Below are 144,179 nucleotides of genomic sequence, written 5' to 3' on the forward strand. Positions count from 1 at the left end.
GAGAAAAAGGCATCTGGAGGAAAATAGAGCCAATTAAGAAAAAGAAAGAAAATTGCAATTAATGTCCTTAGAGATGAAAAAAAATATTACAACCATAAAATCAGTACAGGATGCTATGGAAAAAGAATAAAAAGAAAATAATGCTTGGGATTTAAAATAAGATAGCCATAAAAGAATTATTCAAGAATTAGAAAATATTGGCCAGGTGCAGTGTCTCATACTTGTAATCCAGGTACTCTGGGAGGCCAAGGCAGGAGGATCGCTTGAAGTCAGGAGTTCAGGACTAACCTGAGCAAGAGCAAGACCCCATCTCTACTAAAAATAGAAAAAATTAGCTGGATGTGGTGGTGAACACCTGTAGTCCCAGCTACTGGGGATGCTGAGGCAGAAGGATCACTTGAGGCCAGGAGTCTGAGGTTGCAGTGAGCCATGATGATGCCACTGTATACTAGCAGGGGTGACAGAGTAAGAGTCTGTCTCAAAAAAAGGAAAGAAAAGAAAGAAAAGGAAGGAAAGGAAGGAAGAATGAATTAGAAAATATCAAAGAAATCTCATAGAAAGTAGTCCTCCCTCACCAGGGTAGGGGGGAAGAAAGTAAGATGGTACACTTGGCCTTTAATCTCAGTTCTAATCCATGTTCTGTGCCTCAGTTTCCTCAACTATAAAATGAGGATAATGAAAGTAACTATCTCATAGGATTGTCATGAGAATTAAAATACTTAGCACATATAAAAGCATAAAAATACCAGGCATATAGAAATTCAAAACTTGTTTGTTATTGTGGTCAAGAATGACCTTCCTTCATCTTATGAAATCCAATAATTAAGGCTCTTTCCTTCTCTTGTTTCTCAAGCAGCACTGGACAGAGTTCACGATTCATTTGTACTCATGGCTTCTGTGACATCATACTCTATTGGGCCTCCTTCTACTTCACTGGTTGCTTGTTTTCAGGATCCTCGTTGGATGTTTAATCTCTAAATATTAGAATACTTAGTCCTCTCTTTTTACTATCTAAACCTTTCCTAGGTAACTTAATCAAGTTCCATGCTTTTAAATACCATCTATGTATGTGCTAATGTGCCTGAAATTTATATCTCCAGGGTTGGGCGTGGTGGCTCACACCTGTAATCCCAGCACTTTGGGAGGCTGAGGTGGAGGATTACTTGAGGCCAGGAGTTCAAGACTAGCATGGGCAACATAGTGACACCAAGTCTCTACAAAAAATTAAAAAATTAGCCAGGCATGGTGGTGTATACCTATAGTCCCAGCCACTTGGGAAGCTGAGGTAGGAGCATCGCTTGAGCCCAGGAGTTTGAGGCTGCAGTGAGCTATGATGACGCCACTGCACTCTAACCTGGACTACAGAGTGAGACCCTGTCTTAAAACAAATAATTGAGTAAAACTCAATGGAAACCAAGTAGGTGGGAGGGGTGGTGGGGACAGGTAAATTTACACCAAATGGGTACAATGCAATTACTGTGGTGATGGGCACCTTATAACTTTTACTCAAACTGCACAAAAGCAAAACATGTAATTAAATAATTTGTATGTCCATAATATTCTGAAATTAAAAAAAAAATTTATATCTCCAATCCTGGCTCTCTTTTGAGTATGAAACACATATAAGCTATCATGACTTCTTTGCTAGGTACTGCAAAATCCTCCCAATGAGTCTCCCTGGTTCCACTCTTTGACCCCAACAGGTCAATTTCCTAACAGCAACCAGAGTAATTGCAAAGTAACCAGATCTTAACATTTCCCTGCTTAAAATATTCCAGAGGCTTCCCATTATAATTAGAATAAAATTCATACTAATGAACTGTAGATACATATAAATGATTAATACTTGAATGACTGAAAAGTCCTATTAGGGTTATAGTTACAGCTATAAGTTAATTTACTTTGAGAAATTAAAGGTTTATTAGATATAACAACTATATCTAAAATCTCGAGAAATTCAGGCACATGTACACACATAGATGTTTTTTTACATGCAGGATTATTGCTACCCTGACAAAGTCTACCTTCTTTCTATATAGGTGAATTTCCTTAAGTAGACTGACCATCTAGAAGTTTCACTGTATCTGAGAGGTTCTAAGTATGGGCAGGCCTCTAAACCTCAGCCATATTTTAACCCAACAAACCCTACTGATTCCTAATCAACTGTTCTCTGCTTAGAAGTTAATTTTCCTGGATTTCTGATAACATGAATACCTGTGAAAGATTCTGTTGTTTCTTGGCGTTGACAAACACCACTGCGCATCACCAGAAACTTGGCAGATGACTCATCTAACAGCAACAAGTAATATATCCTAAATGGGAATCACTTCTAAATGAACTCACTGATGTTTATATTGCCACAATAAATTTTCATTTCTTGACCATCCCCTAAATAAGATATAGACTTTAAAAAAACTTTTAACAAAAAGTGCTAAGTGCTATTTTGGTAATCATTTGAACTACTATCCTTAAAATGTATTTATTAATAAGACCTATAATTTCCATCTCAATAAAATATCACCTGTCATTTAACATTTTTAATATTAAAATATAATGCACTGATAATCCTAATTTCAAAACTAGAAACCTAATTACAATTAATGTATAAGTATTTTTATGAAGTATTTAATATTTTACAAAAAATATTCGTGTCTCAAGATTACTACATAAGATCTAGAGTACAAAACAATGTTTTTAAATTTTCCTTAAAAAATCCCAACCCTCATTTCTTTATTGTAAAATATGCCTCCAGTTAGGTAATTTTAAAATATCTACACCGGAAAAAATATACCAAAAGCCATCAACAAAGACTGTTTTTGATAACTCTAGGATTCTAACCCATGTAAGATTCTTCTAAGAGTTATCTCAAGCATGCAGTTTAGAAATGCTTCTTTGAACAAATTAATCTTAATCTTTTAAGTTCATAAACATAAACTAATAACAGTATGAAGGAACACAGGAAAAACTGTTGGTTTTATTGGTATTACAGTACAAACACAATTGTTACGAATTCAGTCACTTATTCTGCAAAACAATATGCTAAGATCAACCTTGAAAGGTTAAAAAAAACCAAAATGTAGAAAATATCTTCCTCAGTTAACTCTAAGAACTCCATAAACAAATGCAAAAATTAGTACTTGTCAATAATCACATTGAATATTGAGTCACTGATTGAGCAGTAAAAAATAATTTCTGATTTTAAAATTAAATAGCTCCAGGTAAAAACATGCTATTTCCCACATATGTTATCTTTGTATTTTACAAAGAGTTCCAAGGCAAAGATTGCTTCTGGCCTTATGAATTACCAGAGATGATGATTTGTGTGGCTGACTTATCACAGGTCTTTTACTCTTTTTTCCTGATGGATCCTTAGCTTCTTTGGGAGGGGGCATATGAACTGGTTTCCATGGAATTGGATTATAAAAGGCTGGTTCTGGATAGGAATTTCCACTGTAAAAACCTAAAATTATTGAAAAATCAGAACAAAATAAGAAAAAAACTTCTTGAGATCAAAGAAACCACTTACTTTAAAATTCCTAGAAAAATGCTAAAATGTCAAATGGAAAAATATCGCTGATAAACCAGTTTGACTCATTTAAAACTTGAACTCTTAAATATTTTCAAAGAAATAACACTTTCCAAACACTGCAGATAGTACAGTAAAAACTAAAACATAAATGATAATTCTAAGAATCCAAATAATGTTAAAACCTATATAAATACAAACTCCTAGAAAATTTTTACTAAGGAATTAATTTAGAACTCCTAAATTGAACAAAACCTTTATTTTCTTAACTCAGTCTAAGAAACTACTTACTGTTTGTGTACTGGCTTCCCCTTGTCAGACACTAAAGTTTATAGAAAAAAATTTTTCATATGTAGCTAAAGTGAATCAAGATTCTTGTTTAGAATCACAAAAATTCTAAATCACTGTTACTCAAATTAATAGGATTTCACAATATCACTGTAATTTTGATTACTAATTATGGAGCATTATTCTACTGATGCATTTGAAGTGTTTAAAGAACCCTGATGCCTGACGTCTAATAACCACGTGAAGGAAGAATGTTTTGCAAATCATCTCCAAATCCTTCTGTTAGTAGAGGCACAAAAATTCCTTTATTTCATTAATTATAAAAATGATATGAGCATGAAAAATAGAGACTTAAGAGAAGCACAGCATTTATACACAAATATGCTGCTGGTTAGAATTAAACTCATTAAAAATGCAAAAAATAAAACAATCTATTATTTTAGCAATTAACTTCTAGTCAATATGTATTTTCCCACCTACAGTTTTAACTTTACTACCCAATCATTAGGTTAAAACCACTGCTTATTATTCCTTTTTTCAAACAAGAAACAAACAAAAAAAGCAGGCCATGCTCAGTAGCTGGAACGGCTGACCTTTGTGACATATGAGAGAGGACTAATCCTGACAGCCGGAATGTGTCTTTCAGACAGTGGCAACCCACTTTGCATAGATATGTCAACACACACTTCACCAAGATGGTCAAAACAAAGTCTGGAATATGTTCCACTGTGTGAACAAAACAGAATGGGAGTATTTTTAATAATAAATCACTTAAACAAGTGAAGGCAGCTGTCAGCAAGGTATGACCTTCCAACATGAAGCACAAAGAAAAACATGCATTGCCATTTATAATCAGACCAAGCCTAAAGGCCAAGTGGTTTTTTGTCTGGTTGATGTGCTGTCTAGTATTCCACCCTGCAGAAGTAACGTGCCAAAGACATGGGAAGAGAGGGTTAGAAGGAGGAGAGGCAAAGTGACCCCTCAAATATATCCTGATTAAGGCTTTATCATCCAAGAAATGTAAGAGAACTTTACTTATTTCTTAATGTTAGAAACCATTACTTTAAAGCATAAGTTTGCAGTTCTGCAACTATTGCTTCTAAGAAATACATATATCTGATTTATGGAGAATGACAATAAATTTGTAGTATCGCCATAGCAACAGAGTATGTTATAATATAATCTTCCAGAAAATAGTAATTTAAAAGATAAATGATTTTTACCAATTGCTATTTCTGTCAAAAGGAAACAAAATGTATAATATTTGCTTTTGCAAACCATATTTATGTAAGCCACATAACATAAAAACCAACCTGTAAGTTTTCCATTAGCATAACCATAGCTCTTTGCAGCTGGACGAGGTTTATTTTTTGCATTTTCCAACCATTCCTTAAACTTTTTTTCTGCTATTTCCTTTTTCTCCTGTAATTCAGCTTGCCGTTGTTTTTCTTTTTCCTTAAAATGACATGACCAAAGAATTTCCAGGGATATTCTGTAACTAAACATTCCATTCAAATTCTGCTGAATTTTTTTCCCAGTAGCTTCCCATCCCAATAGCTTACTGGCCATATACTAAATCATATTTTTGTAATATGAGTGCAAAATTGAACATGATTAGAGATGTGATATTAAGGTGTCTACCTCTGAACAACAATCAGACATCAAACCCACTAAGAAAAAAGCAATTTGCTGTCTTAAAAGAATAGTAATTTATAATACGGTAATAAGACTTTCCATAAAAGTATATCGAAAAATATTTAAAAGGAATAATAAGTTTTAAATCTGACTGAAAAAATATCAACAGTCTGGTTAATATTTCTCAAACTAAGAAAACCACAAATACACATTCATTTTTGAAGCTTAACCACAGCATAATAGAGATAGCTTCATATATTTATTTTATGCTAAGACAGTGTGAATTTTCTATTACTTTTTAAAAATATAGTCGGCACATATGAACACCAAAGCCATGCATTCTAAATGGTCATTTTAATAAAAATACCTTTTCTTTCTTCTTCTTCTCACATTCTTCAGCCTTTTTTCTCTTTAACCATTCTTGATATTTTTCTTTTGCTTTCTCTTGCAAATGTTCTTTCTCCAGTTCCTTTGCTGCTTTTTCCTCCATTTCTTTATTCATTTTTTGTTCTCTTTCTTTTCTTTTCTTAGAAAAAGTAAAGGAATTTTAATTGGAACACCTGTAGTTATCCTCATCTAAGGAATGGCTGTTATATACAGTAATTTTGTAAACTTCAGTTATTTCTTAAAATAGGTAATATCATAGTGGTTTTCATAATGTGGTTTATGAAAATATATAACGTATCTGCAATCAACTGTTCAATGTCAGTCTACCTGTTGGGCTGTAAGTTTCATGAGGGCAGTGACAAAGATCTTGCTCACCAATGTATACTCAGAGCCTGGGATAGTGCTGAGTAAAGAGCAGCTGCTCGATAAAGATTTGTTGAATATATTAGTGATTAAAAATTATAATCTCACGCTTGAAGTTCTGACTGGGGGGGATGGGCTGGGGGGAGGGGATGGGTGCACACCTACATGATGAGTGTGATGTGCACTGTCTAGGGAATGGACACAATTGAAGCTCAGACTCGGGGGGATGGGGGGGCATGGGCAATGTATATAACCTGATCTTTTGTACCCCCATAATGAGCTGAAAAACAAACAAAAAAAATTATAATCTATCTGTTAGACTTCCCTGAATCTTAGTATTTTTCAATGGATATTTACCCTCATGCTAAAATAGAAGTCACATACATATGTATTTCCTGGACTGTTTGCCAATATGAACACTTGTATAAATCTTCACCATCAGTGAGTGACAGATGACAAATGAATAAAGCTCATCAAATACTATATATAAGGGCATATTCAGGCAAATCTCCAGCTATATAATTCTTATATAAACTACAGGGTGGCAAACTAAGGCCTGCAGGTATAATGTGGAGTACCAGCTACCCTGTATTTGCAAATAAACTTTTATAGGAATGCATTGGCCATACTCATTTGTTTACATATTTATTGTTTATGGATGAAATAGCCTTAAATGTGTGATAGAATCTACCAGTGAAGCGATCAGAGGCTGGAGTTTTTTTTATGGGAAAAATTTTAAGTTTGAATTGTTTTTACAGGTAGAGGGCTATTCAGACACTATTTCTTCTTGAATTAGTTTTGGGAAGTGACATTTTAAGGAGTTTTGACATTTCATTTAAAATGCAGAATTTATTGGAATAGAATTGTTTTTACCATTCTCCCATTTTGACGTCATCTATAGTGACCTGCCACTCGCCATCTCTATGACCTTAGGCAAATTACTTACCTTCTGTGTGCCTTAGTTTCCTCTTTGTAAAATGGGATAATAATAGTATCTACCTCGCTTTGTGATTCTAAGAATTGACAGTACATACATATAAAGTGTGTAGAATAGTAACAAGCATAGTTAGCACTCAGTGAATGTTAGCTGCTATAATTGAAAATATTGTAACAACTAGATGATGCCTGTTGATGAAGTCGTGGAGGAGAGTCATGAATCACACAGAGATTGAGCGAGATATGTTCCAAGATCCTTTTCAATTTGTAGATTTTGACAGTATGAAGTAGTTAAAATCCAGCATTGTTCCAATGGCTATTGTGTTCTCAGCATGAAAGGATTCCATTTCACAGCTATTGGCTGCCCAGCAAGAAGGAAATAACAGCAACTTGGATAGCAGCTTGGATAATTACTTGGGCTTTGATTTTTAAGACCTGCCTTTCCTGCACAGCACTGGACATACATTGTATGTAACTAATGTTTGTTAGTTGGGTGTTAATTGAATGCTTATATTAAAGTATTCTTCAAGAGACTTTCAAGAATTTCTTTTCTTGGCTAATATTTTTTGCCTCAAGAAGGGCGATATATATGGCATTTGTATTGCATATACTTTTTATGCCTTGCAGATTAGTTTCTAAACCTTTGATAAAGACAACTAGCAATGTCATGGGTTATTTAGAATTTAGCTGTGTTGGTAGATTATCTTTTGAATAAGAAAGAAAAAACATTGAGTTATAGACTGTGTCAGGGATCAATAATTTTTTTCTGTAAAGGGCCAGTTACTGAATATTTTGTCTCAAAAAAAAAAAAAAGAAAGAATGCTGTGACATATTTTAAAAATATCAAATCCTACATAAATTATTTTAGAAAATAGAGAAAATAGTGACATATCCAAGTTCATTTTAAGAGCCCAGCATTATTCTGATATCAAAACTAGGAATGGAAATTACAAGATAATATCAGAAACAAGGCAAGATAACTGCCCTCATCACAAAAAACATGAAATACTTTGAAATACACTTAATATAAGATGTATAATACTGCTATATTTTGAAAACTAAAAAACACCACTGAGAGAAATTAAACAAAACATAAATTAAAAGAAAAACTATGTTTATAGATTTAAAATTTGATATTAAGATAGCAATTTTCTCCAAAACAATCTATGTATTTACATTTAACACAATCCCAACAGTGCCAAGCAATGTTAGAGCAGGCATTATTAGGGAAATTGATAAGCTGATTCTAAATTATATATGAAAAGATGCAGAGTAACTAAAATAACTTTGAAAAATAAAAAAGTTGGAGGATTTACACTATCTGATTTCAAGAATTATAAATTCAAGAACTATAAAACTATAGTAACAAGTTAATGTGGTACTGGCATACAATAGGAATTAATAGAACAGAACAGAGTCCAGAAATAGACCCACACATATACAGTCAATTGATTTTAAACACAGATGCCAAGGTAATTTAATAGGGAAAGGATTATCTTTTCAACAGTGTTGGGAGCCGGGCGCAGTGGCGTGCCTATGATCCCAGCTATTCAGGAGACTGAGGTGAAAGGATAGCTAAAACTCAGAAGTTCAAGACCAGCCTGGACAACATATCGAGACCTCATCTCAAAAAAATAAAATTAGTGTTGGGACAATTGGAAGTCCACATGCAAACGAGCAAACTTGACTCTCATTGCATACCGTATTTTAAAATTAACTCAAAATAAACATACAGGCAAAGCTAAAGTGATAAAACTTCTAGAAGAAAACAACAGAGAATATTTTTACACCCTTGGGGGTGGTAAAATGTTTCTTAAACAGGACCCAAAATGCACAAACTATTTTAAAAAATGAAATATAGAACATCATCAAAATTTAAAACTTCTTTAAAAAGTACCATTAAGAAAAATTAAATGGGAGGAAATATTTGCAATACATATATCTGACAAGGGGCTTGTAGTCTAAATATATAAGGAATTCTTACATCTTAATAATAATAAGTCATACAACCCCTCCAGAAAAATGGGCAAAAAACTTAAACCAACATCAACAAAACAAAACAAGCCAACAACATAAAAGATGGAGAAGTGGTCAATTAAGTGTTATGGACTGAATTGTTTCTTTCCCCCTACAAATTCCTATGTTGAAGCCCTAACCCCCATGTGACTATATTTGGAAATAAGATCTTTAAAGAGGTAATGGAATTTAAATGAAGTCGTCATGGGGGGGAGGGGATCCCAATCTAACAGGACTAATGTCCTTAAAAGAGGAAGAGACACCAGAGATGTGTATACATGGAGTAAAAGTCCTGTAAGGACACCAAAAGACAGCCAAGGAGAGAGGCCTCAGGAGAAACCAGACACTTTCATCTTGATTTCCAGTCTCCAGAACTGTGAGAAAATAAATTTCAGTTGTTTAAACCACCCAGTCTGGTATTTTGTTATGGCAGTCCTAGAAGACTAGTATAACAAGCTTATGAAAAGATGCTAAACATCATTAGATCTCAGGGAAATGAAAATTAAAACAACAATGGCATACCACTCCCTACTCACTAGAAGGCCTTAAAATGAAAAAAAACAAAAAACAAAAAACTGACAACATCAAGCTTGGCAAAGATGTGAAGCAATTGGAACTTTCAATAATAATAGTGGGAATGTCAAATGGTACAAGCACTTTAGAAAAAAGTTTGGCAATTTTTTACAAAGTTAAACACATATTATAGCTATGTTATACATAGCTAGCAATTTAGCTCCTATCTAGGCATTTACCCAAGAAATGAAAACAAATGTCCACAAAAAGACTTGTAAATGAGTGGTCACAGAATTTTATTCATAATACCCCCAAACTGAAAACAACTAATCATCCATCAACTAGTGAATAAACAAACAATTTGTGGTATTCCACAGAATACTACTCAGCAATAAAAGGGAATCAATAATATATGAAATATCAGGATAAATTTAAAAACAAAAGAAGATGAACACCAAAGAGTATATATTTTATCATTCCATTTATATAAAATTCTAGAAAAGGCAACTCTAATTTACAGATACAGAAAGCAGATTAGTGGTCTCCTTGGAGCTGGGGATGACTTGGGGCAGGCGGTGGGGGTGAATGAAAAGGGGCACAACGGAACTTTCTGGAGTGAGGGAAATGTTCCATATCTTGACTGTGGTGCTGGTCAGTTACATGAGTACCTAAGTTTGCCAAAGTCATCAAACTTAAAAATAGATGTATTTTATTGTATGCAAATTATAGCTCACTGAAATTAATTTAAAAAAATCAGACAGACTCTCTGTAGGATTTAAACTAAAGATGGGAGAATAGAATGCCTTTGGATAGCAAAAGGAGAACAGAGCAATCGGTCAGAATAGTCACTGCTACTGAGGGAGAAGTCAGCCACTAAGTGGCCTCAGATTTTCTGGCATGCTAGTTTTACACCACGCAGAGCATAACAATAAATCTTCCCTTATTTTAAGATGGTGCCCTGAGAAAACCTTTGTTTCTTACAACTAAAGGAAACTAACAAAACAACTGGCTACTTAAAAGTTTCTGAATTTCTATTTCGGTTCAATCCAATAGTGGCTGGCACATAGTAAATACTGAGTAAACATTTGTTGAAAGCAGAAATTGTTATCAATCATATACCTTCTTGAGCTGAATTAATTTTTTACACAAAAAAATCCATTGTATTCCAAGAATTAAATAATTTTATTTTAAAATAATTTTTAAAACACTGTAAATAAGGGCCCTTTTTATAAAATATGTAATAACACACTGTAAAAACAAGTCTAGAAAATAAATCAGTATGGCAACACAAATATAAGAGTACCAGTGGAGATAAGCCATTTATTTTAAAGGCATTTAACAATTTACAGTCATATTACAAGAAACTAGCTTTGCTAATGGATAAATTCTTTTTGTCTGATTTTTTGATAGAACACAGTGAAAATGACTTAGGGAAAATAGCAGCCATAGATATAGCTAAAATGTGAATGAAGCTGGAGGCATGGGAGGACCACACACCATGAAATGTAAACAGAGGAGAAAAAAGCTAGATGCCAGACAGGAAGAGAAGAACCAGGAGAGCAGTCTTCACAAACAGAGGTAAATGTAACTAAGGCTGAAATAAGAAATCTGATAGTTTTTAAAGGAAAAAAAAAATCAGAGTAATCAATTATTCCTTAACATGCACAAATGTTCTGCAGAACAGGTAAATTTAACTTCTCAGCGTTTGTTTTTGAACTATTCTCAACCTTATGGAATCTTGCCTTCCATAATTGGTGATTTACGTCAGGGCAAGCCACTTCTCTAAAAAAGAAAGAATTTTTTTCTCAAATAATTGGATTAGGTCTACTGCCACTAATTAAAACAGTGAATATATCATCTCTCAGCAGTCTCTTACATTCTTAGACAAACAACAGCCTTGTTTGACTGGCATGGTAAAATGAGCTTAATGGAGTTAGAAGATAATACAGGTTTTTAGAGGAGAGAGCAAACTATTCTGTACATGTAAGACAATTTTGTTTTATAGTTCTAAATTTCAAAAAAGTATTAATCAAAGTTTTATAATGGTTACACAGACTTATTTTGATTTTCACATTTATTCACAAAGAGCTCTTTCTTGTTACATTATGAGATGAAGCAAACTTAAAAATAACCAAAATAATTGACTTCTAAATTAAGGAACAAATACATTTATGGTTATAACATACACACACCCTTAACCAATTTCCTTCTTATAACACCTGTATAAAGAAGGCTAAGTCATCTTCAATTTACTGAAATTATTTACTTGGGCACTACTGGGCATTAGTCTCAATAATAGTTAAAGACAAAAAATTAGAATTAAAAATTTACAACTCTGTCCTACAATTTAAACATGTGTTTAAATTTATAAAATTAGATTATAATCATAAAAGCAGTACTATCTAAATATGTAAAAACACAACAGAAGACAAATTGATAATAAGTATTTTAAAAATTTTTGATGTGTGATTCAATACAATATATTAACATTTAAAGGAAAAACATTCATTCATTTAATTAACGAATGCTTACTATATGCAAAGCTTTGTGCTAGCTCTTGTAATGGATAAAAAGTAATATAAAAAATAATTCCTGTTCTTACGGATCTTAAAATTATAAGGGAAATGAAACTATATACATAATGCAACATGATACACATAATATGCACATATATAATATGTATATATAAAAAATAAAGACAGTATATAATAAAGTGTCATAAAACTGATATAAATTGAACAAGGATCTCTAGCACGTGATCAGCGAATGCGTCATGCAGGAAATGATTTGAGTTGAATGATGAAAGGTACAGTGGAGGATGCGATGAGATTCCATGTTAATGAAATATCATATATAAAAATAAGGAAGTGAGAAACGGTAAGAAAAGAAGTATCCTCAAAATTTCTCACGAATACGTATTCCTGGGGTTTGGGAAGCATAGCCCAAAGCTCAAGATTTCTATGAAAACCTATTTTTAACTTAAAAATAATATAAAATTTATGTTCAACTCCCATTACATATCTGTGCTTGTTTTAATATAAAAACATAACATTCTTCCTCTCAAAATTTTTCAGCAAAACTAATATTCCAAGAAGATGGGCCATGATTACCCCAAGTGCTCCCAAAAGAACCCCAGTAAGAAGCAATAGCATGGCATAAAGGAAACTACAGGTGGGAGACATGCCTGAAATAGGAAGTCTGGCTTCGAGAGTAGAAGATCTTTACCTAGGCAGAGACATAGAGGATGGATTCATTCATTCAGCAAATATTTTTGGACGTCTATTATGTGTCAGGCACTAATCTAGCCACTGAAGAACTGAACAAACGAAGCAAAAATTCTTGCCCTTATGGAGCTTACATTCCAGTATGGGGAAGTAAAGAGTAAATAAGCTGAAAGATGTAATTAAACCACTTGGGAAGAGATGACAAAAAGGGGAATAGTTATTGTAAAGAAAAGGAGAGGATGATCAAGAACATCAGAAGAATTCTGATAATGCCTAGGTGACTGAGAAGACAGCAGAACTATTAATAAAAACAGAAATAAAGGAGTTAGGAGAATGGTTCTGTGAAGGAGAAATGGCAAAAATGGGTTGTTTCAGATTTGCAGACATGGAGGTGCCCACCACAAGGCTTTAGAAGATCAGGTCTAGAAACACAGACTTGGCAACTGCCTGCAGGCAGATATCAGTGGAAACCACATGAGGGAAAAGAAAAGTAGAGGGCAAAGGGCAGAAGACAGAGACTTGATAAATGTCCACAAGAGTGGGGAAAAAAAAAAAGCCAGTGGAGAAAGAACCTAAGAGAAATATTTTTAAAAACCTAGGTAATGAGGGGTAATGGGAAGACTTTGCAAAAGAGATGTCAATATGTTTATGCATTTTTTTTCCTCTCCTTACCTGCTCATTCTTTTTCTGAACCCATTCCTTGTGCTTTTCTTCAGCAATTATCTTTCTTTTTTCACGTTCTTCCATTTCTTTTCTTTTTTCTAGTTGTTGATTTAATTCCTATGGATTTTATTTAAACAAAAGGCAACATTTAATAGAAGTACCCAAATCACATATTTCAAAAAAGGCTGAGGTTAACCAAATTAAAAAAGAATATAGTTTCCTTTATAGAGCATATACCACCAGTGACAATAACTTACTTAACTAGTTAATGATGAAAGAAAGCACTGGTAAGAAGCATAAGTCATTTTTTTCAGAAATGTACAAATAATTGCTTGGCAGCAAAACACTAGTTTCTTAGACTAAACTGCAGCTAAATTACCCTCATTGAAATCAACTTTCCCACACATAAATTTTGGCATCACTGTAAGCTATTGGCAGAAGCTCAAGAGAATTGCAACTTTTTTTTACAGTTATAAAAAGCTTCTAGATTCTTGATGAAGATAAAGGATAGGAATTAAATAATCCCTAAATTAAAAATTTAATTCAGAGTTACACCAAAGAAGAAATGTAAAGAAGCCATTCAATTTTCCTTAGGGAAAAAAAGAATCCAGAGTTTTCTTTACTGATTTTATAGCTGCTGGAGTATAAAACAAAACCACATTCATATCCCAGATTATTTAACAGCCCTGCTGTCACTCGAATCTACACGTTTGGGCATTTCCTCAGGAGAAAGAATGTGAAAGGTATGGCCAAATAAAACTACAAGCTGAACGCTACCACTCTGTCACTCATCAGTTAAATTACTGCATTAGTTGAGAATGCTGTTCAAACCAGACTGCTAGGACTCTACAACCATAATTACTGGTTATTTTTCTTTTCTCTCTTTAGATACTAATAATCAGATACTTTTAACTTTCTTCTTCCATTGGTCCTCACTCCTTCTCCTCATCCCTCTTTTCCAAAGACCTACCTACCTGGGCATGGGTGAGCATGAGAAAGACCACTTTCCAGCTCTCAGACCAAAATTCAAGTGTTTTAAATGAAGATAAAGCTTGACACCAAGAATGTATCTTTTGCACTTTAGAATAACTGGTCGTAGGCTGTCTTCCACAACCTCTCATCCTAAAATTCTGCTGCATAGAAAATAGCTGCCCTCACTCTCTCAGAAAGTCTTCTAACTTTTAAACACTATACCCCCAAAAGCAAATATCCATTTTGGTTTTAAAGATTATTCACTATCTCCGCAGCTGTTATTCCTTGATTACTGATTCAATACACTTTTAGGGTACACCTACCACAGAGCTAGCAAGAACTGAGATGTAAAGATGAAATCCCAGAAATCTCTGATCTAACCTGATCCTCTATCACCAAGGAATTAAATGTTACATTGTACGTTATTGCATATAACAGTACAGAGAAGGGAAGGGAAGAGAAGATGAGGAAAAAATAGTGTGGACCGTGGTAGTCAGAAATGAGCACCAGATAAGGAACAGTAAGGACAAATTTGGACAAATTATGGTTGACAAATTTTTGTTAATGTTGATATAGGGGTTAAAAAAGAAAGAAGGGTCAAAAAGTACCTAGAAAATGCTACCACTGACCAAAACAGTGCTCTTATCTCAGGATGTCTGTTCAAGTAATTTGCCAACCCAGAATATACATCATATTCTGAGAAAGAACTCTCCTTTCCAAGGCTGGCTCTTCTTAGAATTTCCTACCCTGAATGACTCCTCTGTTTATCACCAAGGCAAGCCTCTTTCTGGACACAGCTGGAGTCTTCTCTCGAAAGGCCCCTACATGGTCTTCTGGTATACACCACTGAATTTCAACAGGATTACAGCTATTTTCCCATAAACACTTGATTATGGAAAACCAAAATCCAAAGAGGATCTTAAATATGCATTTTTATTTCAATAGGTTTTGACTACTTTCAAAGAATATTTTATCACTGAAGGTAACAATCAGAAAAACTGACAATTTTGAGTTTCACCAACTCTACGTTCTGCCCTATTCTATTCCTTCATTAAGGGCTAATGAATGAAATGGACAAAGGTAAGATAGAGAAAAAAACCAAAAGGCACTGGGACTATTCACACACTAGATAACTTTTTATAATTTAGAATAGATTATATTAAAATGTTAAAGCAAATGTTAAAAATTAGAATTGGATCATATAGAATTTAAGGCAGTTGGCTGATGAATTATTTCAAATAATAAAAAGATAAATAAAATTTAAATGATCTACAACACCAACATGCTAGTTTTTCATAATATGTTCAACGTTTACCATATTTGTCATCTCAACAATAGTTACAAATGTATAAAACTTTGTACGTGGGTAATTTTAACAGGTTAGAATAATTTTTTAATTCAGTCCCACTGAGATGTCTGAGACAAATCTAAATATCTGTTGCTGAAATCAAACTTATGAGTGGGGATGATCTTTTTAATGATCTAACTAGCCTACAAATTTTCCTTTAAATTTTAAAGGAAGAAAATAAAAAAGTCAGAGTAAACTAAAAAATAAATACGAAGTCTGATGCATTTGTATATATCTGCTATAAAGACATATTTCTACAATACATATTGATACTGCGGAAAAAGCACTTAAATTAGAAGTCAAAAGAACTAGGCTCCAGTTCCAGTTCTGCCACTGACTGAAATCTTGGCAAAGTTACTTCTCTGGCCTTCATGCTTTTTTAGCTTTAATAGGGATCTGAGATGAACTATTCCTTGTGGTTAAAAATTTATACTTTTAATGATATGGTTTGTAAACAAATTAGAGAATACAGTAAATGAGGACAGAAAAATTAGGAAAGCATGACTTTGAATATAAAACAAAGGGAAAGGCAAGAAAAGAATGTGAATACCATAACAGCTCAAAATCAGCTTACAGTAAGTTGAGTAGTTGGTGTTTATGTATAACATAAAAAACAGATTTCTCACTTATAAATGAATATTTTTAAAATCTACTGCACTAAATAATGGAATTAGTAAAGTTAAAACTTGAGGTTGAGGTAAGAGAAGTAAGAGTCTGAGGTCTCAAAAATACATACTAATTCTGAAAATAAATGAAAGAGCTTTAATAAGGCTATGAATGGCAATGACATAAATAATACCAATAAAAACAGAGACAGTTACTTTTATACTTTGTTTCATTTAATCCTTACAAAAATGTGACATAGGTATTAATATTATTTTATCCCTCTTGTACAGATGAGAAAATTGAAATATAAAATTTTAAATAACTTGCCTAAGATCACCCAGCAAGTAAAAAGGCTGGAACTAGGGCTTTTATTAAGCCTTCCAGCCACCAAACCATAAGGTCTTTCTTAAGCCATGTGCTCTGCTAACAAGAAATAAGTGCCACCCTTGCAGTGCATTTTCTAGAAATAAATCTGTATTCTAGAATACAAAGTATTACAATAAGGAAATAGCAAAATGTACTAATTTTCACAATCATTTGAATCATGCCAAGCCTCCTGAACATGTGACTGCCTATCTGGTTAGAAAAACATCAGAGAAATAAAAACTAGTTTCAAAATTGATATAGAAAATCTATTCTAAGGCAGATCATGAAGGGCAAAACTTTAGTTTTCAGGATTTTTATAGCAACACAATTATTAAGACTAGAATAAACTGAAATATCCAAGAATAGTGAGCCAGTTAACTACATTTTAATAGACCTTATTTAATAGACCTTAAATATACTTTAATAATATTAGACAGCCATTTTTAAATGAAGTTGTTAGAAACAGGGTCTCACTGTCACCAAGGCTGTAGTACAATGGTGTGATCATAGCTCACTGTAACCCTGAACTCCTGGGCACCAAGTGGTTCTCCTACCTCAGCCTCCCGAATGGCTGGGATTACAGACATGATCACCACGCCCAGCTAAGTTTTTTATTTTTTGTAGAGACAGGGTCTCGTTATGTTGCCCAGGTTGGTTTCAAACTCCTGGCCTCAAGCAAACCTCCAGCCTCAGCTCCCAAAGTGCTGGGATTACAGGCATGAGCCAACACACCCTGCCTATAAAAATATTTAATGATAGAGAAATATATTAATAATGTAACAGGCAGAAAAAAGCAGGTTACAAAAGAGTTTGATGCTATTTCATTAAAACAAGAAGTATCCCTCACTATTCAAATTTATTTGATTTCTGGGTTTGGATAAGAAGAATTCACCTCCTTTGTTAAATATATTCCTAAATATTTAATTTTCTTTGATGCTATTGTGAAAGGTGTTACGTCTTTGATACGAAACACTGAGAAAAGAAATTGTAGAAGATGTAAACAGATGGAAAACCCTACCATGCTCATGGATTGGAAGAATCAATATTACCTAAGAATCCATATTACCTAAAATGATATACAGAATTAATGCAATCCCTACCAAAATACCATCATCATTCTTTGGAGATCTAGAAAAAATAATTCTATGCTTCATATGGAACCAGAGAAGATCTTATATAGCCAAAGCAATCTTAAGCAAAAAGAACAAATTTGGAGGCATCAGTCTACCAGACTTCAAGCTTTACTACAAAGCTATAGTAACCAAAACAGCATAGTACTGGTACAAGAACGGAGACATAGACCAATGGAACAGAACAGAAAATCTAGATATAAAACCATCCTTATATTGTCATCTAATCTTTGACAAAGCAGACAAAAATATACATTGGGGAAAAGACTGACTATTCAATAAATGGTGCTGGGAAAACTGGATAACCACATGCAGAAGATTGAAACTGGATCCCCACCTCTCACCTCTCACAAAAATCAACTCACGATGGATAACAGGTGTGAAACCTTAAGAATTCAGAAAGAAAATGTTGAGAAAACTCTTACAGACATCAGCCTAGGCAAAGAATTACTGAACAAGACTCCCAAATCACAGCAGCAACAGAAATTAGTAAATGGGACTTGATCAAATTAAAAAGCTTCTGTACAGCCAAGAAAACTATCATCAGAGTGAATACACAAACTAAAGAATGGGAGAAAATATTTGCATGCTACTCATCAGATAAAGGGCTGATAACAAGAATCTATATAGAACTTAAGAAAATCAACAAGAAAAAAATAAAACAACCCTATCAAAAAATGGGCAAAGGACATGAACAGAAACTTTTCAAAAGAAGACAGAATAAAGGCCAGTAAACATGAAAAAGTGCTCAACATTTCTAATCATTAGGGAAATGCAAATCAAAACCACAATGACATATCACCTAATTCCAGTGAGAATGGCCTTTATCAAAAAGTCCCGAAACAACAAATGCTGGCATGGACGTGGACAGACTGGAACACTCTTACACTGCCGGTGGGACTGCAAATTAGTACAACCCCTGTGGAAAGTAATTTGGAGATATCTCAAAGAGCTAAAAATAGAAATACCATTTGACCCAGCAATCCCACTACTAGGCATCTACCCAAAGGGAAAAAAAAAGACTTTCTATAATAAAAACATCTGCAATTGAATGCTTATGGGCAGCACAATTCACAATTGCAAAGATGTAGAGACAACCCAAGTGTCCATCAATACATGAGTGGATTAATAAAATGTGGTATATGTATACCATAGAGTACTATTCAACTACAAAAAACAATGGTGAACTATACCTCTTATATTATCCTGGATAGAGCTTGAGCCCATCCTTTGAAGTGAGGTATCACAAGAATGGAAAACAAGCACATGTACTCACCATCAAACTGGTACTAACTGATCAACACTAAGGTGCTCACATGGTAGTAATATTCACTGGGTACCGGTCAGGTGGGAGGGGGGTGGTGGGGGTGGGTAAACTCAAAACTAATGGAGCAGAGCATACTGTATGGGGGGAAGGGCTAGCTTGTAGTCCTGGCTTGGGTGGGGCTAAGGCATTATATGTAACCAAAATGTTTGTACCCCCATAATATTCTGAAATAAAAAAAAAAAAAAGAATTCAGATAGTGAGTCTGGATAGTGACTTTGAGGGGTACCAAATTATCCAAATCTATTTGGTTGCTAGCTTCTGAATAGCAAGTAGGAAGAGTTCAGAGAATGAGGGGTTCATTTGAAAATACATCTAAAACTATTTGTTCTTTGAGTTTGTACAGCAAAAGTTCAAAAAGAGAATCACACACATGGAAATGTCCATACGTAAGAAAGGGAGGCACAGAGAAACTGACCTGAAAGACCAGCAGACTCCCATTGTCAGCACATACTCACTCTAGGGAACATGCTCTTTGAGTGAGATATGGGGGTAGACTCCTGTCTCTAATTTTTGTTAAAAAATTAAAAATTTTACTGTGTATGTGCATACAGTTGAATTTATGTTAATTACATGTACATATGGTGTAGCTCCACTGTATGTGTCTGTATATATACATTTATACATTTTTATTTTTAAATAATTTACATAGAAGAAAATCTACAAAGCTATATGCCATAATATTAACATTGGTTATCTTTTGATGGTGAAACTAGAAATTTTAATTTTCTTAATTATGCTTAGCTGTATTTTCTGCATGCTCTTATAATGAACATATATTATTTCTATTAATAAGAGTTATTAAATTTGATATAGCAAACCAACACAAACCAACACAAATCCAAAAAACTGTTTTCAAGGATAGTAACACTAACATTTTCACTTACACCATCAGCTCTACTTTGTGAGCTCATGGATTAAATAAAAAGAACACTGTGTAGTTTTACCTCTAGAGCTTTCTGTTGCAGCCGGTCACGTTCTTCCTTTTCTTTGCCAACAAACCACACCTCCCATGGTGTCAGGCTGCTTTCTGGTAGGCACACCTGTTTCTGTTCTTCTTGGGTATCTTCTGATTCAACCTCAATGCTACAAAATAGAGGTTACTATAGTACTTGTACACGAAACTCTTTTGCTTACCAGTCAAAAATCACTTAACTGTACAGTGAAAGCAAAACTTAATAATGTACTTACAATATTGTGATTTTTACAAATATATATAAATTATGTATACCTATGAAAGATCATGAAGAGGAATTCTAATGTCTGAATTAGTTTATCTATCAAACTGCCTTTGAATTACTTCATCTTCTAAAACCACATTATTTAAAAACCCATTGGGATAACCCACACTCATCCATTTGTCTTGATGCCAACGACTTTTTATTTCTAAAAATCTTATCTGGACAACTAATTACTAATTACAACACATAATCCTAATCAGATCCTGGAGCAGACATTTCCCTTTCCCTCCTTTAAATAGTTTAGGAAAAAATGCACATACACAGAATGATGAAGTAAACGTGTTAGCAATTAGAGACTGTGAAGGGTGAACAGAAGTTCTTCATATCCTCAACTTTTCTTTCTGTGAATTTGAAATTTTTCTGAAATAAAAAGCCACTAAAAAATATAGCTCTTCTCTTCTTTAGCACTTAGGCTGACTCCCTTATGCCAATCTTTAGGGTGTATACGACTCTCCAGTCTGGTTACCTCCTACCACAGTCTCCATCTGATGCAGGTGAAGGATGGAGAAAATCTCATGCAGCTCTAGCTCCACAGAGGATTACTCACAGTCCAGAACAATGGCTGGGCTATATGACTCAGGCTGCCTGCTCTCCTCATCCCATGACCCCTAAGCTGTCCAGGACACAAACTAAAGGTCAAAAATAGGGAAGACGAATAAGGAAATTTTCTAAAAATTTATTTTTCCTGACAGGAAGTGCTAAGTTTTTTGAAATTTGAAAATAATCACTCTATCTGTTCTCTAGTAAGTGGGAAATAGGCATTCATTCAGCACATATTTATTGAGTACCTAATAAGCATCTGATACTTGCCACACACAAGGCCTGCCAACTTCTACATTCTCTTTCCAAACCCATATCCTTGCTATTCCTTTGATTCATAGGGACTGAAATGTAGTAATGAAGGCAGCCTTAGGTGCTACCAGCTCATTCAGGCTTTGGATAAGTGAGACACAGATGGTGGGCTGCTCCCTTGGCAGACTCCATTTGGTCTGGGCTTTGGCTCTTGGAAGCTAATGTAAGGTCTCAGTAGCTGAGCTGTAGTTTTGATGGACATTTATCTATTCCTCAGGCTGCTAACCTGTGTCCACATTGCTTAGTCTTCTGGATTATGCTCAGAAGGTATTTCCCAAAGCCTTGAAATTTATTTTAAATACCTTTCAGACCAACTCAGTCCTGAAGAATCCCAACAAAGGCCAAGATGAAAATGGACTCCTGAAACTCCAACTGTACCATTAAATTCTACTATCAGGTTGGTCAGAGAAGGCCTGCTTTTGTTGCTACAACCAGTCTGGACAAGTGGCTTGCTTGGTTTACTCTTTCTGATCTTCAAGTACAAATGTACTTTACTTCTCATACTTAATAGACTCACTCTCGTAACCATGTATATGGGTCACTTCACATAGTTCTATATTTCATTCACTCACTCTGGATATGAGTGCCTTACACTGAAGGGGGCTGTTTTGCTACTTACACATAAAATATGGGCTCTCTGGCTTGTATTTCTTAGAGCTCCTGCACTATCCCTCCTACAGCTTGGCGATTAGAAACTTGCAAATGCTTTCGGAAGAAAATGTATGAGTCTATCCTAGAATGGACCTGCATTACTAGGCCTATCTCAAGAGGTATTCCTGCAGAGATAGCCCCTTTGCTCGTATTTCTATATACCCAATACTAGCCACGTAGAACCTGATGCATATATCTCTGTACTAGGCCCAGGTCTGTTAATAACTAGGTACCTGCCTTTGAATCAGACTTTTAATTTGTATTCTGAGCCATGCTTTTGTCATGTGTAAAATAAGTAGATTGACCTAGGCTTTCATTCCATGAGTGTAGAGACCATATCTATCTTGTTTATGGTCCCCAGTACCAAAACTAATATGTGGCACAAAATAAATGTGAAGTGAATAATGGTAGAAATAAACATATTAAGATGGTTTTAATGACATCTATTTCAGTCTAAGTTCATTCTCTGATCATACCCAACCTTGCCTCTGCATGCTGAGGTTAACGTTGCTAACCTCTGTGCTTCAGCTCTTCATGATACAAAGTGACCTGCTTACTACAATCTACTTCACTGTCAGTAGATTTTTTTCAAAATAACTACAGATACTACTAAGGTGCAGTAAACCACATTTTGGTGTTAACGTTTTGCACAAGAGTTCTGGAGTCCACAATCTGGCTTTTGAGGATTCATAAAACTCCTGAAATACTAGCAAAGTTTTGTGTATTTGGGACTATGTGAGTTTTCCTGGGAAGTGAGATTGTAGCAACCATAATATCTCAAGAAAAAGATTAAGAGTCATAGAAAATCTGTCATTTGTAAGAATTTGCCCAGACTCTTTATGTGCAAAAAAGGGCCAGCACCTTGGGATGCAGGTGCCTGCGCAGCCCTTGAGAGGGAAGACAGGAGAGTGTTTGAGCGCAGAAGAAGGTGCTTAGAAGGGTCTAAGAAATGTTGAAAAGGGCTGTATCGCCCGGCAGCCTCAGTTTACCTGGCGCACCCCTGTACCTCCATTCTTCTCAGGCTTGCCACCTTGACCTCTGAGTCACAGGCCTCTTCGTCCACGTCTTCCCCATCCTCCCCGCCACCGTCGTCCTCGTCAAACGGGAAGCTCTGGTGGCCGAGGGGAGACAACAATGACATGGTGGAATTGCTGCAGCTGAGCGGTGGCGGCGACCGCGGCGAGCACTCCACCTCCTGTCCTTGCCCCCGGGCGCCCGACATGAGGACGGAGAAGGAGCCCGAAGAGGGCCGAGACCTGGGTCTGCAGTCGACAGACAGCCAGGTGTAGGGAGAGGGAGAAGCAGCCCCCCACTGCCCGGCCGCCCACATCTGGCCCGCCAAGTTCAAACCGGCGGAGCCGCGGCGGGGACGCGCTCTCCCAGCAGACCCCGCGCGCGCCGAACTTGGCCAATCCCGGCCGGCCCAGACGCCGCGTTGCCGTGGCGACGCGTGGAAGCCGCGAGGGCTTTGTCTGGGCCTGAGCTGCGTGGCTTCCTCAGTCCAGGCCTTCCTCAGCCGGCCCTTCCTCCTCTCCAGCAGGAAGGTGACTGCTGCCCGTGAGCTTGTTTCATTCCGCGCCTCCCTTTGCCACGGGCGAGGTCCTGGCTCCCTGCTAATAACTTTAAGTGCCTGTCCATTGTTTGCTGCAGGGTTGCAGATTATTTGGTACATGAAATGTTACCTATCCCTGAATAGGCAGATGCTTCTAAAGGGTAAGAGGCAGAAGCCAAAACTACCCCGCATGTAATGACAAGGTAAGGATTATAAGCATCAGTCGTGATTCCTTTCAGCACAAGTTGATATTTTATGAGCAGGGAGGGGGGCGAACTTTATACAAGTGTATCCGAGAGTGCACTTTTGGGACAATCTTTAAGTGTTTTTGCAGCATTTTGTTTGCGCGGCATCTTAAAGGAACCGGTTTATCTATACATGTGAATTTTGGCCTCTTTGAAGCTGCTAGTGTATGCCAGGGCCTGCACAAAGTACTGGGGATCGATGAAAGTCCTATCTTTACCTTAAGTTCCTCACCCTTTTATGGTGAAGAATCATCCCACTAAAATATGCTGTGATTTGCATTTTATGAGGAAAGAAAAACTTGTGTGCAACCTTAGGGGCACTTTTCTCTTAGGGACTGATGATAAAAGTAGCAAGGGAGAGGTGATAGACAGACAACAAAGTTGGATGTTTTATTCATACTGACAAAACTGTCTACACTTGTAAATAAACATGGCTTCGTTTGCGGTCATAATGTATTAACCTTAATGTATTAAATATATTTCTGGTAGAACTATCACGAAGTGAAAACTCACAATGGCTAAAACAACACACAAAATTTGTTACTGAACAAAGGGTGATCCAAATTCTTTGATGAAATTTAGATCTTCAAAATTTGATACAGGAGAATTAGATATGGTAGAAATAATAGCAACCTAAGACAATTCAGAAGGTAGAAGCTATAGTTAATAAAACATGACATGGTTAAAACTATTTAAATGGAATATTTTGTTAAAATTTTCAGTAAAAACAAAATGAAAATGGAAGAAAACTGGAGCAATCCCCGACTGAGTGATAATGTTGATCATGGAATAAAACTAACTTAGTGGAGTTTTCATTCTCTATCCCAATTATTCAATATTGGCATATCTGGTTAAAACCTTTCATCAGAACATCACTAGTATCAATAACAACATCAAAAGGCCCTAAGCTGCCTTCAGGCTTCATAAAGAGGTCAGTTTGCAATAGACATAACCTGATATAACTGAAGTGTAGTGGAAAACACACAAGTTTTAGTATGAAGGGAATGTGAATTTGAATCAATGGTTTTCCCAATCCTAATTTACTCCTCTGTAAAATAGGAAAACCTATCTAACAAGGTCTTATCATCTTATTAATCCTCAAAGCTCAGGACCTGACAGATACAATGGTAAATTTTGTGTAAATTCCAAAACGTTTCCATTTTAACCTCTTGGTAAGGGAATCCAAAATGTCATATGCTTCTCTGCCTCAAGATATTTTACTAAACAGCTGGGCAAGGTGGCTCACACCTGGAATCTTACCCCTCTGGTAGGCTGAGGGAAGAGGATTGCTTGAGCTCAGGAGTTTGAGACCAGCCTGAGCAAGAGTGAGACCCGTCTCTACTAAAAGTAGAAAAATTAGCTGGGGCAGGGTGGCTCACTCCTGTAGTCCCAGCTACCGGGGAGGCTGAAGCAGGAGGATCACTCGAGCCTAGGAGTTTGAGGTTGCAGTGACCTACAATGATGCCACTGCACTCTACGAAGGGCAACAGGGCAAGACTCCTGTCTCAAAAAAAAAAAAAAAAAAAAATTTACTAAACAAAAGTATGCCCTTTCCTTGATGCTTCAGGGTTATCATTATGACCAAACAATTGAATTATGCTCTAGCAATACTGGGCCCTCTCAAAGGATAGGAGACAACAAGTCATATGGCACTTGTGCTGGTGTTTGAACATAATCAAGTCCTGTGGTCTCATTTCCTACAGTGCCATTTCATTACTGGGGCTGTGAAGCCAGAATCAATGTGAGTAGAATTATATATTAATATAATGTACACATAAGCTCCAAAGAAGGTCTCTCCCCTTAAGTTTTAGGGTATTGGCTCAGTAACATTTTATTATTTATTTATTTTCACTTTCACGGTATATTTGAGATAATTATTTTTTGCTGGCTTTGTAACCTTGTATAAGTGAAGAGTTACTTTAGCTTAAAAATCTGTAACTGTTACAAAAATAATGCCATTACCATTTAGCCCTGTTGCAATATATTATGCAGCTTTAAAAATTTATCCCTAGACTTGAAGTATTTACAGATGAAACAACATGATGTCTTAGTTTTGTTTCAAAATAATCCAAGGGACAGAGGAACTGCAGCGGGTTAGTGAATGGGGTGAAAATGAAACAAGATTCACCATGTGCTGTGGATAATAGTCAAAGCAGTGAAAGGTATGGAGTGAAGGGTGGAGAGGTGGGATATTTATACTACTCTTTTTGTAATGGGAATTTCATACATATATAAAGTTTAAAACAAACACACCCAAAAAACTCTGTCCAGAATTAAGAGGAGTTAGGTTCTGGTTTGGGTCTAATTTGTTGTGACTCAGGGTTTCACTAAGCCCTTTGTTTCCTCATCTATAAAATGAGGATTTTATGATTATAAAGATGGAGGTATTTCTAAGCAACTGGGCAATTGACTACATTTAATATCATGCAGGTTTTTTAATCATTTGCTTTTAAATAAAGATTTAATTGATGGTATTCTCTTAAATTTTACAATTTGTTTTCCATGAGTATCGTTCAGACTTAGGATAAAACCTTACTTCTAAATTACAGCAAAGAGTTCTTAAATATTTATAGTTAAGAATCAAAATAGTATTTTTTTTTCTTTCTTTTTTTGAGACAGAGTCTCACTCTGTCACCCAGGCTAGAGTGCCATGGCATCAGCCTAGCTCACAGCAACCTCAAATGCCTGGACTCGAGTGATTCTCTTGCCTTAGCCTCCTGAGTAGCTGGGACTAGAGGCATGCACCACCACGGCTGGCTAATTTTTTCTATTGTTAGTAGAGATGGGGTCTCACTCTTGCTCAGGCAGGTCTCAAACTCCTGACCACAAGCAATCCTCCCAACCTTGGCCTCCCAGAATGCTAGGATTACAGGTGTGAGCCACTGTGCCAGGCCCAAAATAGTATTTTCTAATGGTTACTTCCAACATTTCTTCTACTGCTCTCCACTTAAAAAATATTGATTTGCTTACTTTAACACGAAGTAAATTCATTAATATACCTAGTTACAAATTAAGGCAAAACAGATTGTTTTCTAGAAACTTTAATAATTCAAAACACTGAGTACAATATTGTATTTCATACCATATATAGCACAATTTAACACATTTCATATATCTGGCTATTCTATTTTTTAAATGAATAAAAGAAAAAATTTCAATAACTTGAATTTTGGGGAAAAAACCTTTTAATTAGGAGTTTCTTACCAAGTTATGATTTCATGTTTATCAGATATGTAAATATACAAATAGCAATTTTTAAAACTTGTAAATAGTTGGCCTTACAAAATTACAACACATTGTAAATAAATCCTTCCCACATTTTATACAAACTACGTGATTTTGATATACAAAGATTCTGTTTTTATTACACTGACAATGTACAACCAAGACTATATACAATGCAAAAAAGTATATAAACCACAATTTAACATTCTGCTACTGGCAGCCACTATAGTTTAGGAGGTAGCTTTAATTAAACGAAATGAACAGAAGCCACATTTCCCAACTTGTGTTCTAAAATAATTTACATAAGATAAAAATTCATTATATGCACAGTATGTACAGTTTAATTATTAAACTGCAATCTAGCTTAATGTTTTTTAGTATATCCAGAATAACTAATATGGCAGTGGGTTTGCTATTGATTTAGCACATTGTTCAAAAAAGACACTGAACAAGTGTAACTTTAAGATTCCATATAGTAATATGTCACAAGTCTGTAGATAAGAATCAAGTAAAATTTTTAACTTCTAAAGGCATAGGACTAAGCTTTATTCTTTTTTCCCCCTCTTAATAACATGTTTATCTTACCTAACCAGAGCTCAGCATTTGAACTATTGAATAGGCTCTTTTTTAAATCATAATACGGGAAAACATATGGAAGTTTCGTTATAATAGCACAGAGTCAGGAAGATCCAGCTCATTAAGAAATAAATGTATTAATAAGTGCTTTGTATCATAATTATGCCCAGTTTCTTCCAATTAAATGCAATTATTGTTCATAGTTTACTTTCTATAGAATCCAAACTATAAATAAATGACCTACTAATAAAATTGGAAAATATCAGTAGACCCAGTGAAATTAGGAAGTGTTTATTAATGGGAACATTAAACGGAGCCTTCAGATCCCTCAGATACTATTAAAACCCCATATTATTATAGTTAGTAGTTTAGCCAAATCTACTGAACTCACACAGCAATTAGCCCTTTACTTTTTCCTAGTAGTGTGATCGAAAAAATACTGAGGAAAAAATTACTGTGATTGCACCAAAGCAATGTATAATGACTGAAAATAAATGTTCAGCTATTTTTAAAAAATCTAACAGCTGTTAATATTGTTTTAAAAACATCTTCAGGTTTTAAATTTTTAAATCACTTAAAATTTATGATGTTCTTATGTCAAAGATGGAAATAGAAAACACAATAAGGTCATGCATATGTATACTCTCACAGTTCTAGCTGGGAGACAATCCCTTTTTTGGCCCTGCAGTAAATTGTCCTGAGATTAATGATGAAACATTAGGTAAAATCAGCAAGAAGTTTTCTTCAGTTATAGAAAATCACATTGTAAAATATTTTTTAAAAAATATTAACAGCTGTTCTTTGTCTTGTGCTTAATTCCAAAAATAGGTATAAATTTGTTTCTTATGGGTCAGAAAAACCTAACATCATATTGCTATAATATACTTAAAATCCTTTTCAACTTATAAATTTGTTTTAAACAGACCACACGTTGCTTGGATGTTACATTTTTCACCAATTTATAATTTAGGCACCTGTTCTTTGAAAACGTCTTGTTTGAAAAATAAACTGCCACCTTCCCCTTCTTCTAAGCGACACCAGGCAGTGATTACAGAAGTGCTTCCCAGATGAAGGATCAGAATAGGGTTCACTCTATAAACATTGTGATTTTGGTTGATGGGGGAAATGGTTACACACACAGTAGTTCAGTCTTTAACTCTTGGTAGATTGTAAGCGTAGCGCACCAAAGGGAATCCTCGACTCTGGTAGAAGCAGGCTCGTCCACAGGCCTGCACCTGGTCAGAACTGTCTGAGACAAAGGAGTCTTCTTCATCTGCATAATCAGAGTGGGCCGACTGTGTGCCACAGTCAGACCAATAGCCCTCCGGTCTTTGGCAAGAAGCCACTGCCAGTGCAGGACAGCTGTGTGATTTTATTAAGTGTTTGCATGATACTGGCTTTGTCAAAAGAAATGATTCGCAGCAGTCGCACACGGTCAGGTTACCCTGCAAGTGTGAGTACATGCCACAGTCGTAGTAGAAATCCTGTTCCACACAACCACCTTGGCTACTGATGGAAACTGAAACTGACCCATTTTTCTTGGTAACACGTCGCTTCAGTAACTTCCAGTCTTCTTTAAACTTTGGGTTGAAGAAAACATACAGCACTGGATTCAAGCAAGCAGGCAATGGAAAAAATATCAGAGTAACAGACTTCATTATTTCAGGGCTGATAGAGATTGCAGTGATCAATGGTGCAAATGAGAAGAATGCAACAGGGCAGAAAAAGATGCAATTGGTGAAGATTAGCCAAGCAACATGCTTAATCATGCTAGATTGTGAGTTTTCTGAGAGGTCCTCTTTTTCCAAGTTGCAGTACAGTTTAGTGTAGATAATGGCCATTAATAAAAATGCTAGTGAGTTTAACAGCACTAAGGTTACAGTAAAGCCTAACGATGGTGCTTCTCCAGTAGGAAACGGCAAGCACAGGGGCGATGCAGAATATTCCCCTCTATGGAAAAGGGGAAAGCAGCCTGCTACTGCGGCACACAGGAAAGCAAAAAGGACAGCAACTCGGAACTGTTTGAGATGATTGCTTTTCCCATTTTTCATTATATCTTTTGCAGATAAGCTTCTTTCAACAGTTGCTAGCATTAATAAAAATATGGCACTTTCTGAAGAGAAAACTGCAAGAAACCCAGCTGCTTTGCAGCCATTGCCAGTCTCCCACCAAATGCCGAATTCAGCAAATCTGCCCCAGGACACAGCATCAAGAAAAGTTAAGATGCCGGTATAGATTCCCATGAATAAGTTAGACACAGAAATCAAGCCTATGAACAATTTGGAGGACGGCAGTGAAGTATAAGATGCAAATGTTGTTAAAATGACAAGTACGTTGAAAAACAATGCAACCAAGAAAATGAACCACACAGTAAGACGAATCATCCAGCTTCCCAGTAAATATTCACAGGGCTTAAAAGCACCTGAAATGAAAAAAAGAGAGAGAGAGAAATCAAAGACAATTTAGAAAAGGCCATATTTCATATGATATTGTCTTGATAGAGAAATTGACAGTTAAGAAGAATTAAATCTGCTATCTACCTGAATGGGATCAAATTGAAAAAGATCACCACTTCTAAGATACTTTGTTCATGGACCAGGCAATTTTAAAAATAAACCAATTTACCTTACTAAATATTTGATAAGGCCACAAAATGGCCTATTTAGAAAAATAAATTGATTTTTTCTTACATCTAAGTTTATATACACAGCACAATGTCTGGCACATAAAAGGTATTTGGGTCTGGAATCAGATGGTTTATAACTTGCTATTTGCTACTTTAACCTTGAGAAAGCACTTAAATCTCTATAGATTTCATTTTCTCACTTGTGGATAATAATGCCTGTTTCACAGAGTTGTGCAGCTTAAGTAAAACTACATATATAAGGTACTTAAGCAGGTTGCTGGGTATATATTCATACTTCAGTAAATATTAGCTCCCTTTTCTTCTTCCTTCCTGGTCTCAGTATACTTTATGTATGTATATGTACGTACACCTTTTTTTTTTCTTCTTCATATTTTTACACATTTTCTTATGGCTTTCAAATGCAACTTGATGAGGCAGGTTAAGATAGGTAGAATTATCTCCATTTTTCATCAAGAGAAACTGATATTTCAAAGCATTATGATTGATCAGACAAAGGTCATTCAGTAAGAAAGTATAGCTAGGACTAAACCACAGTGATGTTAACTATTCATTCAAAGCTATGCATAATAAAAATCCTGTATAACCAAACTAGGATTGCAAGAACTCATTCAGTGGCTGAATTGCACATTCTAGTAACTAACTGACTTTGAGACATGTCACATGAGAACTGTTTTATTTAAAAATCAGGAAAGAAAAACAAAATTTTGACAATGAAGCACAGGGAAACTATGTATTACGATTGCCTAAGATACACGTTTTATCATTCTGAACTGTCATGAAATTGATATATGCAATAAAACATTTTAATTGTTGAGATATTCAGAGACCTAAAAAGCCAGTTCTGCACCAACCATCTGACTTCCAAATAAACACAAAAAACTTTTAAAAGAAATTTAAATTTCTGTTTTACTCTTTCAGTCCCTCCTCAGGAAGTGTCAAAAGAAAGCTTTTTATCACCTTTATCTGTTATCTGAACTCATCCTTCTTCATGGAAGGAGGGGTAGCTCATCTGACGCTGGAAAATAGGATACCTCCTTTTGAGAATTGTTTTATAGGTAAGTGGGGTTACTTTCCCAAAAAAGCCCGAAGAGTAGCATCCACCCGAGTCTCTGTCTTTGGAGGCCTGCTGCCTCCTCTGGTTCTGAGGGATCCCAGCTCTCCTCCACTTCCTGTTTCTGCAGTAAGCCCTTGAGTGTCTGTGTGCTGCTGCAACTGTGCAGGGGGAGGCAGGCCTGCAGCGTTCATCCCCACTGCAGCCTAAGGAGGTGAGCTCAGACCGACTTTCCTCCTCGACAACCCCAAGGTTCAGATTCAGTGTGGAGGAAATGGAATTGCTGCATATTCAAGTCTAGCCTCTCCTTTAATAAAGCTGTTCCCTTCTCAATGGATCATCAGTTCTTTAGGGACAGTCTCCAACACATGAACCCCAGTGGGACAAGTGAGTGAGCTGCCTCCCAGGCTCCAAAAATCAATACAGAGGCTAGCACATAATAAAATAAATTGCATAAACTTAAATGATTCTTGCCAACCCCATTCGCCTATCTGGTACCTTAAAGCTTAGTCTCTATACAACAAACTGTGTGTTAAGTATTCAAAGAATATATACACACAGCCCCTTAAGAAGCTCACAATTCAGCACTAATCATTAGTAAATCTATAATACTTATGATTCTGTGTTATAAAATTAATGTCCAGAACATCCTGTGATATATACTAACAAAGGAATCTACTTTGTAGCATACAATTTAACCAAATATATAATCCTTTCTTTTACAGTAAAATAATTCTATCTTCTCTGGTAGATTAGGTAGGATATGACAAGTACAATCACCACCAACTATATGGTGTCAGTTTAGTAAATTCAATGAAGCAAATCAGGAGGAAAAAAGGAAAGGCAAGGTTACATTAAAACACACACACAAACCCACTGAAAATGCTTATAGACCAAAAACGAACATAGAACTAGTCCTAGAGTTAAAGGAGCATTAAGAAAGTGTCTCTCAAACTCTAATGTGCATCACTCTCACCTGGGGAGCTTCTTACCATGCAGATTCTGATTCAGTGGGTCTGGGTTTGAGATTCTGCAAGAGAGGCCTAAGCTGCTGGTACACAGACCACACTTTGAGTCAGAAGCCTTATAGGATCATCTAGTCCTACCCCTGTTACAAAAATCGCATCTCTCCCCAGAAATTTTAGATGTGTTTGTCTAATGTTTGTTTAGAGTGAGAAACTGTGGCAAAATAGATCGGGCATACCTGTTGAGGGTGTACAGTGGATAATTATTTGACTATGTTCTTCATTTTCAGCATTGTTTGTGACATTTGCTGCATCAGCAGTACCTGCATATAGAACATAAAGTATGTTTAATTAAAAATTCAAAAGAACCATATTTTCCTGCAATTTTCTGTCTGTATATTAAGTTCAGCTGCTAGGAGGCTTAATAACATATTAAAGATGCTAGGAACACACTAAATGCCATTTTCTCTCAAAGACTTCATACAGATCCTTCACAAACTGTTTATAACAACAGAAACTTTGATTGATGCCTAGGAATGTTTTATTTTTAAAAGTTCATGCACTTGCCTTTTTCCTTTGCCACACTATGGTCTTGGAGGCTGTTATCTTCTGTGTTTAAATTTGCATATGATTCACAACCCCAAAATGCACAGCACTGATAAGCATATGGTACTGATAAAGACCTGGAAAAAAGTTGTAAAATCTACAGTGAATAGCAATTTCACAGATATGATTTTGTTTTTGTAAGAAGTATTTTAATCTTAGAAAACCACAGCCTAGGGGTCAGAAGGACCAGACTGTCACATGGTTTAGGCTGGTCATTCATCCTCTGTGGGGCTCAGTTTCTTCATCTGTGAAAAGAACTCTGGTATCAGATGACACTATGAGTTTCTCCCTTGCTATAAGATATTGCTTAAAAGTTGGATATAAATCAAACCATATTTAAAATTTAATAAGCAATGCTGCAATTTAAAATAAAATCTTATGGCTCCTTTAATAAATGTATTAAGTATGCCCAATTTATCATACAAAACTGGTAGTTTAATTTAAAATTAATGCCTCATGTCATTTGTTGACTTTACACCATGAAATGAATTTACTTTTTTCAGATAAATGTAATGAAAATATTTATTCTCTTCTCCAACAATATTTTCAAGCTCTCTACTATATTTAATGAGTCCCCCCATTACTCTAAAGTCTTCATGAAGTATTATAGCATTGTATGAATTTTCTATAGGTTCACACTTATGTGGTTTCTGCCATATTGTTGTTAATGACAAGTCCCCTGTATTAAAAAAACATTCCAATAAATAGCTCTATTATCTCTTTGAGAACATCAAGGGTTCCAGTTCATGTTCTCAAAAACTATGGAATAATGCTCATGTTCTATTTTTTACCAAATTAGCAAGGATGAAGTAGAAAATACTCTTAAATTATAGCCTACCAGAAAATCTGGGAACCACAGCAAAAAACCAGGACACTGTATAATTTTGCAGCCTACCATAACAACAACAAAAAAGAAAAATAAGCAAAAACACACCTGAGATTAACAAAGTCTTTTGCTGCTAAGGCTTCTTTCAGCTTGAAGTTGCCTACAAGTTTCAATTGATTTAGCCCATTCAGGCCTTCCGTAGGAAATGAAGTTAATTCGTTGAAACTTACATCTCTAAAATGTGAATGAGACTTTAAGTTAACACCTAAGATACAAATCACATAAAAACATCTCTACACGTATCAACATCATAACTATTAGATCCTGAAGATGAAGTTGAGGTGTGCTGAAACAATAGATCTAGCATGTATCTTGCCATTTGAGAAGACATTACCATCAATGGCAACTTAGCATTTATACAAAGGAAAAACTAAAGAGAAAAATACTGTGATTTGACCATGTTAAAACACAAATTTCTACAGCACTAGTTACTACTTTCATGGTATTACTGCATAAAATCGTCTACTTACAGGTTAGTTATTGGCCCAAGCTTGGCAAACGCTCTGCTGTGAATTTCATGGATCAGGTTTCTACTCAGATCTCTGCAATTTTAACAGTAACATGTTAATCTTTTCAAATAAATACTCAAAAAGCCAGTCAGTTACTTAAACTACACTTTACTATCTGAGGTAACAACACTATATCCCCGATAAGATAACAAAGATCTTCAATCTTGTCCGGCTACATTTTTCACATTTATGTTGAAAGCCTCTCCTTCGCAACAATCCATTTCTTGGAATATGTTCCCTGGCATCTGTTTTGAAACAGTTGTGAGTTTTCTCCACTTTATCATTCTGATACCAATTCAAAAATATAAATGATTACAACCTTTGGTACTCTTAACACTAGGTGAGGAAAAGCCCAGCTCCTGACAAAGCTGAAAATAAAAACAGGCTTCATATTATTTGCCTTCTCAAAGGTTAGTTTGATAAGGCCCCGAGGGAAGACAAACAATCAATACTCAAACAAGAGCATTCCAGGAGGGCTTCAGATATCATTCTTTTCCTAAGCAGGAAATAAAAATCATATCAACAGTCGAGCCAGCTCTAAATTTAAGAACACACCCTGACAAATTCTGTTACTATAGAACAAAACAGAGAAGTAATCTTCAACCACACTTAAATTGAGTCTTAATGGAAATTTTAAAATTGGATAAATTCATCCCATGACATATCTCCTGGATAAGAGGAAAATTCAACACACTTGTTTTCAAATCACGAAAAGACCAGTTTTTTTTTTCATTGCTGTCACTTATCAGTGCTGTAGAAGTGACGGCAGCTAGGTAGGGGCCAGCCTCCTTACTTAACACTGCCCAGGCCCACACAAAGCTAGTCCACTACCCAAAAAGATCCAGCAACCCAAGTGCCCCTTAAATATTTTCCAGTAGAATGCATGCTGTAATTTCTTAACGGAGATATACTAGAAAGCCGTATTCAATCTATGTAATTTCACGTCACTGTTAATTCTTCAAACTTTTTCTGTATTAAGAATATGATCACTAATTTAGTGTATTGTGTATTCTGCACCAAAGTTCTAGGAAGACAGTGAGTGACAAGGTTCGCCTTAGTCACCTCTTTATTCCCAAGTGCTTAGTAGAGTGCCTGGCACAAATACGTATTCAAATACAAATAATTTTTTAAATGAGTGCTTCTGCAGCCCATGAGCCATATTTGTCATGATAGATACTCCAGCATTGGGGTCAGCAAACTTTTTCTGTAGGCGGCCAGACAGTAAATATTTTTGCCTTTGTGGGCCATATGGTCTGTGCTGGAACTACTCAGTTCTGCCATGGTAAGGCATAAGCAGCTTTAGACAACATTTCAACCCAAGGCCTGGCTATGTTCTAATAAAATTTAATTTATAAAAACAGGAGGCAGGTTGGATTTGGTCCACAGGCTGTAATCTGCCTACCCATGCCTGAACAAATTGTCAAACTTCACTATTATAATTTGAAAATAAGCTATATCTTTCAGGTTATACACATTATACTTTTTTCTCTCACCAATGTACAATATCACCAATTAGTTAAGGTAAAAAAATACTAAGAGTATAGTATTCATAAAGTACCAAGTAGTAAAGTTTGAGACAACAATAGTTACATAACATAAATCATATCTTAAAGTATATCTATTAACATGGGGATCATAATGATATATTAATTTACAGCTTGACAAAAATTTTTGTCTTTAATAATCAGACAAACTTACAGAATCCTTAGGGATCTGAGGCCTTGAAAAGTACCTTCCTTTATTTGAGAGATCTGATTACGTTGCAAAGAACTAAAAAAAAAGGAAAAAGAAAAAAAGAATGGAAAAAAAATAAATAGACATAAAGAGAAAAAAATTTATTTTCCATTTTGAAAAGTAAAATTTATTAAGCTTTTTCTAGGATTAAATACCCATGCATACATAGAACACAATAACATTGATTAATCCTGTTGAAAGTAAAGAGAACTGCCCTTCCCTTGGCTATAAAATGAAAGGGTTAGACTACTTTGTATTCCATTCCATATTACACTGGGAATTAACTGGTAAGCTATCTAAATTCCTTATCAACCCCACTCAGGTGTGAGAGAAGGAAGATGATGCGGTGAGAAAGGATCCAAGACATTGACACAGTCATAATAAATACCACAGAAATAAAGTTAGAGGAAGAAGGCAGAATTAAAAATGGGATAATTAATACCTCACTACTCCCATCTCCCAACCAACTTCTATCACGGCTGTCCTACATAGGTACACAGTATGTACTAGTAATCATGTCTGATTTCCCTCAACAGCCAGGACAAGTTTTCTGTTTTGTTTTTAATAGACACTACCTTCCCCTCATAGGGTCTCACAGAATCCCTGATAGCTAAGTGCCTAATACATGCTGGTTGCGGGAACATATCTGCTACCATTTGACTGCTGATAAGAACATCTGATTATGTGAATTTCTAATTTTTTAACATTAAAGCAATTTATTCAAAATAGAAAATGTTCAACAAACTAACAATATACCACAGCAAAAAGAGGAAGTCAAAGGTCAACTTACATTTCTTCTAGAGCATGACAACCATTAAAGCTTGGAAGGTCTTTTATATTGTTGTAAGACAAGTCCCTTAAGACAACAGAAATTAACAAATTAATGTTATGTTAACAGAATACTATATTAAAAGAGCTATACTCAGAAGCATTGAAAGCAGTGCTAAGATCTGTAACGAAGAGATATGGCTGAACAAGAAAAGCAACTATTTTCTTCCTAAGATTTGTAAGCTTCTAGAGCACCTCACTGATACGGAAGGGTTAAGACTGGTAAAGTTCAAGAACATAATGTTGAGCATAGACAATTATATAACATAAACATATAAAATTAAACATACAAAAATATAATATGGAAAATATATGAGATTTCTTTTAAGTGGTAAAGCTACAGATTTTTTTCAAAAAATGTGTATTTTTCCAATGTTGTTTGTGCCATAAGTAATTGCTATATTGCTCCTTAATTGAAAAGCTAAGAATAGTATGCTTACCCACATTTTTAAAAACATTTATATTAAATCAAATATCAGAACTAGTTAATTCTCAATCCCACTGCAGTGTTTCCTCAATGGTGATCATCGTGGTTAAGTTTGATACTCCACTACCCCATTTAATTAGTCATGCACCATATAACAGTGTTTTAGTCAACGACAGACCACATATACAATGGTGATCCCACAAGATTATACTACAGTATTTTTACTGTACCTTTTCCACCTTTAGCTATGTTTAGATACACAAATGCTTACCATCGTGTAACAATTGCCTACAGTATTCAGTACAGTAACATGTTGTGCAGGTTTGTAGCCTAGGAGCAAGAGGCTATACCATATAGCCTACGTGTGTGGTAGGCTATGCCATTTTTGTTAGTAAAGGTACACTGTGATGTTTGCACAAGTATGAAATCACCTATGCACACATTTCTCAGAACATATTCCCATCGTTAAGTGATGCGTGACTGTACTCACTTAATCAATCAGCGATTTATTTTGTTACTATCTTCCTCCACTGAATACTTATTAACAACTTAGTAACTTAATTGTTTATTCTGGTGACATTTTTACATACTTTATTTACTTTTAATTTCTAAGTCAGCTTAAAGTTTTTGGAAAGCTATATGCTTAGTTCATTCCTGATTCAAGAAAGATTTAGACTCTGCTTAGGAAAGAGAAGAACATGGGGAGATAATGCCCCTGGGAAACTAGAATAAGAACAAAGAGTCAGGATAAGAAAAAATTAAGGAAAAAAACCTAGCTTGGTTTTAGTTTGTTCAAAATAAAGCAAGATGTCTGATATATACATAATCCTAAAAGCCAATTCAAATGCACATTACCTACCCTGTGGGCTTATTAAAACACCCACTCATTTACATGGAGAGAATAAGAAATAATTATCCCTCAAAACCACCTTATGAAAATAGTGCCTTAAAAATAAAACTGAACATGTCTGAAGTACATAAAAGGAAGGTACGAGGGGAAGGGAAGAAGAATCCAACTTACAAAGTCCTAAGCATCTTTTGTTCTTGACACAAATTATTAGGTATGCTGCTTATCTTTGTACCTGTCAAGGTCCTGTGGAAAAACATTGTTCATCTAAGAAATAATTCAAGTCGAGATAGTAAACAAAATGTTATTCTCACACAGAAAAACAAATGCTCACATAATTGCATAGAGTCTATGCATCCCACGGCCTAATTACTACTCCCTAAAGTTAGGCATGTGGGAAGGTAAATTGACTCTCAATACTGGTATCACCTTCACAGTAATACAAAAATGCTTGTGACATGAGACGTTAATATTCCCCAGGTGATGGGCTTGATTTCCCACCTGGACCAAGAGAAAAACACTAAGCCACAGTCACAGTCTGACCATAATCAGCTGCAAATTTTATCACCTCACACCCAACATTTGAAATCATTCCTTTCTGTACATTCAGACAACCTGGCTCAGCTCTGAAATATTTTCTTATTCCTGTCCCTTTTCATGTTCCCATCTGCAATCAACCACCAGTTCCTGTTATTGCATCCTCTGTAGTGTTTTTAGCATCAACCCTTTCTCTCCAGTTTTACTGCTACTATGTATTAAATAGATCAGGGGTGAAATGAAGCAGAAAGGGGTGGAGAAATCTCAGAAGGACAATGCTATTTGTTTGCGATTGAAGACTTGGAGCTCTGACAGTTAAATGTGTTCATTTGGTCAGGTAGGATATTCCCATGGCCTCCTCACCTTTCTCCCTATTTCTAGTCTTTCTCCTCCTTACCCTCCTTCTCACTAACTGCACAAACATTCTCATCACCTCCAAACTGCCTTAAGGGTCAAGTTTAAATTCCTTATCTCAGAGCTTCCAATGTTCTTTTTTTTTTCACACCTTGGCACAGGTAACAATCCTAACATTGACATGGCACACTGTGGTAAGGCTCTTGTGGCAGAGACCTTAGCTGCCTCGGCCCTGCCTGGCTGTCTGCAGAGCTGAGGCCATCAAGATCTTAGATGCACCTGTAACCCATTCACAGACCACTCACTGAAAAACGTTGCTATAACCGAACATTCAATGTTCAAGGCTTGCCATTTTAAAATCTGGTCACAAACAATTTTCTAATTTCCCCATACCATACCCCCATCCCATTATAAACATGTAATTCTAACTATGCTTTGATCATCGGTATGTTACCCCTGAGTATACATTTTCGATGTTCCCAGTTTTACTAATCCCGTCTTTCTAAATGAAAGACCCAGCCCTGGGAAACCTGAAGGATTCAATTTTTAAACAGTCTACCTACCTCCTCCATGAAGCCATCTCAGATTGTCTACGTTGTCTGCTCCCTCTTCTCAATTCCTAGAGCGCTGCTTCTAATTTAGTACTTAGTAACTGCCTTGTATTTTCAGTGACCTTTTCAGATCTTATCTCCATACTAGGCTGCATTCTGCCTGAGCTCACTGATCCCAAACCCAATATATCCATCTCCATGCATGATATTCACACAGGGAGCTTGGAGGAATCAGCAGAAACCCATCATCATCACTAAAAAGCACTGGCACCTGCTGCAGGCCAGCAGTGTTTTATCTGCACACAGCCCCTCTCTAAAGGGCCACACTTACAGACTCTCCAGATGGGCAGTTCCAGTGAGGTTGGGAAACCACTGCACCATGCTTGCGCCACGAATGACTCTTTTAAGAAATTGAAAGAGAAAAAGTAATTTAAAAATTTTTCATAGATAATATTTTTTCATTTTATCTTTTAAACAGTTTAAAATTATAGCACTACTGTAACTAAAAATAAAACTAATTTCCTTTTTTGAAGGTAAAAAGTGTGACAATTTGGCCAAGCGTTCACGTAAATAAGAACCATTATAAATTTTAACAGTACTCCTTTGGACTTCTGCCCAAGAGAAAAAAAATTAAAAAGATTTTGTTTTCTGGAGCTACAATAATAAATTCTTGTTTTCCAATATTCAGGTTTGTTTTTAAATTTACATAGTACTTACAAGGAATGCAGATCAGATAAATTGTGAAATGCTGAGTTCCCCACAAAAGACAGAGGATTATCATACAAATGTCTGTAAAAATTAAAAAAGTTTTCATATGTTTACAAGCACTTTGTTCACAATGTATATATATATCTAAAAGCCTGAATTTTCATTCTTTATCCAGATGTTTGGCATTGTATAGACATAGCTTTACATAATTATATATTAAAAGAAACTTTCAAAAATACTTACATAGTTCGTAAGAGTGGATTACCACCAAATGCTCCATCAGGGATAACAGAAATAGAATTACTATGAAATCCCCTAGAAAGATAGGAGAAAAGTATTTTGACATGCATTATCCTCTTGTGAAATAAGTTAAGTCCCAAGTATCTACTGCTGTTCAGCATGAAATACAACTGATAACAATTACATGAACATTTTCAAAAATGTGGGGAATGTGAATTTAAAGTCCATATCATCTTTTTCAGGACCATACGTAATTCTTTTTAAACCTACTGCTTAGCCTAGTATCTATCAGTTCCCTCACATGCATTTATCTGTTGCTTCACCATCAAAGAACTTTAGACCATTAAGAATCACAAGGTGTTCTAACCTCAAAATATCTCACTGCAGCTTCCAGTCGTTAAGCAATGCATCCTCGAATGTTAACTGTCAACTCATGACACACAATCCCTGTTATGCCATAGACATTCACCATCTCTGCTCATGATAAACCCAACATCCAAAATGCTTCCTCATTCTTTTCATTTATTTAAACATTTCCATTCTTTAAGTCTGGTCAAGTTCCTTCCCTTTAGTGATGCCTTTTCCAATGACCCCAAAGTTTCAATGAGATCTTTTTCTGGAATGATTTGTTTATTCTATTCATTCAGCACTGACTTCTACCTAGAAACAGCTGTCTGTCTTACGTGGTCTGCCTCCCCAGTGAGACTAAGGACTGCAAGCTCTGGAAAGGCGGAGACCATATATCAAGCCTTTTTGTTTCACCAGCATCTAACCCTATACAGTAATCTATGCTCGAAATTGTGCCAGTGAACACAATCTAATTTGTATGATTGTGTGTGTGTGTGTGTGTGTGTGTGTGTATGTTACAGATAGATGTATGTAATGGAACAAAGATGTTCTGAAATCTCCTTGCCAGGGATATTAAGGCATAAAGAGAACAAAGGAATACTCACAGCTCTTTTAAGCTAGGAAGGGCTTTAATAGCCTGAGGAAATTCTTCCAAGTTATTATAATTCAAATCCCTAGAAAAATGGGAGAAAATGGTAAAAATATTGAACAGTGGTCACAATTCAGAAGGCATTTTGGTACAGATATATTTAAAAAAATCACATCCTGTGAATGGTAATCTTTCTTTACCAACCATATTGTCATTCAAAACTCTGCAGAAGTATAATTGAATTTATAATTTTTCTTAGAATACTAAGTAGAAAGAAAGTCATTCTTCCATGATGTTTTTAGGTCAACAAATTTACAAGTACAAAAAATTCTCAGAATCACATATTACTGATGCATTAAATAAACAAATCATCTGAATGGTATTTCTCTCAGGAAATTCACCATAAAATAGAATTTATTGAATATCCATTTGTAAGTGACATAGTGTGAAACTGAGGTTTCTATGTGGAGTTTAGAGTGGCTTCCTGAAATTCTGGTATGAGGGCAGCTGACCTCAGCCCCACCATCAGCATGACCTGAGATAAGAACAACCAGGAGAAGGACCAGGATGGATTCATATGACTGTCCTCATGCAGGTTGCAAATTGCTAAAAATATTATATTAATTAGGAGAGATATAAGCCACAGTAATCTGTACTAAAAAAAGTCTTAGTTCTGAGAATGTTTAAATTTTAATTTCTCTTAATATAAAGAAATGTTTTTAACATAAAGAAACATGTTGGCATATGATTAGCATGATTGATTTCAGAATGAAGAATAAATCAAAATTAAAAGCCTACCTCCTTTGAGACCTATTTTGCTTTCCTCTTTTACATAGAAGGAAAAATGGCAAATAAAACTTTACTTGGGAAGAAGAGGCTTAATTTTAATATACCTGGAATAGTATACATGGCCTAGGATCAGGAGATCTTTTATTTTTTTTAATTTTTTATTTGTTACACTAGAAGTTACACACTTAGCAAAGGAGAACTGAGTGTGGAACTATCTTCCTCAAGATCTTCAACTTTCAAACATCCATTGATGTTTACTATCCTCTAATTGTTTAGACAGGAATGTGATTTAATGGAGTCCTGAAAGATTTTAAGTCTTCTCATTAAATGACAGTTAACCAGAAAATTCAGCTGAACAAAATACTACAAACCCTAAACATTCCAATCAAGCTTTACTCACCCATCTAATTGGGACATTCTCTGAATCATTTCCTACATCACAATAGCAAACATTATGTATCTTTGAATAAAGGCAACTAATATAAACTAAAACAACAAAAACAAAGATCCTACTCTCAATTACACACAGCTGCACCATGTCTTTTACTTATATAATGGGGCAATGTAGAGCTGAAACTGCCAGAGGTACTCAGCACTTTTGTTAGTGGAAACAACAACAAAAGTATCACAAGCAAAATATAAAACCTTAATTTGTTGTAGTTTAGCATGTGAAAGCAGATACCAGTATTCAAACCCAGTGTTAAAACTTAGCAAGGCAACTGAGATCATGGAAAAAACAAACTACTCAGAATTCACCTCAGAAGTTTTCAAGTTCCAAAACTGTCATACATTCAACAAAACCAACATTTTTTAAAAGACATAAATCTTCATAGCTGGAGCTGCTTTGAACACGGTATTTTGGGGGAAAGAAAACTATGAAGTTTGCACTTCTATGCCACTGTTAACCATAAACTTAGATTAGTACTCATAATTGGGTTATTTGATGGCAAGAGTTTAGTCACACATTAAAGTGAATTAATAATGAGCTGAACTCAAGACCCATATTTTTTCCTTCTGCAGAAGAGTACATAATTGCACTATCAGTATCACAATACGATTAGCCAAAATATGAATATACTCACAAAGTCTCCAGGTTATCTAGTCCATCAAAACAGTGTTGACCCAGGCTTTTAATTTTGTTGTTATGAAGATGCCTATGGGAAAAAAAGCATCAAAATGACTTTTACATCTCCCAATAACTATTATAAGTGTTTTATGTGTCTAAATTGGTGTTTTGAAGGAATGGTGCAGCTAAACATGTGAACACTTGACTATGGATAATAAATGGCATTGGGTAGTTACCTCTTGCTGTACGCTCCAGACTGAACATAGAATACCAATAGAAAGACAAAATGTCTTTAATGGAAAGATGGTACACACACTGAAGATTATTTAATATTTGCTTATATCAAAATAAAAATTCTGATTAGCTCTTAACTATATGAAGCAAAACTCTGATGAGCTCTGTCAATGGGGAGATAGGAGTAATGGCACGGAGGAAGTGCATAGCTTATACCAGTAAGACTGGTAACAGATTTGAAAGGAAATGCCACTTTATTATATCCAAGTTTTAAAAATTTAAAAACACAAGGATCACATAGTCCAAAAGTTTGAAAAACATAAAGTATCCCTGGAATTTATTTCTATGAGGATCTCAAAACGATTTCACTTCTTTTAACATTGAAAGTACCTTGCCAGAACACAAGTAAAAGCTATTTGTTGAATGACTCAGTTTCTTCTCGTAATTATAAATGGCCATTTATTTTAGGGAGATTCAACATTATCAGATATTATTTTTTAAGATTCTAATTTTGTTTAATCTTGTATAAAGGCAGCTTCCCCAAGCACTAACTATAACAGGAGCATGATCAGTGAGGTACTTGCATAATAATTTGTCACCAGAAACCTGTTACTGCCCCCCTCCATTGACACAACTATATAGTATTAAAAGAAAAGGATACTTACAGAACTACTAGGCTTGAAAGGTTGGTAAATGCAAAGTCAGGGATGCTTGAGATTTTGTTGAGAGCCAAGGTCAGCGCCTGCAGGGTTGGCAGATTGCTGAGGGGACGCACAGGCACCTCTGTCAAGCTGTTGTCATCCAGCCACAGATGCCGTAACTGAACAAGCCCTTCGAAACTGTCCTCCGGGACTGAAGTAATATGGTTGGCATCTAAACGCCTGACAGAAACAGAAACAACCACGATCAGTAACGAATTCTAGGGAAATGACTCAATCCGACTCACACAACTCTGAGCTTTCAAAACAAAAAGGACTTATAAAAATGACCATGATCATGGCATCCCTTATTTCATTAATTTCATCAGAGGTCCTCCTAAAATCTAATAACTTTTCCAAGACCCCAGTATATGAAAGTCAATTCTTCCCCTTCCTTCATAAGAAAGGGATACATGTATCCAAATCTAAAACTTTCAACTATCTTTTATTAAAAAGTAACTTTGTAGTAAAAAGATATATTTAAAAAAAAAAACAAACTCTCAAAGCTCAAGTTGGAATTTTATGTTTTAGAGTATACCTATTAAAAATACAGACAAACAACACTAAGAAACTAAGCTGATCAAATTTACTTCCAATGTTACATTGTAACTAATAATTGACATTAAATTTAGTTGCTACCTTGATTTGGTACCAAAGGGAAGAATTAGAAAATGGTTACAATTTTTTTTATAGCAACAAACCATTCCAATAGATTTTTAATCATCCTTATTACCACCAGGCAAGTTAAAAATATTAACATAAGCATCATGTACTGGCAAAGCAACCCTCTCCTCTTCTCTTAGTAGCAATTACTTTAAAAAAATTAGTTTGCCAAAATTAACAGTCATTAAGAAAAGGTCAAATTGTCCACAGGAAAAATTAAGCAGCTCCTCCAATCAATTTTATTGTGGATTTAAAGTTTCTTCAATTTTTCCAAAAATTTTGGAATTAAGAACACCTTACTAATAGGATTACTAATACTTAAAATTATTAAGTCCCCATCTGAAAATCTGGAAACTAAGTTCTTAAGTATTATTGTTGGCACAACCAGGCGTAATTGTTGGAATAATTGCTTTTCAACACAAAGACAACCTGGTATTAATATGATGAAGGATGGTGGATGCCAGGCAAATCACAACTTTCCTCACAAATCCCTTGTTGATATATGTTCATCATTTATATTCAAGCCTCACAGCCTTGGACTTTTTGTGAAAATTAGGAAGCACAAAAAACTGATAAAAATTCAACATGACAGCATATTTTTAAAGAAATAGGGTTTGGCAGTTTTCACGTTCAGGAAATTCTGGGTTTTGGAGTGTTTTTTTGTGCCTCCTATTTCCCTATGCTGCTCCAAACTTCAGTTCCTTACATAATTGTCCCTTTTCCCTCCAGGCAAGTTCTGGGCCCAGCTCCCAATTAACTGCCCCGGGCCCCAGATGTATTCTCCTCCCTCCAGGCAGAATAGCAGGTGTTCAAGACCAATCATTGGTCCTGGAGTATCTGGCGGTGTCAAGATAACTGAAAGAACACTCAAAAAGGGACAGCTCAAGACACTGAGCGGCTGCCTTGAGAATCTGCCTAGAAACACACATTTTTAAACTTGTTTATTCCTTGAGCTTTCTAGAACTTACTCTGAGAAGAGACAGGTAACCTCTATGTAACAGATTGGCAAAGTACTGGCCACAGAGCTGTTCAGCAGATTTGCTTTAATGAGTAGTTAGGTATGTGTTCAAATACACACACACACACACAAATACAACTCACAACCTTGTGGAACATCCATTCTTAGGAGGAGAGAGACACTAAACATATAATCATACAATTAAGCATATAATGTAACTAAATAATAATGAAGCTAAATTATACTTGTAGATAATTTAATTATCTGCAATTCATTCAATGCATTTAGATTGAGCATTCTGTTAGGCACAAAGGACAAAACAGTGAACAAGACAGGCATGAGACACATCCTCCAAGACTGACATTCTGGTGGGGCGGGGTGACATACAATCTAATAAACAAATTACAAAATGATTACAGAGTACTTAAAAAGGTGATCTGAACTAAACAGGGTACTGAGATAAAGAGTGATGGAGTCTGAAGAGGAGTGTAGCTATTCAAAAAGCACTGTCAGGAAACGGGTCTCTATGCAGGTGATAATTAAACTGAGGCCTAAAAAATGAGGAAAAGTCCAAACAGACTCTGGGCAAGGAGTATTTTAAGCAAAGAAAAGGACTGGGGCAGAGACCTAGCAGCAGAAACCAACTTGGTGTGATCTCACAACTTCCAGAAGGTCAGAGTGATTAGAACACAGGAGGTGGGTGGAGGACCCAGGGAGACAGCTTGGGATGCAAACAGGGTCCAGATTCTATAGGCCAGGTAGAGGGTTTGGATTGTGTTTTAATTACAAATTGAAGTTTCTCTCCAGTTTCTCAGTGTTACTTTAGTTGAAAAGTTTAAATTGCTTGATAATGTGTATTCATATTCAATAAAATAATGAGTAATGCATCCCTAAATACAGCTAAAATACTCCATTAAAATTAAGTCCTCTCTGTAAAAGTGTTTCCTTAAGATATGGTAAAATATTATAATAAGAAAAATTATACCTTTTTTTTTTTAACATAAATTCAGTTATATGCTCCTTTAAGCTCTTCTAAATTCTGTGCCATCTACCATCAATGAAAAGGGACAGCCATAACTTATAGCAAGATAACCAGGTGAGTATTTGAAATTATGTTCTATACCCTATACTAAAATTTCCCAAAATTCTAAAGTCTCATACAAGTAAGGATTAAAAGGAAGAACTATAAAACAATGGAACCCTTAAATAAGGAATTAAATGAGAAAAGGATTTGTGGTGACTCACATGGTTAATCCTTATCCCTGAATTCACATGTGGGTGTGGTGATATACCCATAAAGATAAAGAGTTTGCACTTAGACTGAGATCAATGCTCCACAGAGAAACTTTCTCAGACTGTGGCTTTGTACCAATAACCTTATTAATATTCATCCTAACTAACAGACCAAGAAAATACTATAATTGATTCTTTTAGTAGATGCTAAGAAGCATCAGATATCTCACAAGGTAGAAAGATTATGTGGGGCTTCTTCAAGGTATTCTACTATTTAAACTCCATATGGCAAGAGAGAAACTATTACTTTATTTAAGTACAATTTTATTATTAAAAGGTTAATGATGTATTAACTAAATTCCCTTATTTTTGTCTTGAAAATGTACTTCTGTTCTCAAAAGCCTACTTTACATCTGAGACTTGCATATTTTAAAATTTCTTGTCTAAAATGAAATTATAGTAATAAAATAGTACCAAATGCAGATATGTACTGTTGAAAAAGTCTTTGTTGGCCGGGTGCGGTGGCTCACGCCTGTAATCCTAGCACTCTGGGAGGCCGAGGCGGGTGGATTGCTCAAGGTCAGGAGTTCGAGACCAGCCTGAGCGAGACCCCGTCTCTACTAAAAATAGAAAGACATTATATGGACAACTAAAAATCTATATAGAAAAAATTAGCCGGGCATGGTGGCACATGCCTGTAGTCCCAGCTACTCGGGAGGCTGAGGCAGTAGGATCGCTTAAGCCGAGGAGTCTGAGGTTGCTGTGAGCTAAGCTGACGCCACGGCACTCACTCTAGCCTGGGCAACAAAGTGAGACTCTGTCTCAACAAAAAAAAAAAAAAAAAAAAAAAAAAAAAAAAGTCTTTGTTATCAATAAACACCTATTCTGTGTAATCAAAAGGTTCCTTTTTCTATTTCTAACTTATCAATAATGTAAATATAATAGTTATAAACATATTTTAAAGTTATTGAGGGAAACCTAGGAAATTTAGTCTTTGAGATTCTTTAATATTCAATAAAAATGGGATCTGATGTAAAGAAAAATTCTAGTGGAGCTAATTCTGACATGTCATTTTAATATCCTGCTCAGGGATGCCTTAGCCATTCTCATGGCTTTGCGGAGGCCATCACATACTACCTCTTTACCAGCACCAACATTCACTTTCAGATTTTAGAGTTATCATCAAGCACATACAAGCATCAAACCACTTCTGGTCAATTTCAATCCCTAATGAACTTTGCTCCTTTCAAGCACTATTCAAAACCACAAAGAAATCTTTCGTGTAATTCAGGTCTGAAGATCAGATTTTCAAACTGACTCAAGTGCTGATAAGACTGTTTTATACCATGACAGAATTTCAATTGTATCTAACTGCACCACTGCACCCACTATGCTAACAAACCCATGAACATTTCCTTCTTAAATAAAACAGGCCTGACACAGAGCAGTTCCATGTGTTTCTGATACATAGGAAAACATCATAATGCCTCTTAAGAGTTTGTTTTGACTCCACTCCCTAGCCCCATCCCAATTTGGGAGATAATTTAAACTCAGCGATTCACTCCATGTGAATGATGAGCACAGTATGCTTTGTAAAAACATTGTTTTAGAGAGGGAAAACTATGGTTTCTGTGAAAAACACCACTTCAATCATCTACATTACCAATAAGTATGTCATGCACTTTAATGTACTTATTGACCACATATTAGACAGAATCTACTTGGATGTTTTCTTGGTAATTTTTCTGTTCTAAAGTTGAAAATGATATTTTAATCTTCTCTTTTTTAGCAAAATGGTCAAGTATTTTAACTTCTAAGTCTTAGGAAATAACAATTCAGTTTGAAGGTCTTGAAGTAAAATGAAATTCTGAAGAAGCAAAAGAAAACAAGAACTATTTAAAATGCCTGATGAATTCAGGTCCAAGAGAGGTCAGATGGTTCTCTCTGTGTACATCCTTCAGAGGTGAGAGAGGGTGCAGCAAAATAACATTTTTGTGAAGGAAATTATTCCAATCGATTCATTTTGAGAGTCTACTAGGAACCTACCTAATTAGCTGCGGTGAAAAACAAATCCTTATATGCCCTAGCTTACCATTTTAGTGAAGTGAGCTACTTAATATAAACCACCTTAAGTTAAACTTCTATTTAAACTAGAAATTAAATGGCCGATACCCTGGATACTCCTTGTTTATAACACTAGACATACTTTAAAGTTTAACTTTTATGGCATATATTTTATTAATACATATTTTTATTTTCACATTCGTTTCCCATTAACTACTAGAATATCTAATCTAAAATCAAATGGCAATCTATCATTTATAATTTCCAGTGGTATCTTTTGGCGCAGTTTTATGGCTTTACAATGGCAAACTGATGGGACAAGCAGCTCAATCATTTTCACCCTAAGTTTTCTAACTCACATGCATTTCCTACAAAAGCTTATGTTTACAGTTATTTCCAAGTACAGTAAAAAACCCAAGTAACAGATTAGTATACAAATATGTGATGGGGTTAAAACGAAATTTTATAATCCAGCACACATAAGTGTGCTAACCATTCCAATTTTTAAATTAAGAGTGGTTCTAGGGATATTTTGTAAAATGCAACTTTCTGGACCCTACTTTTAAACAGAAAATATTACTTCTAGGATATGGCCTAGGAATCTGCATTTTAGCAATCTCCTAGCAATCCTGTTGCAAAGTGTGGTCAAAGTGCCATCATTCTAGTAGAAGCTAACAAAGTTCCTTATTTTGAAGAATATGTTTTCTTTAATTTTTTTCTGAGAAGGTTCCCTTCACCAAATGAGGAGCTATAATCATTTTGTCCTGATTATCATTATCACCTGAAACAAACTTCTTTGTGGCTGTTTCTTGACAGTAAAGGCACAAGACATCAGAACTTCTGCACACATATAACTCTGGTTCCAAAGAGGTGCTGATCACCAGCCATGTACAAATGCATGGCAGCGGCGAATGCTCAGTAGCTTTCTCTTAGCCTCTCAGACAAGTGAGGAGGTAAACCACCACCTCCTTCTCCCTCACCAAAGGACATGCTGATAACTGCACTGGTCATCCCCATTTTTATTTCAGACGAAAGGATAAATCTCCCCTTTCTCTAGGATGCTAGTTCTTCATACACTTAACAGCCAGAGTGGTCTTCTAATGATTCAAAATGCAGAAAACCAAAAAATTACTTACAAAGATTGCAAAGCACTAAGTCCTCGAATGGCTTCACTGGGTACTGTTTTCAACTGATTGTTCTGGAGGGTTCTGGAAGGAAATTTTGGGTTAGTGAGTAACAAAGCAATTGTTACTATTTTTTCTTAGAAGAATTCGGAGCCATTTATTTACAGAAGTATTTCCAATAGCAACAAACAAGCAAACAACAAAAAAAAATAAATAAAGGGAGGACGGTGGTAGAGGTAGAAAGCACCCAAGACAAGAGAATTGCAAAAAATCGAGAAGCATTTGTTGTAAAGCCAGAAATGAAAACTATGCTGCTATCCTAAGCCATCTTTCAACAAAGACCTGCTGGCTAATCCACATTTCCAGGGGCTATTTCATTCCCAGGAATCAAGGCACCCTAGTTAATGTTCATCACGCTGGGTACTGTTAATGTTAATTGGGAGGTATAACAAGTTAACTGAGAGGTGTAATAAGCAAACCCACTGGAATTCCTAATGCCTTTTCAAATTCAAATAAAGCAGAGCCCAAAAACAAGGACATTAGGTAAAGCCAATTTTATCAAGAGGATAGCAGACCCTGAGTTCTTAGGGAACAGCAGCAATGTCCTGAATGCATGCAGGGCCAGGACAGAAACAGAGTTTAAATCATCAGGTAGTAGCTGGGTGCAGGCGTGGTGGCATGTGTCTGAAGTCCCAGCTACTTGGGAGGCAGAGGTGGGAGGATCACTTGAGCCCAGGAGTCCAGCCTGGGCAACATAGCAAGACTCTGACTTTATAAAAAACAAAAATAATACAAATAAAATAATTATCTAAGAGTTGGGCCTGGAGAATGGAGGCATAGCTCCATACTGAAAATGAAATCCTTTTACTTTTTGCCTAAAGCCATTCCTGTCACATTAATACAATGACTGCCTGACATGAATCATAACCACAGAATGGAAGAGGTAGAGGGCCCACCTAGTTTACTGAACCAGAGAGGTCTAGTGACCTGCTGATAGTCACCCAGCGAGGTAGTGGCAGAAGTACGGGCAGGCAGGTCACCTGTTTCCTGATCTGCCACACTCCAAGCTCCTGACTACTGCCAGGAATTTATTTCCTGATCCCTCGCTGGCTATAAAAATCATAGACATCCCAATTCCCTTTAGCTCTAAAATGATTTCAACATTTGGAGCTGCTGTAAGCCTTTTTCTTCTTAGGGTTGACTAATTCAAAGTTCTTATAGCTATAAGATAGGCAGAAACAAAACCCTACCAGTAAAGCTTAAATATGGTTTTGATTAAATGCATTAGCCACCCAAAAAGCCTAACATTCAATTGTAACATACTGGAGGTCAGAATATCTATTATTTAGAGTTTTAACTTCTGTTATCTAGACTCTAGGTTGCCTAAATCAACCTCTAGCCTCCCACACTACCCACTGGCCACTCCTTAAATCTTTTAATCCTGAACTAAAAGAAACTGTGCTTAACCTAGTTCCAAGCATGTTGACTATGCAGAAAGAAAATACACAGCCAGCTGTGAAACTCTAAAATTGCATTACTTACAGAACTTTGAGTTCTTTCAACCCAGACAAGGCCTTTGGGTGGATAAAAGAAAGGTCGTTGCCAGCCAATTGTCTAGAAAAAAAAAAAGTAGCAAGAGAAAAAAACAGTAATTCAGACTTAAAATTCAGAACTTACAATAATCTAATCTGCGATTAAAGCTCTATGTTAAACATTTCTCAAGCCTAACTGTCATTAAACGTGGACTTAAACCTTTGCTAAAATGATCCCAAGATTCTTCCAGTGAGATAAATGTCTCCAGAATTTTTTTTTTTGAAGTCCCAATACAATAATTTAAGCAGGCACATTTTTATTCTGGTGAGGTCAAGCAAGCCAAAACACATTAAACCAAATTAAGTTTGCTATTCATGGTCACTCTCTGCAGCTTGCAGTGTTTTCTAAGGACCTCATAAATGCAGACTACTGGTCAGCAGGCAAGAGTGTTTATACAGCTCAGAGCAAACCAGTTCGTCAAGGAAGAATGCCTTTGGGAAGCAAGTTTGTTATCTCTGCATAACCGAGGGCAGCAATAGCCTGAGTAAAAGAGAGGCAAAAAGTAAGAGTCATTGCAAGCATAACTTTCCAAACAATGGTCTATGTATTTTTTTAAAGTACGCGTTTTCCTGAAGAAATTTTGAAGTGAAAAATTCAAGTGGGAGTAAGAGTGAAATAAAGAAAAGATAAGAATCCTTTGGGTCCTTTTGCAGGAAATCTGAGCGCACAATTCATACGGAGCCCTGGGCACAGAAAAATGGATGGAAAAGCTGAACAGAAGAAATTAGGGAGAAGAAGCAGGAAGTAGGCCTGGGACTCACATACCTAACTTGTACCCACACGAAGTGAAGGAAGGTTTTCAAGTATCTACTCAAAAATGACAGTTGAGCGTCCATGTGATCCAAACACAGGACTCTCCCAGGTTCCTGGTTCTCTCAGCAATATTCCCCTAAGCAGCTAGATTCTAGAACTATAATTTTCTTCTTTTGAATGCTCTCTCCCCCTTATGTCTTGGGACCACATAGTCACCTAGTCCTCCTTTATAAATTTTAAATTATAAATTTTAAAAACTTAACATTAATAATCCTTCCTGTAAAGGGTTTATTTCCACTGTCTTTTCTGTTTTCTAAGAACCCTGCACCCCTAAGCCTCATTCACCAATTCGTTCATTCACCAAAAAGTTTCATTCATTCATGAACAAATAAGAGTGCCCACTAAGTGCCAGACACACAACATCCTCTCCCTACACATCAGGTTCTCTTGATCTGTTCCATTCACACACTCTGATTTTAGGGACACAAGGAAGGATCCTTCACCAACCTTAAAATTTGAAGTCGTTGTAGCCTGAAACTCTCTATTCGATGCACTATTTTTTCTCAATGATGTGTCCCAATTAAAATGCAAATGGCCCTGGGAAGGGTAATACTTGATCCTTAACCAGCAAAACAGACAGATATGTATACTGAAGATGGGGGGCAGGAAGGAGACAGAAGAGCGAAACAGCCAGAGGACTCAGACACCAAAGAGGTGAGTACATAGAATTATTTCTTTAATGGCACGAATAACAATGCTGGATTCTCAGGCAACACCACAAGTTTAACACAGGGTTCATGCCCCTAAACTAAATTCTTCCTGAAAACCCCTCTCACCATGCACTTTGCTTCTCACAAGGCACGCTAGCACCTGAGCTCTACGCTGCAAGCGTTTCAAAGCTTCCCATAATCCAGGCTTCCTCTGTGCCATCAGCCTCATGGTCTTTCACCTCCCAGGGGTGCACGATATGTAAAACAAGGGATTGAAGAAGATGGTTTTAAGGCCTCTTCAGTGCTTCCATTTAAAAATATTTCTCCTTGGCAAATCCTCTTGGTTCTAGACTAGTCAGCTTTACCACTACATCTTTTAAATGCTTTACCTAGCAACCTAATTTTCACCCCTTAAACACCCAACTGCAATGCTACTACTTCCCTTGAAAGCTTCAGTTCTTATAAACATGCCCTATGCAAGAACAGTTAGACTCATAATTAAACAAGTTCATAGGTTGCCTTCCACTGGTTGTATCTTGCATATTAGACTTGAAGGCCAAGTACATGTGCTTTCAAGAACAAGGCATGCATCTCATAACTTCCGTTACCACCCACGAACATGACAACCAACTCACCAGCCAGAAACTGCTTTCTCAGAAGTTCCTCCTCAAAAATGCTCACCATTTCAACCCCATGGCATCCCGTAGTGTACTTTAGTGTGAGCTTGGCACAAATAATCCCAAAGAGCTTCCTACACCCCAGGTTCACTCATTAAATTCAACTGATCATGCTCATAGCTGTAATGTAAAGTGTTTAAAAGGTCCCATTTAAAAAGATCAAACTGCACCATAAGGGCCATAAGAGGCAGTAGCCATCTCTCCCCCAGTGCTTTAAAGAGTCCTGTGACTGGGACTGCTCCTCCTGGTTGTCTAAATGACCAGTGTTAAAAAGCCAGAGTTTGCCAAAAAAGAGAAACTATAAACAAGACCGAGGTTGTTATAGGATTCTTATTCTTTCATCTCTCATATTAGTTGTGAATGTCCTTGTATTTATAGGCTTTCCTTGAGGAGTTCAACCTATTATGCTGGGCTCATGAAAAAGAGTATTTTATAAAGTAACAAAGGAAGTAGCAAAATGCAGAACATCTGATTGTCTTAACTTATCAACAGAAAAGAGTGTTTAACCGCATTAGCTAAAATATTTGCTTCCTTTTCCCAAATCTCTGCCCCTTTATAAACCATGGGAAAACTAAAGTAACCTAACTTCAAAAAGCATTCTCTTTCTCCTCTACTTATCATCAATATAAATGACAAAATGAGCTCTCTGCATGAGGCTTATCCTGAAATACAAGCCAACTATCTGGAGAAATAAACACTACTAGTATGTGGTAGATGGTGATAATGCAGCGCAGGAGGACACTCTGCTCTGATTACTTAGTTTCTTATTAGAGTAAACATATCATGTGCAGCCCTCAGGAATGTATCTACCTAAGTTTACCAAGCTGCTTAATGAATAAGTACAGCAGCTTGGGAAAGGGTCTGCAGCTTCAGCAACTGCATCTTCCAAAACCTCTTCACGTTTTGCTTATTTCATGAGTCAGTACTTCTTAGAGTAAACCTTAGGGATGCTTCGTGTCGAAAAGCTCAGATCCAGAAAGGAGCAAATTAAATAAATAGCAGCATCAGGGACAAAGCCCCAAAATCTTTGGAAGAAAAAAACTGTGAGTCCACAGTAGTTGCAAGCATCGTGATAATGATAAATGGTATCATATGAAGGAATCAGACATTCTTTCATTTCAATCTTCTCATGACAATGGCCCTGCTTCTCGGAGTCCCTGAGAGGTTAGGTGACTTGGCATGAGTCACACAGCTGGTAAGTGGAAGAGCCAGCATCCCAGCTCTTGCCGGGCTGACTGCAATAGGCTGGCTGCAATGCTTATCCACTTCCTCCTGCACCAAGATGCCTCTAGTGTGTCCCCAAGAGGTTAGGAAATAACACCCAGAGAGGAGAGGTGGGGCAGAGTGGACCTGGGTAAGTTAATAGCCTTGAGTATCCATAGCTGTCACCCAGCAGACCAAAGCTAATGAGGAGCAACTATGTATTAGGAGCTCAGAACTGCAATTACGGAGAAATTTCCAACAGACCAACAGCACCATCCTTTCCATAGCCAAAGATGACCAGTCCCTGAGTGCCCAAGGGTAGGGCATGCCCTAAACTCACTGGGACGCCACTTAGGACATAGAGCATTCTCTGTTGTGCTTTTTTTCTAGCAATTCTCAGGAAAAAGAGGTGGCTGATGCTAAGGAAGACTTTGTCACCAATGGCCCTCTATTAGCAACCAACCACTTCCCAATCTATGCCTGGGTTTGCACTTTTGTGCCACAGCCTCTCACTACTTTAGCTTAGCTACTCACTATTTTAGCTTCTCACTACTTTAAGACCTATTGGCTGGTCCCAGAAGTCCCTTTTAATTTGTCAAATGATGATGTTTATATTTTTTCTTTTGTCGCACAGTCAATATGTTTTACTATTCTTCCAATGGCTATGAAATCCTAAAGAAAAAAACAAAAATCACTGGGGTGAAAACAGAAGGGTGAAAGTGGGATGATTTTCTGCCACAGAAAGTGGGCAGTCCCAGGCATCACTGCTTATCCACTCTATGTTCTGTCTCCAAGGACCATTGAGAGCGTGACTCTGCAAGGTTTCAATCCATCCACTCTTTTTTACTCTTCCTGATGCCACCTGAGTTTAGACCGTGATTTTTTTCTCCTGGATTATTGCCAGGAACTTCCACAAGACTCACACCTCAAACCACTTAATTATAATACTGTGAGATCTAAATCTTATAAAGTACAACTCTGAGCATTTTCCCAAAGGCTCTTTTTTCCCCTGCTGAATTAGCTGAACTTTCAATATGTCCTTATCCTCCTTTCCCACCTTCTTCCCGTGTTCCTTGTCTCCTACAACTTAGCACTGTTACTACGTCCAGAGACATCATGCTTTTCCACCTCTGACTCTTTGCTAGCACCATTTCTTTCACCTGAAATACCTCCACTCCAGCTTCTGCCGACTGACACCTTGTTAAGGTTGCCCAAGGTGAGGACTGTCACCAACATGAAACCACTATGCTGTCACCTTCCTTTGATTCCACAGGTACCTCAGACGAAGCTTTCTCATTGGGTCTTACGTTGCCTCTACTTACCATGTACTTATCTCATCTCTTTCAGTGATATTATGTATCGTTTAAGGGCAGGGACAAGGTCACATTCATTCTGTAATCCCTTGCATGAGACCTCACATATATTAATACCAGATAGTTGGTGTTTGCTGTAATGTTCCAATGAAGCCCCAGTGTAAGATTCTGGATTCAAAAAGGTAATACTACTACTTAAAGAGTGAGAAAGCTTCCTGATTATCTTCCCTTTTCTGCATGTTTTCTCCTCTTATTTCATTTCTACTTCCTCACTCCTCCCTCACTCTCCTAACAGGAAAGAAACCCTTAGCTAGATTTTAAAGAATCAGGTGCCAGGGCAACAATTTTCTTTCTCAACATATGCTCAGAGTATATTTTCTTAAGGAAGGGTGGGGAAGGACTTGAAACATGGGAACGCCAGTCCACTGGTCAATGGTATTACCTCAACACACTGCGTTGTACACATGACCACACGGAATTAAAACAAGTTTAGCAGGACTTCAGATGGGGACACAGTTTACTTCAAGTGAACTATTTATTCTGCTTGCTGTAGCAGTCCCAGAAGCAAAGAGAGCAAAGCCTGAGAATGGAGAGACAGAGGGAAATAGCAATCTACTAGACTTCCGTTCTCCCATTGGATTTGGAACCATTCCAGGAAATGGGATACAAATAGCTCAGTGTCTAATGTCTTTATGAATCTGTTTTGTGTACATTTATTATTCATAAGGACCATGAATTCATATTAGGGGCTCCTTCAAGGGGAAGCTTTTTGAAAAGCAAGAGTTTTCCGTTATATCCTCTATTATTAATGCGTATACTACCTGAACTTTTCTATCTGCTGTCCCTCCCAGCAGAGGGAAAGCAGGAATAGAGCTGGTTAAATATGGGGCACCATCAATGGTGTGTATGAATGAGAAGGCCACATTTCAGAAGATAATCTGGGCCAGGGGCTTAATACCTTCACGAAATGCACTGAACTAGACTGGGATTTCTTCACTGGGGGACAAATTTAAAGAAACAAGACAGGCAAGCGTGAAATAGAGGCTAAACCAATTGGTGTTATTGCTCAGAGAAATGCCTGGACTTGGGTTTCTTCTGGTCTGCTACAGAAATTCCATTGTAGCGATTTGGCTGGAATTCTAGCCAAGAATTAGCAGAGTAGGGAATACAATATATACACTGACTAGACATATGTACTGAGCTGGGGGGAGGGCAGATGAGGGTTCAGTAGCTTCCAGCAGCTGTTGTGAAAAGACATGGGGCGGAGAAAGCAGAGGGAGGCGACAGCAACTGCGACAGAAAGGCATGAAACACGCTTTGCACACAAATAACAGAGAGCTCTACTAATGGCAATTTCTCTATCACATTATGGAGAGGTTGGGGAGTAGGTGACAAAGCTAGAGGAGACTGGCTATAGTTTCCCAACCATTCCTGTGCCTACCTTCTTATCTGGCATCATGCTATTGTCAAGTCCTGACTCAAAAATACTTTGAGGCAGTGGCTCACGCCTGTAATCCTAACACTCTGGGAGGCCGAGGCAGGCAGATTGTTTGAGCTCAGGAATTCGAAACCAGCCTGAGCAAGAGCAAGACCCCGTCTCTACTAAAAAATAAAAAGAAATTAGCTGGACAACTAAAAATATATAGAAAACTTAGCTGGGCATGGTGGCGCATGCCTGTAGTCCCAGCTACTTGGGAGGCTGAGGCAGAAGGATCGCTTGAGCCCAGGAGTTTGAGGTTGCTGTGAGGTAGGCTTGACGCCACGGCACTCTAGCCCGGGCAACAAAGTGAGACTCTGTCTCAAAAAAAAAAAAAAAAAAAAGAAAAAAAAATTAAAAATTAAAAAATACTTTGGGCACCACCCCTCCCTTCTGATCAACATTTGCCTACCCTTCAGCTATGTCTTCTCCCTTCCCTCACCTTTTCTTTCTACACCTAGTTTTGAAGCCATGCATAGGAAGTATCACAGATTGTATCCAAACACGTCCAGGCTGCCTCTCCTGGGATGCAATTAAATACCCTAAGTGAGTGGATCACCACAGTGTCATGTCACCTGCAAAGTATAACAGGCAGCCCATGACATGGCCTTTAGAGAAGGCATCTCTAGTTCAAAACTGACCTGGCCAGGTATGGTCACAGGAAAGCATTTAACAGGAGGTTGACTGGCAGTGGTATTAAATATAATTTGAAATCAGCAGGATCCAAAGTTTTGGCAACGTTTTAAAGAGCAAAAGACACAATAATGCTGCATACTTCTATTAAAAGTGTTGAGCCATATATTTATTGATATGCTAAGGCCTGTGTGCTCAGAATTATGTTGGCTCCTGTGAGAAATAAAAACTAAACAAGGTATACTAGTTCCTTTTAGGGTTATGTGGTATCTATATATATAAAATAAAAAGCTAACATTTGTGTAGCACTTTTTGTTTTTACTATTCTATTAATGAAAACAGGTTGAGCATTCCTAATCCAAAAATCTGAAATCTGAAATGCTCCAAAATTTGAAGCTTTTTGAGCACCAACATGACACTCAAAGAAATGCTCATTAGAGCATTTTGAATTTCAGATCTGAAATGCAAATATTTCAAAATTTAAAAAATTTAAAATTGAAAACACTTCAACTCCCAAGCATTTCAAATAAGGGATACTCAACCTATTGGCCCTTAAAATCACTCACTCCTCCTGGCTTTTATGTTTCTTTTTTTATAAACAGATGAGGAATGTGAGCCTCTGTTTCCTACCTGTCTTGCCCAAGGTCCTGCAGCACAACTAAATAATGTAAATCATAGAAATAAAACAACGTAAATAAACTAATATAAATCCTAGAAATAGAACAATGTTGTTTTGTGTTATTTTCTACCATTGACTTTAAGAGGACCAAAGTATGTTTTACTTTCTTAGTGAATAAAGAGGGGTAACAATTCAATAGCATCCTTTATAGTTCCCCTTGGACATTCTTTCTATGAGGGTTAAATCTCATCAGATATAGCATATCAGAGTGGTCCTAAGTCAACTAACAATGTCTTAATTATCCTGTTTCTTCACATACTAGGGAAGACTTTTGCATCTTCACATAACTATTATGAAAGTGTATGCAAAAATTGGGTATGCTTTAAGAACATTTATGTATATTATCATGGAAATTTTCAAAGGTTTTCAAGGTAGTCTTCCTTCACAGAGAAGGGAAAACTTCACATATAATATTTCATATTATATATTTCTATTGAAATGCATAAAAACTAAGTAGCAATGCTTAACAAAAAATATGCCCCTACTAAAACTTGGTCTACAGGCCATCTAGAACTTTTTTACACACGAAAGATCTTTATTCAATTCAAAGAAATTTTAAGTTCCACCTGCACCAAACTGGCTTTTGTGTCTCCTACTTCTTCTTATAGTAACTCAGAGAAGACTTTATTTTACAGGTAAATCAATAAAAACCCTGGCAATAGTTACATTTCCTGAGCAAAGTTATCCTGACAACCTAGTCGTTTGTCCTCTGGCAATAAACACGTGCAATATCCACCCATGTGAGGAAATAATGTTGCAGCTTTTAAAAAAATTTACAGCTAACGTCAACCAACAAATATTTATTGAGTGTCAACTATAGGCCAAGTACAACAGGTACAGCAAAGGAAGTACGGAGTAATCCCAGCACATTTCTCACTTCTTTTCTTTTAAATAAGAACAGTTCACTAATCATAAAATTTCAATGGAATTTATATAAACTGATAAGGTTTCTTACATCAATATATTTAAAATGAGAAGAAATCCTTCGTCTTAAGTCCTTCCTCAATTTCAGTTTCAAAAATATGGTTACTAACAGCAAACGTCATATAGAAGTGCAACTACAGAGGCCCTGCCCTTCCTTAGAAAGAAGTCAATGGAATCCAGGAGACAAGTACACACTGACACACCTGGAGCACAAAATAACAAGGCATACAATCTGGTGCTAAGTGGTGAGGATTAGAGAGAGTGCAAGAGGGGTTTGAAAAAGAAAGACCAAAGAAGGCTTCATATGGCAGAAAGGGCTCAAAATGGGCTGTACAAAACAGGTAAAAATGTGAACAGTATAGAGAGGAACTGTGGCAGCCACTGTTGGCTGCCTACCTAACACCCATTCACACCTTCCTGATAGAGCCTGTATTTGTTCAAACATTCCCCCCTGCTTCACATGACTCAGCTCTGTGAGTAAATTCCAATTGGCCTTAACCCACCATGCTGTTCCCATTCCGGTAATTGGTTTGGGAGTGGACCTGTAACCCCAGCTCTGGTCAATAAAGTGAGAGGACGTCTGCTGGGTGTTTCTAGGAAAGATAGCTTTCCTTCTCAATGAGGAGACATTAGAAGGATGACTCTCTTTTCCTTCTGGATGCCATCCTGTCTGAATGTTCTATGCGGAGTGACAACAGCTATGGGACAGCCCTAACTGGGGAGAGTAAACTAGGAAGTAGGAGAGACCCTGAGTTCTTGATGACATGGCTTAGCAACTCTATTACTCAACCCTGGAACAGTTCTATTACCTTGTTATATGAGGTAATACATTTCCTTACTGGTTAAGATACTTTGAATTGAGTTTCGTTACTTGCTGCCAGAAGTATCTTAACTAATTGCCTAACCAATAACCATTCTTCCTTCCTTACCTAGTAATAGAACCCTGATTTTAGTCCAGTCAAAAATATGCCCATTTCAAAGGGCCTATTTCCCAGCATCCTCTGTTAAGTGTACCCATGGGACTAAGTTCTAGCCAATGATATGTGAGCAGAAGTACCATACGAGATGTTCAAGATGGCTTCTTAAAGGAAGCTGGTTACTGGGAAATATCCCTTTCTTTATTGCCTCCTTCAATATTCTTACTGCTGAGGATTGGGTCTTGATGGCCGCAGCTCCAGCAGACAGTCATTTTGTGACTTCCATCTTGACATGGAAGAGCTATACACAAAGAACCGCAGAGCAGAATATCAGGCCCTACACCTCTGCTAACTTTGATATGCACCACTGTAGCTGCAGGTCACCAGGCTGAAGATTTCATATATATGTAAATAAAATAAAGCCTTATGTGTTTAAAGCCACTGTTATTTGGAGTTTCCCATTATAGTCAAATCTCAATATAATACAAGAATTTAGGAAAAGAGCTAAATTCAGTATATCAGGACTATAGTAAAAGCACAATGAAAGACAGTACATTAAATACACAAAGACTAGGTAGGATAAGAATGTTTCTAAAATTGCTGTTTGTAATAACAAAGAATAAACATTTGATAAGTAAGAGAGATTACATAAAATGTGAAGCATCCAAACAATACTATGTATTCATTAAATGATAAAAACAAGATGTATTAATATGGAAATATTATGACAAATACAGTATCAATGGTATGTCTCATAAAATTCTATTTTTAAAAAGAAATTGCATACATATACTCAGAGAAAAGTCTGGAAGGATATATAACAAAATATTAAACATGGATATCTCTCAGTGGTAAAATAATGAGTGATTATTCTTCCTCTCTTCTCTATCTTTCTCTACATCCAGATTTTAAAAATTGAGTATTCACCAATTTTATATATTTTTTTAAAAGTCTAGATTTTATTAAGCATTTTTACAACTTATGATCATTTTTCTTAAAGCCAAGGGTATCTGTGATACAAATATTTTTAGTATCTCCTAATGATCTTTGAAGTATATGTATAGTCCAAATAACAGGTAATGAACAGGGGAAAATAATGAACAAATTCTAAGTCAAAGATTCTATTAATACGAAAGCATGTAATATTTTGTTGAATAAGCATGGCTTGACCAAGAGCAGGCAATACATGAAAGAAATGACTTAGCCTATTTCTTTGCTGGAAAATTTAATCATGCCAGTAGAAAATCAAATACATTTTCATTTACTTGTAGTCACTACTATATTTAGCCAAACAAGAAATAATCAGCTTTGATTAAAATAAATAAATGAACCAGCAAACTGTGGTTTCATTTGCCCCTCTACGCTTTCTGAACCCCACATCCAACAGTTTAATAATGAACTGCTTGATTTCCCTTAATCCCCAGTGAAATTCTGATCCATCCAATCCAAATTCTGAGTACATCGCCTCCATTCCTGTGCTGCTAAGCACTATAGGACAAAGTTAAAGATCTAGTTGGTTCCACTACAAATTCATATTATCCAGACTTTAACTGGGACTCATTATGCTTCAGCAATCTTTTGTTCATTTCAGACTGACCCAATTAAACAAACATTTCCCACGGGATGCCTAAGTCACTAGATTCTAATGGGCTGTGATAACTATGGTTTCTTTCTCCCCGGCATGTCTTCCTTCCTCCTTTCTTCTGCTTCCTCTGGGGAACTTCTCCGCTCTAAGTAGTCCTTTTGGGGATAAGTCCATGACACTGGTTGCACTTAAACAGAGTGAGTGGTTCAAGGACAGGCAAATGAGACAAGTCTGGCCAATCAGAGTCCACCTAGGAGCTTCCTGCTGAAAGCAGTGAGGAACACTTTAGAGATTCATTTTGGGTGTCAAGAAGCAAAGATGTACTGAAGGTTATATTTCCCACAATATGGAGACAGGCTATTCGCAACAGGAAAGAACGAAGCCAGAACACAAAAGTAGAGACAACCGAAGCTAAGAAATGGAGAGGATGAGAACACTCTCCTAATTTTTAAGCCCTGAGATCCAGTATCATCTGAAGCCAACTCCACCTCTGGACTTTCTAGTTCTACATGAAACAATAAATCCTCTTTTATGCCTTAACTGGGTTTCTGTCTCTTAAACCCTGGACTCCTGTCAAATACAGTACATAGTCCAAGCTTTATCCACTCTGCACAAACCAAAAACCACCTACTAGCAGTCCCTAAATGCCTGCTTCCTGATGATCTTCTTTACTCAAAAGTCACTCTCACCACCCTACTGAAGCGATTCTAAAACTACTTAAAGAAGTCAAAGCCTTTTCTCACGATCTGGCCACAGGCATCTCTCTCCAGCACATCCCTATTGATCCCTCACTTCTTTGTGAAAAACTTCTCCTCCCACAGCTCCTGGGGCATGGTTCTGCCCTAGTTCTCCTGCCCCTCTGGCACTCCGTCTTCTTCCCACACCCTGATTCAAGTGTTTCCCAAGGAGTTGTCTTTGGCCTTCTTCCCTTTTCTTCTATTCTAAGCTCTTTCAATCTAATGTTTCCAGTAATCACCTCAAAATAAAAGATTCCCAAATCTATACTTACGACACTCCATTCTATAATCTATACCCATCAATCTCTACTCTGGACTCTACTCCTATATTTCCAGATGCCCCCACCCAAATCCCATCTGAACTCAATATGTATATTCAAAATTGCATTTAATAGCTTCTCTTCTGAAACAATTTCTTTTCCTGTATTGTTTCTAATTTGTCAAAGCACCATCAGACTCTTGGTAATTTTAAAATTAGGTGCTAATGATGTCACCCCTATGACCCCAGCCAAGACATCCTCTTGATTCTATTTCCATAACATCTTTTGCATAGCTTCCCTCTTCCTTCTCCTTGCCTCTCCTGTGCCCTAATTCAGATTCTCATAATTCTCACCTGGACTGTTGCTCCATTTGCATGTTCATTTGTCTCCCTGACCTCTCTCAATTCCAAACTCTCTGTTAAGAGACTACAACTATTGAAGGTCATGTCTGATCAAGTCATTCCCTAGTTTGAAAAACTTCAACGGTCAATCAAGAGTTCAAACTCCGTTAGTCTGCCAAGAAAAGTCCTCAATCTGGCCCCAGACTCCTTTCTAGGTTTCTATCCCATAACTTCCTTGCAGGAATTCAACACTGCAACCAAACCAAACATTTTTACTACCTATCCCAGTCTATCTCCCACCGTTGCTCATGCTCCTCTGCACATCTTCGCACATCTCCTCATGAATAACTTCTTCCCTCCCTCAAGGCTCTCCAGAAATGCCATCAATTATTTCTTGCTAAAAGTAATTTCCCTTCTCGTTTGAACTCCCATCATTCGGGTACACTGTTCCTCTCCCCTGAAAGCAAGAATTCCATTTAATTCAGCACTGATCACAGTGCTTTGCCTAACAAAAGTTTGCTGAATTAATGACTTGTCTATAAGTCTTTCCTCCTCTGCAAGGGCAGAGTCAGACTTGAGATTGACACCAGGCTCCCCTACTCATGAGCCACGTAACCGTGGGCAAGTTACTTAACCTCTCTGGAGGAAAAACTCAGCCTCCTCATCAGCAAAATGGGAATCAACACAGCTCACACAGTTTCATGAGTTAAAATAAAACAATGTCCTAGGAAGGCCTATCCAGCACGTAGTAGATCCCAATTAGTACAAGCGCCCTTCTCATTTTTCTCTTTTCACCCTTACTCTCTAATCTGAAAGCTCGCCAAATGACACATTCGAGAGAACGACAGGAATAAAACAAGCAACACTCCTCTATGAGCTCACTGCTTACTTCCCAACAGTAAGGGTGGTGGTGATCTTTGCTCCCAAGTCATCCTACCAGAAGGCTATGAAGTGGAACAAGAGAATGCTTCCAAAGACTTTTTTTTAACTGTCAAACATCACCAGAGCAATTGAGGAACTATTCTGCTTTTTCTGGGAAATTACTTCAGTCAATAGAGTTTATCTGAGAAGGTTTCATCAAGAGAGCAAACTTTAAGTGAGTCAAACTTTAGTTTGGAAGCAAAGGAAATTCCTTGGTAAGTATTAGAAGAGAACAGTAGCTACTTTCTATAGCTCTAAACAACACAGTAAGATCATTCAAGACTATGTATACATCTCAGACATATAAAAGTTGATAGGATATTTAGAAATGGCATGGAACCCTGTAGGTCTAATTCTGGCTCAGTTACACACTAATTATGTTACTCTGGGGCAAGTCACTTAACTACTAGTAGGCCTTGATATTCTTATCTGTAAAAGGGTATGGCTAAACAAGAACATCTTATTTAGGAAGAACTCCTTGTTAACAAATGTGTCCATGAACTTACTATGGAAAATATTGGGCAGCCGATCACCTTTGATAACTGTAGACCTATTAAGAGCTGCAGGTGACAGTAAAGTGGATGGCCCTTTTAGCTTCCCTCCAATTCTGTGCCTTTCAAGACAATATTATAGCTTAGAGATTAAGAGGAATGACCTGAATCAGATTAACAAAGATTCATTTCCTGCATCTGCTATTTACTGTATGACCACAGTAAGCTTTTCCACCTCTCTAAAGCCTCCAAGTCATTATCTGTAAATCAGTAATAATAAACTCCTCATAGGGGCCTTGTGAGCATTAAATCAGGTAGTATGTACTAAGTTTTTGGCACATAATTAAGTTTTTAGCATTAGCTCAGGTAGACCATGAAAAAGTAGTTTTAGAAATTTAAAATGAATTACTGAGACACAGGAATCAGATGCAATTTGTGATTCTGGATTATATACTAGACCAGATTTTTTTTTTTCCCTTTTGCTCTAAAGGATATCAGTGGGACAGCTGTTGAAATTGGAATAAGAATCACAGATCAGATGATAATATGTATCAAAGCTAGTTTTCTGAGTTTGATGATTGATTGTACTCTGGTTATTAAAGATAATATCCTTGTGTTTCTAGAATAAACACTGCAATATGTAAAGATTTGTTCACAGGTTACTCTCAAATGGTTCAGAAAAAAATTACATATATTGTGTGTGCATGTGGAGAGACAGCGAGAAAGAATGAATGCTAACATTTGGGAAATCTGAGTGACGTGTATATGAAAAATTATGCTTGCAAGCTTTTAAAAGTCTGAAATTACTTTGGTATAGCATATTATATATATACAGAATGCTCTTATATGTTTTATATATGTTACTATATATGGATTGAATTAAATACATGGATTGAATAGCTGAATTTGATATGTATTATCTATGTTTATATATATAATTCAACCATTTAAAACCATTTAATTTTGACCCACCTCTGTTTTTATTTGATTTTAAACCTCCCTGTTCAAATTATTTGCTAGTCCTCTTCTGTAAAGTAGTGCCTCCATTTAGAATTGCCACACAGATGAAACGAAATGACAATCTCCAATTAGTACTCAGAGACCTAAGTTTCACTTTAGCATTGCAAAGCCTTCCAAAGTCAAATTATGTTTCGAAACAAATGGAATTATCCTAGTCATATAGTAGGTTTTAAACAATAATTGTCCACCTGCCAAAGCTGGCAATGGCTTCTGCTGTTGTTGCCACATCAAAGTAACAGCCACAGAGATTTTGCAGTGATAGCCTGTGGAAAAGTAGTTGCATATTCCTTCTGCTGTTTCTCACTAAATCATTTTCACAACTCCAAATTTCAGCCATTCTCCAAATGGCTACCAATGCCCTGACAAGTCCAAAGGAGAACCAAAAATATCTGTGGCAACATTACATCTGGCAACAGATCCTGTCAATGCTAAATGAATGTTTTCTAAAAACTCTGGCTTTCCTTTTATATTGCTGACAGAAACCCATATTGGCCTACTCCAACTCCTATCCGCTAACAAAACTCCCTCCTCCTCCAAAAACTTCAAGAAAAAGAAATACAGCAATGTTTAAGATGATTAGTGAAATTTACCTCACCTCACATGGACATACCACTTTTTGGTCACAAAGTACTTTTACATAAATTAATCTATTTTTCCTTTATAGTAGTTCTGTGAAAAGTCCCATTTCAAAGACTAGGAAAAGTATAAAAATCAAGAGTTTTCCAAGATTTCAGAACTTGGCATGTATTCAATTTAGAGCCAGAACCTATGTTTTTGTATTCTCAAAGTCGGGGCGGGGGCGGGTGGGGGGGGGGTGGAGGGGTGGAATCACTGGGTAACAATGTTTAAAAGCTATAGAACCTTCAAAAGTAGGTTAAATGTAAAAATAAAACCTACTAGCACCTAAAATACATTTCACTGAAAAAGTTGGATGGGATATTTCCCTGAAAATAAATATATATCACGTCTTACAGTGTTTCAGAAAGAACAGGGCTCTAGAGGCCTGACTTCAAGTCCCAGCAAAACAGCATAACAGGTCCATGAACTTGAACGAGGCCCTTAACCTCTTCAGCTCAGCTTCTACCTTTGTGAAACTGACTTCCTTACAGAGTTGTGGGAATAAATGTGTGTACGTTGTGAAGCTCATGCTATTTACCATCAGATCTTTATAAAATTGAATCCTTCAGGCCCCCAACAGGTCAGCTGTGTTCCTAGTCTCAGCAAATGGTATCCAGTTATCCAGAGCACAAATCCTAGTCTCTTCCCCTATCACTCATCCTCACATCAAATTAAAGTCCTTCAGAATAAAGTATAACTCCTTATCTTAAAAAGATCCTTCATGATCTGGCCTCATCTCCTGACATTTTTCTATATTTAAGCTTCAATCTTGTCATATCAAGCCCCTTCATGTGTCCTTAAACTTCTGAAATTTCTACCTCTGGGCCTTTGCATACGCTGTGAAGTTCTTCCTGGAGTATCCTTTTGACCCACCTTCATTTGGCTAACTCCTTCCTATGTGTCCTTCAAGACTCCAGAAGCTAATGTGGGAATCCTTTTCCAAATCCTACAGTCCTAAGTAAATATACTGCCTTTATTTGGGCTTCTGCTCCTTGCACATGCTTCTTCACTATAGGTTATTAAGCATGAAATGTCCAATTTCCTTAAGTACTAAGTTTGACAGTTGATATCTCTGACATTTCACTATGACATTTCTTATTTCATTTTTCTTGTGAAGGTATATCCTCATTCTTTCAAACGCATGGTTTGGCTTGTGATTAGCTTTCAAAGTTTTTTTTTTGGAGCAATTTTTGTGAAAACAGGGATAAGTCAACAGTTCACGTTATTTTCGAATATGAATTCCATCATGGAACCAATGCTGCGCAGACAGCTTGAAATATCAATGAAGTGTTTGGGAAGGATGTGGCTAATGAATGCACAGGACATCAATGGTTTGAGAAGTTCTCTTATGGTGATTTTGATCTTCAAAATGAGCCACATGGGAGACCTGACACCAAGGTGGATAATGATGAGCTGAAAGCTGTAGTGGAAATGAATCCATCTTAACCTAGGCATGAATTAGCAGCAAGGTTTAATGTTACTATTCCAACAATATTGGACCATTTGAAACAGATGGGCAAGGTAAAGAAGCTGGATGAATGGGTACTGCATGAATTAAATGAATGTTAGAAGAGAAATCATCTCGAAGCTTGCCTTTCTTTGTTGTCACGACACAAAGGTGAACCATTTCTACACCATGTTATTACATGTGATGAAAAATTGATGCTTTCTGACAATCTCAAGTGTTGGGCACAATGGTTGGATAAAGATGAAGTGCCGAAACACAGTGCAAAACTGAATATTCATCAAAATTTAATGGCATCTATTTGGTGATCTAGCACTGGTATTATCCACTATGGTTTTATGAAACCTAGTTAATTGAGTACAGCGGATGTCTACTGCAACCAATTGGATGAAGTGATGAAGATGCTTGTGATTAAGCAGCCGAGATTGATCAATAGAGACAGGCCAATCCTCTTGCAAGACAACACTTGACCACATGTCACGCAATGCTGCTCAAACTACAGAGGCTGGACTTGGAAACTATCTGTCATCCACCATATTCACCAGACCTTGCACCAACTGACTACCACTTCTTCCCGGCTTTGGACCACTTCTTACAAGGAAAAATATTTAATTCTCAACAAGCTGTGGAAAACGCCTTTTACGATTTTATCACCATTCGCTCTCCAGACTTCTTTGCTACTGGCATAAACAAGCAATCCTTAAGACAGCAAAACTGTGTCGATAGTTTAGGCTCGTACTTTGATTATACTGCTTCTTGCTTGAGATATAATAAACTAAACTTTTGATTCGAAATTGGACATTTCATATTTAATGACCTAATAGTTTTGTCTCTCCCTCTAGATCAACGTTGTACAATAGAACTTTCTGCAGTGATGGAAATGATCTATATCTGTGCTGTGTAATACAGTAGCCGCTAGCCACAAGTAGCTATTGCACTCTTAAAATGTGACTAGTTCAACTAAGGAACTGAATTTTTAGTTTTATTTAAGTATTTTTATGTTTAACATGTTTGATATTTTCTTCCCAAAATATCATAGCAAATATATTTAGCATATACCAAAAGCAGTTAAAAGATAGGAAGTTCCTTTCCTTTGGACATCAACTTTCAAAAACAGGAACAACTTTTGGAAAAGTGAATTTATAAATCATATAAAATGGGATGCATATATAACACTGACACAGAATTTTTCAAAAGATACTGGTTTTAGCTGTTTCCAGGCTTGTGCGAGGTGACAAAAGCAGTCTCTAGTATGTCGATCAAGAAAACATATGCAATTGTTGGCTACTACATTTAAGTATTTTAAATCTAAATTTAAATAGTCACCTGTGTCTAGTAGCTAGAGTACTGGACAGCACAGCTCTAGAGAGTCTGTCAACCCTAAAAACAGGACCATGGTAGTGTCTGTATCCCTAGTACCTACCACAGGACCTGGCATAGACTAGGATTCAAGGTTTGTTGAAAGAGTAAGTGAACGTGTAAATATCTATAAACACTTCTTCCATATTGTTGGGAAGTGGTTCCACCCAATACTCCAAGCACTCTAGACCACCGTATCAAATCTGGCCAAACCCAGTCACATCTTGTAAAGTGCACTTCATTAACTAACATGGAAAAACCCTTCAACAAATCATTTGTACTCAGGGCATTTGGCTTCGCAATCACTCTTAAATGACTTCCAGATGACTTCTGGACAAATGGTTACACTATTTATGAAATATTACAATAGTCATGGCAGCATCATTTTAGAATGTCAAAATCAACTACATTGCTCTATGAAGAAAAAATGTAGGCTTTTTACCATGTTTATATTAACATGGAAAATTCCCTTGAGTGCTTACAGTGTTACTAAAGTATTAAAGACTATTTTGAAGTGTTCTTTAAAAATAACACTCAGCTCTCCTAACTGAATTCATTTTTGAAATCCCATACAACATTTGGAGAAGGTGTACTGACTTGATTTGATGGGCTTCATTACCGTGACAGCAGAATATGGAGAGAACATGACCTCGCTACAGCGAACCAGCTGTCAAATTCAATTTGGTTCCAATTAAAAAATTCTGGTTGACAGAATTTAGGAGGCTGACAAATGCTTGGTCATTTGAGATTTTTAAGAAATCTAAGATGTGAACTTCACAAAGCAGATTAACCAGGTGGGACTCCACTTCCAGGTCTTCACTACAAAATCCCTCAAAGTATAATTGGCAGCTAAAGGTGCCAACAAAAGTGGTCCACACAGAATGGCCCTGTCCAGAACAAGGATGGGATGCACCATCACCTGTCTGGTGCATCACGTATCCCACAGAGGTTATACAACGGCTGAACAACCACTTGTTAATGTCCTTTCATCGCATAATTACTTCTGTAAAGAGAGACTAATCCTGAAGTCTAAAACTCTATGTGAAATAAAAAGGAAGAGGTAAGTCATCTCAAGGCTTGATGAGGGGAGTAGAGGTGGAACCTTCAAATGCACAGTTCACTCCCTAAGTCTATTTAAAATATTAAGTTAAAATAACTATCTCAAAATAATTAACGTCCACTACAGAATTAAAAAATAGGAGGTGAAAATAAAATACACACTTAATCCTTTTACCCAAAGATAACACTTGGTATACATTCTACTGGCTTTTTTTCCCCTTATGCTCTTTTATAACAGTAAAGTAAACACCCATCTAGTATGTATATAACACTCAACTCGGTTTCTTGCACTGTCCTAAGCATTTAACCCATATTAATTCATTCTGTCTTCACGAGAATACTATGAGGGAGGGATTATTAGTATCTGTACCTTATAGACAAAGAAACTGGGCAGAAAATGTTAAGTAATTTGACCCAGTTCACAAACTTCTAAATGTCAAATAATCTCTGTTCAATTTTTGCTGTGGGAGCATTATGTTCAACTAAGTAGCCTAGGAAGAAAAATTTCTCCTTAACTTTATTAAGCCCTTAACTGCTACTTCAATATCCTGCCATAAGCAAAGTGCACAATCTGTATATCTTATTTGACTCCTGTTCCTCATTCTAGGGGAGAGGCTGAGCTAAGATAGGAGACATTCACTGACTTGGATCTAATACTCAACAGCTGGGCTGTATGGCACCATCTGTAATATGAATTTAGATCCCTTCAGGACTATATCTCTTTGATGTTCTTAGCATCAATCTGTTACTTTCCTACCTCTATGTATTACTAACACATTAGCCTGGCTTTTAAAAGCCTATATTAACTTGATTCAAGTCTGATTTTTATTTTTTCACTGAGATTCTTAAAATATAAATATATAGTGCCCAATTTCTTTAAAATCCAAAAGTGCCTATTTTGATTATGGACTTCAAAAAAATGTGGACAACATAACAAAATGGAGGTTAAAACAAGTAGAAAAAAATATTTCCACAATGCAAACTGTTAAATTGGAAATGTGAGCCACAACTAAGCTCAGAAACCTTCTTAAAGGTGATCTTAGCGACCTGGACCATGTTCCATGCCTTCACCTCATTCCCAAGGTCATCTGCTGATGTCTAGGGGGAACTACACTCAGTTTCCTGCTGGCTCACTATTGATGTTGTCTGTTCCATCACGACCCTGAAACACCTTGTGTTATTTTTTTATGGTTCTGTTACCCATACAGCAACTCCTTGGCAACAATGGTAATTATCCAGCAGCCTTGTTATCTAAGGATAACCCTGTAATTAGCTTGTGTCACTGCAGCATTCATGGTCCTAATAATTGCAGCAAAAAAAAAAAAAAAAAAGTCCCATGGAAGTAGCATTTTTTAGTTCTGGCTTACAAAAATAACTTTGGCAACTACTCTCCTTAAAAAAATCAAGACATGATTTCCTCCACACAAAGTCCACTGAAACTAAGCTATCTGAATGTCCCCTAACAGAACTGATTATCTCGACAGTAAAGGCTCCCAAAGAGAATGGGAGAAAAAAACATATACACACACATTTTCTCAAAGTAATACTTACAGCTCTTCTAGAAAAGGAAAGTTCTTAAATGCATCTTCTGGTAACTGAGTAATGTTGTTCATGCTGATATCCCTGGAAAACATAAAGAACACTGTTAAATAAATGATATTAGGCTTAAAGCATTCAAACCAAGAGAAAATGAATTAGGTGCTGAAATTTTGTACATAAGCAGGAAAAGTGAACATAGAAGACATGCAGAAATACTCATAATTTGGCTTCAGAATGTAATGTTTAGAAAATACAGAAAATCTCAACGTTTTGTTATAAATTATGTCTCATAATTTAGCAATGTACCCAGATCCTGGATTTTCCCCCTTTCAGTATCCTTGCAAAAAATGTCTCAAACTTCTACTAGTGGGCCAGCGTGGCTTCTCAGTGCTGATATTTAAAGTGCTATCTGATCAAAATAAACAAATGAATACCCTGCATCTTGATAAATAAATTTGCAGGTGAGGGTAGCTTCTGGAGTCACTGTCAAGGCCAATAAAAGCTTGTCCTAGGACCTACTGTAGTCATATTTTCTTCAAAACCTTTCAAAGTCCTCCAGGTAACAGTTGTAAGTGGATTTCATTTTTAGCTCATGAACAGATGCGAGCCGGAGACAAGTGCATACATGACAGGTATGCAGTCCGTTTCCAGTTTCTCCTCAGAGTGTCAGCAGAAAGGAGAGAACTCACTCAGCGATATAACTCAACAATTAACTAGTTCAAACGGCTAAAAAGTACTTTATTAACCATTTCTCTCTTCCCTGGCAGCTGCCTTTTGAATTGGCTTTCTCTCCCACACCCCACTTGCTATCAACACCGTGAAAGACAGGTTAAGGCAGCCTCCTAAGGAAAGTCCCAGCAGGCGCCAGGTCAGTCAAGGTGCCTGCGTCAGGTTCTGTGGTTAATTCCATGGCTGAGCCCTCGGGTCTCTCTCTAGCAATCACCATGGAAGTTCACATGTGCGACCTTCCCATTAGTAGATTAAACATATTGGTACGAGGAGGGAAGAGAGAAGTCAAGCACACCAAAGTCAGCCAACGATGATGATGCTGTGTTATTAATATTTTCAATTCAGTCCGGTGAAATTTTCTCTTAAAGGAAGTGATACCTTCAGTACTGTGTTAGATGTACGTCCCTTCTCCTCATCTTTCCTCTCGCTAAAGTTTAGAAATGGAATCCACCTCCCTTCTCACTAGCCACTCCCAAGGCAGGTCTGGAAAACTGCTTGGCTTGGGAATAACGGTAACAGCAACAAAAACAGCAGGCGCAGCAGCAGCTAACATGCAGCGAATGCTTGTAACATGGTAAGACTGCACATAAAAATCTCACTTTACAAATGGGGAAACTGAGCTAAAATAACCTCCTCAAACCATTCAACAAGTGGTGCAACACAGGAAATGTGAATTTCAGAGCCCAAGATCTCAAGTGCAAACTTTGAGCCTTGTTAAGTATTATTTGAATCCTGTTAACTACTTCTTTCCAGTAGTAGTCAAGATATAAAGCAAACCCTTAAGTCCTGCCAAGCTTAAAAAGTGGGAGGAACAATGCCCCCAAGACCTTGGCATAATCATCAATGAACCTCTGGAAGAGCCCTTTTGCTTGACAATTGGGTGCAGGGGGTTGAGGGGTGGGGAGGTCAGGGGGCAGAACTAAATAGCTATAGTGATTGAACCGAAGTCTATATAAATTTCTTAGCACAAGAAACTTCACTTTAGTTGATACTTATGACCATACAGACTCATGTGTATTTCAAAATTTTGTATCATTGAAAACAACTCAAATCCTACTAAGGATAACTCATAAGAAAAACAAAATTAATATGTTTCTCCAGGAATTATTTTTTTGTTTTTATGAGATGGGGTCTTGCTATGTTGCCCAGGCTGGTCTTGAACTCTTAGGCTCAAAGGATCCTCCTGCCTCAGCCTTCGGGTAGCTGGGAATACAGAAGCATGCCACCACACCCAGCAGGAATTATTATCTGTAAACCTAGGCTCCAATACTACTGTAATCAGCGATCATTATCCCCAGGGAAGGAGAGAGGAAACTCTCTGTTTTTCATAAACACTGTAGCAAGATACTGGAGAAATAGTACCAAAATAGGGGTCAGAAGAAGCAAGCTCAATTCCTGTACTATCACAGCCTGGGCATATCCTGGGTCTCCGTTTGCTTATCAGGAAACTGAGGAGCTGAGCTGACTGGTTGAGTGGCTTCCTGGCCTGACATGACATACTGTCATTACATACTGAATTCACCTTTTTCTGTAGATTTTTCATGGAGGGGCCCACCCTTCCTTAGGAAAACAGATGAGATTCATTTTATGGAATGTTTCTGAAAAATTGACCATAATGCAAAATTTAAAGACTACTAGTTTGCCATTATAAAACTACTGAGTCAAAAAAAAAAAAAAACAACAACAAAACCCCACCACTGAGTCACTCTCCCCAGAAACACATTTGGCCTTACCCAATAAAATCATTCTTAAGAATACAACAAAACTTTAAATCACAATTGAAAGGTAAAATAATTATCTGAGTAAACACTGATTCTATAAAATATCACACAATTCTGGTGCTTTTTAGTCATTCCAATAAAAGGAGAAAGAAGGACAACGATAATATGCTTTACAAAATGAGGCATTCCGTATCATTTGCTCTAAGCTTGGCACACCTGAATTCAGGTGACTATCACAGTTAACAGGAAAAACTGATTAATTGCCTCCTCAGCAAAAAACACATTAGAGACAATTTATACCACACTATTCTCTGCATTCCAATATTTTAACACACACACACATATATATAATTCTCTCATTTTTTTCCCTCAGAGTAACAAGACATAACAGGCAGTTTCGCTATGAGCTATAAATGCAATTAGTGGGACTCCTTATTTACAAACTAATGTATGTTAAACACATGATGAAATTCGTTTCAAAGCTTCATATTCAGAAACAACATATTTCCAAATTTTTCTGAATTCCACACATCCATAGAGGTCCTCTCTTTATAGGTATTTTCCCTCATACTTTCTGGGCTTCAGTTATAAAACATTTATGAATGAAACAAAAAAGGAGTTAGGGCTGGGGATGGTAAGCTACAAGATGTTATCTCCAGAGAAGCTCTGGAAGCATGTGGTTACAGAGTATAAGGTGGGTGGGTACTCATTTAAAATAATGAGGGCTAATAGTGAAAAACAACCTACAGACAGACAGTCTTAAGAGTAGACTCTAGACCTGACATCACCAACACCTGCAATATACAGATTTTATAAATAAGAGGCTAGAAACAACACAGGGAATTAAACTGTATAAATTCACATATGGAAGCCCTATGATGACAATTACAAATATATGAGCTCATAAGCCATATAGATTAAAATACATAAGTCAAAAATATTTGTTTGAAGAATTTTCAGCTAGAAGATGCTCCGACAAATCAGTACCTTCAAATTCACATGAGCCAATGCAATCTCATTAGTGATATCAGTAATTAATCCCCAGTGATCTACCATGCCAGGGTCCTACCAAGAAATAAACATAACACAGAAAACAAACAAACAAAAATCATACAAGGTCAAAGCACCACCAAATTACAAACAGCTCTGGAGGACAATTGCAAGAGAGCTGATGGCCTTACTTGGAGCTAGCCTTACGCAGTTGGGAGTAGGGGTTTTGGAGCCAGACAGACCAAGGTTTACCTGTGGATTCACTACCACTAGCTGTGTGACCTTCCACGAACTGTTCATCTTTTCTGAGCCGTGGCTACGTCGTTGGTAAAATGTTGGCAGTAACAATTCAACCTTGTCGATTGCAGTGAAGATCAGAAAACACCGATTCACATATAATAAGCTCAATAAGTAATAGCTATTATCTTATCGTCCATGTTTTTCCTGCTCCTGGAAGCCATCTGCATCCAATGGACTGAGAGTGGACTAAGAGGAGGGTAAGCATCACACTACCTTTGTTGGCCTTTCCAGAAAGAAACCACTTTTACAGAAGAGAAACTAAATGCTGCAGAAGACCTAGAACCTGGAGTTATTCCTAAATATAAAACTAAACTCCAGAATTCAAAGAGCCAAAGATTTTAAGATGGAAGAACCGTTCGGGATCAAATACTTCATTAAAAACAAAAAATCAGAAATACAAAAGCACATCACCTCACTAGAAAAATAAACCTGAATGTCCAAATATCAGCAGTCACTGATTTTAAAATTAACATTAAAAGTGTGCAATTGTTTAATTGAAACTGCCAAATCTCCCTAGTGGTTAAACTCTCATCTTTTTTTCCCTATAAAATTCCCTAATGTTAAAGTACCTACAGAGTAAAGAAGAACATCATGTTTCAACAAGGTACCTTTTAAAATCCCTGTAAAATGGTCTGTAAGCGAGCCTAACCTGTTTGCTGATGGCCAAGCATGTACTTCTGTGGACTCTGCCATGGCATCCTCACTGGGCCTGGGCCTTCTGCCACAGAATTATTTAATTTTAAATATACTGTGATTGACCCAGTGTTATCTAAATTTGAACAAGCCCTCCTATTTGTATTAGATAAAACTGTACTGCTACTACCATAGTGTTGATTGTATCTCAAATATTACCTGGCAGTTTAAAAAGTCACTAAAATACATATGGGTTCCAGGGAACACAGGGTTCTCTAAAGTATTCTCTAGGGAAAAAAAAAAGGTGGTGATGTCCTTAAACTCAAAAAACACATGTTGATAACGATCAAGAACTAATACTCTCCCAAAGGCTTTTCCAGGGTCTTTGGCAATCAACCCGAAATTTCAGGCCAATCTCCAGTTAACAGATGTCTACAGTATGACCAAAAACAAAAAACTAAAACTAACTGCAAAACTTGCCTCCCGAGGAACAAATTTGAAGAGAAGGTCTCTCTCTCTCTCTCTCATCCACAAGTATTAAATAGTATAGACGCACATAACACCAAAGTTCTAGTTTTTAGAGCTTTTCTGACACTATTCCCTATCTTTGGTCACTTTGTTGTTTTATAGGTCAACAAAAGTGACCTATGTTAATTGTTTTTTACAAATTGAAATACAGAGAAAACCATCCATAATATCAACACCCACAGATGACCACTGCATATGTCATGGGTATCATTACAGATTTTTCAAATATATATGGTATATATTTTTACAAATATGAAATCATATAGTTCTGAACATGTTCATCTCTTGACACCTAAGATTCTTCATTTGCAAAATGAAAAACAAACTCCTCTGAAAATCTTTTAATGAAAGTGTAAATATTAAAGTCTAACATATATCAATGCTATTTTTGGCAGCCCATACATGATGGGATGGGAACATCTTTGCTACTAGAAGCCATTTGCCAAAAGGAATAAGAGGTTAAAGGGTTTTCCTTTTCAAAAGAGAAAAGAGATATCCTGTCATCCATTTAACAAATATTTACAAAGTACCCATTATCCACATATATACAAGGCACCATGCTAGGATGATGAGGATTTTATGTCAAAAGATATGTCGACAGTTATTTTTTGTACTAAAATCCATCAGTCCATTCTATTTTGAACTTGCTATTACTGTTTAAGATACTGCTGTAATGTTCAATTAAATTTATATTTTTTAAAATTGCATTACTGCATTTTGAAAACAGTAAGAACATCTACATATTCATGAAGGTACTGCTCTTTACACTGCAGAAATGGGGCCAAAACAGTACATATGCCATTTTTGTGAGATTTTGCTCCAGAGATATTTTCCTGACCTTAAATGTTTTAGCACTTCTAGAATCCACCTAAGTGTCACAATAGACACCTCCTAATGTCTTGTGCATCATTTCTGCTACAAACAGTTTTAGGCAGCAGGAAAAACTCGCACCATGCTATCTGGCATCTTCTCTGGCATTTTCAAATACAAAGGCTCAGTGCTTCCCAGCAGAAGGAATCCAAAATTTGCTTCTCTGCAGCCTTAGGATCTTTAAGAGGACAGATGCCACAACAACCATATTGACATTTAAAAATAAATGCTAATTACTACACAGAAAAGTTACCAACTTGTAAAGACATTATCTACTTAAGGTGCTTGAACATCCTAAGTACATGATCTTCCTAACAACTCAGAAAGGCTAGAGAAAATGCTACCCTCAAATCTTAGAAAAAAATTAAAAACTCTTTCCTATCAGAGATGAAGCACGTTTAATTCATTTTAGGATCACCTAGTTTCAAGGATTAAAACCTCTGTTTTAGCACCTTTTAGAATTTTCCCAATTAAAGACTTTCAAAGCTGTGTTGCCATCGTTAAGAAAGTGAAAAGATACGAAAAAGAATGGGAGAAAATATTTGCAAAACATAGATAAAGAATTTGTATCATAATACAGAAAGAACTCTCAAAATCAGTAACAAGAAAACAAGCCCAATTTTAAAATGGGCAAAAGATTTGAACAGATACTTCCCCAAAAAGATACACAAATGGCAAACAAGCACACAAAATGATGTTCAACAGCAATTATTAAGGACATGCAAATTAAACCACAATGAGATACAACACAACTATTAGAATGGCAAATATCTATAAAAATTATAGTTGACAATACCAAGTGCTGACAAGGATGTAGAACAACTGGAACTCTCATACATGGCTGGCAACAATGCAAAATAGTACGATCACTTTGGGAGATAGTTTGGTAGTTTCTTATAAAATTAAACATATAGTTATATGCACACAATCCAGAAGTTCTAGGTATAAATAAAATAATTGGCCCAAACTGGAAACAACCTGAATATCCTTCTACCAGTGAATGGATAAAGCAACTCTGGTATATTTATACAATAGAATATATCATCCAGCAACAAAAAGGAACAGACTACTGATATAAGCAACAGCGTAGATGAACCTCAAATATCTTATGCTAAGTCAAACAAGCCAGAGGCAAAAGGCTACACACATACTATATGATTTCATTTATATGGCATTTTCCAAAAGGTAAATCTATAAAGACAGAAAACAGATCAGTGGTGGCCAATAGCTGGGAGTCAGGTGGAGTGGGGTGTGGTAGAGAAAAGGCTGGCTATAAAAGGGCACAAGAGAACTTTCTGGGGTGATGGAAATGTTCTATATTTTGATTTTGATGACAGTTATATAATTGCAGTTTTTCAAAACACTTAGAATTGTATATTAAAGTGTGATGTTCCTTGAAGTGTTTGGCAAAGAAAAAAATTAAAAAGCAAAAAAATAAAAAGTGTGAATTTTATACCATATGTAAATTAACCTTCAATACCTGTGTTTTTTATAAACAAGAGCATATATGATAAAACCTCCCCATGTTTCCTCCCCAGGAAGAAAAAATAATTCATCCTATGTCTATCCTTTCTCTCCAAGCCCTACTCAAAACCACAAAATGCAAAGCACAGCACTGTCTTGGGAATCAGGAGACCTGGGGCTCTTTTGTCTTTTTGATTTCTGCTATCAAGAAATCGAAGCAAAGCATTGCACCCAGCCTCTTCATTCTGTTTACTGAACAGCTATTGGGTCTGTGCCTGTACTGGGAAAAGGGAGACAGTCTCTAACCCTCAAGAGCTTCTGAGGCAGAGACAGGAACAATGACAAAACAAGTAAATACTATGACATGTGTGGCCCAGCAAGGGAAGATGATCAAATCAGACCTGGAGCTCAAGAAAGACTTCCAGTGGCAGGGCTCTTGGGTGAGGCAGAAGATACTTTAGAGAGTAAATTATCTCTACTTTACAGAGCGCTGCTATTTTGATCTGTGCTCTCACCCATTAGGTTGGCAAGGTTTCTCAGTAGAGACTCAATTGGCATGTTGAACAGGATAATTCTTCATTATTCAAGGCAATCCTGCTTACTAGGGCATCCCTGTCTCCCAGCACACTAATCTAGGGCAAGCAGAAGTGTTCCCAAACACTTCCAACTTACCCTTAGGAAGCTGGTAGTACAGAGAGGGACATAAAGTATATTTAGCAGGTGGCAAACAATACTTTTGAAAAGAAATGTAATGAATACCTGATATCAAAGTTAAGTACATTACATAAAAATAAGTATTGCTTACTAACAATTAGATTTTTTAAATATATACACATATATGTATTCATATATATACACATACACACATATATGTATGTGGTCCTGATGTAAAAAATACACTTTTTTATGTATTTTATATATTATGTAAAATATATATACACATACATATATATGTATGTGGTCATGATGTAAAAAAAGGGTAGTCCACACTGGGCTCAGAGAGAAAAATTGAAAGTCTCTGAACTAGACAACTTGTATCTTGGGGAGAGCAAGGGGTGCCTTCCTGGCAGAAGAATTATCATGTGCGAAAGCATGGTCAACTGAGATAAAACCAGAGTGTTCTAAGAGATAAAACCATCAAGGAAATAGAGAATTTGAGCAGTACGGTCAAAAAAAGATAAGACCCTCAAGGAATGTTAGCATTACAGCAGTACCACTACAAGTGGTGAGAGAAACTACAGAGACAAGCAGAGAGCACATCCCTAAGGGCCTTATATGCCACCTTTAGAAATCAGAACTCTATGCGAAAAGCATGGAAAGCTGTTGGTGAAGTTTACGCATGTCAAGTTTGCCAGAGAGAGATCATTCTGGTAGCCAGATATTATTATACAACGGGACGAAAGGAAGGGAAGCCAGGAAGAAGAAACCCAGCCCTTCTGGATTTCAGCTTCCTTTACTGTGAAGTATTTTGTACTCACTAACTTCTAAAGCCTTTTCCAAATCTATCATTACTACTCCTCCTTTGACATTCCTGCTCCTGCACATTCCATGCATAATTAGTACAAAATAAGAAACCCTTAGCTTCATGTTTTTCCTATTTATGTGTGTAGGCCCATTTGCTTGTTTGGCAAGTGTGTGAATGAGACTGAAACATACCCCCTTCAGAATTACAAGACTTCAGCAATTAAGAAAGACGCATGACTTCATTTCCAAAGGTAATATTTTATGTTGTAATTGTTTATGCTCTTGATGAAGCAATACCACCTAGGAGACATTTAAGGGTGTGTTCTTTAAGGAGATGCTAACCCTGTAAATTAGAAAAGAGAGAGAACAAAACACCAGTGTGTAAATATCACACCACAACAAAAGGCATGTGTAGCTTAAATTACACATCCTTAAAAGGGTAACTTAAAGAAATAAAACTAGGCTACTTCAATATTTTCTAAGGTTAAAGCAAGTACAGCTTCTTCGGTGGAGTTGTTTTTTTTTTTTTTTTTTGTCTTCTTTTGTTTTGTTTTTTAAACAGAGACTAGTTTTCATAAGTGTGGGATGTGTTCTAAAGAGAAAAATATAAAACCCTCTAATTCCGGAGCATGTTTACTAAATGGCAACAAAAAATAAATGCCAAAGACAAAAAGAACATTACTTTCTTTTCTATAATTTGATCAAGTACCCTACCATCTGGCATCCCACAGAACAGACAAGGGTTAAACCATAATATCCCTTGTTTTCTTCCTACCTAACGGGTGTTCCCAAGCATTCTTTGGGTGTCAACAGCTGTTCTGCTAACCCTATGATGACAAAACAGTGTTCATTACCAGCCAAGACACACAGACAAAATGCTATTTCAATAGTCCATTTAACAAGAAGTATTGTAAGGATTATCGTCTGGGCAAATTGGAAACACTCAATTACTTCATCCTAGCAGACAAAATGCACTATTCATAAAGAAATCAATCCAGCGGCATTTATTATGGTAAATATTCTAATTAACTAAACGGTTTATGTTTTATTATGGCTACACTTATTAACACGACTGATAGGAAAACATTACTTCACCGTCCTTGCCTTCAAAACACGCACACCCACGAAAACTTCTGTTTAGACGTGTATCTTTTAAACTTCAGCTCACAACCAATTAATGGGTTGTGAAATCATTTTAATGGGTGATAGCCAACTTTTTAAAAATCGAAATAGGAAAGACTAGGACAAGAAAATTTTAGAATGTATGAAATGCAGTAAAGGTTAAGCACTGTTTCAGCCAATTTTGTTTCAGCCCATGTGTGCTTCTCTCTTCCCGATCTCAAAGTCTGAATGCTCTGGGTCAGTGTCAAATTCGACTATAGCATTTGTGAAGTACAGTCAGAACCATGAGCTCAAGGAATTGGCTATTTAAGCCAAATATTTCTTATTCCTCTAAATTGAGTCAAAACTACAGCTACTTTCCCAGCACCACAAGGTCAGCCCCGTGAACTTAGAAACCTTCAAAGTCCCTCTTTTCCTTTGTCTATACCCTCGTACTTCCATATTTTAGTGAAATGGGCTTTCTAAAACTGACAGGAACGGTATGAGGGAATGCCACTGAGATCCATGGGGATGTTTAAAAAGCTTTATTACATACAGTACTATTTTCAACTGACTCAGTAGAGCTGGTGATAAAACTGAGTTAGCTAAATTTCTACCCTGCTACCCTGGGTTCTATTGAAGTTTGTAGAAGTACATAAACATCATGACATTTTTTCATTTACTGTGCATAAAATGCTTACAGATAACACTGACAAAACTGCCCTTAGATAACATAATGACTTTAAGGTTAAGAAAACAAAACAAGGGGAAAAAACACAAAAAACCTACACTCTAGTAAATCATTTCTAATGTCCCGAACCCAAAAGAAGCCTCCCAACAAGCACTGTTTGAACATCCAATAGTTGAAGCAAGTGGAGCTCCAATTTCCAAGACACTGGGGCACTGACCTCATTATGTTGAGGTAAGAGGAAAATTCTAAATGACGAGGCACTCTATACCCTGAAGGCCAGCTGCCATAGGTCAAGGCCTGAACCTGAAGGCAAGCTCTACGGGATTTCACCATCCCCACAATGCAGGCTTGTGGGGCAATCACTTCCCTTCAGGCCATGAGGTGTGCAGACACCCCTCCCAAACACACATATACACACATGTGTGCACATACACACCCCACACACACTCTCCCTTCTGCCCTCTGCTCTGATGGTCATTTTTAAAAAGGGTTATAAAATGTGTTCTATCTTTAAAGGAATGACTCAAAATGGTAACTGGGATGACTCAATCATTTCTATTAAGTATAAGACAACAGACATTGATAATGATGGTTTATAAAAAGTCATTCAAAATATTCCCTTGGGAATGACTTATAAGTCATTACAGTTACTAATGATGTATTCAGTACAGAAGAGACTATGTAATCAAATCATGACAAGGTCCTGAATCTTGGGAGCAGAGATTCTCAAACCTGGTTTGTAATACTCCTGGACAGCTCCATTTGTGACAAGTCTTTAAGTTCTAAAAAGTCCCTAAAACAAAAAAACTTCAATTCCTTTTAATTTTGGCAATCAATATGGGTCATATGGTCCTTTTTTTCTTTTGCTGGAGGAAAAAACAATATGCTGCCACAAATTTATTTAATAAGAAAAAAGACACACAAATTTCATGGAAGCACAATTTTCTGTCCAGAGAAAAATTACTGACAGTTACTGCTTTATGACATTCTTCTGAGGGAATTTTTTAATTCTGCAGTTGACTTGATGTTTTATTGAAGCAGTTTTTGTTACTAAATTGGTAAGCAGAGAAAAAATAATGTCTGAGAAAATAAACTCCTGCAAAGAAGAGGACACCTACTTCCCCTGACCCCCAGCAAAACCAGGTACACACCTCTGATTCAAACACACATTCTATAAATAACTTAATCATAATTAAAGAATTAGGATTAAAGGATCAATTCAGACACCAATAACAGGGTGAAAATACATAGGATAACAGTTGACCTGGTACAATTCTGGTTTATACTTCCTATCCCACCATAAATATTAATAATGTACTCTTAGGCCTGGTGTGTTAGCTCACACCTATAATCCCAATACTCTGGGTGGCCGAGGGGAGAGGATCACTTGAGGCCAGGAGTTCGATACCAACCTGGGCAACATAGTGAGACCCAATCTCTACAAAAAATAAAAAAATTAACTGGGCATGGTGGCCTATGCCTATAGTCCCAGCTATTAGGGAGGCTGAGGCAGGAGGATCACCCTGAGCCCAGGAGTTTGAGGCTGCAGTTAGCTATGATCACACCACTGCACTCTAACTGGGGTCACAGAGAGATCCTGTCTCAAAACACACACACACAAATAATATACGCTTTCGCTCTGAAAGGTATCCTAGTTTGGATGGTAAATGAACTGACTATTCCACTAACAGCAGTAGATATGGCTGAATGAAGTTGAATAGGTTGTGATAGGAAAGGGTGGAATTTTTGGTTTGGTTTGCCTTAGTGAAAGCCTTGAATAAAAGGTTAATTTCTCATCTGAACAATATCACGATGATAATATGAAAAACTTACACTTATCCAGCATCTGTAGAATTTGTAAATATCTCTTTGATTCCTGCTCTTCCACCTGGACCCCATGCTCCATGAGGTAGGGTCTGTATTTTGCTCACTATCGTATGTTAAGCCTCTAGAACAACGTGTGGTCACAGTGTCTGTTGAGTGAATGATGTGCCGGACGCTGCATTAAATGCTTTACATAGTAACAGCAGTAAGTACTTATTTAGCACTTCCAACAAAAATAAGCCTAACAATTTTCCAACCATCTAAGTCAAAGGGCTGATTGCAGGAGGAAAGGAAGGAAGGATGTACAAAATAACTTCCTTACAAATGACATCTGATCTGCTCCTAGGAAAGACCATCAAGAACACAACATGTATGGACAGCAAAGAGCATTAATGACAGATTTTGCCCCAAATCTATTGCTATAACCAAATAACCACCTTTGGGGAAAAGCAAGACAGAGAGAGTAAGGTTTTCATTTAAACACAAATTGCTGGATTTAAAAATAGCCTGGGAGGAATGATGCAAAATCGGATTTCAGTAAAACTAATTTTTCTTCCTCAAAATTTCAAAATACAGGCTTTGTCCTAAAAATAGTACCTCACAGAACCACTAAACTAGAAAGCATAGTGGTTAAGAGTTTCACCCAGAAGCCAGACCAAGAGCCTGCTCACTCACTAGCTATATAACCCCAGGCAAGTCCCTTAATCTCTCTGTGCCTCAGTTTCTGCAAGTATAAATGGAGATGACAATTCTGATCTCAGAATAGCACTGTAAGGATTAAATGATATGACCTCCGGCTAGTGCCCAGCACACTGCCTAGCTCATAGCAAAAAGTCAGCTATTATTATTTTTTCATTATCATCCTCACTCAGTCACCATCTCATCTAACAATCTCATTTTAATAATGAGGCAACTGAGACCCAGAGGGGTAAAATAATTAATCAAAGAACCAAGATCAGAATCCAAATGATAAATCCCAGTCCAGGATTCTTTCTACTATCTTAAACTGGAGTATGCTGCAGTAATGTTTTAGAAATAAATATGCTTTGGAACTTGGGAAAACAACTTCCCCAGAAACAATGCAGCAAATGGTGCTTAGACTCTGAAGTTAATGGGTAAGAGCTGGCTGAGCCCCTTACTGCAGCTAAATGAATGACCTAACCTTGCAACAAAAACATCAAACAAACATATAGTACTACCTGTACTTAACCAAGTCAATGCATGAAAAGTTTCTTCTTACTTAAGAATACTGGTCCTTGAAGAAGTTTAATAAGTTTAAAAATGAGGCAAAATTTCTTTTTTCTCGCTGTTGCCTGGGCTAGAGTTACGTGGCATCAGTGTACCTCACAGCAACCTCAAACTCCTGGGCTCAAGTGATCCTCCTGCATCAGCCTCCTGAGTAGCTGGGACTACAGGCATGTGCCACCACATCCAGCTAATTTTTAGTAGAGATGGGGTCTCACTCTTGCTCAGGCTGGTCTCAAACTCCTGACCTCAAAGTGATCTTCCTGCCTTGGCCTCCCAGAGTGCTAGCATTACAGGCATGAGCTACCACGCCCAGCCATGCTATGGAAGAGTTTTTAAGGAATATGAACAAGCCTGCTTTACAAAGAAATTCTGGTAGATGGGCACAATTTTCACCTTCCCTACACCTTTACAATCTTTATTGCAATAGCACATTGACACCCTTTTCCTGGCCCACACTGAGTGATGTTAGAAGCAGCAGCCCCAAGAAACTGATGGCCATGGATATTCCAAGAATGCTGATGAGATTATTCAGGAAGCTACACAGAACTGTCTTTATCAGAGTCCTTGGGAAAAAGTTCTCTCTGACCTCAATTCCAAGAATAGCTGTGTTCCTCCTGTACAACTTGTCCTTTCCATCGTTTATGGACAACGTGGGATCACAGAAGTGTTTCCTTTGTCCCTCTTTCTATCAGCTACTAAGCTTCTCTGAGCCATACTGTAACCCACCATTTACAAATGCATACATTAGGTGGGTAGCTTCAGTAATTCCTGTCCTCCATTTATGCTTTCTTGCCCTATTGCGGGGGGGGGAGGGTTCTTCTCATCCACTTATTCTGTATTTTTTCTTATGCATTTTTTTATAAGCTATCTTGAATTCTTTCTGGAATAAAGTGGATTATACCACTACCTTGTGAGCACCCTCTAAATGCCTGGCATATACAAAAACCAACAAATGCCCAAATATATTTTTTTCTCAAAGAATGATTTTACAGTCAAGAAAGTTGAAGTAGGAAGATCAACTGAGCTCCTGAACCAAAACAATAGCACAAGGGACAGAGAGGAAGAGATAGATAAGAGCCCCTCAGAGGCAGCACCAGCAGAACTTTGCTAGTGATTAGAGGCTGGGAGAAAAGGTGAACTTTGAAGATGACACAGTGGTTTCACATTCATGGAGCTAATGGAGTGATGCTGCCGTCACCTAAAGACACAATAGGAGGGAAAAGTATGTCAGGTCTGTAGGGTCACGGTTATCCAGCAGGTAGGTAAACTCAAGGCGTGAGAGTGGGCAAGAAGGCACTGGAGCTGCAGAAGCATGGCTGGATGTCATGAGTCACACCTATAATCCCAGCACTTTGGGAGGCCAAGGCAGGAGGATAGCTGGAGGCCAGGAGTTCGAGACCAGCCTGGCAACACAGCAAGACCTCACCTCTACAAAAATAAAAAAATTAGCCAAGCGTGGTGGTGAGTGCCTATAGTCCCAGCTACCCGGGAGGCTGAGGCAGGAGGATCCCTTGAGCCCAGGAGTTCGAGGCTGCAGTGAGCTATGATGATGCCTCTGCACTCTATCCCAGGTGACAGAGCAAGACCCAGTCAGGCAGACAGCATCACCTAGAGAGGAACTGGAGGAAAATAAAGAAAATGCCCAAGAAAAAAAATTTTTTTTTTAGAAATAACTCAGTTTGAGGAACAGAAACAGGAAGGGGAGGTGGGAAGCAGGAATGATCAGGAAGAAGAGGGAAGAACCTCAATGAAAAGCTTCCAGAAGAGAAAGTGCCCTGCTATCAAAGGCTGCCAAGAATTCGTAAACAGTTGCCACAGGATTTGGTAATTGGATCATTTGTCAATATGTTTATCACAGCATGAATCTCATGCATATTAACCATGAGTAAAATTTTTTCCCCTTATTTTGGCTCCAGAATAGAACAAAGAAAAGGAGAGAATTTCCTGAGGTGACTGGGCAAGGTTTAAAAGAGCAAAGGAAAAGAAACACAAGGTTTGAAGAGGATGTGTGTAAACATGTGAGGAGGAGACCGCCTGAGGTGGAACTGACTGGGCTAGGATCTGGAGAGACAGGAACAGGGGGACCTCGATGTGACTGTTCCTCCCGCAGCCCTGCAGGGCAGGAGGGGAAGTTCCCCCACCAATGAGCAGGTGGGGCTACCAGCTGACCGCACCTCAGAAGGGCCCCAGAACCTGTGAGTGCTTGGCATCTCCTCTATTCTCTAAGTCCAGAATCATCTAATTCTAGGGTCACCCTCACACTGAATGTACCCCTCTCACTCCCACATCACAACTGTGTATTCCCCTCCTAGTGTGTTTTCCCAGCTCTTTCCCAGCTACGGTAATTAATTCAAATACACCATCACTTAAGTGCCAATCAAAGCTCCATCAAGATCCAAGAAGAACAATAGTATGCTTATATGCACAGTTTTTTAATTTAAATTACCAGTTGAGTCATTACATGCCAACAATTAAGCAATGACAAACACGTAGATTATACTCCACGTTAATAGAGCTAAACCAGAGAGCTCAGAGAACAAGTTGTCCTGGACAGCCAAAGTTTCCAGATAGCTGAGGGTTTATCCTTGGGGAAATGGAGGACGAGGAGGCACAGACACTTAAATAACTTTAATAATGACTATTTTTCTAAAGTGCTCTTTACACTTCTTTGCTTTCCAAAATGGCACATAAGAAACATAATTTAACCTTTTTGTGGCCTTCTTTATAAGCATCCAAGGCTGTGATGAACCAGCACACAGCATAGTGCTGACAAGGCTAAGAACTTATAGAAGCTCCCATTGCTTCTGGGGTCAAATTTAAACTCCTCCCTAGCCCCTGGAAGAAGTTGAGATTCTCCATCAGTTAATACGGCCTTAACTTTCTTTTTCTTCCCATGTTTCACCTACATTTTTCTGCTCTGGCTAGGTCCTCCTCCTCCCCACTTAGATCCCCTTTTCCCCAGCTCCTCCCCACCAGCACAGCCGTTTCTTCCCACCTCTGTCCCCACTAGACCAGGCCTACACAAAACGTGGAGCTACTCTGTAAACTGTTAACATCCACAATGAGACAAGCAGAGACACTGAAAGAAAGTTCACATCATGGCTACTTGATAAGATAATTTTATGCCTTAAATCAAATAATAAAAACTTTGGGCTTGTATTATGTATGTTTTCTTTGTTCCATTTTATTTTTCTAAAAGTTAATCTGTGTCGTATTTTACAAGAGTAGTGAACCATACTGGATTGGAAATTTAAAAAAAAAAAAAATACTAGCTCATCACCCCACAGATATTTTAAGGAGTACTACACCCTGCACTGCTCACATGGAACACCACCCTTCTATCCCTTTCTCCCACAGCCTACTCTAATGTTCCTCAAGGCCTCCTCTAAAATATCCTCTCTGAACAATCCTACTCAATGTGAACCTTTTTTCCAAAATCTGTAGTCCGTCACTTCAGCTGTTAAAAATATTTTAATGAATTAAACAGAAAAGCAAAACAAAGTATTCACCCTATTCCTGTGCAAATTCCTTGCACCAAGGAGCCCTGTTTTATTTGCTTTCTCCTTCTCTTCATTCGTTGCACAACACAGAGGCAGTGCAGTGCAGTAGTTCAACTTCTGGGTTAAAATGGGACATAAAAATGGAGTCCAATTCCCAAGGGCCTTAGTCAAACTCTGGCCCTGTAGCCTGAGACAAGTCCCTCAACTCTTTTGAGCTTCCAGTTTCTCCTCTGGGATGTGAGGCCAGCATGGTATGCAAAGCCTTCCCAACTCTAAAATTAAATAATGTCTGTTTGTTCTTAGAAAGGCTCTCAGGTTCCTCATGGGCAAATGGGAAAACATCTGCCCTACCACAGAGCTAGGAAGATTGGAAAGCACTTTTATAACTGTAGAGACCTCTGGGAATTTTAAGGCACTCTTACTACAACTCTGCATATACTGGGTGCCGGTGCAAAATGCATAAACCAAACACAGAAACTTCATGTATTCCACCTTTGAAACTGAAGGCCAGGACAGTGAGGGGCCTGGAAACTCTTGACTAGGGAAGCCACTGAAATAGAGGCTGTCTGGTCTGGAGAAGATGAGATTGAGGGAGAAAATGAAAGAGCTCTCTCGTAGATAAGAGAACATCATCTCAGTTGCTACAGATGAATGAATTAGGTACAATGAACAGGTGCTACAGATGGGAAAGGAAAGGCACTAACAATTCCTAAATGTCTAATACTGCTTAGTGTTTACATCCATGTCCCCCTTTAATATTCATAACTTTGGCTTTATGTACCCAAAGTAAAATAACATTTGGTGGAGTAGAAGTCTATGGTCTCTCTACTGTACTGAACTGGGAAGCAGACTGTACCACAAAATCTAACAGAAAAGAACACCGTTAACGCCTTAGAGCTGTGCAGTAAGTATAAGTATACCTTGTCACCAGATATACTTAGGCTGTGGCAAGACCATTTGTCAAAAACACCTGACAGAAGATTCCTACCATGGAGATGACTCCAGAATTCTGGTACCTGAAATCCATACAATAGCCACCCCCACCCCTGAAATCCCACACAACTGGGAAGACCAATGCAGGGCTGTCAACTTCCTATTTTGACATGTGAGAACACTTAAAAAATAACTATATCAATCTATTTTAAAAAGGGGAGGAGGGCATTTAATACCAAAAAAAAAAAAGAAAAAAAGAAAAAAGAAAAAAGAACATGATCTTAGAATAAAAGATGGCTATTTAAGATGATTAAAAGTAGATTCATCTAAAAATCATGACATTTTCCCTAGTTTTCATATTTCACCATGCAATTGGTCAAACAGCTGGAAACTCACACCATTACACCAAATGACCTTTCTCACTATGATTTTAAAACTCAAGAGATTATGCTACAATTGGACATAGCCTCTCTTAGTTTGTATTAAATGATCAAATTCTAATAATGGCATTACCCTTTCTAGATAACAGTAGACCAAGTGCCACTTCCACTAATCAACACAACTTTCAATAATAAAAAGAACTGGCATTTAGTGCCAGGCACATGGCAAATGATTCACATACCTTATCCTCACAACAATCCTAAGAGGTAGGTACCCTCATTTTACCCAACTGGAAATAGAACAGCTCAAAGTTACCTAGCAGAGATGGTAACCCAGAATTCGAATACTCAGGCAGTCTTCAAATCCTATCTCCCTAATTTAATGCCTTAAAAAAAAAAAAATGTCAGGCACTAACAAATGATTTTAAGAAATGTTTCAAAGCCACTAACTTATCCAGGAAATTTATCCTATAAAAATGGATGCTTCATTTGGCTTGGTGGAAAGTGAAGCCACTTACATAACTAAAATATATATTCCATAGTTTTTCTACCATAGTTTTTCATCATGTATATGGAAAGGGGGGAAAAAAACCCAAAATCTCAGGAAAATAAATCATGATGGCAATAAAGATATTTTCTACCAGCCCTACAATTTATGTAATTATAGTTTACAACATGGTAGTGAAAATAGCTACTGAACTGCCTGCTCTTGTCACAGGTGTTAATATCATTTGTTCATAATGTTATCACATATCTATCACACATCTGCAAGAAACTCTAGGCCTAAATACATGCTTGCAAATACTGAATTTTGTACGATAGATAGGCCTCTCACTTAGCTGTACCAGTCTTTGCACTGCATTTGGGGTGGGGGGGCGGCGGGGACCATGAAGGGAAGGTGAGGGGTTGAGGAGGTGGGGGAGACACTAAAACATCTGACATATATCTGCCTTTTTGGTTACTAACTAGTTTTAATTTCAGATAATCTCCCCATCCACTTTATTTTGGTTCTTCTGTTGTTTCCACCCAATATTTAGATAGCAACATGAGCCATAAAAGCTGGGATGGGTCTTAAATTTGGGGGAGGGCAAGCTAAAAAGCTTGGCCCAGAGTGAAAACTGCCACTTATGTGGCTGAGCTGGGACAACCAACATAAACATGTAAGTTAGTCCAAATATACACACACTCATTTTTATTTTAAAACTTATTTTGCATCTTAGTAATTTCTTCCTTAAAAATAGCCAAGGAACTCTACTGTTTTGGCCAATTTTTTTTTTATAAATTGCTATTTTGAAAAGAAATCATAATTATGCATGTGTGGTAGATGGACCAATGATTTTTGCTGCTATTTTCCAGTGTTGAAAAAAGTTTCAACATGCTACCTAGAAGCAATCATTAAAACCAACGTTTCTCCATAAAATGCACTTTTTACAAAGTGCTTTATAAGTAAACAGTTGAAAGGGAGTGACTGTTTTTACTGAATGCCACCTGGTCAGGCATTTCCTGCAAGAACAGGGACTAGATCTGCCCTTCCAATCCTTGTCATGCTAGGCATACAAAGAAGGTGGTCCTACTTCTAAAGTCCTTATGGATTTTCACCCAAATCTCTTCTAAAGGGCCAGTGTTCAGTGTCTATGTGTATGCTAAAAGAAACTGGAGATGATTTAGTTCAGGCCACCCTCATATCCCCACCCCAGAAACATGTACTGATGAGTAAATCGAAGGCCCAGAATGGGACAATTTCTTTATTCAAAGCCACAGAACCAGAATCAAAACAAAAATCTTTATCTCTGCCTTTCCCACATTTTTCTCAATACAAAATGATAAATAGGTACTACCTAAAAATATCAAAATCTTAAAAAAATACAAGAGGAGAGCAAAACAAATGGAAGTCTGGAAAGAATATCTAATTTTCCTTTCCCAAGGCATTTGTACACTTGTGAAGAATGGATAGCAATACACTGAACTGGGGGTGATTTGGCACTGGAGACATTTGGCAATGTCTGGATCTAGTTTTGGTGGGGAGAGGGTGGAAGGTTACTGGTATCTAGTGAGTAGGGGCCAGCGATGGTGCTAAAACTCCTACAATGCACAGGACAGGCCCTATGATGGTTAATTTTATGTGCCAACTTGACTGGGCCATGGGGTACACCCAGATATTTGGTTAAACATTATTCTTGGTATATATGTAAAGGTATTTCTGGATGAGATTAGCATTTGAGTCTATAGCCTGAGTAAAGCAGATTGCACTCCTCAATATGGGTGGGCCTTATCCAATCCATTGAAGGTTAGAATAGAACAAAAGGTGGAATAAGGGAGAATTCGCTCTTTGCCTGTCCTTCAGCTAAAACATCCACCTTATCTTGATGCATAATCAGACTAGAACTTATACCACTGACTCTCTTGGCTCTCAGGGCTTCAGATTTGAAACGAAACTTACATCATAGTTTCTCCTGGGTCTCAGCCCTTCAGACTTGGATGGGAAATTCTACCATTGTACTCCTGGGTCTCCAGGTTACTGACTGTACATCTTGGGACTTCTCAGCCTCCACAGCCATGTGAGCCAATTCCTTTTAATAAATCTCAATAAATATATACATACATACACACACTCTCTCTACTGGTTCTGTTTCTCTGAAAAATCCACACTAATATGAGCTCCTACAGCAAAATATTATCCAGCCCGAAACGTCAGTGCCAAGGTTGAGAAACCCTGACGTGTAAGAATATTGACATTTTCATAATGGAGATGTTATATGTAAGATTTATCATTTTAAGTGTACAGTTAGTTCAGTAGCATTAAGTATACTCATACTCTCATGCAACCATCACTACCATTCATCAGAGCTCTTTTCGCCTTGCAAAACTGAAACTCTGTACTCAAGGAATAATAATTCGCCTTCCCCACTTACACCAGCTCTTAGCATCCACCATTCTACTTTCTGTCTCTACAAATTTAACTAGTTTAAGTACCTCATGAATGGAATCATACAGAACTTCTCCTTTTGTTATTGGCTTATTTCACTTAGCATAGTGTCTTCAAGGTTCATCCATGTTGCAGCATGTGTCAGGATGGATTTCCTTCCTTTTTAAGGCTCTAAGATATTCTTTTATGTGTATATACCACATTAACCATATTCATCCACTGATGGACACGTGGGATGCTTCTACCTTTTAACCATTGTGAATAATACTGCTATGAGTATGGGTGTGCAAATATTTAAGATCCTGCTTTCAATTTCTATCTATTTATTTAGAGACAGGGTCTTACTTTGTTGCCTGGGCATGAGGACAACGGCATGACCACAGCTCATTGCAACCTCCAACTCCTGGGTTGGGGCAATCCTCCTGCCTCAGCCTGAGTAGGTGGGACTACAGGCATGTTCTACCACACTTGGCTCATTTTTTTTATTATAGAGACAAGGTCTTGATATGTTGTCCAGGCTAGTCTCAAACTCCTGGCCTCAAGCGATCCTCTTGCCTCCCAAAGTGCTGGGATTATAGGTGTGAGCCCCTGCATCCAGCCCTGCTTTCAATTTTTTAGGGTACATACCTAGGAGTGACATTGCTGGGTCATATAGTAACTCTATTTTTAATTTTTTGAGGAACCACCATACTGTTTTCCACAGCAGCTATGTAATTTTACATCCTCTCAAGCACATTTTTAATTGGTAATGTTCCTAACAGTTGAAGTTTCTTCTGTTTACCTCTCTCCTTTACTTTCCTCCCTGTAGCCTGGCCATTTTGTGAAGTAGGTAGTGAGTCAATACTTAAAAAACTGAAGCACCCTTGAAGAAACCCTAGGAAGTGATTTTTTTATTTTTATTTTTTACCTTTTTAATTGAAACATCATAACTGTACACATTTATGGAATACATAGTGCTGTTCAATACATAAAACATATAGCACTCAGATCAGGGTAACTAGCATATCCATCTCAAACATTATTTCTTTGTATTGGAATCATTCAATATCCTCCTTTGACCTATTTTAAACTATAGTCATCCTATAGTGGCACAGAACATTATAACTCATTTCTCCTATCCAGCTGCAATTTTGTATGTCTTAAAAAGTCTCTCCCTATCATACCTCTTTTCCCCTACCCTTCCCAGCCTCTAATATCCTTTGTTCTACTTTTTACTTCTATGAGACCAACTTTTTTAGCATCCACATATGAGTGAGAACATGTGGTGTTTAAGTTTCTGTTCCTGGCTTATGTCACTTAACATAATGTCCTCCAATTTCATCCACGTTGCTGAGAATGGTACAATGACAGGATTTCATTTTTTTTTATGGTTGAATAGTATTCCATTGTGTGTGTATATGTGTGTGTGTGTATATATATGTGTATGCATGTGTCTCTGCGTGTGTGTGTATATATACATATATACACCATGCCTTCTTTATCCATCCATTGTTGGACACCTAGGTTGATTCCTTATCTTGGCTCTTGTGAATAGTGCTGCAATAAACACATATGTCTCTTCGATATACTGATTTCCTTTCCTTTGGATAAATGTCCAGTAGTGGGGTTGCTGGATCCTATGGTAGTTCTATTTGAAGTTTTTTGAAGAACCTCCACACTGTTCTCCACAGTGGCTGCACTAGTTTACATTCCTACCAACAGTGTATGAGAGATTCTAGGGAGTGATTGTTTTAAATATGAATAGTCACTTTCTAATATTCCTTGAGGTACAATTTCTATAATGCATCCTAAGCAGAGTGAAGGGGTGTGGAGAGGCATGGAAAACATGGGAAGGAACACGCCTGCCTGCCCAGCAGATGACCCTTCAAACCAAGCCTGAAAGCCACTGGTCTGTGAAACCTGATAAAATAATCCCCACAGCATCTTGAGCTTTCTACGTGGCACCTGCTTGTATTCTTTAAGAAAGAGAGTCTATGTTTGAGATCTCCTCATTTACATGTACCTTGTAGGAAAAGATTCTGGTTTTACAGGGTACAGTACAACTGTTGAGTAGATTTTCAATGCAAGTTCAACTCTTTTCATGAGTTAATTCTTGGGGAAATGTAGTTTTATATACTTACACATGGAACAATAGTAAGCCCAAAATGCTCAGGAAGAGTCTGAATTCCAATTAATTTGTAACTTTGTTCCCACAAAGACCCTTAAGCTTGTCTTGAGTTTTGACTAAAAAGTATGGTTAACGTATCTACACGGAACTCCTGAAAGGGTAATAGAGGTAATATATTTCATGTATCTAGAACTCCTTAAAGTAGTAGTGGTTCTCAAAGTATGCTGTCAGGACTAGCAGCATCAATATTGCCTGGGAATTTATCAGAAAACACAAATTAATTGGGCCCCATCCCAGGTCTGCTGAATCAGAAATTCTAGAGGGGAGCCCCTGCAGTATTTTACACAGCCCTGCTGTTGACTAATGCACATTAAAGTGGCACAGTTGAGAACCACTGCATAGATCTTACAAAGCACTTCTAAACTTGTGATATTACTTGGACTTCACAGCAAGTGTGTGAGGCACATGGAGCTGGGGGAGCATCCCTTTTTAAAATGGGGAAACTGAGGCCCAGAGGAGTCACCTGACTTACCTAAAGTGATACTGTTAAGCAAATAGAGTTAGAATAAGAATTCCATCTTAGCATCATGTAATGTGTAGGGCTAGAGAAATGCTGGGGACCACATAGCCAAGTATCCTCAATATGTACATGAAGTAACCAGAACCCAGAGAAGGTTAAATGATCTGAGCAAGATCACACAATGTCATAACAGAAAGCCTTTTCTCCTATGGAAGTTCCATCCTCATTCTCTAATAAACCATTACATCGAAGCAGTCAGCTTCTGCTAGCTAACTACCTCCTCAAATGATGAGGAGTGCATAGTAAGTACTTAGTTTGCGAACCACTAGGTAGTTTACCAAAAAAGGGGCACAGGTGACTAAATAGACTGATCTCATCATTAAGTAAAAAGTCGCCTTTGATAAGACAACAGGGTAAGAGGGTTAAGGACACTGGTGAGAGAGGCTGAAGGAATGGACAGTAGACCTGAATCTGACCAGAAAAAGAAATAAATGATGGAAAGCAAAAGGATCAACGGACCTAATGAGGCTTACTTAGTGAGGTGGGAAAATGTGTATAGTCACAATAATGAAAAATCTGAGCTAAAATTAAAAAAAAATAAATAAATAAAAGGTGGTCGTCAGAGGTATATAGCAGTTCTGGGTGTTCACAAGGTTCAAGATGTGGTCATGGGAGGAAATGGCTGAGGTGGAGTTGAAACAGAGCCTGTCAGTGTGGAGATAAATGAAAGGAGAGGCAAGGGTGTTGGAAAGATTGTCCATGTGGGGTAAATGATGGAATTTATGGTTGGGGAGGGGACAGCAGAAATGAGAAGACCGAGAGCTTGGCACCCAATTCTTCTCTAGAGAGGACCAACAGAGAAGCCAGTAGATGACAGTATTTGTGAGGGTTCAGAATAAAGGTTGTGAACCACAGAAGAAGCAGAGGTTGTGAGGAAGATGGAAGCCAGTAACCTACAGGCAGCAACAATGAATGTAAGAATGTCAATGAAGCGTATCAACTACGGGTATGAGGAGGACACGGGGCAAGCAAGCATTGGAGATGAAGAGGAGGAATGGGAAATCATCAGGGGAGAAGAGAAAAGCCATCCAGTTCCAATACCACCTTTTCTGGAAGGTCTACAAATAGCAGAACTACTCACTTTCTCATTGGGGTGAAAATGATATCCAAAGAGCCCACCCAGAGAGCCACAAAGTGAAGTTCAATCCTACACAGCTCGTTCAACTAATAACTTAGTCCTGTGCAGCTACACAACTAGGTTACCTGTCTTGCCACAAAACTTTATTTTCTTTTGTTTTATAATGTAAGGTACCTCAACGTTCCATTTTAATATAGTGATATCTATGAAGGGCTTAAAAACCACTTACGATACAATCATCTTCATATCTGAAAAGTGAGTAGTAAGTGTTGTCATCATTATGTTGTCAATAAAGAAACACATAATTTAAGTGGCTTTCCCAAGGCTACAGGGCAAGACAAGATTGGGCCTGAGAAGACTCTAAAATGAATTATGGCAATGGCTCTCAAAGAGCAAGTCACACTCCATCTTCTGCACAGGACTGTGTTGGTTCTGCTCCGGGCAAATGAAGGAGAGGGCTCCAGAGAGAAGCCACTTATTTGCATTACATTATCCCCAAAAACTGAACTCTCTGCTACTGGAAAGCCTGCTGAGAAGAAAACAAATTGGATAAGAAGTGAAGTTTGGTTTCAGATTTTGGTATGAGGAACTGCTCACAGCAAAAGAGAAAGAAAGGGAATTAGCACTTGTCAAATGTTTCCCATATTGCAGCAACTGTGCTAGACACAGAACATGCTCAACACATTTGATTCTCACAATCACTCTGAAAAACAGGTGTTATCAACTCCACCTAGAGGATTAAACCGAACCTCAAAAAGGTTAAGAAACCTGGTCAAGGAGACACTGGACGGGCCACTTAGTCCATAGCACCAGAATACCTCAAAAGATAAAAACAGAGTCTTTACTGAAGGAAATCAGGGCTAACCCCTGGGTCCCCCAACCCCTACTCCTGCCCCATTGTCTAAGAGCATAAGAGAGTAGGGTGAATTCGGAGAGCTGAACCTAATGCCCTACCCCCAGCTACCCCCACTACTGCATGTGCACTAATACCAAGATACAAGGGGAGAGTCCTCCCCAGTATCATTTCTAATCACTGAACGCCAGACAAGATGGAATCTGAACTAATGGGTAAGTGGTCTCGGAGACTCCTATGTTCCACCTAAGTAGTCTGGATATCAAAACAGCTTGAGACTTAGGCAAGACCACTCTGCCTTCCACTAATTACTCTGCCTTCCACTAATTACTCTGCAACTTTAACAAGTTATTTGGGGAACGAGGGGGTATTAAAATTAAAATAGGGAAAAGTTGAAGTAGCTTACAAATGTACAGATTTTAAAATACCTTATATAACTTTAATGTTGAACTCATGCATAAAAAAACTGTTAAAAATATGTATAGGTATTATATACATATACACACACATAGATGTTATTTTTTTAAAGAGAACTATGGAACAGCTAGAACATTAAAGTTACCCGTTCATGATAAATTCCAGGGCATATTCATAACAGGAGTCAGACAGATTTTGTTTTCTACCACATAGTTCTATAAAAATAAACTGTCATCACAACATCCTTGTGGTAGTAAAAGGCCATATTTGCCTGCAGTTAAATCCAACAGCAGCTGCTCTATGGAAAAAGACGGCCCAATAATTGGCTTCTTTCACCTCTGTTAATCACGAACAAAAGTGTCATTCAGTTTCAAAATGGACAAAATGCTCCAATGGATGGTCAGCTAGCTGAGCCAATGGGGTGGAATAACAATAACCCTGTAGCATTTTCCTTTTCCCTTTTGTTTGGTCTTTCAAAGCCCTTAATTAAGACCTGCACAAAGCACCCCTACAGGCTTTTTTCAATGAGGCATTACACGCCTGTTTTCTTGTATTTAAAGAAAAAAAAAATAGCAGGGATTTTCTGAAACACATTAAACAGAATACACAATTTCCATTTATTTGCAACTGAAATACTGTTAAAATTTTAGAGCTTAAATATTATCATCAGTAACAAAGCAAGTTCTTTCCATTTCAGGCTTGGGGAGTGGAGGGTGAGAAGGAGGTGGGAACGCAGGGGCCAGGGCAAGGCAAGAGAGTGCCAACTCCAAGAAGTGTTGCTAAACCACTTCCCCAGAAATAAAACTGTGAGCAGCCATAATTCAGAAAGACCTAGATTGGTCTTCTAAACCTTTCGCTAGTTTAACACCTACAAACTGTGGAGGGAAACACCTCCAGCAAAACACGAGATATTCTTAAAGCAAATAAACTAGACAACTGAGACAAAGCCTAAGACAAGGTGGAATCGAATCTGCTCCTTGAAAACTCCTTAAAAATCACATAGAAAAAAATAAAGTATTTTTAGAATTAAACGATCTCTATAAGAACTTTGTGTAAGTCTATAGTTGATTTCTTTTTCTATCTTGGCCTTAACAAAGCTTCATATAATTATAGTGGATAAGAATCAGAACGTCCAGCTTTAAAAATATCCAAAGCCTAATTAACTTTTCATTATTCAATTTTCTTTTTGCACGACTTAAATAAAGGGGGGTGGGGGGCTGCTGTGTTCATTTTTAAACGCTCTGAAATATAATCTTTCCGGGTTTTAGACTGTTCTGAAAATACCTAGTTCTGCCCATAATTTGTTCTTCCCTCCCCCTCTCACAAATATCCTGAATGACAGCTTAATGTGACAGCTTTCTTGCCACAATTCACCAAAGGGGAGTGGCAGGTAGGGTTCTCAGAGAACAAATACCTAACAAAGCCATCATTCTGGGGAGTTACTTTCAATCTGTCAATCCAATCCATCAAGTGGAATGTGCTCCACTATTCTCTTGTAAATGTACTTATTTCAAACAAGGCAGAACTCCGGCAGCTGCCCTACAGAAGACTAAATGACCCAGCTCAAATGTCACCTCTGCTGCGAAGCCTTCTAACTGCCCAAGGCAGAGTAAATTCCCCTCTTCTTTGCTCCCACAGCCCTTTGTTCACCCCTCCTTGACAATACTCTTCATGCAGTATTTTATTTGTGCTTGTGTCCGTCCTCTCCAACATACCGTATCACCTATGGACACTTGTGAGCCAGCATGGTAGACTGGAGCACACGGGCTCTGGAGTCAGACTACTTGGGTTCAAATCCTGGTTGGAGATTATAAACCACAACCTTGGATATATATTTCCAATGTAGTTGACGAATGTGCATTTAAACATTTTGTGCCTCAGTTTTCTCAGCTTAAAATGGGAATAAAGAGTACCTCTCTCATACAGCTGTTACGATGATCAAGTAAACCAACAAGTGCAAAGCCCTTAGCACAATGTCTGGCACACATGAAGGACTTGATAAATGTTAAAACAGGAAGCACAGTCCATATCGTCCCTCCTGCCCCTATGACTACAGCAGCATACCTGGAAATACAATAGGCACACACTCAGTCAGCATTCATAGTATAAACTTTGGACAAGCAAGTTAATCAACTAATAAAATGTCTCTAGTAAAAGGTAATACTCAAAGGCAATCTGTCCATGTCTTTCAATTTATTCAACATTTAAAAGCAGGTTATATGCAAGGCACAAATATAAAGGAAGAGCTAAGAAGATACCCAATGAGACTTGATTCCTGAAGTGAGACTTGATTCCTGCCTTCAGAGAGCTTACAAACAATTCTGAGCATGAAGCATCTAGAAATACATGTCTACTGTTTTAATAGCTCATGTTATGCTTTCCCAATATATATGACTACTGTGCATTTTCTCAACAGCATAGTAAATCTTTAAATATTTTTAAAATGTACGTTCAACCAAAGTGTCTCATTTCACTAAAAAAAGTAATAGGATTTTAAGTATGTTATATTTAATATACTTCAATAAACCTTATAATTCTCGCTAATGCTCCATGTTAATACAGCACCATGCAAAGCATACCAGGTCTATATCCTGTGGTTCTACGATTACAATTACTGCTCTCTGTAGTGCTGTAAGAGTCAAAACTACTTATGCATGAAATTAAAGAATTTGGGTCATGAACAAATGTATGGCAAAATCGTTTTGTTTCCATAATGCTCTTTTCAAAGAGCTTACCATTAAATACAGGATCGCTGGCTTCAATGTAGCAATTCTAGTAAGACCTACCTAGTTTAATAAAATCAGTACTAAATTAGAACCATTATTAAATTAAATTACCCAGAGTTTTAGTTGCTCTCTAGTTGAAAAGAATGTTATGGAAACAAGATGATTTTGCTACACATTTGTTCAAGATCCAAATTCTTTTGTCATAAAACACTAATTTTTCATGAGAGGCTGAATTATGCATTAAAGCTACAAATACATATTTTCATTTGAAAATGTTGAGCAGATTTCCTGCATTCCATTCTCTTAGAGGAGTGTAACGGCATACTATCAGAAATGAACTCCTGAAATAAACCACTGGAGCAAGCCCCCTGAGGGCAGGGGAGATTAAGACTACCAACAAACGGCTTACCTAGTTATCACAAGCTATGATAGTATCATAACTACCATAACTTATCTGTAAATAATAAGTTATCAGGAAAACAAGCTGTTCATCAACACTGTCCAGATATTTATTGGCTGATGTAAAATAATCAATGCCAACTCAAATATAATGAATGAACTTTCATGCCATCCCTGACAGTTTTTGAAAGGATAATATTGAATTTGTTGTAGTATCAGGATAATTAAAGTTTAACAAAAAATCTATCTCAATCACCGGGTGAAATGTTAAAAATGATATCATTTACGAGGAAATTTCTGTTATCTAAGATATGACTTACAAAAATCAAATGACATATGTCTGCACTAGACCTAATGCTTTAAACTCTTTTAAAAGTACTCCAGGGAGTAGATCGCAGGAGGGCTTTGATTGTTTCTCCTGTGCTTCCTGATCAATCCCTTTAAGGACTGGAACTGCTTTATTATCCACATCGTTTCAGTGAGTGTTCCTTTGACTTATTTCTAGGTTAGCAAAAAGTTGGTTCCCCTAAAAACTGATGATTTAAGACAAAATGTCTTGTACACGTGGAAACTGAAAGGGAGAACCTGGCTACATAAAACATCTCCCTCAAAAGCACTTTCAATTAAGTCTGATGAATGCAATCTTCTGCTTTCCAACAGACTGACCTACTAGTATTTTTATTGTAGAATATCCAATTATCCTACAATGCCACTATTACTCTAGATCCTGTGAGAAATGGAGCTACTAACATTGTGTAAGGATATGGGAAGGGATAGAATTTTGAAGATGGGTGACAAGACCTTAGGACTAAAGCTATAAAAGTAGGCTGCCAAAAAAAATTAAAAAGTGATATTCAACAAGGCTTATAAATTGCCTATAGAGACACGGGCATATTCCTCTACTTGAAACAAAGCCCAGGGTAGAATGAATACTTTCAATTCCTGCTGGCAGAATACTTTCCTCCTGGCAGAAAATATACACTTTCAATTCCACAAACTTCCAGTTGGAAACTGAAACAGAACTTCCCCTAATGTTGTCGCCATAAAGTAAAAAATACCTTCACAGAAAATTTTGCTCTTATCTCCATTCCCTGACTGTGAGCTCTAGACGCAATACCTATATTTAAAAACTAAACAAAACAAAAACTTCTCTTTGCAAATCCTGCCTAAACCTCTCAATGTAATCCAACAAGTCCAATCCTCCAGTTCACTGAATAATGTCCAGTGTCATGTTACATAAGGATCCATACTATTATTAATACTAGGCTTACATGGGACTCCTCACGAAAGCACTTCTTAAAAATACTAAAGCTTGTAGTATTCAAAACTAAAGTACTTTTTAATACTTAAAACTAAAGTTTTAAGAAATCTAATCTTATTTTTAAAGTTGGTATAATCTTGCTCTTAAAATAAGGAAATAAATTTAAAAAGAGAGACCCCCCGGGAACTCTTTAGTACCATGCAGCCATGAACCGCAACTTCAGACAAATGCTTATACTACTCCCCTAACGAAAGGCACTCACCAGTCATCACTTAAGAACTGAGGCCTAAGTCACTATGTCAAAGGTAGGAATTATGGTCCAAAGACAGCTCCAGGCACTGCAGAGCTTGGAATTGCTTACTGAGCAACCACGTTGTTCCAAACAAACTAAATGTTTAAGAGGCGAAAGGGCAGTGGAGGCAATTATTGGAAGGAAATTTCTCACTAGGCCAGAAAGGAATAATTAAGTCTTTGCATGCTAAATCACATCACTGGGGTTAACAATGAAGTAATCAAGTGTAAATGGTGACAAAGCCCATCTATAGGACTCATGAAAGGAAATTAAGGTTGTGGGTAATCTATTGTTGCTTAAATACCACAAAAATTAGTCCCGAAAACTTCATTCATTCATCCTCTCTTTATACAAATGTGCGTGCTTTTTGTGGGAGGCAAGAAATTGGTTAATCCAGCAATTAAGGCAAATATACTGAATCATCAGAAGTAAAACACCATTCAGCTACTAATTCACAGGCAGAGATCCAAGGTCATTCCCCATACTACTTAGACTGTACCAAGCGCTCCATAATGAAATATCTCCATAAGAGATGCATGTGTGTTCCATTCCAAAATGTCGACAACCATGTAAATTATAAACCTAATGCATACTTTGCACTTTATCTGTTTCAGAATATAGAAGAGAATTCAGACACGTGCGCACACACACATAGGGCAGCGGGTGGGGAGCAGGAAGCTGGAGAGAAAGATGGAGAATACCCATATAATCTTCCAACACTTGCTCAATAACAAATTAAAACCCATTATACTCTCAGGGAGCAAAATAATGTTGACCTGAAAGTTGAAAGCTGAAAGCTCTCGATTGAGACTTTGGCTTTGCAGCCTTGGGTTGTCACCTTCCCTCAGAGATTCAGTTTCCTCATCTCAGTTAAGGGTAAGACCAAGACTAAGACTTCTCAGGACTCTCAACTGATCTGGTTGGTATATTTGTTGTTTTTGAAAATAATTTAAGATTCATCAGAAGTTACAAAAATAATACAAGGAGTTTCTGTACACCCTTCCCTCCAGCTTTTCCCAAAGGCAACATCTTATATAACCATAATACATTTGCTAAACTGGGGGATTTACTCTGCTGCAACACCATTTACTAAACTACAGACCCTATTCAGAAGGATTCATTGTAACCACCACTACAATCACGATAAGGAACTGCTCCATCACCACAAAGTTCCTGCCTGCATCCCTTTTCCAGTCACAGTCTTTCTATCTCTAACCTTAACAACCACTGTTCTGTTCTCTATCACTATAATTCTGTCATTCTAAAGTGTTATACCTGAAATCATATAACCTTTTGAGATTGGCTTTTATCACCCAGCATAACGCCTTTGAGAACCATCCAGGTGGTGGCATGTATCAATAGTTTGTGTTCCTTTATTGCTATGTAGTATTCCACTGTATTAATATACCACTTTGTTCTGCTGTATTGATTTTTATTCTTTTCATGTTTTAATCAAACTCATCATGAGGTGCAGAGGAACTTTTTAAATTTTGCCATTGCTTAAGATGGGTTCATATTCCTATAGATATTGAATGATTACCTTAAACACTTCATTCAAGTCTTTCCTGACTACTTAAATAGCAAGCCCTCTTCATCCTGCTTTATTTTTCTAGACAGTATTTAATATTACCTGATCTTATATACTTAGTGTTCATTGTCCCCACCACCACCACCCCAACCCACCCCTGCCAGGTAAATTACATGAGAGCAGGGATACCGTCAGATATTGTTCAATTCTGTGTCTCTGGCACCAAAAATAGTTCCTAACACGTAAGCCACTTAACAAGTAGATGTTGAACTAATTCATTTTTTAAGTACTGACTTACTATTTCAGTAATTATTACTTTAAAATTGAAAGACTACTGATTCCATGAGTCATGATATAAATATTTGTTGCTCTCAAAGAATAGTTTGAACAGATTAAGTTATTTACATTAAAACTTCTCATTCACCTACACAAATTAACTACCTCCTACAATTTCAACAAAGTACTGGGCCCACGGAAAACCCGGAAAACAAGGAAGAAGAGCACAGGAAATCTTACCATCCAACAGGCAGAAGCCACAAGCAACACAAGTCAAAATTCTTACTAAAGATGTACATAGTCAAAGAGAGAACCATCTCTTCTCATAATGTTCTTCCTTCTGCACTTTGTTTTAACATACTCTGGAGGGCTACAAGTGACTGTGGGCATGTCATACAAATAAATGTAACTGGGCTTCTCCCCTGTTAAATGGGGAATTTGAGCCAGGTCTTTTCTACCAGTTATTAGCAGAAATGTACTGAGAAGGAAGGAAAAGTCTGAAAACTATCAGTAAGAATTTGGTGTTAGGATTTATGTAATTGAAAGGTTTAACAAATAATAACTACTATGTCTATGAACACATAAATGTAAATATATGCTCTTGGGGGAAATGGACTCTTTGTTTTCCCCATGGTAAGATCTAGCCTCTTCGATGGGTGGCAATAACACATAAGAGTTTTAGGTTCGCTTCACTGGATGGATTTTAAGTCCCCTTCCCAAACTATATTCTAAGCAGTAGAGAACACTTTGAGCAGAGGACAAAAAAGCCTCTCCAGAGCTAATCCCTTATCTATAACGTAAGAAAGATGAACGCCTACCTCTAGGAAGACCACGGAAAAATACTGTTATAAAACCCACTCAACCAAATAAGCCCAGTCTAAAAAGCCAAGATCTAACACATCCCATCTGCAAAGCCTCACGTTACCACTGGTAGTAAGCCCTCGCTCCCCATGGCTTCTCCATCTCTAAAATGGGGAGACAGGAGTTTGAGGCTGCAGTGAGCTGTAATCATGCCACTGCACTCTACCCCAGAGTGACACAGTGAGACTGTCTCAAAAAAAAAATAAAAAATAAAATAAAATGGGGAGAATAACAGCATGTGCTTTTGAGAGGCCTACTGGGAGGATTAACTAGACAACACAGGTTAAGCACTTCCTTAATGCCTGAAACTCAATAACATTATTATTAGTAGTATCTAAGTTAATAACAAGATGATGGTCATGATTTAGCTGAATGGCAAAACAGATCAGAAAGCTCTTCATGACTCAGAATGCAATATAAGTAAAATGCTTCCAGGAGAAAATGACAAACTTTAGAATCACCAAGCAAATTACCGCAGAATGGGGCTGGCTATCATGTGTACATTCAAAATTAAAACTGTGGCCACAGATTCAATCATGAATGGCCCTGCTGCTAAAGGAAAGAACATGCAGATCCAAACAGGAACCCATCAAGCCTGTAAAATATTAACAGCTTAATAAACATCTGCTCACACCATCAACAAACAAAGTGTTCGAGTCAACTAAAGAGTACCAACTAAATTAATACCAAGTTGACTAAATGAAATGCCTCAGGGGAAAAAAAAGGCTCATGGGTGATTCACTTTTATGCTGACTTCCCTATAAAAACATCTTCCACAGGAGAGGCAGGAAATTCCAGTGAGTGAAAGGGGGCAGCTATATGGAAACCATCATATTGCACACTTCGCTTTCCAATCTCCTTCAAGATTTTGGTTTAAAAAGCACATTCAGAAATTTGCTCCTTAAGAAATAGAAAAGTGAATCTACTCACAGATCTGATCTTCATATACCATGTTAGTGACTTCTGTGAAAGAAAGAAAAAGCCAAAAAGCATATGACTGACAGTTTTCCTGACTCAGAAAACTACTATTAACATGGAAAATGATATGAAAGCTTTTAAACAAAGAGGTACAAAAAGCAGGGAGACTAAGTAAGAGATACTTTTTTAAAAATCCTGCTATGAATAAAAGACAACACTATTTTCCATAGTAAATAGATTCTTTAATATCAGTTACTCCTAAATCAAGCCATGGTCTCCCAGTGTATGTACATATATAGATGTGTGTATCCTTTTTGGGAATGCTTTATTTTCAGTTCTGATTTTTTTTTCCTATAATAATATGTAGCTTCTCACCATTTCATTTCTCATTTTATTTTTTCCTCTTCTGATAAACTGTCAAATATCTAAACAAACTACTTATAAATACAGAACACCTGAGCTTCACAAACTACCACTCATTAACTGTGAGATGTTTGGGCAAGTTACCTAACCCTCTCGAATCTGTTTGTTCAGCTATAAAATAGGAACCATACTATGGACCAAGAATGGTTATTGTGGAAACTATAGTTAGCACATGTAAGATGCCTAATATACAAATAGGCCCAGCAATTCCTCACCAATGTCCATTTTTTTGAACCAGACTTTCCAAATATGGATACACTAATAATTCATAAAGTTTCTTCACTGTAAGCAGAATGCTTCACATTAGGATCCTTTCTACAGGAGTCTTTCGGGGTATTACAGGAAGTACCGGGTTATGAGAAAGGGAGCTGGAATTATCTCTTTTAAAAGTAGACATTTAAACAAAATCAGTTTTTAAACAGCTTTTGCTAATACTACATACCATGCTAACAATATATTGAGGCTGTAACTGGTGATAATAACCCTCACTGCAGCTCTAATACATTAAAATCGATACCAACATGTTCTTATAAACATGTATTTATCACATGAACCAGGGTCTCACTCTAGGTAATTCTTACACAAGTGAAATAAAAACCTAGGTTCATGCAAAACCTCTACACAAATATTTATAGTGGCTTTATTTGTAATTGCCCAAAAGTAGAAACAAGGCAAATGTCTCTCCACTGGGGAATGGATAAACAAATTGTAATACATCCATACAATGGAATACTCCTCAGCAATGAAAATGAATACCACAAATTGTCATATGCAACAACATGGCAGAATCTCAAATGAAGTATGGTGAGTAAAAGAAACCAGACATAAAAGACTACATCGTTTCATTTGATTTATATGACATTCAGGTAAAGACAAAACTATATAAAGTAAGAGACCCAACATAGAAAACAGTTCAGCAATTGCCAGGGCTGGGGGTGAAGAGAGGGATTAACTCCAAAGGGGCACACGAAAAATTTGGGGAAATGATGAAAACATTCTAGATCTTGACAGTGGTAGTGGTCACATGACTGTATACATTTTAAAACTTGCAGATCTGTACACTAAACAGGGTAAACTTAAAGACTAGGAGGTTTGGGGGAGTTATGTGAATTCACAGCTATGAAAGTCAGTTAAGTGATCAGTTAAAGTTAGGAAGATGGAACATCCAAGATTAAACCATTTAAGATAAAAATATGAAGGCATTTTTTTAAAAAAAAAGATAACTTCAAGTAGATTCATTTGTGAAGAACCATAAAACAGAAACTTTTTAAAATTGAACCTCCCAAGAGCCAACAAATTTAAAAGAAATCTATTATAATCAAAAGCTACAAAAGGGATTATGCTTATAAGAAAATGTGAAAGGCAATAAATTCTATTAACACGTTATTATGCCACTTATGTTCAGTAATGATACCAAGAACCATCAGAAATACCTTCTAGAAGAGATGTCTATATAAATTTCAATATTTGGCTATATCTGGGATAAAATAATCAACGGGAGCTCACTTCCTTTTAGATAAATCATCAACTTATGTCAAATCCAGTCCACATCTCTAGGAAACAATGAAACTAGAAATTCAGGCTGGGGTAACTTAAGGGATGGAGAGGACCTCAATGAAATGGATGTCACTATTTCCTCTGCCAATGTCATGAATCTTCTCATCTTTGGATGTCATAGTTTTCTTGTTTTTTCTCTTTCTGGCATGCCACCTTAGCCAGAGTGGTGCCAATGGCAAATCCTCTTAACATAGAATAAGACCTGAGAAAGACAAAAATTAATTTATCCTTCTGTTCCATGTTCCTGGCAATCTCCTGTCATACCTGCTGACAAGCCTCCACACTGTAGATTCAGATGCCACAAAGCAAAACCCATAATCCTAGCTGAACTGAAACTGAGCCCCCAAGTAGAAGACTGGTACTATGCAACAGACACTTTTAAAGATCAACGCAGCAGTGTTTGCCTAGCATGAGAATGATCTATTGAGGTCTTTCTGTGGACTGACAAGAAGATAAACATAGAGGCAGACAGTCCCCAAGGAGTACTCTACTGGGAATTCAAGCATCTGCATTCCCAGCACACAGCATATATCAAATCTGGATGAGGAGCACCCAAATGCGCTGCACGCCTGCACACACACAAATCGCCTTTGGTGAAAAATACATGATTACCCCACCATGGAAGCAGGCCATACGAACTTAAATTCAAACTCGTATTAGAAATTGATTTATCCAAATCACAGGATGTAACATTGCACAGAATGTAATGGGGCTTTGGAAAACACAGTTCGATTACTAACAGCAGAGCCTGTGGTTAATGCACAAATTTGCCAACCTATCATGAAGTATGAAACCTTCTGCTGCATGCCCTCACAGCCCCCGACTCTGTTTGTGAAGGGTAGGAATGAAATATTCCATATGTTTTCTTTGTCAGTGACATGGCTATTGAAAGCAAGGCCACGGTAGTTTCCCTGCTGAGGGACTGGGTCAAGCTATTCATGTGTAACCAGGCAGATGTCAAGATGGTAATGAGAAAAACATCTCAAACATTTCTTTCTTTCTTTTTTTTTTTAAAAGAAAGAGACCCAGGGTATGCACAACTGTATTTGAAACACTCAGCCAACCTAAATAGGTTGTGAGCACTACCGCAGATGTCAGCTGCTGTTCTGGCTTTATAATTCACCTTCAAATCGGGTCTGAATCAAAATTCAGAAAACTCTTTGTCAGAAACTTTAAAAACTTGACTGGGCTTAACAAGAATGCCATGTAACTGTTTAGAAATATGAAATATTTTAAAGAAAGCATGTTAGTTCTAAAATTACTTTTAAGATAATAAATTTTTCTTTATCCACAAAACACAAGTATTAATCTCAAATGCAAAAAAGATATCCAATAACCAGTAAAGTACTTAAGAAAAAGTTCTCTCATGATACAGGTATTTCTAGAATCAAAGTGATGTGAAAAAATAAGAATGCAGCTAAATTGTCTATTCTGAGTAAATCTTATCGATCCCCAAAATGGAAAGAAAGAAAGTGATCAAAGAAACTACAGTGGGCACTCATTGGAGTGAGGGTTCCCAAAGAGTGAGCTGGGATTTTTCACAAAAATCTTCAGTGGTTCAAACTCTGGAAGTAGAATCTTAAGACCACACCGATACTGTCTTTAAAGGATGGGGCTATAATGAGCAAGGTCACACATCTGCTTGCTCTGAGAAGAAACAGTGAGGTCTCCTGTCTGGACAGTACCTTTCTACCAGACCAGCCATCTCAGGAAGACAGCACCAAGGCAGAGACTGAGGCAAAAAAGTGTGATTTCCCCCTGGCTCTTTTCCTCCAGACAAATTATACGTCCCCACCATCCAGTTTTCTTGTTAGAGGGCAGTAGCATCACCTATAAAAACATTAAGTACTACTGTTTCTCCACCAGGATCTTTAAGAATTTCTGAATGAAAAACCTGCCAGGTGAGTAGCTTTTTTCCATTAGCACAGTGGCTCACCTGTGAAGGCTGCAACAGGCTTTGAACCTGATATACATTCGGAGAATCAAAGGGTTTGGAATTTTAAATCATAAACTTATAACACATACACAACCACCTAGTCACTCCCAGGAGAAATGACAACGAATTTCTTTACTGGGGGTCACTCGAAGAGGTCATGCTGAAGGAGAGTTTCCTGGGTGCGACCTGAAGATAAAGCAAGCTCCCTCTTCTTGCAGATGGGAAACGTGAAGTCTCGAGTGGTTAAGTGACTTGCCTGAGCCCTAGAATGCCCTCCTCAACTCTTAGGTCTAAATTCCCTGTGCCACACTTAATCAATTAATCAATCACTATAAACCATTTTTGAAAGCCTCTTTGTAAAAATATGCCCATAAAAAACTGTGGAGTTGATAGGGAAATAAAAAGCTCAATGACATGACCATGGACTCACATTGACCTTGGAGACCAGAAGGCCAACAAGAAAATGTTTCTCTGTAGAAAAATACTAAGGTTTTTTTTTTTTTTTTAACTGATCAAATGAGAGATGAACTAGCAGGAGCAGCACAGAAAAGATGAAAACTGGGATTATGATAAATTGATAAATATTAGTAAACTGACGTAATTTTTAAAACATGACGCCAAGGTATTTGAGATGTATTAAACTCACTTAATATTCTCTTTTTATGAACTTGGATCAAATTATATGAGAATTCTGTATATACTTTAACTTAATGTGAGATAAGGAGACCCTGAATTAAAGCGTAATTGTCACATTTAGAAAATGCAAACACTAGATTAATTCAGCACCTAAAACAGAAGGCTGAAGAGGGCATGAACAGTCTTCAAGGATACCATGAAATCTGAAGGTCCACAGTTAATGTTGTTTTCTTCCTCCTAATCCCCCACTACCACTACTGAAGAGAGTTGATATTCTAGGACAGAGTTCCTAGGGTGCTAAGTTATTCCAGACAGTGTTCTCTCATTCTCTGGAGAATTCTGCAAGAATGCAGCTCTCTGAGAAGGTCTGCACACAGGAGAAGGGTGACAATCTAGAACAGAGTGTCGACTCGAGTCTCTTCTCCCCTGAAAATATCTGGTCTGCCAAGCTCTTCAGGTATTCTCCTTACGGTTTCTTGGAGGGCTTCCAAGCATGAACCTTATACCTTAGGGAAATGGAAGTTAACTAACTGTTATAGCCCAATCCTTAGAGTTTCAGGGAAGAGACTGCCAAGGTAGATGCACACCTCCCATTCTGCAACTTCAAAACCAGACATGTGAAGAGAGTGAGAATTATAAAATTCATCCCCCTTCATATGAAAACAGCTCCAATCAAGCTCTTTAGGGGAGTTCTGATGTCACCACTTGTACTAAAAGACTCTGCGTTTACACTAGGAGCTACACAAGGGAAACTCAAAGCCTGAGGGGAGTGGAGAAGTGCAACCTGAAGCCATCCCAGGCACATTCCTTAGCCATGCCTAGCACAGCTTCAAGGTAAAGGAGCCATTTCCCTGCCAAATTTATGTCACTCTTCTTAGGAAGGAAAATTTCCCCAAACAGAACATTAAAAATATAATGAAACGGGGAGAATATAACTCACGATTTTTCTGGATACCAGGTTCTACGTTCTGATTCAAATATCAAGAATATTTTGTTGTCAGGGTGCAATGAGATTTTCACTCTTTCAAGAGTCAACTTTATTTTTAAAGCTTTGGAAAAAAAAAAAAAAGCTACATTCTCCCAGTATAAAAATAGAAAAACAATGAGCTAAGGGGGTTTACACAGTCCTTTTCAAAGACTTATCTTGATTCAGAATATCTAAATACAAATTAAATATGAAGGATAAAGGGTCACTAAATGTCTTGTAATATATTAAACATGCTTCCTCCACATGTGTGCTCATTAGCACAAAGTCCAGCCTAGAATCTAAACGTATACCCAGTCTTGGCCCAGCTGCCTCCCAAAATATCTATGGTTTACATTTCCTTACAAGGATATGCTTATATTTTTATGATCCAACATGTTGCCACAGGAAGGGGGTTCAATGCTTTACCCATAACACCTTTCATGACAGCTAAAAAATGTATTTTTAAAAAAATATTTTTTTTAAATGTTCATTTTTGGACCTAGACTATTAGAAGGACATTCCTAAACTGCAATTACTTGCATTTAAAATAAGAGATGCAGAATGTCATACCTTGTGGTGGGGGAGGAACTGGTTAGTGTGCTTTTTTGACAATTAAAATATGTAATGGTACTAAAAACATGTTTTAGAGACTAAAAACAACCAACTCAAACATTCAGAGTTTTAACTGCCTGGACATGACTCGGAATACTTCAGTACACTTTAAGAATCTTGCTAAAAATAGCCCAGCCATACACAAAGTGTAATAACAAATATTTGTCTATGTGTGGGCGAATCCAGAGCATACTACTACACAATTACATATTGCCATTTAAAAGGGGTGTTTGATTACCAACTTGCTAAAGTCTTCAGAAAGTTGAGAAGTTATTCACTGTATACAAACTATAAAATCATGATCTATCTCATGCTAAGACTGATTTCTAAACTCAATTTTGAACTCACCCAATTTCAGACAATAGAGCTGACACCTAGCATTCAAGTTTGACCATAAGGTGCTCAAAGGCACAAAAGAAATGTCAAGAAAGGCAGACAAATTAGCCATTGTGTAAGAGTACTTAAATGCCCTGGATTTTTTTTTTTTTTCTTCACTGACAGGATTTAAAATTACAGCATTTTATCATTTTCAATCAAGCCTTTAAAAAAAAACATACAACACTGAACAAAGTTGAGGGGAAAAAAGAAAAAAGTTATCCATATTCTTTCAGATACATGAAAACAAGCTTTAGCAATGTTAAAAACTTGAAGGCCACACAGGACAGTTAAACAGCAAGCTGGATGACATATTTCTAAACTCAAAACCTTGAGATCTAGCTAAAAAAATTAAAAGAGCAAAGCTGCCTTATCAAGAATACTTTTAAGTTTTATTAGTTCCATTTCTCAGAGTTAAGGGCACATTTGGCAGGGTTTAACTTTTAACCTAGGTATACCAACAAATATTGTGCTTTTATGGATATATTTTTTAATAGAGAAAAAGCGGGAGACAGTCTTAGAAAGATTTCAATAAATCACTAAATGATTCTTACAACTTTACTTAATATCAACACAGACTCACAGAAATTCAAAGCAGAGAGAGACACTGGCCATCATCTAGTCAAATATCCATTATTTATGGATAAGAAAAATGAGAATAAAAGGATAGACACAACCAAGGAGACCAGAAATGAAAATCCAAACATGCAGGCTATCAGCATTTTCCATTATTATAAAGATTACTAAAATAAGAACCTGAGAGACAGACAGACTGACAGAGACCAAGAAATGCCTAAACTTGCCTGGATCCACCTACTAATACGGAACTTTGATCTCTCCCAAGAGATTAAGCTGTCAAATGTTACCTTACAATTCTAATGTTAAGAGCCAAGAGCTTGGACATTAAATATTTGTGATACCATGACTGGCACAGGCATTTAGTTGGCCTGGAAATCATACAATATTATTGGTTACTACAAGCCTTAAGGACCATAGAATAAGAGAATTAGTGGTTGAAGTCCTAAATACTGCTCAGACCACATCCAGTATACTGTTGCCTTGTGAGACTGAGCTCCCCATTCAATGGAAATATTCCAGCTGAAATGGACAACTGGAGGACAACTTAGAATCTCCTGGGTGGGTGAGAGATTCTAAGATCTAGACAGTTATACTTCACTTAACACAATAGAGAGGACCCAAGAAATGTATAAAAAATCAAATAGGAAAAAAACCTCTTGGCCGTCAAGAGTTGTTGACTGCTTTGTTTTACGGATGAGAAAACTAAGTTCCTGAAGGGTTAAGCATATGATTCATTCAAGGTCACTTCTGTAACTTATTCACAGATCTGGAACCCAGCTCTCCATGTGCCTGGCAGAATGTTCTTTCCTTGCTTGTATTTACAGAGAACCCAGTGGTTCACTAATTTGGAAAATAAAGGATCTACACTTAAAGATGTTCATATATTGTCCTTGCTTTGAACAAAGTTCATGTGTATACATTACATAAAACTAATACATTTCTAGAAAGACACTACACAACCTAAGCTAACAGTGAAATTTACAGATAATTCGGAAATCAAAAGATATCAAAACTCTACCATCAATAAGGTACAAACAGTAAGCTACTGATTACTGACCTAACTTGTCAGGGAATGCATAACAGATATTGGAGGATGCATAACAGATATTGGAGGATGCATAAGAAAATACTTTCAAATGGTATTAGTAAAAGAAGATGTTTGTTATAATGAAAAAATACACCTCAGGGAAGAATCTGAGATGATGTTTCCAAAAGAAGATTCTTAAAAAACACTTCAAAGCCTTTCAGGTAAATCAATTCTATATAAAAAACTCCACAACCGGCTCATGTACAGGATACACACACTGTGAAGGTTTGAGAGATTATGACTAATTATATGGAAGTGAGGACGTTGAGTAACTTTTTGTACAGTATCCAAATTACTGAAACAGAGTGATTTTATTTTCCAAGTGTTAAGCCATACCCACAGGAAACAAGCAGGACTATTCTACCCTAGCAAAGCGCCTTAGCTAGTCATGCATTCTGCAACAAGTCTCCATGGCAAATTTCCTAACACATACTTCTAAACACAAAGAACTCCTCCAAGTGAGTGGTAATAAATAGGCTTGTGCAACTTCAACTAGAACAATATTCTGCTACTCCTGGGATCTTTCTATGAGAGGATCATAACATTATCACCTGGCCATCCTAAAATTGTATGAGAAATAGAATACCATAGAACTTCTGGAAGCAAGAAACAGCCTTAGAGACAATCTAGTAAATTCAATTGCTTCATTTTTCAGATTAGGAAATTCTCACCAAAAAAAAAAAAAAAGTGGAATGACTTGCTCAAGGCCACACAATTACTCAATGGCACAGGAAGGCTATGATCAAGGGCTCGGATCAACCACTCTCTTCACGAAGCCACACAAGTAGTCTTTATAATCTTACAATTTAGCACCAGACATAATCTAGCATATGAAAATTTGTGCTCCAGGTCTATATTTCCCAAACTTTGTAGCAATAACACACCACAGGGCTCATGTACAAGTTCCCCTCCCCATGTCTTCATCTCTTTCTCCCCCATTCTTGGAATGTAGGTCATTAAGAGTCACCTTATTACCAGTAATATAGGAATAATCTTGAATTCTTTTGATAAAATAAACTTTGGAATTTTAATATTAGTAAGATTACTGCCTTTAACACACCTCAGGATGAACTGTGATAAGCCTGTGCATTGTGACACAAGATTGAAAACTGGTGTTCAGAAACAAATAATCACTACAGGTGCAGCAAATGGTGAGAACACAGGAATCCCATCAACAATACTAAGGATTACATCTGACTCTGTCCCCAGACTCCCGTAAAGCGACTTTCAGCAGGAAGTAGACACTGTTAGATTGAACAAGTTTAAACGAGCCTAAAGGAGAAGAAAGTATCCTCTCTCTGGGCCCTTCTCAAATCTGGACTAAAGGCTAAATGCTGAGAATGCTGAATGTGACAGTCCCACCTGGGAACGGTGTCTGAATTCCATGCTCCAGGTCTACTCTGCAGCGTGGCCCTGCATCCTCATTTATTCACTCCAACATTTTTAAGTGCCTCCTACGTGTCAGGCTCTGTGGACTCCGAGTGAAATAAAATTCCTGCCGTCAGTCCCCAAGTCTCTGAAGTGGGATGCACGACCCCCCAGGGCAGGTGAAAGTACTATCACTGGGCCAGCCATAGAGGAATGAGAAGAAAATAAAGAACTCTGATTATTATACTCTCATCGTTTTAACTTCTATTTTTGTGTTTGTAATTTTATGTATAACTAAATAGGCTGTGGTGCACACATGCTCCAGAAATTAAGAATAGGTGAACAGAAGCTCAGGGACCACGGATCTAGTCTCTTGATGTGTGAGTGGGGCTCACTAAAGCTGTCATGGGAGGGCAGACTGGAAGTACTTGGAAAGACACCCCAGGTGATTCCAAGGTGTCCTTTAACATCACCAGAGTGTGCAGACTTGCGGCACCGGCCCCTCCTCATAGGCTTTTGAGAATCACTGGACAGGCTGGTTTTCTTAAAAGTAAAATGCAAATATACTGCCCTTCAAAACCCCGTCAGAAAGGGTGATCATATATTTTTGAGGGCAAAATGAGTACTCAGATGAAATAAGGATTTGACAGAATATACAGTCACTCACTTATAGGTCACCTATATAGATGGTAAGCAAACATAACACATTTGCTCACCACCCCAGCTCAAAAACTGCTATGATAATGCTAGTTTAGGCACTCTAATCTAGACTGGTAAAAATTATTTCCCAAGTCATGAATAGTACAAGGCTCAAAGCTGAAGATACAACATTTCACTACCTCCAGTCAGTTCTACAGGAAGGTGCCTGATGCTCTACAGAGAGGAACATGCTCTCATAACAATGTGATATTTCTTTGTGGTTTAGGTACTAATGCAAAACAGCCCTTTTCCTTACCGGGAAAGTCTACTCATTAAAGCTCAAGGAATCTACTAAACAACGTCTTTACAACTAGTCAAAATAGTAAAATTTTGACTTTTCTATTATGTGGAGAGTCTTGAAAGAGGTTCAGGTAAAGGCATCCTTCTTTCTCCATGAATTCCGTAAAAGTTTCTAGAGAATTTGGGGAGAGAAATAGCCCCATCTCCTCTATCCAGGTCTTCTTTCCCTCACTCAACCCACTTCTGCTCAAACTTTCCCACTTAATGTAACTTTGTGAACAAAATGCTCTTGACTGCAAAGTTAACTTTCTGGTGAAAAGTTAAACCTCACTGGGCTAAAGAAAAATGACTTCAAATACAAAACTAACCTCACACAAGAGGTGTGGGTGCTGGAGGAGAAAGAATGAAACAGGTTGCAAGACGGCAAGCCTCAACGCTCACTAAAAGTCCATCCTGAGAGGGCAAGCAGAACACCTTGCTACCACCCACCTGGAAATACACCAGTGCTCCGGCTGCATAAAAAGGATTTCTTCACAGGAACTGTTATTCCTTTAAAACTGTCTATTTCTAAGAGGTCCCTTTCAGTAGCTGTAAGGTAAAAGGAAATTCCCTGTACCCAAGGGCCTCTTAGATTCCCTTCCTCTCTCAAACAGGTCTTTCACTGCCCCTGATTTAATCATTCAACTGGCCACACAGCACAAGAAGGAAGAACAAGAGCACACAAGCCATGCACTCAATTACCCTATTCTTCCTCTACTGGTGGCATTTGCCAACACCACCTCCAACACCTATTTCAGATTCCTCTTCTTTTCTCAAGGGAATGTCTAAAGCTCTCAAGTCCCCGTTAGAGGAGAAAGATTTTAGGAGTCAGAAACTTTTGAGTGACTCTCCAGACCTCCAGCAGCCGAAAAGTTCCTCCAGTTGATTAAGGCACAGCAGAAAACTGCTGCCCACCTTGTGCACTGGGCTTGAGCATTTGCTGCGGAACTCTGCTTCTCGTGCTCAGGTCTGCATTCCTTCTTAAAAAGGCCTTGTTGGGTCAGAGTACTTTCACCGAGAGGCCTGAAATTCTCCCTTGTTTTTCTGACTCCCGTGCGTGCTCCAGAACCCTGGGCGTTTGTGGGTGAGTCCAGAGTGGAACTGGGCCGAAGTGCCAAGTCGCACTACCTGGATCAGGCCAAACTGGAAGGAGATTCTCCCTGAGGTACAGGTGTTTCTTCTCCCCGTATGCTGGAACCCAGGAGCCCAGGTGCTTCCCCACGAAACGTGCCTCGGTCTGCAGACTTAGGCCAAGTTCTCGGCGCCCTCACCCCTGCCAGTGGCGAAACTCTTGCCAGCTGAGCATGGGCCCGAGTGAGACGGGAAGGTCGCGTGAAAAGGCTGCCAGGGGCAAGCGTTTCCAGATTCTTCTCTCCTTGGCTACAGATGCATTCGGAGTCCGGCGGGGTGGGCGGCTACTGGGCCCATAAAGTCTGGGAAAAAGAACTACTCACTGCTCGGACCCAGACTGACAAAGTGTGAAAAGCCCGCGGCGCGGGAGTGGGTGCCAAACACCCGCCCCCCCCTCAACACACACACACACACACGCACACGCACACGCACACATACATGCACAGGTGACCGGCGTCGCCCCCCTCCCCGCGCCGCGGAGGGTGCGGTGGGATTGACCACTGGCTCCGCCCCCGCAGCGCCCCCCGCGAGTCCCCCATCCCCGGCGTGCCCGCCGCCCGCACTCACAGCGCTTGGGTGAAGGCACTGAGCCCCTCGGGCACCGCCGTCAGCCCCTTCCCGGAGCAGTCCACCCGACGGTCGCCGTCGCAGCTGCAGGGCGCCGCGCAGAGAGGCGGCGCCGCGCCGCTGGGCCCGGCCGAGCCGAGCAGCCCCAGGGCGAGGAAGCAGAGCAGCCCCAGCGGGCCCGGCATTGCTGCGGCCGCCTCCCGCGCAGGCCTCTCCCGCGGCGCGGCTCGCTCGGCGCGCCTCCGCTGCCCTCCGACGCCCCCCGCCGCCCCCGGGCAGCCGGCCTGCGGGCTGGGGCGGGGGCTCTCTCCCTCGGCGGTCCGCGCGGGCTCGGCCCCTTCAACAGTGCGCCGCAGCAGCGCGGGGACGCGGCGCTCCGGAGTTTCGCCCTTCCCGCTGCTCCATGGAAGCGCAGAGGCAGACCCGCTCCTCCGGCGGCTCAGGCCAGCCGGGCTGGCGCGGCGCAGCTGCGGGGGCCGCGCTCTGCCATCGCACCCGCCTCGCTGCCCCCGGCCTCCCGCCGCAGCCGCGCTTCAAGGTTGCGGAGCGCAGCCTTCAGCCATGCCGGCCCCTCGCCGCAGCCCCAGCCCCGGCTCTCGCACAAACACCCAGACTCTCGCCCGCTCTCTCCCCGCCGCGGCTCAGGCTCTTCCCGTCCTTTTCCCTTCTAGGGTTGCACGCTCGGGTTCCCAAGCCCCCGGCCGCTGGGTTATGCAAATCGCTTAGGTACATGCAAAACTAACCCTTCTCCCGGAGCGCCATTGGCCCGGGGAGGTCTCGAGCTCATTACTATGCAGGCAGAGGAGCCGCCATTGGCCAAGAGTTGGGCCAGAGGGGCGTGTTTCTCGGGCGTGAGTGACAAGGTGGTGGTGGTGGTGGTGGTGGAGTGGAGGTTCAAGGCAAAATCCCTGACTTGGCTGGATTTGCGTGGCAGGTTGCGGATTGAAGATAGAAGGATAGGAAGCCGAGGAGTCTGGTTTTTCCCTCCCCCACCCGTCTTTTTCTTCCCTCTACAGAAATTGGAGTTCCTAAATTGGATGACCTGAAAAGTAGAACTTGCCTCCAGCGTTCAGTTAAGTTTCAAATGACTCTCCGCTGTTCCAAAGGGCGAGGACGTCAGGAGCTGTGCAAACGGAAAAAAAGATTTTGAAGAGGAGGGGGAAAGTTTCCCTCAATCTTTGGGTTTCAGCTAGATACTGAATTACAAGTGCACCCCTTCCAGTGCCTCACTTCACCTGGGATCTTTTCACTCATCTTGATGTACACCTGGTAGCTTAGTCGTAGCAATTAATCATCCCTGATATAGAGAGTGTTTTCGTGGCCGCAAATCAAATTGCTTTCTCACACACTTTAAAATCCTGAAACACAGGGATGTTGTAAGGGTCAAAAGGAGGTGCTATTTCTGAACAGTGGACAATTTCTCCAAACAACAAAACGTTTGAGTGGGAGGTGACTGACTACCGCTGAGAAGCCAACAGCAGCAGCAACCTTGGTGTCAGGTAATTATCAGCATTCTCTCTTCTGGACTTTGAGTCCCTATGGCCTAATAGGCCCCGAAGAATCATGATCTGAACCAACTACTGTTTCGTGGGCGCCTCCTTTCTTGCTTTCTGCTATACCATTAAGTTGTTTTACTCTATAGTGGAGACGTTCTTTATAAATAAATGAAAGCAAGCAGAGTTTTAAAATGTCACCATCATATAAAGTTAACTAGTCATCTCATATAAATAAAGACAATGGAAACAAAATGATGCAGACCTGTAAGTGTAAAATTAAAAATTGCCATCATCTTTGTATTCAGGAGTTTATCTTTAAAATAATGGCAGGTTGGGCACATGACTAACATATATTTATCTACATATGAGAGAGTCAACAAACATAGACATGCCTTCACTTCACATCTTTCCTCTCACCGTAGGGCAGAAAGACAACTTCAAGATAGATGGACAACCCTGTGGTTTTATAGATAAGAAATCTGAAGCTCTCAGCTACTGTGCTCTGCCCAACATAATCACGGAACGGTTCCTAGGTTCCTAGGCTCCTGGCTCCTTGTCTGCTTCTCTTGGAGCCTTCCCTAAATTGGCTTTCATTGTCTAAATCATTTCCATTATTTTCTAGCAACTGTCATGAGCCAGTGAAATGAGACAAAAATTGTAAAGTTAGTTTCTCTAATTGATTCCTTTAAGACCTTTTTTTAAACAACACTAAAAAAATGACAGAATTCCTCTTGCCCAGATAACACTTTCTTCTGCTGTTTTGAAATAACAATTATAAACTATCCTGATTAATTTTATTTCTGCCAAATAACTCATTTCCTTTCTTTTAAAGTAGTGGTTTTCAAACTTTAGTGAGCATAAGAATCACATGCAAGGCTTGATTAAAAAATGCGAGTAGGGCCCAGGAATCAGCATTTTGATGCACATTATGTAAAAGTGATGCAGGTGGTCTGTGAACCACACTTGAAAAACTTTATTCTTTGTTTTCAAAAAATAAAATCTTATAGCTGGCAACTTAGGTGAAAGAAGAGATGTAGATTTTGTTGAAGAGTAATTTCCTATTGTCTATCAGATACAGAAGGTAAGAAAGGAAGATTCAAATTTGTAGCTTAGCCAAGAAGATAAAATATCAGGAACAAAGGACTTGAGTAGGGAAGAGAAAAGGTAAGATCTATTAAAAAGTGTTAGTATTTATTATAGTTGCTACATTATGTGTGCTTTGCATTAAAGATAAATTGGCCAATTAGTCTTCACCTCTTGGATAAGATGTCCCAAGAGAACATAAAGACAAAAAACAAAAAAATGAATTATTAGGTACTATCCCAGATAACTAGAGACAAATGATCAGCTCATAAATAGACCATAAGGACTGAGAAGATATGAGGATGAATCAAATAAAAATTTGGTGGCAATCCAAAAATAAACTTAATAGAGTCTCTGCCTACTGACTGGTCCCTCTTCCTAGTTTTTCATGGCTGTGGATGAATAAATTTGTAGCATCCATAGGCTAGATAAGAAGTGGACCCTGGCTGCAGCACCTCTGCCTACACCACCTGGTGCATTTGGGCAATGAAGAAAGTACCCTCTCCTGGTGATGCTTGCCTTGGTGTCCTTGTGTAAAAGGCACAGGGCTCGTTGGCTGCTGGACAAGCTGGACTTCGGCCCCATCACCTCCTCACCCAGGAACTCTTGTAAACATAGAACCTGAACAAGTATATGCAGAAGCCTTACGTGTTGGGTGAATGGTCCAAGGTGCTCTATTAAGGCAATAAAAACTCAGACCCAATAGGGGCTCTCAGGGAATGCTATAATGATTGACTGAATAAAGTTCCAGAACATACCAAACTTCACTTTTTATGAAATAGTTCCAATTTATAACAAGAAAAAAGAAATCTGCCTTCACAGCAGCCAGCTTTAAGAAGATGTTAAAAATGTGAAGCTCCCTTTGCACACCTCCCAATCCTTTTCTTCTTTCTTTCCGAGAAATAAATACTTTCCTAAACTTTATAATTAATTTCCGTGCATATGTTCATGTGAATTTATTATAATTCATTTTTTGTAGGTAATATACATATTTTTTCATATGTATATATCCCTAAACAATATATAGTATTCTTTGTCTGTATAAATAACATTCTGTACTGTTTTGCAACTTGCTTTTTTCACTCAACCTGTGAGCTTTATCCATGTTCATAAAATAGGTGGCTATTGTTAATTCATCTTCATTACTATACAGTATTCCATTTGTAGACTATACCCAGTGCGTTAGGATTCTCCAGAGAACAGAAACAATAGGCTAGATGATAGAGATTTATTATGATTATCATGTCATTATGAAGGAGAATGCCACAATCTACCATCTGCCTGCTGAAGGCCCAGGAAAGCCAGTGGTTTAGTTTCAGTCCAAACCCAAAGGCCTGAGAACCAAGGGAGCCAATGGTGTAAGTTTTGGTCCGAGTCTAAATGTCTGAGAACCAGGAGCACCAAAGTCCAAGGACAAGAGAGGATGAATGTCCCAGCTTGAGCAGAAGGAGAATGTGCCCTTCCTCAACCTTTTTGTTCATTCAGGCCTTCAATGGATTGATGCTGACCACTCACATTGATGAGGGCATCTTCTTAACTCAGTATACAGATTCAAATGCTTAATCTCTTCTAGAAACATCCTTACAGACACACCCAGACATAATGCTTTTTCCAGATGTCCTGGCATCCTTTGCCCAGTCACATTGACACATAAAATTAACCGTTGCACCCAGTATTTATTTCTCTATCTTCTTGTTTAACATTGAATTTATTTCTATTTTTTCTGATAATAATGCAATCATTAATATTCTTGTATATGTTTCGTTGTTCATATATGCAAGAGTTTCTCTAAAATATGTATATTTCCTTTATATACTTCTGTGTGTATGAGTGTGTGTGTGTGTGTGTGTGTGTGTGTTGAAGTAGAATTTCTGGGTCATGGATTCTGTAAATTCACTGTTATTAAATGTTGCTAAGGTGTTCTCAAAAGTGACTGTACTTATTTATGCTTCCCTTGACAGAGAATAAGAATCCCCATTACTCTACATCTTATCAACACCTGATATTGTAAGAATTAAGTATTTGCAAATCTAATGCATGTGAAATGAAATCTCAGTGTGATTTAAATTTCAATTTCCCTGATTACAACTGCATCTTTTCACTTATTTATTGGACATTCCAGTGTGCTCTTCTATGCATTGCCTAGTCATTTCCTTTGTCTGTTTGTTTTCTGTTGAGTTGTTCATATCCTTTTATTGTTTTATAGTAGGGATCAACAAACTTTTTCTCTTAAGGGTGAGAGAGTAAATATTGTGGGCTTTGTGGACCATATGGTCTCTGTCACAACTATTCAACTCTGCCATGTAGCACAAAAGGAACCATATATAATACATAAACAAATGGATGTAGCTATGTTCCGATAAGACATTTTTGATAAAAACAAGTGTTGGACTAGTTCTGGCCCATGGGCCATAGTTTGCCAACTCTGATTTATAGGATGCTAATCTTTTCTTGAAATCTGATTTTTTTTTGAAAACCACGTATAGGATTGTAAAAGTTCAGAAAAACATACCTCAAAGGTGATCATCTTTTCTTGCCAGTTGAGATCAAACACTTTTAAAATTCTGGTCTCCATAGTGAGCTCATGCTGATGATTGTATTGCAAAATGATCCAAGAAGAGCCCATTATAAGCTTACAAATGTCTTTTTTTTTTTTTTTTTTTTTTTTCTGGAATGAATGGCTCAGAGAGAGTCCTGGACACTTAGAGTTTACCTTACCCTTTATCTAAAAGGCACTCCAAATATTTTGGACCTGAGATAATCACCCAACCTGTGAGAAATAGCTATTGAGTTTAAATAAAAGCCTAGGTGCCAAATCACCACCTGCAGTTGGAAGCTAAATATGTACATTAAAGATATACGTACTTCTATCTGTATCTATAGACATACACATACATATATATATAGGTATATATACGTATATGTACACACACATAAACATTTCAAACCATGACAGAGTCAGGGAATAAAGAGGGAATATCAGGTTTGACATCTATTGATTAGACATCTGAGATGCATCTACACTAATAATTGAATCTTCAAGATGAGTGCTATTTCTACCATCGGTTGACATTGGATTGTTTCTATGTTCTGACTGATACCTCCACATTTGCAATTGAGGCTTTGGGATGGAGGAGCTTACAGCCATTCTCATGGTCTTAAATAAGGTGCTTTTACTCACTTGTCCTCTACTTCTGTGTCTCAACATCCCCAGAGCGTCCTGTTGTGCACAGGAAACAGCGTCTAATTTTTAGGGCTAATTTAAAATGATTATTTTGAAGCAAAAAAAATAACAATGTAAAATTGTTGACAAATTAAAAATATCCTTTTAAGCTATCCATGTGGCTGAATTTGGGCTTCTGGGCCAGGGTTACTCTACCTGGAGCTTGGGCAAGGGTTAAGGGTGGCTGGGAGCAGCACATGCCCCCTGTGCGGAGCTGATGAGCCTTGAGGACACGAGGGCTGGTAGTGAGGCTTCTGGCTGAAGGCCATTCTTAAAGCCAGGCCTTTTTCAAAACATCACTGAAAAGTCTTTAACTCTCCTGACCTGGTTGGATATCCTGGGGTCAGATAACCTTTTCAGTACTTCTGAAGATCCATATTGACCCAAAATTTCAAAACATTTGGATAAATATCAGAAATACATTCCTATTCATACTTTATGCTTTCTAAATCACATTTTCTGACCTTTTCCTTTCAATTCTAACACAAGAGGAAAATGAGACTGAAGGGAAGAACTTCTGAATTACAGATCCACATGTGGGTGCATAAACTACTGGCGAGAAATAGAACAAGGCAAGACATTAAATGAGTGTTAAAGAAACTAAACATTGTAAGAGATAGAAAAGTATACGTAGAAAAAAATAAGACTAGAAAACCAGGAAGATTACTACCTGGTCATGCTGAGAATTTATTAAGACCAAAATGCCATCACAAGGTTCAATCATGAAATTGGGAGCTTTTCAATCCCTCAGAATACCAAATAAAACTTTAAACATTTTAGAAAGACCTTAGCATGAGACAATGACTTCAAGAAACTGCTTGCAAAATCTGTGTATACTGCAATGTGCATACAGAAAACCAGCACTTGGGGTGGAGTGGGTGGGGGGTGATGCTGGCAGTGCTGATGTGTCCTGGAAAGCTCTTCTTTGTCTATATGAATATATCTGGAAAAAAAATCTAGAAAAGAAGGAGGCACTAAGAGATTTTAGACCCAAGGAGAAACTTTGAGTAGGATGTCGGGGGAAGATTTCACATTCTGTAAATTGTCTTTCTTTTCCTAACCTGGACGCCTAATACTTTCTCAAAAAAGACATTCCATGGGCTGCCCTTGGGGAAAGAGGATCTAGGATCCAGTTGGTGCAGTTTTATGGCTTGTCCCTACGTATACATTTTAAAATTATTATTTAAATAGATAATACAGGCATGTAGCTTAAAAGGAAACGTCAAAAGTTACAAAAGGATTTGTCTCATTTTTAATTAAAAAGATCTTGTATCGATTGGCACTAAATAATTAAAAATTTCTTCATTAAAAAAAAAAAAAGACATTCCCAAACACCTTTTGGGTAATTCTCAAGCTGTTTATTGTTTTTGTTTAGTGACAGCTACCAAAACTCTCTTCATAACAAGAGAAGTAGCAGTCAGGATGAATATTTTAACAATACTGAGGTTTTTGAAAATGTCTTTAAAATACTTTTCAAAATAAAAGATTCTGAAGCAATGCTTTTAAAAACACAGGCAAAATACCTGTAATTTCAAGGTTACTTTGGAAAGGGGCAAAGCAAAGAAAGCTACAGAGACTAGGTCAATGGTGCTGAATGTTAGGACGATGACAAAAATGCTATTTTTCAGGTCTGGTTCACAAAATCTGGTACTATTTACTTAAAAATCTCTCTCTTTCTCTGCCTCAAGTTAGTGTTAAAAAATATAAATTCAGTTTGTAGAACACTATAGAAGAAGTTTTAAAGAACTGATACAAAAGAGAAAATGGAAGATCTCGAGATGATAGGTAAATAGATTATACTAACTTTACCACATTGCCCCTTTTATTCTAAAATAACACAAACTTGTCAAGCTTTTCAACCCTTTTTTGGATTTTTTCCCCCAAGGAATATTTACATGCATTTATTCTTCAGAATCTACTCTGCTAAGGACTGAAGAGTTTTGATTAATGCAGGATTGTCTACATATAAGTCATCTGGGGAAGGTTTTAAAAACAGAGATTCCAAGTTTCCACCATCATTGATTCTGTTAGAGTAGTGGGTCCCTGAATTCTCAATGTTTAAGAAGTTCCTGATTCTGATGTAGCCCCATTCACCCAAATTTATGACTTTTTGCTAGAGGATTGTGCAAGTTAGGGTCCTCTGAGAAGTAGACACCAATATGAGATTACTCTCGTGCAAGAGATTTGTTAGGGGAAGTGTCAGAGAGTGAGCTGAGAGAGGCTGAAGAGCCATCAGACTGAGAGGCAGGTCTGGCCCCAGCAGAGGGAGAGAAAGAAGGAAAAGAATCTTGAATTGAAGACCAAGGAAGGTGAGTCTTAGACTGCAGTGCAGTTCTCTGAAAGTTCAGCAAGGCCAGAAATATTACCTATCAGAGGAGTCCCATGTGTCCCAGGAACAGGCCTGCCTTAGAACCTTGGCCATGCTCACTCGTTGGTTGGGACCCGCCCATAGCAAGTATGGCCTTGGCACAGACGTGGTGCAGGATTTCACAGCAGCACTGTTAGCCAGTTAGTTTCCCCACAGTCAGAGATCTGAGAGGCGCATTTCATGGCAGCCACCGGATATATGGTATGATGTGGAGTCTCTCCCATCAAGCAGTTCAGAATTCAACTTTCAGAATTTAGAAACTCAGGTTTAGAAAGAAACGTAGCACCAGTTCAATCATCTAAGACTAAACAGCATTCCTGCTATTCTGGGATACCTCTAGAGTTAGCATATGCATGCATCCATGGGTAGTAGAATCCATCTTTGGGCAGTTCTGGCTGTTAGAAAGTTCTATCTTATGGTCTGCCAAGCTCTTTCCCCTTAATGCTTGTAAAATCCTCAGAAATAGAAGGAAGATCATGTCTTAACTCCCCTCATTTAATAGTGTGCAAGCAGACACACAGAGGAGAACTAAATTACCCAAGGCAACATACCTCATTACAGACAACTGGAGCTAATATCTAGGTCAATTGCTCTTTCCATGCTATGCTTGGTTTTATTTATTTATTTAACTTTTTTTGGAGACAAGGTTTCACTCTGGTGCCCAGGCCAGAGCGCAGTGGTATGTATCATCACAGCTTACTGGAACCTCCAACTCCTGGGCTCAAGTGACCCTCCTGTCTCAGCCTCCCAAATAGCTGGAGTAGCTGGGACTACAGGTGCGTGCCACCATGCCCAGCTAATTTTTTCTATGTTTTGTAGATATGGGGGTCTCACTCTTGCTTGGGCTGGTCTCGAACTCCTGACCTCAAGTGATCCTCCTGCCTTGGCCTCCCAGAGTGCTAGGATTACAGGCGTGAGCCACTGCGCCTGTCCTTTTATTTTTAATTTTCATAGAAAAGAGAATATTTTTGACAAATTTATTGTCACAGAAAGCAAGTTAATTTCAATGTCTCAGATGGACTTTGGTTTATTTAAAAGAAGTTGCTACGTCCCCTCTGAAATTACTTTTCTCAAACATTCTGTTTGGGTGAAGATGACTAAGATGTAAAGCCAAAGATAATTTCCATTCAACTAAAGTCCATATTTAGTAGGACTGAAGACAATACTGCCCCCAAACCCTTATACTGGATGATGACTATTCATGTGGTTTGGTATTCTATATAGGTTTGTTTGATTTCTTTTAGGGTGTACTTGGGAAGAGTTGTTTCTCCACATTTACAATGCTTTAAAATGTATAAAATACATTTCAATTTTAATTTTCAATTCAAAAGAAAAGATTGGGTAACCTTTTAAGGTTAGGCCTTATCTTTGGTTAGTAAGAACTGCTAGAAAAAAAAAAAAAAAAAAAATGCTAAAATATTAACAGTAGCACTTTGGCGCCACCTCGTGGTTAAATGTGAAAACGTAAACGAAAAAGGTTATCCATGCACAGTGTGATGAATCTGTGAGGAGCTGTGTATTTACAGAAGGTGATGGGGAAGAAAAGGGAAGTGTGTGTGAGAGATTGACTCCTTCCTTCCTTAATCAGCTTTGAAATAAAAATATTCATATTATAAAATAATCACATATTTGGGGTTTTTAAATTCCAATTCTGCCCATATTTGCAACAAAGGTGATTTAAAAATGTATGTTTTAATTTTGCTTCCAGCCATTCTACTCACAAAATTATTTATATGTTCATGTTTTTACCCGAATGCTGGGACACCACACTTTCTAGATTTTACTTCTACCTCAGTGATGACTCCTAACTGCTTCCACCCTTGGAAACACTCACTCCCTGGGAGACGGGGTGAGGACCTCATCCCACCCAGGTCTAGGGAGTGAGCAAGCACTGTCCCTGCAGGATGGCGATGGTGGGAGTTCAGTCCTGGCCCAGAAAAGCCTGTAACTGGGTGGGTCAGTCTGGCCAACTTCCAAGAAGCCCATTTTCTTCTCAAGCCTAAAGTACATGCGCCTGCCCAGCCTTTACAGAACGTAAGCTACGTGAAGGCAGCGGCTTCTCTCCTGAAGTTCTCTACAGAATTTCTAGCCCCTAGAACATGACTAGCACATCGTACACGTTCAGCAAATACTTGGGGTCAGTATGAATGAATAAATGATAAAGTAATATTTTGGCCCCCATCTGCCACTCCTTATTTCCTACTGTACTTAGAACCCTAGCAGGGAGGAGAGAGACTCTTTATTGGTCCCTGTCAAAAACCCCAACTCCCCGAATATTTACAGGGGAATTCACATTGTTCAATTCTCTTCAAATGTCATCTTCTCAGTAACTTTCCTGTCCTCACTATCTAAAACAGCACCATCAGATTCTTTCTAATTGTTCTCTCAATAAGTATTGTCTACTATGTCAGGGTATCACTCTGTCACCCAGGCTGGAGTGCAGTGGTGTGATCCTCGCTCATTGCAGCCTCGATCTCCTGGGCTCAAGCGATCCTCCTGCTTGGGCCTCCCAAAGTGCTGGGTTCACAGGTGTGAGCCACCATGCCTGACCTGAGTCTTATTTTCCTTACTGCTCTCCAGCCTTCCTACCCTGCTGGACTTCAAGAAGCTCAACATCACCTAAAATTGCATTGTTTCTTGTTCATCTTTCTCTCCCACCAGAACATGACCTCCTTATAAGCAGGACTTTGTCTTGCTTACTGCTGTATCTTAAATACACTTCCCAGTACATAATAGATGCTCAATAAATACATATTGAGTGAATGATTACTTTTATGGTTTCTACCTAAGCTGAAACTCAAAATCAAGCTCATTTTGTTGAAATGAATAAACCCACAGCTGATAACTTTCTTCCCCCAACTTTTCCATTTCTTCACTTAGTCCCTTCTGCCATCTTTACCAGTAATTAAAATGCTATTTTATTTTTTTTAAATGCTTTTTGCTCTGAAGGTAATCTGCTTAAATTGCTTCCATTTTCTGTAGGCATTGATTGCTTACATTTTTTTAATTGCTTCAACCTACTTGTTAATAATTTTGTGATACAAAGTAACTCAATAGGTAGAAAGTGTTATTTTCAATGTGCTAATGCGGTTTAACAGGATAATACCTACATACTAGGGAAAGGATGCCAACTTGAAAATACCCTCAGTTGAATATCGATGTAATGCACTGGTTAAACTCATACTGCTTTTTTCTTTTTCTGGTGACACAGGGCTTTAGTTCAAAAGAGAAAACATCTAAACAATAGAAAAAGTCAACAAGAAACCTAAAAAGGCTGGGCATCATGGGCCTGCCTGTAATCCCAGCACTTTGGGAGGCCAAGGCGAGAGGATTACGTGAGATCAGGAGATCAAGACCAGCCTGAGCAAGAGCAAGACATTTAGATACAGTGGCAACTTCAGTTGACACTTGAATGAGGAGCAACCAGTTAGTGGAAGAACCAGAGGGAAAGCCTTCCGTTAAGGGGCACCGTGGACTGAGATGAGGCCCAAGAGAAAGGAGGGAATGGATTATGCAGAACATTTTAGGTTATGGCAAGGTATTTGGATTTTATCCTAAGGACAATGGAGTTTTAAGGAGGGAGCAAGGCAATCACTTCTGGTTGAATCAATGCTTTGCATCAGGTGGACGGATCATAAGGAGCCTGCACAAACCTGTAGAGGGTGAAATACGCCCAGCTAAAGACAAATCACACTCCACCTGCAGCAAGGGCTGCTGCAGAAACTTCTCTCCTCAGTGCTGAAGAAGACAATACCCTGACAATGCCAACTCCTGGTAAGTCCTTGAGTTGAGAAAGATGCAGCTGTGCAAAAACTGACAGCCTAAAATGAGGAAAAAGCCAAGGGGCTGATGGACCCAGGTGGCAACTTGGAGGCACAAGCTCAAAAGAAGCATTTCAACCACAGAAAACAAAGAACACAGCATTCTCCTCACCCCCAAGGGCCAGGAATCTCATCCTTTCTTAGTCAAAACCACTTCTACTGAAACCTCTTTATTGCACAGGGGGAAAACCACATTTAATTTTGCTTTAGTACCCATATTTGGTAGCAAAAGGTGGATTCTTTTATATATTAGTTCTCTATGGCTGCTATAACAAAGTACCACAAACTGGGTGGCTTAAGTAAGAGAAAGTCACTGTCTCAGTTCTGGAGGCTACAAGTCCAAGATCATGGCATCAGCAGAGTTGGTCCTTCTGAGGACTGTGAGGGACAATCTGGTCCATGCCTCTCTCCTTATTTCTTGTGGTTTATTGGCAATCTTTAGATTCTTTGGCTTGTAGAAGCATCACCCCAATCTTTGCCTTCATCTTCCCATGGTATTCCCCGTGTCTGTCCAAATCTCCTTCCTTTTCTTCATTAAGGACATCAGCCATATTGTATTAGGGCCCACCCTAATGACCTCACTTCAACTTGATTACCTCTATAAAGATCCTATGTCCAGATAAGGTCACATTCTAAGGTTCCAGGGGTTAGGATTCCGACATACCTTTTTCGGGGGGACATAATTCAAGCCCTAACACCTTAAACCACAAAGTTAAAGGTTAGATAGCATCTAAACTCTGGGCTCAAAAGTATGTCAAATAAAAGATGCCAAGAATAATTTTCCCTTGATTATGTTTTGATTGTATTTCTTTGCCAAATAAAAAAAATTAAAGGTTTGTTACCCTATGATGAAATGAATTACCTTCAGTAACTGCCAGATATAGGGAATTTATCCTGCTGCCAATAGCTAATTTTCATCTACTTGTTAAAATAATTTTGGAGAGATTATAACAAATTAGAAATCTTCCACACTTCCTCTTCTAAAGTTTTAAAAAGACCAAATCTTTTTGGCTGTGTCCAAAATATGTTTCTGTAGTTGATGAGAACTGGGAGAGGTTTTATACTTTCTTCTTGACATGAAACACTTGTCCGTTTCTTTAAAATTTAAAGTCCAAGGGATAAAGTTCACAAATGGGTTCTACATGAATTTACTTTATGCTCTGTATTTAAAGTAAATCTCAGAAGATTTCATCGGGTGGAAGTTATCTGCCACTAAAGAAATAAATGTACAGGCCAGGCGCGATGGCTCCCACCTGTAATCCTAGCACTCTGGGAGGCTGAGGCCGGAAGATCATTTGAGGTCAGGAGTTACAGACCAGCCTGAGCAAGAGGGAGACTGTTTCTACCAAAAATATAAAAAATTAGCTGGTGTGGTGGTGCACGCCTGTAGTCCCAGCTACTTGGGAAGATGGCTTGAGCCCAGGAGTTTGAGGTTGTGTTGAGCTGTGATGCACCCTACCAGGGGTGACAGAGAGAGACTCTGTCTCAAAAAAAAAAAAAAAAAAAAAAAAAGGTACAAAACGTGGGTCACCACTTCATTGTATCAAAATCAGATTCAATAATAGTGAATATAATGAAACTGTAATTGAAAAGTGAAGAAACTGAGGTCTAACACTAAATGTTTTTTGTGTGTCAAGCCTGGATGCTTGGCACATTTCCATGTTTTTTTTAAAGTTAATGATAGTGATGCCGTCTACTGTCTAATATCCATTCCAGTAATCCACTGTCCCTAGAGGTAGGTTATCTTTTCCTTACAAATTGCTTTTCTCATTTACTAAATCTTTACCTGGACTTATTTTCCAATGATTTTCATTCTGAATGTGCCCTCAACTCTCAAAACTCCGAGTTACTTTGATCAGTGTGGACAGATTCTGACAATTTCTTATGAATCTCATTCTTCCCAAAGTTTTCAAGCATAATTTAAAGGTCATCTGTTTTCTAGGCATCAAAAAGAACTTGCTAATTTTAATTATTTGGCCAGAATTATTTCCTTTAGCTCATAAGGTCCTGAAGCTATTTTACATGAAAAAAGGCAAATACAAAGGGTGCTATGTCAGGCACCTTTCTAAGGGCTCCACAGATAATGGTCTAACACTTACGGGCACTCTTAACACAAATGACAGATGAGGGAGTGAAGGCACGGAGAGGAAAGTAACTTGTCTAAGGCTAACACACAGCAATGGTGGAACCGGGATTCAAAGCAGAGTTTTGGGGCTCTCAATCATGTCATACTTGCCATTGAAATAACACAAGAAAATGTTTTCTTTAAATTTTATGAAAGACAAAGCAAATATAGAAATTCAAAGTCGCATTTCAGCAGCCACCATGAATTATGCTTTCACCTTAGGTAAAAGTTACTTTATACAAAGCTTTAAGAAACATATCTAGTGTGTAGTTATAGCAATTTTTTTCAAATCCAAAGAACAAGGACACAGCTCAGATTTATTTAAATAAGCCTTAAAATCAGAATTAAATTGACAAATGAAGTCATGTATTGAAAAGTGCTATTTTACATCCATTTTGGATATATTTATCACAAACTAAAAAAGTAGAAGCATAACATTTGCCAGCATTTTTAAAAACCATGTCCAGATACAAATTAGTCTGAAAGTTCTTGAAAATTAATGATTAAGCAAGTCATTTGTTTTTTCCCCACTATTTAACCATAATTGCAACAACCTTTGAAGAAACACTACTAGTGAATTTTAGACTATAAAAACTATAAAACCAGACTGTGGGCAGAGGAGACAATAAAATGTAAGTTAGAAAATTCATAAACATACATTTATTCAGGAAATGCAATTACTAGACTCCTTGATATTTCAATGATCATTCCACATTATAAAATATTCACAACATGTATTCTTTTAAGTCTACAGCAAGGCATGCTGACATTCTTTTCAGATAAGCCATAACCATTTCTTCTATTAAATGCTATAATATCCATTTTAATTGTAAACAAAGTACTTGGGCCAAATTACTTAAGTACTTCAGCAAAAAAACTTAGAAGAGGAGGACAATGATTTAAAAAAAAAAGAAACCACATTCATCAAATGCCAAAGAACTAGGCTGCTATAATCTAGTATTACACTAATGGATAAAGTGGCCACATTAGGATAGCACATAATTATCAATGACAATATTTCTCATATGCAATTTTTAAACATGCTTTCTCAAATAACATTTATTTTTTTGTAAGTTTTAAAGGCAAAGGGGGCAGAAAGATGACAGACATTAAAAATTTACATTTAAACTACTAGTAGCTATTATTTTTTTAAAAAAGGTAGATTGTAATTATTTCCCAAATAAGGTATGCCAAGTACCTTTTATTCCTAAAGAAATTACTAAGAAATATAATAACTCATTAAGCACCTGTAATTTGAATTATTCTATTCTGATACTTCCAAAGAGTCCAGTGTAATCAGATCATTCTATAATGGGGAAAACTAGTGGTTCTCACCCCTGGGTATCCACTAGAACTACTTGGACAGCTTTGAAAAAAAAGTGAGTGATTCTGATTTAGTTGGTATGGGATGAGACTCGGTAACAATACTTTTTAAAGTTCTCTGGGGCATTCCAATACACAGCTAAGGCTGAGAACCACTAAGTCAACCGATTTTGAAATACGAAGAACATAAATGGAAATTGTTTGTAATTTATAAGTCAAATACCTATTATATACTGTGTGTCTAATTTTATTCATGAATCATCCATTCATGAGATGAAAATTCCCTTCATTTCCTCACTATACTGGACCACTACTGTACATCTTTGCCACTGAATGACTGAATTTTTTTATGGTCAAGATTTAAAATTCTGGGATACACTATAAAAACTGCAGTAATGAAAACAAACTACTGCTATTCATACTCAACAGTAGCAAGCAAACTACTGTATTTGTCTCCTTTAAACTATCCTTATTTTAAGAATTATAAATAGGTGCCAACTCACACAAAGAACAGATTGTGGATTAGTGTAGAAGAAAAAAAATAGCTTACTCAACTTACTAAATTGCAACACCAAAAAAGACTTAATTTGGCTGAAAGTCCTGAAACAGCTGAGACACCAAACCAGGAAGCTATAATTTATAATGAAATGCTGATACGTCCTTAAAAGCTACTGCAGCTGTAGCTATACTAAAACAAGATTTCTTTAGGGTTTACTTACCCTGTAATGCAAGAATACTAGCATAACAATAATATTACTGTTTGTATATGCACCAATAACTCTCTTTAATATATAAAGCTCTACAACAAATACCTCTAATAATTATACAATTAAATTAAAATAAGTCCATACCTCTTCTATACTACTTTGGTCTCAACATTTTAAAAACATCAATTGATTTTGAAAATACACAATTTAACAACATGATCCTATCAATAACAAGCACATTTTGTAGTGTATTAAAGACACATTCAACCATGCAATCCAGTGTTCAATACCTAAATGATAAATAACTATGCTGATTGACTTTTATTCTGAAAAATCATTGAAAACTGGAATAATCTTCTAAGACTCACAATGCTCACAAACATGCAGAAAAAAGTATACATTTCTATTCTTCCTGAAGGAATATGACAAAATGTCCACTTTTTTACATAGGGTCAATAACTCCAAATTCCTTATATATTTCAATCCATTATCTTCTTTTTAGTATCTGTCACTTAAAATTTTTTTTTCAAAGTACAAATGTTCCCGTAAGTTGTAACTGAAAATGAACCTCAACTCTAATTTCAGTCTTTTGGAAGACCTCAGTCCCAGTCATACACTAATAGCTGCCTTTTAGTAAAACAGTGACATCCAGTGGACAAATGAAGTAAAGTTATCTCTCAAAATTCCCATCATTATTTGAAACAAAGACTGCATCTCTAAATCCAATCATTTTAACATTAGTTCTTACTCATTTTGACAGAATCTACAGATGTTTATGGATACTCACCTCATAATTCCTATATATCTTAAACACATCTTTTCTTCCTATTTAAAATTAATTCTTTAAATTGAGCTAGTTAAGAATATCTAACTCTTGAGACTAGTGAGGTTAAACGTATTACTTTTTCTTCCTTGCTTCTATTTCCCACCACAAAATAACTAGTTCATCTCTAAGGATGGAAGGACCAAAATATAAGAAATATTGTATATTTAAATAAAAATGAATAGCATTGAAAAATTTGCAAAAGATGAAATCTGACCCTGTTTTATATGTATAATTTATGATATACTGAACATAAATAGAAAGGGATGTAATGCTAACAATCAAATTACGTCCTCTTGCCTCAATGCTCAAATATTAATACGTATTTTAGCAATGATTGTTTCAGTGTTTAAAAACTTACTTTTATAAATCAGTATAAATGAATATCCATTAAACATTATGTTTAAAAGTAAAAAAACTTCCACTGTGCTAAGTTATGATTTGCCATTGATTATGTGTGTTCAAAGTACAAAATGCAGCAGTGATGTTAACATTGACCACGTAATGAACTGCTGTAGGTGAGACCGTTATGTTAAAGGTTAAAAAAAAATTGATTAAGCCAAGGAAAAAAAAAAGGAAAAAAAAAAAAAAGAACTGGAGAACTGTTACTTTTAAATAAGCAGCCAAATGAAGCAAACTTTTTTCCTAAAAAAAGATTAAGAATGTAAAAGTACATTTTAATATTAAAAAAGCATCTTAAAAAATCTATAACAAGTTTATGACAAAATCTGTATTTGAAAAAGGCCTGTAAAAACAGCAGGACAGAATTGCCCTCATCACCTTTTACTTTTTCTCGTCAGAAAAAAGTGTATGCATCTCTGGAACCACAAATGATGTTAAAATAGGCATTTATAAAATGGTAAGGATAATTTCATGGGAAGTTTCTGTTTTTTACAATCATTGGCATTGCGGCCATCAGTAGGTCACAAGTAAAACTTCTCTAGCTAAAAAGCAAAATGGAATATCAAGTTTTGAACTGTATTAGGTCTGTTGCCTGCGTTTTGCTGATCTCATTTTTTCAAAGCGTGACTCCATTTCTTCCAAGACTTTGGGTGTATATCGAACAACTAATTTAACCTTTCCTTGAGCGGCTTTCAGCAGTTCTACAGCTTTTTCATGATGCTCTCCTTCCACACTCTAGAAAAAAAACACACATTAATAACTAGGTTTTAAAAGTAACTCAAAATGCAAAAATGTTTAAAATACATATAAGTGAAAAATTTTTAATATAATTTATACAGTATAAAACTATGAAATAATCCTGCTTATAATTTTAATCGTTGTGAAATCCTCTGCTACATCATATTGTTCAGTTTAAAATTGGTTTTAAGATCCAAATAATTAGCACATCAATATACATGTCCTATTATTTTACTAAGTCAGAAACATATCAAGCAATTGCCATTCTAGAAAAGTAAAATCAGGGCAGATTTCTAATTTAATATATTGCCTTAACTACTAAAGAGCTTAATCATGTCATTAAAAAAACATACTAAGCACTGAGCATTGCTACTTTACATGGGAAAGAAGCAAAACACACTTAAAGTACTTTTTTTTTTTTTTTTTTTTTTTTAAGAGACAGGGTCTTGCTCTGTTGCCCAAGGGCTGGAGCTCAGTGGCATGATCATAGCTCACTGTAACCTCGAACTCCTGGAAATCAAGCTTGCACCTCAGCCTCTCGAGGAACTAAGACTACAGGTGCACACCACCACACCCGGCTAATTTTTAAAAAAATATTTTGTAGAGATGGTGGTCTCACTATGTTCCCCAGACTGGTCTTGAACTCCTGGCCTCAACTGATCCTCCTGCTTTGGCCTTCCAAACTACTGGGATGACAGGTGTGAGCCACCACACCCAGCCTTAAAATGCTTTAAAAAAAAAAAAAAAAAAAAAAAAAAAAAGATTACTGTGCTAACTACTACTGCCTAGGATTCTTTCAGAGGATTTCCAAACTACAGTTTCTTAGATTTTCCCCTACATCTACTGTTTCTATAGCTCAAATACACCCACAAGTGGTCACAACACATTACTACAAATAGAAACAAAATTCATCCATACCACTCCATTAACAGAAAGGAGTTGATCTCCTCGTTTGAGTCCCCCATGTCTATCAGCAATTCCACCTGGAATTATTCGAGATATATAGATTGGAGAGTTTTGTTCTTTCCCTCCCATAATATTGAATCCAAGGCCTTCTTCTGTTTTTGGTAGCTCAACAACTCGAGGATGAGAATGTCCTTCGCTGGCAGCAAATGCAGCAACAGTAGCCTGAAAGAAAATTTTATGCACTTAAAAACATGAACTTGGATACTTCAGTTCCTTTGTTTCTTCTTAAAAATTACTTTTGAGATGCATATTTTTGATGTCTGAATGTCCACAAATTCACTGGTAGTTCTAAGAAAGTAAGTTAAGCAGGTTTTTTAAGAGATGACAAATGAGTAAATACTCTGGGATTATGTAAGAAATATTACGATTTTTCAGGTCACTCCTAGCCCATCCAGTGCCCAGTCTTTTGCAAAGTCCCATATGTACAGGGCTTGGCAAGCAGGCTCGCTGAGCAGATGAACACTGTGCACGTTAGGGAGAACCCCTCCTCCAGCATGCCAGCACCCGAGCTTCAGGTCCAGACAGCCCAGCTCTTTCAGGGGCCCTTGTGCAGGACAAAACCTACCAACATAATCCACACCTCCAGGTGCACTTATATGTAGTCATTTTGGCTACTATATTAATTGTACTATATACTAAATAACTAAAATGGTGAGAAATAACTCAATATTGAGAAAAAGAATGGTATATATAGCCAACCTGAATTTTTGTCGTTTTTGCTAACTATCTAATTACAACTAAAAAAACCCCACAAAAGATGAAACAGAGCCATATCTTTTTTAAAGCTCAAGTTTAGACTAATCTAGACTAAATTCTGAAGTTGGAATATTTTGTTTCATTTTGCTTTTAAAGGTAATTAAGTAATCTGGTACCTTTTTTTGTGATGGATTGGCATGTATAAGCAAAAATGGGAGAGGGGAGAAAGGAAATCAAGATTTGTTTAATACTCAACTATCTTCAAAGCTCTGAAAAAGGCCTCATTTTTTAGATAATAGAACTAAGGCTCAGAAATTCAGTATGCTGTGTAGGTCATATAACTTTGGAATTAAAACCAAGTTTCTATGGTCTTTTCTACACTGATAAACTACACTCACATGTTTAAGTGTTTGTATTCAACAGAGAATCCAGTATTTTCTTTTGTGAGCCAATAACTATCAATGAAAAATTATCTGCTAACGACTAATTCTTGTACAAGTCACCTACTGCTGATATTAACTTATTCTAACCACATGACAGACAATGAAGTCAAGCCTGAATTACTTGAGGAAAACACTGGCACAGAAATGCACATAAACCTACCACTGACATTATACCAGATTTGCAGAGTTAAGGTAAAGGAGAAAGTAAAGAGCAACCTGGGGGAGTACTCTACACCTACCATTTACTATTTGAGTGGTTTGAGGCAAGTAACCTTATCTTCATGCTTCCTCATTAATAGAGACAATAATTCATATTTCAGAATTTGATGAAAATTCACACATTATATGTATAGTATGTACAATGTATACAACACAATTATGTACTGCATGATATATATTTGTAAGCAAATACCCTTTCAATGCATTATCTAAACTGCATGACAAAATACCTTATGTAGAGCCAATGGAAAAAAAGTCCTGTTTCTTAGTACTTGAGTAGTTTAGTGTAGTTTGAAAGATCCATGCTAATTTTCAAAATAAGCTTATTATGAATCTAATAATTGCATATTTTTAAACCTCTAATTTATGCATAACTCTCACTTTTAGTAAATAAAAAACCATACCTTTGCAGTTGCATTAGCTCTTACTTCAGGACTGCTACTGATGTCCACAGTCTCATAGACATGTTCATACACCTGCAAAACCCAAAGTTCTCATATTTTAAATCTCAGAATATACCACATTTGAGTTCTTTGTGAACGTAATGTGTTAAAATTTTAGGCCAAGTTATGCATCTTTGTAAAATGTTTTTCTATTACAATTCTAAAAATGAGAGGGATAAGTTCTAATGTTTTCTGAAGTTTATTTTCTTAAATTCTGAACTCAAATTTCAGAGTATTATCTTACCTAATTAACCCAAATTTTTAGTAAATCACATTTACTCACCTCTCTCACAGCATTGCAGAACTCACTTTGAAGGACTCTTTGCAAAGCCTGAAGTTTCTGTGGTGGTACCTCTCCACTTCTTTGCAGTTTTTCCAACAATTCAATTGCTCTACAAATATCTAGAGTTAAACACACACACACACACACACTGATACACTGATAGATAATTTTCTCTGAGGATTCTCTCAATGCCTATGTAACAGTGTAGCAGTTAGGATTCATTCCTCAAACACTAACAAGAAATATCCAGAAGACAGAAGGAAAAGAGTATGCACGTGCACACGTGTACGTGGCGGAAGAGATCATAAATGTGTACACACACGGACGTTGGGAATGTAAACTCTCAGAACAATAACTTTTGCAGATTAGGAAAAATACCAATGTTGCAGAAATATAAAATTTGGAAAAGAGCATCTTTGAGAAAATATAAAAAGTGAATATAAAACACCAAATGTCATAGGAAAGGATCGGAGCTCAAATGTGATAGATACATCAACATTATACTGCTTCAGAAAAGCTGGCAGTATTACCAGAAACTATTTAGTCGAAAAAATTTACCTGATTATCATTATTAGTAATGAAAGCACTGAACAGTACAAGACACTAGTGAAATCGATGTTCATTTCCGGAAGGAAACATGATACATATGTAGATATGAACTTTCAGTAACAGATACAGTAAGCGGTAGGGACGCATGTAAAACAACAATACAAATGAATAAAATGAAATAAATTAACTGATTTGTTTTCAACTTAGCATCATTAACACAATGATTTAATTCATACAAGTTCAATCCTATACATAGGTTTACAAAATAGAAAAATAAAAACAATTAGTTTTGTCAATCTGGTCTTAATACTACCTTCACAACCTTGGGCAAGTTATTTAACCTTCTTGTGTCTCAGTTTCTTTCACCATAAAATGGAAATAATAGCACTTTCTTCATAAAAGTGAGGAAGTTATAAGTTCAGTTGATGACTGAACCAAATAATATATAACAAAGGGTCTAGCAAACATAAATGTTATGTTACATAGGCACTAATTAATCAAGAAATATTAAGGAGTTATATACATTTATACAAATATATGAAGCATGTTAGACAATTCTTATAGGTAAGCGTAAGGATATGTGCTTTATGAATTAAGAAATTTCAGAAGATTCAGGGTCATGTTGTAACACTGTTAATGACTATACTTTAGGGTTTTTTTTTTCCCCCCAAAAAAACTGTTTTTGTATACTTTTTGTATGCCGGGGGCTAGAATACCTGGGGGCTAGAATACCTACTATTCTACTATTCCTTTACCTCTTTTTGACTTAAGTGGAAGAGGTTCCTAATTTCATGTTAAACTAAAGGACTGGACATTTTTCTTTATAGAACTAGTATGCTCTTCTTTGTGTTTGCAGGTGGAAAATTATAAATAAATGTAGTAAAGAAACCAAGCAGATTTTTCAATTTCAGGTAAAAAAAAAAAAAAAGCTTAAACTGATGTTAATCAAATACAATGGAAACAGACATTCCCCATTCTGATTTCCCACCACCCAAATGGCTGATAAATGGAGACTATCTGTTCTTCAATTATTTTGATTTATAAAGTTACAACATGTAAGCCATATAAAAATTTCCAATTAACAAAAATATTGAAAAAAGTAAATACTGTTCATTAAATATAAACTGTACCTAATACATGCTCAAATTGTGTTCCATTGAATGTTTTGAGGATTCAGAAGGCACTCTAAATTATGTGCATGTGATCTTCAGCAGATGTACTAATTCTGCACTGTAGGATTGTTGGGAGCATGTGTTAATAGAATCAGAATTCTAACTAAGAATCAGAGTTGCTGTAATCTGATTTTCTTATCCTGCTAAATGGCAATCTCGGTATTCGTGGGGGAATGGTTCCAGGACCTCTCTCCTATACTATGGACACCAAAATCTGCAGATGCTCAAGTCCCTGATATAATCTATGCACACCACCCCCCCATATACGTTACTCATCTCTAGATTACTTACAATACTTAATACAGTATAAATGCTATGTAAATAGTTGTTATACTGTATTGTTTAGGGAATATGACAAGGAAAAAAAAAAGCCTGTACATGTTCAATACAGATGCAAGATTTTTTCCTCTGAAACTTTTCGGTCTGCAGTTGGCTGAATCCACGGATGTGGAACCCATTTATATGGAGGGCCAACTGTAATTCATCCTATTAAGGGGCTAAGCATTCTATTGTAGAACTGAAAAGAACTCTGAAACAGCAAAAAACAAAGCCATGACTACTAAAACTAAATGCCAGAGGTGAAGTTCCACATTTTGTGTTGCACTGAAAAATACAAAAGACCATCAACATATTAGATCCTACAACTAGCTTTAAAGAAAAACATCTCCTCTTAACAGCGAACAGATTTGTTCCCATCTATAAAGCACAGTGCCTTTGTGCTCAGGAGAAAGATGTCATTCTTAGGCCTAACTTAGCAAGTCTTCCTAGAGTAACTACTCCTGTGTCATAAAATGATGCTTTAATTAATGGCCTGGTAGGATGAAGGGAGACAACCTCATTTATAAAGAGGCTTCCAAGTGATGAACACCGTAAGTAACAAATTAACAATGTTAAGTGCACATTTGTTTGCAGGAAGGCATGAGGAAAGAGGTTTCTAAGTACGATAATTCTAAAAATGTATTTCCTTCTTAGAGAAGGATATTAATATTCAAACGGTAATTGAAATGTTATTATGTGCAATATAATTTCAATCTCCATCCTATACTTTGTTTACCACTAGTACTCAAAATGTTTACTTGTACTTCTTGACTCCTACTTATGACTTATAATGCCGATGTGTCAAAAGCATGCTTGAAATTGTTTGAAATAAAGGATTTAAGGACAGAGTGGAATGTCGGAAATATGTAACAATCTGTAACGGGACCCTGGTAGGGGCATAGCCAGATATTTTCACAGGCTTGTCGCTAATTACTCAGCAGAACAGGTTTTATTTTCCTTGACAGTTTGCTGTAAGACGCAATTAACCAACCACAGTTTGCGATCATAGGGTTTGTAAAGAATGAATAACACTGCACCTGCAAGTCTTTTACAATCTACCACTATTCAGCCTGCTTGCATAACCTACTTCCCCAGACTAAATCAGTAGGACTGTTTGTTTTTAAAGCACCCTCTCCACTCCTGGGAAGAGCACCAAAGCTAGCAAATACCCCAACCCAAATACAAATGAGGTTGTGGTGAAAGTAATGAAGGAATTTGTGTGTAAACAAGAATGGGGGAAGGCGGGGCTGTCTGTGGAAATGCACTGCGTCTCTCTGGGAAGTGAGTGACGTGCGGGTGAAGTCGGAGACACTGGGTTTGTGCGTGCGTTGGTATAAGCAATGAGTGTAGTCTGTCCGAACTAGGTGTGTGACGTTCGCTTCTCGGGTTTACAGATTTCTGACTGCCGCCTCTGCTCTGCCCACGCAGAAAGGGCGTGTGCGGCATATGTCTGCGAACGCGGGCAGGTTGTATTTAGCTGGGCTATGCCCCGGGACAGTCCGTGTGAACAGAAAGGAGCTCTGGGTATCAATAAAAAGACCGTAAGCGCCCTCCCCAGAACAGGGCTCAGCGACGTCGGCAGTCTCTGGCGCCAGCGC

At 37.5% G+C, this 144,179-nt stretch overlaps 3 protein-coding genes across 5 annotated transcripts in view; all 3 read right to left on the reverse strand.

Moving 5' to 3' along the window:
- Positions 1-2,946: 2,946 nt before the first annotated feature.
- Positions 2,947-23,391, reverse strand: CCDC34 (coiled-coil domain containing 34). The gene is made up of 6 exons (XM_069469732.1): positions 23,031-23,391; positions 20,245-20,383; positions 13,561-13,668; positions 5,817-5,975; positions 5,128-5,269; positions 2,947-3,460 (listed from the first exon to the last, which is right to left on the reverse strand). The coding sequence occupies exons 1-6, from the start codon at positions 23,369-23,371 to the stop codon at positions 3,246-3,248; spliced, it is 1,104 nt and encodes a 367-aa protein (XP_069325833.1). The 5' UTR covers positions 23,372-23,391; the 3' UTR covers positions 2,947-3,245.
- Positions 23,392-26,863: 3,472 nt separating this feature from the next.
- LGR4 (leucine rich repeat containing G protein-coupled receptor 4) lies at positions 26,864-120,066 on the reverse strand. 3 transcript variants are annotated; one of them, XM_069471203.1, is made up of 18 exons: positions 119,384-120,066; positions 72,582-72,653; positions 51,838-51,909; positions 50,308-50,379; positions 44,221-44,436; positions 43,338-43,409; positions 41,483-41,551; positions 40,533-40,604; positions 40,299-40,370; positions 39,913-39,981; positions 38,314-38,385; positions 36,828-36,893; positions 36,002-36,073; positions 34,265-34,336; positions 33,843-33,968; positions 32,870-32,985; positions 32,542-32,625; positions 26,864-30,061 (listed from the first exon to the last, which is right to left on the reverse strand). In XM_069471203.1, exons 1-18 carry the CDS (start codon positions 119,566-119,568, stop codon positions 28,785-28,787), a joined length of 2,856 nt encoding a protein of 951 aa, XP_069327304.1. In that variant the 5' UTR covers positions 119,569-120,066; the 3' UTR covers positions 26,864-28,784. The 3 variants fall into 3 exon arrangements, with proteins under 3 accessions (XP_069327304.1, XP_069327305.1, XP_069327306.1); XM_069471204.1 differs by lacking the exon at positions 72,582-72,653; XM_069471205.1 differs by lacking the exon at positions 38,314-38,385 and having other exon boundaries at positions 26,935-30,061; positions 119,384-119,627.
- Positions 120,067-136,923: 16,857 nt separating this feature from the next.
- LIN7C (lin-7 homolog C, crumbs cell polarity complex component) overlaps positions 136,924-144,179 on the reverse strand; it is a 7,419-nt gene continuing 163 nt past the window's right edge. The window contains exons 2-5 of the mRNA XM_069469733.1: positions 140,543-140,661; positions 140,221-140,292; positions 138,411-138,620; positions 136,924-137,489 (exon numbers count right to left, since the gene is read on the reverse strand). Coding sequence (XP_069325834.1) covers positions 137,334-137,489; positions 138,411-138,620; positions 140,221-140,292; positions 140,543-140,661 — 557 coding nt within the window. The 3' untranslated portion in view covers positions 136,924-137,333. The remainder of the gene's footprint in view (positions 137,490-138,410; positions 138,621-140,220; positions 140,293-140,542; positions 140,662-144,179) is intronic.

The sequence above is a fragment of the Eulemur rufifrons genome, chromosome 6 (genome assembly GCF_041146395.1).
Source record: "Eulemur rufifrons isolate Redbay chromosome 6, OSU_ERuf_1, whole genome shotgun sequence".
Classification (NCBI taxonomy): domain Eukaryota; kingdom Metazoa; phylum Chordata; class Mammalia; order Primates; family Lemuridae; genus Eulemur; species Eulemur rufifrons.

What these genes read in the sequence shown, in the direction of transcription:
- LGR4 (XM_069471203.1), bottom strand. Translation starts at nt 119,568, where the DNA reads ATGCCGGGCCCGCTGGGGCTGCTCTGCTTCCTCGCCCTGGGGCTGCTC. An exon ending in CTTTCAAGCCTAGTAGTTCT is followed by an intron (nt 43,410 to 44,220) that starts GTAAGTATCCTT and finishes TTTTTCCCATAG; the next exon opens with GCATCTTCATAACAACAAAA. An exon ending in CCACTGTACACCCTCAACAG is followed by an intron (nt 30,062 to 32,541) that starts GTATGCCCGATC and finishes TTTTCATTTCAG; the next exon opens with GTGCTTTTAAGCCCTGTGAA.
- CCDC34 (XM_069469732.1), bottom strand. Translation starts at nt 23,371, where the DNA reads ATGTGGGCGGCCGGGCAGTGGGGGGCTGCTTCTCCCTCTCCCTACACC. An exon ending in GAGGTACAGGGGTGCGCCAG is followed by an intron (nt 20,384 to 23,030) that starts GTAAACTGAGGC and finishes TCTATTTTGTAG; the next exon opens with CATTGAGGTTGAATCAGAAG. An exon ending in TGCTAATGGAAAACTTACAG is followed by an intron (nt 3,461 to 5,127) that starts GTTGGTTTTTAT and finishes CAATAATTTTAG; the next exon opens with GTTTTTACAGTGGAAATTCC.